A 122692-nucleotide genomic window follows, 5' to 3' on the forward strand; every position below is an offset into this window, starting at 1 on the left:
CCCTAACCCTAACCCTAACCCTAACCCTAACCCTAACCCTAACCCTAACCCTAACCCTAACCCTAACCCTAACCCTAACCCTAACCCTAACCCTAACCCTAACCCTAACCCTAACCCTAACCCTAACCCTAACCCTAACCCTAACCCTAACCCTAACCCTAACCCTAACCCTAACCCTAACCCTAACCCTAACCCTAACCCTAACCCTAACCCTAACCCTAACCCTAACCCTAACCCTAACCCAACCCTAACCCTAACCCTAACCCTAACCCTAACCCTAACCCTAACCCTAACCCTAACCCTAACCCTAACCCTAACCCTAACCCTAACCCTAACCCTAACCCTAACCCTAACCCTAACCCTAACCCTAACCCTAACCCTAACCCTAACCCTAACCCTAACCCTAACCCTAACCCTAACCCTAACCCTAACCCTAACCCTAACCCTAACCCTAACCCTAACCCTAACCCTAACCCTAACCCTAACCCTAACCCTAACCCTAACCTAACCCTAACCCTAACCCTAACCCTAACCCTAACCCTAACCCTAACCCTAACCCTAACCCTAACCCTAACCCTAACCCTAACCCTAACCCTAACCCTAACCCTAACCCTAACCCTAACCCTAACCCTAACCCTAACCCTAACCCTAACCCTAACCCTAACCCTAACCCTAACCCTAACCCTAACCCTAACCCTAACCCTAACCCTAACCCTAACCCTAACCCTAACCCTAACCCTAACCCTAACCCTAACCCTAACCCTAACCCTAACCCTAACCCTAACCTAACCCTAACCCTAACCCTAACCCTAACCCTAACCCTAACCCTAACCCTAACCCTAACCCTAACCCTAACCCTAACCCTAACCCTAACCCTAACCCTAACCCTAACCTAACCCTAACCCTAACCCTAACCCTAACCCTAACCCTAACCCTAACCCTAACCCTAACCCTAACCCTAACCCTAACCCTAACCCTAACCCTAACCCTAACCCTAACCCTAACCCTAACCCTAACCCTAACCCTAACCCTAACCCTAACCCTAACCCTAACCCTAACCCTAACCCTAACCCTAACCCTAACCCTAACCCTAACCCTAACCCTAACCCTAACCCTAACCCTAACCCTAACCCTAACCCTAACCCTAACCCTAACCCTAACCCTAACCCTAACCCTAACCCTACCCCTAACCCTAACCCTAACCCTAACCCTAACCCTAACCCTAACCCTAACCCTAACCCTAACCCTAACCCTAACCCTAACCCTAACCCTAACCCTAACCCTAACCCTAACCCCTAACCCTAACCCTAACCCTAACCCTAACCCTAACCCCTAACCCTAACCCTAACCCTAACCCTAACCCTAACCCTAACCCTAACCCTAACCCTAACCCTAACCCTAACCCTAACCCTAACCCTAACCCTAACCCTAACCCTAACCCTAACCCTAACCCTAACCCTAACCCTAACCCTAACCCTAACCCTAACCCTAACCCTAACCCTAACCCTAACCCTAACCCTAACCCCTAACCCTAACCCTAACCCTAACCCTAACCCTAACCCTAACCCTAACCCTAACCCTAACCCTAACCCTAACCCTAACCCTAACCCTAACCCTAACCCTAACCCTAACCCTAACCCTAACCCTAACCCTAACCCTAACCCTAACCCTAACCCTAACCCTAACCCTAACCCTAACCCTAACCCTAACCCTAACCCTAACCCTAACCCTAACCCTAACCCTAACCCTAACCCTAACCCTAACCCTAACCCTAACCCTAACCCAACCCTAACCCCCTAACCCTAACCCTAACCCTAACCCTAACCCTAACCCTAACCCTAACCCTAACCCTAACCCTAACCCTAACCCAACCCTAACCCTAACCCTAACCCTAACCCTAACCCTAACCCTAACCCTAACCCTAACCCTAACCCTAACCCTAACCCTAACCCTAACCCTAACCCTAACCCTAACCCTAACCCTAACCCTAACCCTAACCCTAACCCTAACCCTAACCTAACCCTAACCCTAACCCTAACCCTAACCCTAACCCTAACCCTAACCCTAACCCTAACCCTAACCCAACCCTAACCCTAACCCTAACCCCTAACCCTAACCCTAACCCTAACCCTAACCCTAACCCTAACCCTAACCCAACCCTAACCCTAACCCTAACCCTAACCCTAACCCTAACCCTAACCCTAACCCTAACCCTAACCCTAACCCTAACCCTAACCCAACCCTAACCCTAACCCTAACCCTAACCCTAACCCTAACCCTAACCCTAACCCTAACCCTAACCCTAACCCTAACCCTAACCCTAACCCTAACCCTAACCCTAACCCTAACCCTAACCCTAACCCTAACCCTAACCCTAACCCAACCCTAACCCTAACCCTAACCCTAACCCTAACCCTAACCCTAACCCTAACCCTAACCCTAACCCTAACCCTAACCCTAACCCTAACCCTAACCCTAACCCTAACCCAAACCCTAACCCAACCCTAACCCTAACCCTAACCCTAACCCTAACCCTAACCCTAACCCTAACCCTAACCCTAACCCTAACCCTAACCCTAACCCTAACCCTAACCCTAACCCTAACCCTAACCCTAACCCTAACCCTAACCCTAACCCTAACCCTAACCCTAACCCTAACCCTAACCCTAACCCTAACCCTAACCCTAACCCTAACCCTAACCCTAACCCTAACCCTAACCCTAACCCTAACCCTAACCCTAACCCTAACCCTAACCCTAACCCTAACCCTAACCCTAACCCTAACCCTAACCCTAACCCTAACCCTAACCCTAACCCTAACCCTAACCCTAACCCTAACCCTAACCCTAACCCTAACCCTAACCCTAACCCTAACCCTAACCCTAACCCTAAAGTGAAACCGAAAGTGAAACTGAAACTGAAAGTGAAACTGAAACTGAAAGTGAAACCGAAACCGAAAGTGAAACCGAAAGTGAAACCGAAAGTGAAACCGAAACTGAAACCGAAAGTGAAACCGGAACCGAAAGTGAAAGTGAAACCGAAAGTGAAACCGAAACCGAAAGTGAAAGTGAAACCGAAAGTGAAACCGAAAGTGAAACTGAAATCTAGAACCTGATCTAGAACCTGATCTAGAACCTGATCTAGAACCTGATCTAGAACCTGATCTAGAACGTGATCTAGAACGTGATCTAGAACGTGATCTAGAACCTGATCTAGAACGTAATCTAGAACCTGATCTAGAACCTGATCTAGAACAGTTACCTAGAACCCTGACCTAGAACCATAACCTGGAACTTGAGCCTGGAACTGCAACCTGGAACTCGAGTCTGGAGCTGTAGCTTTGAATTTCAGATTAAATATGGCGGCTGCTAAGTATTTCCGGCAAAAACATGGCGGCGCCCATCAGTTTCCGGCAAAAACATGGCCGCGCCCTGTATTTCCGGCAAAAACATGGCCGCCCTCATGTATTTCCGGTTTAAAATGGCCGCGCCCTGTATTTCCGGCAAAAACATGGCGGCGCCCATCAATTTCCGGTTCAAAATGGCCGCGCCCTGTATTTCCGGCAAAAACATGGCCGCCCCCATGTATTTCCGGTTTAAAATGGCCGCGCCCTGTATTTCCGGCAAAAACATGGCGGCGCCCATGTATTTCCGGTTTAAAATGGCCGCGCCCTGTATTTCCGGCAAAAACATGGCCGCCCCCATGTATTTCCGGTTTAAAATGGCCGCGCCCTGTATTTCCGGCAAAAACATGGCCGCCCCCATGTATTTCCGGTTTAAAATGGCCGCGCCCTGTATTTCCGGCAAAAACATGGCCGCGCCCTATATTTCCGGTTCAAAATGGCCGCGCCCTATATTTCCGGGGTAAACATGGCCGCGCTCTATATTTCCGGTTCAAAATGGCCGCGCCCATGTGGTTATGCATAATTGTAGTGTCGTGCTTGTGTGTGGCTTTGAAACGGGGCGCCGAGAAGCGCGAGAAAAACGGCACCGAATGCCGCGCTTTCGCGCGGCATTCTATGCCGTTTTTCTCGCGCTTCTCGGCCCCGTTATTCGGGATTTTCGATTTGATTTTTTTCCGGGACAAAATGGCGCCGCGCATGCGCCGTGGGGGCTTCCGGGCGGGTGCCGGGGTGCCGGTGACGCGCTTCCGGTCAAGATGGCGGCGCCCGTGCCGGGGGGTTTACCGGAGCCGCGCGGCCGCGGGAGCGCCCGGCGCCGACCCGGAACGACCCTCCGGCGCGCTGGCGCGCGCCGGAGGGTCGTTTGGTGTCCGCGCGGGGCGGTCCCGCGGCGGGGGGGCGCTTAGGGGGGCGACGGTGATCGGGACTGTTTCCGGGGCTTTCGGGAAGGATTTTTTGGCGTGCCGGGGTCGGCGGGATGTGTGCGGGGTGTCGTGCTTTTGTTACTTTGTCGTTTTGTTGTGTTTCTGGGTTTATTTTATTAAAGATGTGATTGTTTATATTTTTTTACAAAATGGCGGCCGTCTGATGTCATCGGGGCGGAGCGCCTTGACGGGCAGGCGGGGGGGCGGTGCCGGGGGGCGGGGCGGCGTGACGGACGGCTCGGGGGCGGTACCGGTGGGCGGGGCGGGGAGGAGGGCAGTTCCGGGCGGTTGCCGGGGTGCCGGTGACGCACTTCCGGTCAAGATGGCGGCGCCCGTGCCGGGGGGTTTACCGGCCCCGCCCGGCCGCGGGAGCGCCCCGCGCCGACCCGGAACGACCCGCCGGCGCGCTGGCGCGCGCCGGAGAGGCGTTCCGGGCCGGCTCGGGGCGTTCCCGCGGCTGCGCGGCGCTTGGGGGGGGGCGAACGTGATCGCGACTTTTTCTGCGGCTTCGGGACCGATTTTTTGCCGTGGCGCGGTCGGCGGGGTGTGTGCGGGGTGGGGTGGTTGTCTTATCGTGTCGTTTTGTCGTGTTTTTGTATGTATTTTATTAAAAATATGAATGTTGATATTTTTTTACAAAATGGCGGCCGTGTGATGTCATCGGGGCGGAGCGTCTTGACGGACAGCTGCGGGGCGGTGTCGAGGGGCGGGGCGGCGTGACGGGCGGCTCGGGGGCGGTGCCGGGGGGCGGGGAGGCGTGACGGGCGACTCGGGGGCGGTGCCGGGGGGCGGGGCTCGGTGACTGACACGCGCGGGGCGGTCCCGAGGGGCGGGGCCGCGTGACGGACGGCGCGGGGGTGGTGCTGGGGGCGGGGTCCCGGGGCGGGGCTGCGTGATGGACGGTGTGGAGGCGGTTCCGGGGGGCGGTGCCGGGGGTGGGGCGGCGAGATCGACGGTTCTGGGGCGGTCTCGAGGGGCGGAGCGGCGCCGGGGGGTGGTGTGACGTGATGGGCAGCTCGGGGGGTGTGCTGGGGTTGAGGGGTGGTGTTTTGGTGGGTGTTGTGTTGATTGGGGGGGGCTCTCGTTGTTGCTGGTGTGTTGGGAGTGGGGGTGCTGGGGTGGGGGGCTGTGTTTGGGGCTGGGGTGTGCTTCAGGGGTGGGGGTATGGGATGGAGGGGTGTGTATAGGGGTGGGTGGGTGCTAGGAGATGGGGGGGTGCATAGGGGGGTGGGTGCTTGGGGCTGGGTGGGTGCTTGGGGATTGGGTGGGTGTGTAGTAGGGGTGGGTGCTTGGGGGGTGCATAAGGGGGTGGGTGCAGGGCTTGGGTCAGTGCTAGGGGAGGGGCAGTGGTGTCTCAGGAGTGAGTGTGGGTGGGATAGGGACTAGGTATGGTGTAGGTGGGAGGGGGTGGGGCCCCCCTATATAGTATATATACTATAAAGAAAAAGAATAAAAATAATAAGTCTGGTGCAGCAGTAGAAGGTTTCGTGCTCCCGGGGAGTAAGTGGTATGTACTTTATAATTTTTATTTAAGTTGTTTTTTTACTCCCCGGGAGCACGAAAGGTTCTACTGCTGCTTTTTCTAAGTTTAAAGTTTAAGCTAGAAAGCAAAACAAGAAGTTAGAGAGAAGAGAAATGAGTTAAAGTTTGAGGAAAAGAGAAGAGAAATGAGTTAAAGTTTGAGGAAAAGAAAATAGAGAGAGTGAAGAGAAACAGAGTCCGAGAGAAAAGGGAAACAGAGGGGGAACAAAAAGAAACTAAGTCCAAGTCCGAGTCCAAGTCCGAGAGAAAAGGGAAACAGAGGGGGAACAAAAAGAAACTAAGTCCAAGTCCGAGTCCGAGTGAAAAGGGAAACAGAGGGGGAACAGAAAGAAACTAAGTCCAAGTCAGAGAGAAAAGGGAAACAGAGGGGGAGCAAAAAGAAACTAAGTCCAAGTCAAAGTCACAGAGAAAAGGGAAACAGAGGGGGAACAGAAAGAAACTAAGTCCAAGTCAGAGAGAAAAGGGAAACAGAGGGGGAGCAAAAAGAAACTAAGTCCAAGTCAAAGTCACAGAGAAAAGGGAAACAGAGTCAAAGTGAAAAGAAAGAGAGGGGCAGTGGAGAGAAACCAACTCTACTTCCTTTCCATCTAACTCAGAGGCAGAGAGAAAGGAAACGGAGACAATTCCTGTTCACTGTAACTCGGAGTTACGGTGGAAAGGAATCGAGTCCATTTGCTTTCTGTCTAACTCGGAGCTAGAGGGAAAGGAAACAGAGATGGAGTGAGAAGAAACAGAGGGAGAGTGGAGAGAAACCCACTCTATTTCTTTTCTGTCTAACTCAGAGGCAGAGAGAAAGGAAACAGAGACAATCCCTGTTCACTGTAACTCAGAGTTACGGTGGAAAGGAATCGAGTCCATTTGCTTTCTGTCTAACTCAGAGCTAGAGGGAAAGGAAACAGAGATGGAGTGAAAAGAAACAGAGAAATAGAGAGAGCAACAGTGACACAGACTTAGAGAAAGTTAGAAAGAGATTGAAAAGCAAGAAATAGAATGAAAAACATGACTACACCACAACAAAACCACAAGAGCCGGGGGGGGAGTGGGGGGAGGGGGGCAGGAGGATGATCTTTATTAGGGTTTATTCACCTTTATTGAATGAATTTATTTACACTACAGCAAAACACAGATAAACTGGAGACAAATGCATTATAATACAATCCATGTACACACTGAAAAATTCCTAATTGACATACAGAGCAACACAGAGAAACAGCAGCAAATGCAAATACAGAATAATAATACAAGCCAAATACATATTAACAGAATATCACTATTTCAACATTTCTGGAAAGGTCAATACATGCTGTTTCATTATTACTGCTATGCCAAACCACAAGGAGCACACAGAACGCACAGTACTCATTCACCACAGAAGCCGGCTTCAGCTCGCACACATACTCACCGTCACTCTCCTCTCCACCGCCCCGTTGTAAGCCTGCTGTCAGTGGTCCTCGGGAACGTGGCTCCCGGGAGCCTGAAAATCAGCCTGCCTAACGAAAACCTCGGTCCGGGGCCGGTCCGTGCCCAAACTTTGGCGATGACTGTCGCCTCGCAGACCGGCCGGGACCGAGGAAAAAAAACCCCAGCTGGGAGGGAAAAAAAAAAACCCCCCCCAGCTGGGGATTTTTTATTCTAAATTTAAAAGTGAATTGCAAGTCCTGAAAAGCAAAAGCCATACATACGAGGTTAGAACCACTCGACACACACACGAACACACACCCCCCTCCTACCCCACGGGAACTCGGTTCCCGGGGGGGCCTCAAAAGCAGCCTGCCTAACGAAAACCTCGGTCCGGAGCCGGTCCGTGCCCAAACTTTGGCGATGACTGTCGCCTCGCAGACCGGCCGGGACCGAGGAAAAAAAACCCCAGCTGGGAGGGAAAAAAAAAAAACCCCCCCAGCTGGGGATTTTTTATTCTAAATTTAAAAGTGAATTGCAAGTCCTGAAAAGCAAAAGCCATACATACGAGGTTAGAACCACTCGACACACACACGAACACACACCCCCCTCCTACCCCACGGGAACTCGGTTCCCGGGGGGGCCTCAAAAGCAGCCTGCCTAACGAAAACCTCGGTCCGGGGCCGGTCCGTGCCCAAACTTTGGCGATGACTGTCGCCTCGCAGACCGGCCGGGACCGAGGAAAAAAAACCCCAGCTGGGAGGGAAAATAAAAAAACCCCCCCAGCTGGGGATTTTTTATTCTAAATTTAAAAGTGAATTGCAAGTCCTGAAAAGCAAAAGCCATACACACGAGGTTAGAACCACTCGACACACACACGAACACACACCCTCCTCCTACCCCACGGGAACTCGGTTCCCGGGGGGGCCTGAAAAGCAGCCTGCCTAACGAAAACCTCGGTCCGGGGCCGGTCCGTGCCCAAACTTTGGCGATGACTGTCGCCTCGCAGACCGGCCGGGACCGAGGAAAAAAAACCCCAGCTGGGAGGGAAAAAAAAAAACCCCCCCAGCTGGGGATTTTTTATTCTAAATTTAAAAGTGAATTGTAAGTCCTGAAAAGCAAAAGCCATACATACGAGGTTAGAACCACTCGACACACATGCACACAAGCAGACCCAGACCCACCGACTCTCACAGACAGACACACTCTGACATGCAGCAGGAGACTAACTCGCACAGTGACCGCAACCCTTATTTGAAACACTCTGCTGAACAAAATGCCCTGAGATATCTTCTCACTGCTGCTTCTCAACATCAAACGGTAGATCCTCAGAAAATAGGCATCAGAGACCTGCAAGACAACACAAGGTGATCAGTGAGGAATTCTATGGGAGCTATGACTCAGCCACCCTCTAGGCCCACATATTTTCTACACAAAAACCTCATAGAAAAGAGGAACTGTAACCTTTTATAATTGTTCCACCTAACTCTAACTATGTGCCAGGGCAGGGCAGCTCCAAACCAATGCAGTTAGGTTACAGAGGCAGGCACAATGCAGTTAAAGTTAAGTTAGGTTACAGAGGCAGGCACAATGCAGTTAAAGTTAAGTTAGGTTACAGAGGCAGGCACAATGCAGTTAAAGTTAAGTTAGGTTACAGAGGCAGGCACAATGCAGTTAAAGTTAAGTTAAGTTAAGTTACAGAGGCAGGCACAATGCAGTTAAAGTTAAGTTAAGTTAGGTTACAGAGGCAGGCACAATGCAGTTAAAGTTAGGTTACAGAGGCAGGCACAATGCAGTTAAGTTAGGTTACAGAGGCAGGCACAATGCAGTTAAGTTAGGTTACAGAGGCAGGCACAATGCAGTTAAGTTAGGTTACAGAGGCAGGCACAATGCAGTTAAGTTAGGTTACAGAGGCAGGCACAATGCAGTTAAGTTAGGTTACAGAGGCAGGCACAATGCAGTTAAGTTAGGTTACAGAGGCAGGCACAATGCAGTTAAGTTAGGTTACAGAGGCAGGCACAATGCAGTTAAGTTAGGTTACAGAGGCAGGCACAATGCAGTTAAGTTAGGTTACAGAGGCAGGCACAATGCAGTTAAGTTAGGTTACAGAGGCAGGCACAATGCAGTTAAGTTAGGTTACAGAGGCAGGCACAATGCAGTTAAGTTAGATTACAGAGGCAGGCACAATGCAGTTAAGTTAGGTTACAGAGGCAGGCACAATGCAGTTAAGTTAGGTTACAGAGGCAGGCACAATGCAGTTAAGTTAGGTTACAGAGGCAGGCACAATGCAGTTAAAGTTAAGTTAAGTTACAGAGGCAGGCACAATGCAGTTAAAGTTAAGTTAAGTTACAGAGGCAGGCACAATGCAGTTAAAGTTAAGTTAGGTTACAGAGGCAGGCACAATGCAGTTAAAGTTAAGTTAGGTTACAGAGGCAGGCACAATGCAGTTAAAGTTAAGTTAGGTTACAGAAGCAGGCACAATGCAGTTAAAGTTAAGTTAGGTTACAGAGGCAGGCACAATGCAGTTAAGCTAAGTTACAGAGGCAGGCACAATGCAGTTAAGCTAAGTTACAGAGGCAGGCACAATGCAGTTAAGCTAAGTTACAGAGGCAGGCACAATGCAGTTAAGCTAAGTTACAGAGGCAGGCACAATGCAGTTAGTTTTACAGACGCAGGCACAATGCAGTTAGTTTTACAGACGCAGGCACGGTACAAGGCAGTCACAGGCGATGTCTGCCAGGTGAACGTGGCGATAGCTGCAGATGCGAAGGCCGGTTCCTCGGACGAAAAAATCCACGACGACGTCGAGAGGCTGAGATGGCCGATGACGTGAAACGCGAGAGAACGAGAAGATGGATTGGAACTGCCCTGCCCGGCAAAAGCTCTGGGGAGCTTGCAAAGAAACCCTCTCCCTTGGCTTCAGAGGGGCCCATCCCACTACAGCCCTGTCCTCTAACTTAACTTCAAAATGCCAACTCACCTGCTCATCTCTGCTCCTTGCCGTGCTCGGGGCAACGCCGAATCCTGCAAAGACAGAAAAGAAAAAAGCACTGAGTTACTGTCACAATGCACAAGGTGGAATTCCCAATGTGGTTCCTTTATTCCATCTTGGACTACAAAAGCTTGTCAGCCAACCAGGGACTGAAACAGAAGAAAAACCACTCAGTCCCACCTCACGTACCGAAAGATCCCCTGTAAAGTTCTGAAGACAGAGCCCTCAAATGAGTGTGGGGTGCTTTGCCCTGAGGCATGTGCTGTTTTTAAAAAATTCGTGTCACCTCCCTTGCTTTCTAGACACTGCTCACCAGCGTGGCAGGCTAGGGGCGGCTGAGGTGAAACGTCTTTCCCCTGATAATGACTGCACAATAAACCTGCAACCCCTTCTGTCTCTCAGAATCCTGTCCGTGACACCGATTCGTGTCAGGATCCACAAGGTGGGATTTCTGATGTGGTTCTTTCCTTCTATCTTAGAGAACTAAAGATTAGCAGCAAACCAGGGACTTCAAACAGAAAAACCTCTCAGTCCCACTTCTCATACTCAAAGATCCCCTGTAAAGTTCTGAAGACAGAGCCCTCAAATGAGTGTGGGGTGCTTTGCCCTGAGGCATGTGCTGTTTTTAAGAAATTCGAGTCACCTCCCTTGCTTTCTAGACACTGCTCACCGGCGTGGCAGGCTAGGGGCGGCTGAGGCGAAACGTCTTTCCCCTGATAATGACTGCACAATAAACCTGCAACCCCTTCTGTCTCTCAGAATCCTGTCCGTGACACCGATTCGTGTCAGGATCCACAAGGTGGGATTTGTGATGTGGTTCTTTCATTCTATCTTCAAGAACTAAAGACTAGCAGCAAACCAGGGACTTAAACACCAAGACACACAGAGAGCATGCACCCACCTGTCCTCCAGTATGTGTCAGGATCTGCAAGGTGGGATCTGTGATGTGGTTCTTTCATTCTATCTTAGAGAACTAAAGACTAGCAGCAAACCAGGGACTTAAACACCAAAACACACACAGAGCTTGCACCCACCTGTCCTCCAGCATCCTGGGCGGGGATATCTTGCAAGTACACCACCTAAAATAAAAAAAACCAAAGGATTAAAGTTATAGCAGAAACTGCGACCCCAGCAAGTTCAGCTGCTTCTCTCCACCAACCGAGGCTCACCTTTCACCTGCTTCGCCTTCCCCGCTGCTTTCCAGCTTTACCTCCTAGAAATAAATACAAAGAGAAGAGCTGTAACACAGTGACCGGTTAGAGCCCCGCTGCAAAGTAAAACCGTGTCCGACCTTCTCAGGGGGACCCCCTCATCTGGGATGCAGCGCTCTGCCATGAGGTCAATCCGTCTGCATCTGAAAGAAAGTTAGGAAAAAAGTCAAAGTGCTGCAGGGTAACTTCACAGCTCCAGACACCTGCTGCCAACATAAGAATACCACATAGACTCCAACTACAGCCCGTATTACAAATCTCCAATTACAAGTGCCCGGGACTCGTCCTTAAACACCTACAACCGGGCTGGGCGGCAGGGCAGAGCAGCTCCGGACCAAATACCCCCAGACACCCGTGACACGTGAGACGAGGGGACGTGACAGGGAGAGAAAACTCTCTGAGACAAGAAAGTCCTCACGAGGACCGAGAGAATGCTGAACGAGATGACCGAGGAGGGACCCCAGGCGAGCCTGCCGGGCTCGGATGGCCCTGGAGGAAAAAGATGCTAACGGAACAACTATTTTCCAAGAACCGCAGAGACGGATGCCCGAGAATCCTGTGGCTGGAAGCCTCTGCCTGCCTTTGAATCGGCACAAGTCCTTATCCACTGTAAAGAAACACTGCTGCATATAGCTGTTGACACAGCTGAGAACGAGACCTAAGAAAACATCCGATCGCATGCTTCTAAAGACAGATGCGATTCTGACGCCTGTCCGACCTCCCGCATCGAAGCTTCGCCGGCGCCGGGCCGAGGAACGCAAAGATGGGAGATGAACGGAAGGACCCCGGGGTTTCTCATAAGCCCCTGGGAGGGCTAAGACAATAGAGATGTTACACAAGATGCACATAAGTCACAGAAGGCATGAGAGACAAGTGACAACACACCCTGGGACTGCTCTGCCCTGTTCGCCTCAGCATTGCGAACCAAAGTGAGGCTTTCCCTCACTGGGGCCTATGGGGTCATTTCCAGAACCTCCCCATCCCCAAAGCTCACTCAAAAACCCAAACCGATCTGAGTCCCGACCCACCGCCCTGCTTTGATCCCCTCTGCGGGCTCCACTTATCTCTCAGAGGGCTGAAGATGTGAGTCACGGCGAGAGGCCGGTCGGGAGCCAAACAAAGCCACCTCGCTGTCTGGGAAGTTCTTCTCTCACCAGGCTGTTGTCTCAGACAAGTATCATCACCTATGATAAAGAAAACCAAATATAAGTGCACAATCTTAGTGGCATATTCACCAAAACCCGACTCCTACTCACCGTCTCTTAGGAACTCCCGGGTCCTCCGGCCACACGCTTCGGCCACGCTCCGAGGCGGATGCCGTCGTCGCAGGGTACGCCTAGGATAAATGGAGAGGAGGTGATGTAGCGTCACTGAAAGTTGAGTGCGCCCTCGCCTCTCCTTCCAACTCCCCCGACTTGCCGTGACTCCTCGGCCACGCCTAAAGGGTACCAGGACCGCACTGACACGTGGACGAGGTCGAGGCTTTGTCATGGACTCCGGTAATATTTGCTGGGGCTCACCAGAGGAGCAAACCGGGTCTCTTGGCAGGTCAGTGAGGGGGCCTCAGCACAGCATCAGGAGGCAGCCTAAAACACACCAACAAGCAGGGATGCTTGGAGTTGCACCAGAAACTGAGACCCCAGCAAGAACAACTGCTTCTCTCCACCAACCGAGGCTCACCTTCCACCTGCTTCACCTTCCCCGCTGCTTTCCAGCTTTACTTCCTAGAAATAAATACAAAGAGAAGAGCTGTAACACAGTGACTGGTTCCAGCCCCGCTGCAAAGTAAAACCGTGACCGACCTTCTCAGGGGGACCCCCTCATCTGGGATGCAGCACTCTGCCATGAGGTCAATCCGTCTGCATCTGAAAGAAAGTTAGGAAAAAAGTCAAAGTGCTGCAGGGTAACTTCACAGCTCCAGACACCTGCTGCCAACATAAGAATACCACCTAGACTCCAACTACAGCCCGTATTACAAATCTCCAATTACAAGTGCCCGGGACTCGTCCTTAAACACCTACAACCGGGCTGGGCGGCAGGGCAGAGCAGCTCCGGACCAAATACCCCCAGACACCCGTGACACGTGAGACGAGGAGACGTGACAGGGAGAGAAAACTCTCTGAGACAAGAAAGTCCTCACGAGGACCGAGAGAATGCTGAACGAGATGACCGAGGAGGGACCCCAGGCGAGCCTGCCGGGCTCGGATGGCCCTGGAGGAAAAAGATGCTAACGGAACAACTATTTTCCAAGAACCGCAGAGACGGATGCCCGAGAATCCTGTGGCTGGAAGCCTCTGCCTGCCTTTGAATCGGCACAAGTCCTTATCCACTGTAAAGAAACACTGCTGCATATAGCTGTTGACACAGCTGAGAACGAGACCTAAGAAAACATCCGATCGCATGCTTCTAAAGACAGATGCGATTCTGACGCCTGTCCGACCTCCCGCATCGAAGCTTCGCCGGCGCCGGGCCGAGGAACGCAAAGATGGGAGATGAACGGAAGGACCTGGGGTTTCTCATAAGCTCCTGGGAGGGCTAAAGGAAGAGACACGTTACACGAGATGCACAGAAGACAAAGAAGGCATGAGAGACAAGTGACAACACACCCTGGGACTGCTCTGCCCTGTTCGCCTCAGCATTGCGAACCAAAGTGAGGCTTTCCCTCACTGGGGCCTATGGGGCCATTTCCAGAACCTCCCCATCCCCAAAGCTCACTCAAAAACCCAAACCGATCTGAGTCCCGACCCACCGCCCTGCTTTGATCCCCTCTGCGGGCTCCACTTATCTCTCAGAGGGCTGAAGATGTGAGTCACGGCGAGAGGCCGGTCGGGAGCCAAACAAAGCCACCTCGCTGTCTGGGAAGTTCTTCTCTCACCAGGCTGTTGTCTCAGACAAGTATCATCACCTATGATAAAGAAAACCAAATATAAGTGCACAATCTTAGTGGCATATTCACCAAAACCCGACTCCTACTCACCGTCTCTTAGGAACTCCCGGGTCCTCCGGCCACGCTCCGAGGCGGATGCCGTCGTCGCAGAGTACGCCTAGGATAAACGGAGAGGAGGCGATGTAGCGTCACTGAAAGTTGAGTGCGCCCTCGCCTCTCCTTCCAACTCCCCCGACTTGCCGTGACTCCTCGGCCACGCCTAAAGGGTACCAGGACCGCACCGACACGTGGACGAGGTCGAGGCTTCGTCATGGACTCCGGTAATATTTGCTGGGGCTCACCAGAGGAGCAAACCGGGTCTCTTGGCAGGTCAGTGAGGGGGCCTCAGCACAGCATCAGGAGGCAGCCTAAAACACACCAACAAGCAGGGATGCTTGGAGTTGCACCAGAAACTGAGACCCCAGCAAGAACAACTGCTTCTCTCCACCAACCGAGGCTCACCTTCCACCTGCTTCGCCTTCCCCGCTGCTTTCCAGCTTTACCTCCTAGAAATAAATACAAAGAGAAGAGCTGTAACACAGTGACCGGTTAGAGCCCCGCTGCAAAGTAAAACCGTGACCGACCTTCTCAGGGGGACCCCCTCATCTGGGATGCAGCGCTCTGCCACGAGGTCAATCCGTCTGCATCTGAAAGAAAGTTAGGAAAAAAGTCAAAGTGCTGCAGGGTAACTTCACAGCTCCAGACACCTGCTGCCAACATAAGAATACCACCTAGACTCCAACTACAGCCCGTATTACAAATCTCCAATTACAAGTGCCCGGGACTCGTCCTTAAACACCTACAACCGGGCTGGGCGGCAGGGCAGAGCAGCTCCGGACCAAATACCCCCAGACACCCGTGACACGTGAGACGAGGAGACGTGACAGGGAGAGAAAACTCTCTGAGACAAGAAAGTCCTCACGAGGACCGAGAGAATGCTGAACGAGATGACCGAGGAGGGACCCCAGGCGAGCCTGCCGGGCTCGGATGGCCCTGGAGGAAAAAGATGCTAACGGAACAACTATTTTCCAAGAACCGCAGAGACGGATGCCCGAGAATCCTGTGGCTGGAAGCCTCTGCCTGCCTTTGAATCGGCACAAGTCCTTACCCCCTGTAAAGAAGCACTGCTGCATATAGCTGTTGACACAGCTGAGAACGAGACCTAAGAAAACATCCGATCGCATGCTTCTAAAGACAGATGCGATTCTGACGCCTGTCCGACCTCCCGCATAGAAGCTTCGCCGGTGCCGGGCCGAGGAACGCAAAGATGGGAGATGAACGGAAGGACCTGGGGTTTCTTATAAGCTCCTGGGAGGGCTAAGACAAGAGATATGTTACATGAGATGTACAGAAGATACAGAAAGCACAAGAGACAAGTGACAACACACCCTGGGACTGCTCTGCCCTGCCTGCCTCAGCACTGTTAGCTAAAGTGAGCCTTTCCACCACTGTGGCCCCAGAGGCCATTTCTCAAACCTTCCCCCCCGCATAGCTTACTCAAAACCCCTAACCGGTGTGAATCCTGCCCCACCACCCTGTTTTTATCCCCTCTGTGACCACAGCCCTCGTCTTATCTCTCTGAAGAGAATCTGTGCGAGGGGACGATCCGCTGCTAAGGAAAGCTGCCGCGGGGGCGGTTCCCTTTTGTGTTACGATGAATCTGCTGAGAGAATCTGAAGTATCGCACTTGATGTGACCTAGAACTTCTGGAAATTCTCCTAAAAAAAAAAAAAAGCCAAGAAGAAGAGTCATTTTAAAAGCATCTTATTGCCCCTGGACCCCCAACACAAAACCATGAACTTAAATACTCCCTGTATTCAATATTGTTTTCTTTGAGGTGTTTTCAAAACTTCTGCTGCTTCAAATGCCCAAAAAGATGCCTGCTCTTAGCAGGCTGAAACAAATTGAAAGAGCCTCTTCACTGAAATGAGAGAGGAGCTCTTTACCACTGCTGATTCCCCTGGAAGGAATAATGCCCCTTAGCACAGCCTGGGGTTAATATACCCCTAATTGGGCCCTCCTCTTTTTCCCACGATGCCTGGGAAAGGGGAGGCGGCAAATCCCACCGGGTATAAAGGCCCTCAGAGGGACCGTAGCTGTTTGGCTCCTCTGAGTTAAATTTGAGGTAAGGAGCTCTGCGTAGAAGAAAACTCTTTGGGAAAAAACAATGTTTTCTTTTCTGCTACAATTACTCAGGACAATGGAGCAAAGGAACAAAAAAAAGGTAAGAAGAAAAACTTTGTGTTTCAGCAGTGTTGCCAGCTAAGTTGGATAATTTATGGACTTCCATAATTATTTTTCAGTGATTACTAAGTAGCACTCCACTTGTGATTAATTAGGGTGGAGAAGAATAGTATTGATTTGAATGGTGTCTCATAGGGACCTTTAATCAGGGCTGTCTACATTCTAAATGAAAATAAGAAAAAGAATGGACTCCCAGGTGGCATTACCATTACATACCTGCTGGCCTCGCTCCCATTGGAGATATTTGGTGCCAGGGTGTGGGTAGAAGTGCCCTGAAATGCAGCTTTAAACCCTTGAAATGCTGGAAAAGGCGACGCTTAAAATGAGCAAACAGGACAGCTAACTCCATTTAAACAAATACAGTGGTAAATAAATGGCTTCTCCTCTTTAATTTAAACCCCTCAGATATTGGGGAAAAGAGTGGTTTTCCTCACTTTAAATCTCTCTGGTGATGGAAAAGGCGGCATTTTCCCCTTAATTCAGATCCATAAGGAAGCATCATCCATGCTTTCCTGTTCCACTTAAAGTGGGAAAAAAATAGAAAATGGGCAGTCTCTGTCAGTTGATACCTCTAACAGCACAGAAAAAGCACAGTTACCTCCAATTGAGACTATTAAAATTGCAGGGGAAGCGGATTTCTCTTCAATTTGAACACGGGCAATTATGGAAAGGGAAGCTTTTCCCCCTCAGTTTAAACCCCTTTTTTTTTTTCGAATAACCCCTCCCTTTTCTGGGGCTCAGGAGAGGGAGTGACAAGGTAAAAGGGGAAAGTTGAAAGCTCTCCTCGGGACCACGTAGTATTCCCAACCGACCCCAGTTTGGACCTGCAACCCCCACTTTTCCCATCTTCCCTCTCCTTTTCCCCGGGCCGGGTTCCCCCGCTCCCAGCGGGTGGGAGCAGCCGAGATCCCCGCGCCGCCCATCCCGACCTGTCCCGGCTCCATCCCCGCTCCTGCTGTGGGCTGCAAGGGGTTCAGGAACCGAGGAGGAGGAGGAGGGAAGGAAAAGGCGGAGCGGCAGCAGGAAGCCGGAGGAAAAGAGGAGAGGAGGGATCCGCACGGCTCCGGTATTGCCTGAACTCGCAGCCCCCCCCGGAATCATCGCCCGCCATCCCGCAGGTGTCCGGGAAGGGGGAGCTCGCCCCAAATACTCCGGGGGTCCCTGGGTTTGGGGTTTTGGGGGGGATGTTTGGGGATCGCAGGGCCCCCGAGCCGAGCCGCAGATGCTCCTCGCGGGGAGATCGGGGGTCCCCGGGAGGTGTTTTGGTGGGATCGCGGTGGCGGTGGCGGCAGAGCCCCGGCAGAGGGGCCGGGGGGATGCGGGTCCCCCCGCGGTGGGGGTTGGGCTTCCCGGGCCGGGCCCGCCGAGCTCTGCCGGGGCCACGTGGGGACCGCGCGGGAGCGGGGGGAGAGCGGTTTTGGGGAGCCGCGGCTTCCCTGAGCGGGACCCCAGAGAGAGGAGAGCCCCGGAGCCGCAAAGCGGGGACCCCGAGAGGGGGGGGACCCCTGGGATTCCCGGGACCCCGGCGGGGGGTGCTGGGGCTGGAAGGGCGGCATGGCCGGGAAAGGGGTTCGGGGCTCCCTGTGCCGGCAGTGGCTGCTCCCAGGATGAGCCCAGGTGATCCTTCCGTGGGGTTCCAGTTTCCTCCTCTGCACTCCCTGTATGAGCCCAGTCAGTCCCGGTCATTCCCTATTATGATGCCATTTTCCCGCAGCACGGTCCCAGTTGCTCCCAGTTGCTTCAGCTTTTGTCCAGTGCGCTCCCAGTTCTCCCAGCATACTGTCCCTAGTGTAGCCACAGTCACTCCCAGTATGATGCCAGTATATCCCAGCAGGGCCCCAGTCACTCACACTTGTCCCCAGTTGCTCCAAGTGTGGTCCCAGTTACCACCTGCACGATCTCAGATGCTCCCGGTGTATCCCAGCTGCTCTGAGCATTCTTGTAGTCATAGCCAGGCACTCCCAGCTACCTCAGCATGGTTCAGTTGCCCCTGCTATTGTCCCAGTCACTCCCAGTACATCCCGGTTGTCACCAGCATGCAACCTGTCATTCCCAGTTGCTCCCAGGATGTATGCATGCTCCAGCATGGGCCTGGGAGCTGCCAGTAATCCCCAGTCAGGATCCAATCACACCCACTATAATCCCCCTATGATTGTAGCCAGTCCCAGTATGATCCCGGTCACTTGCAGTCTAATTCCGGTCACTCTCGGTATGAGGCTCTCCTGCTCCATCTCCCAGCCCAGCCCGGCCCCGGCTGCAAGACGGCCCCGCTGCCGGCGCCGTCCTGCCGGGGACGCGTCGTGGGGGGATCTCCTTCCCCTTTCCCTCTGGCACAGAGGCAAATCCCATCCTCTCCTTGCCCTTCCTCCCCCAGACAAGGAGCTGAAGATGGAGACCAGGGAGGACAAATCCCCGCGGCAGAACCTCGTGGAAGAGGCCGTTTTGAGCGGCTCCGTGGCGCAGGAATCCGAGGGGGAGGAAACGCCCCGGAGATCCCGCAGGAGGAGGGACTCCAACCCCAGCCCAGGGTGCTCTGAGGAGGAAAGACCCACCCTGTGCCGGGAAGGCGGCCGGAGATCCAGCCAGAGCTCTGAGCTGGTGGTCCGTGAGCAGCTTCATGATGGGGAGAAGGCCCACAAGTGTTTGGAGTGTGGGAAGAGCTTCAGCTGGAGGTCCCGCCTGATTCGCCACCAGATGATCCACACCGGGGAGAAGCCCTACGAGTGTCCTGAATGTGGGAAGGGCTTCAGAGACAGCCCTGGCCTGATCATCCACCATCGTATCCACACTGGGGAGAGGCCCTTTGAGTGTGGAGAATGTGGCCAGAGCTTCAGTCGGAGCTCCCACCTGACCTCCCACCAGAAGATCCACACAGGGGAGAGGCCTTACGAGTGTTCCGAATGTGGGAAGAGGTTTCAGACTAGCTCCCTTCTCCTCGTACATCAGCGGATTCACACGGATGAGAGGCCCTACCTCTGCCTCGACTGCAGGAAGGGCTTCAGGTACAACTCCCACCTTATCAGGCACCGGCGCATCCACACCGGGGAGAGGCCCTATAAGTGTCCCGAGTGTGGGAAGAGCTTCAGGACTAGCTCGGTCTTGAACCAACACCAATGGAGACACCGGTAAGAGAAGCCCTGCGAGCTCCCCGACTGCAGGAAGAGTTTTGTCCTCTGCTCCGACTCCATCCCCCTGCAGAGGACCCACATTGAGGAGAGCCTTGGTGACTCACATTCCTGGTAATCCAGGTTGGGAGGACACCTGAGTGGTGGTCTCTACGTCCTCCTGGATCCCTGTGGGTGCCTGGATGTACGATGGAGCAGGAACATGCAGATCGACAATGGAAACTCGTTGGGAAGAACTGATCTTTTGACTTTGCACCCTAAAAAATCTGCTCTGTCCAATTGTTTCTCCTGGTGGCATTGAGCAAAGCTGGATGATCCTTGGAGATCTTTTCCAACGTAAATAATTTCCATCTTCATCCCATCAAAACACTCAGAATTACGGTAAAAATAAAGACGTTAAACAAAGCGATCTAAAGCTGCACCATTTTACTGGGATTTGGGGTTCAGAGGAGTAGTCGGGTAGATTTGTGTGTTGTAGAGCCGTGAAGCCAGGTAGATGGGGCTGCAATTTCATAGTTGCACTGGCAGAACGTGTCCATCTGAGCCCATCTGTTCTCTAGGAATTCCGGTTGTCTGTCTGAGTCCCTGGCCTGGGTCTCCCCATATTGAGTGTTCCTCCCAAAGGGACCAAATCGCTGCTGAAGTGCCCAAGCTGCTCCTGGCTGGGGATGTTCCTGTCCACCAACCTCCCCTGCTCTGCAGCCCCCAATTGCCCAGTGACAGCTGCTGCTCCCACAGGAAAATGGTCTTGGGGAGCATTTGAAGCACAAGCTCAAGCCCAGCGCAATGCCAGCCCCTGCCCGGCTGCGTGTGAACTCCAGGAGGGGAAGGAGGGATTGATTTGGAAGCTCCTGAGTGCCCTCAGTGCAGCTGGGTCCAGAGCCATCCCCACCTCGCCGAGCAGCAACTGTGGAGCAGGAGCCGTGCCTGATGTGCCACATCGGTGTTCAAGTGACCAGGCCATGGAGAAAGGCTGAGGGGGCAGGTGCTGGGGCAGGGGCAGTTGGGCTGGGGCAGGGCTCTCCAACCGCCCTGGATGTGGAACTGGAGCCTGGCAACTGCCAGAACGGCCGATGGAGCCCCCACAGGTGAGTTGGGAAGGGGCAGCTTTCCCTGTGCTGGGCCCGGAGGGGGCCTGAGTGGCCCTGGGCCATCCCATGGGGAACAGTTCCCTTTTGGAACAACAAGGCGTTCCTGGGGGGCTGTTCGAGAGCTGGCGACAGCTTTGGTGCTGGCCATGGGGACAGGCCTGGCAGGGAACGGGGGCTCCTGTCCAGGCCACCCACATCTCCCATCACCATGGGCAGTAACCAGGGAGCAGCTTTTCATTGCATTCCCAGCACCCCAGTTTACAGCCCAGCCTCAGCACTTCCCAGAGACCACAATGGGTTTCCCCCAGTCCCGTCACGGATGATTCCTAGTGGCCCAGAAGAGCCCACAGGAAGTATCAGCGTGTGCTCGGGGAGCTGGAGCACTTCTGCTATGGGAAAGGCTATGAGAACTGGGACCGCTCTGCCTGAAGAAGGCTCAGGAGAGACTTTAGAGCTCCTTCCAGCCCCTGAGGGGACTCGGGGAGTGTTGGGGAGGTACTGGAGACAAGGACCTGCAGGGACAGCGCAAGGGAGAGTGGCTTCAAACTGACAAATGGATCAATTTGCATCTTGTGAAGAAATTCCTTCCTGGAGGAGGAATGGTGAGGAGGGTGGAGAGGCCCTGGCACATGTTGCCCAGAGCAAACAGGTTGCCCTGGAAGTGTTCAAAACCCAGGCTGGATGAGGCTCTGAATAACTTCCCTTTTGGTGTTCTCATCAAGTAAGACACTTCCCTGCAGGTTGCTTGTTCTGTTTTCAGACTCTGGGGTTGAAAGTATTCCCGAGGAGGGGAGAAAGCTGAGCTGGAATTCCTGAGCTGGAGTACGCTGGGAAAGCGTATTTAGGACCGACTGCCTCAGGGACAGCCACGCAAACCTGAGTGTGCTCTTGCCTGTGCTCTTCCAGGTGGCCCAGGAGTTTGGACTGAGCCAGCAGTTCCCTTCCCACATGTTTCCTCAACAGGGACTTTCCTCAAGAGCCCCTGAGGTGAGTACAACTGTGCTGAGCTGGCTCAAGACCCTTTTGAAATTGGACTTAAGGAAGGGAACTGCAGGAACCCTGAAAGGGGGAAGCTGCTTGGCCGCGGCTGTCCTGTCTGTCCCTGATGGGGTTCATTTCTCTGTGCCTGATTTCTGGATCCCCATTTTACCCCAGAGGAAACTTCATTTCATCTTGTTTGGTGCTAAAATCATTTAGGCATTTATTATTAAATTATTATTATTTATTATTAAATTAAAGCATTTTCAGAAATTACTTCTGGAAACCAGAGTTCTCCTGGGGCATTTTGTGAAGGCAAGCCGTGACAGGGACAAGAATGGCTTTAAGCTGAAAGAGATTGAGACTGGACATTAGGAAGAAACTCTTGGCTGTGAGGGTGCTGAGGCCCTGGCACAGGTTGTCCAGAGGAGCTGTGGCTGCCCCTGGATGCCTGCAAGTGTCCAAGGCCAGGCTGGACAGGGCTTAGAGCAGCCCGAGATAGCAGAAGGTGTCTCTGCCCGTGGCAGGGAGATGGAACGAGATGGGCTTTGAGATCCATTCCAATCCAAACCATTCTGAGATTCTCTGAAATGACTTTAGATCCCACGATTGTCTCCTCACCTCACGCCCCCTCTCTTGCAGGCATGGCAGGAGGCAAAAGAACACAAAGAACGATCCCGGAGTGGCGCAGATAGAGCGAGCCGTAAACGGAAAGCAGGAAGCCTTGGAAATGTGTCCGGGACAAAAGCGGAAACACCAGCAGAGAGCGGCACAGGGCCATTCCCGAGCGCTCCGCTTCGCATCCCTCTCTCTAGGCTCAGGGAAATAGAAGCGGAGCTGATTTGCGCCGACGAGGCGGACGCTGAGTTTGAGTCTGGCGAGCCGGTGGCGCCAGCAGTGCCACCAGCAGTGCCACCGGCAGCGGCTCAGCCCCCTGGCCAAGCCCCAGGGGACAGCCGGTGGCACCGGGCTGGGGCAGGGCTGCAGGCAGCCCTGCGGGAAGGCAGCGCTCGGTGCCGGCAGCGGGATTTTGCAGCGGCTGCGGCCAAGTTCTCCATGGCACTGGAGGTAAAGGGCTGTGACCCCAAGCAAAACCGTGACAGGGGTACCTGCACTGCAGTGCCAGGGCTGTTCCCCGCACTCCCTGGGGCAGGAACAGCAAAGGGAACCAGGGGCACCAACCTGGCATGCCTAGGGTCGGAGAGAAATCCAGAAATGCCATTTCACCTGAAATCAGAAAACTGGGGCTTGTAAATAAACCACAGAAGGGAGGGAAGTGTTGGACTGAACTGAAGAAGGACAGGTAATTTCGTACTTTTCTCCAAGTTCTTAACTGTATTAATGTGTGGAGGAAATTGAAGTCCCAGAGAGTAAAAAAAAATGCTCCTTTCTTTAATCTTAGCTCTGTCGGCAACAAATGTCCTCTCAATAACTGGCGAGTTGTCACTTTGCCCCAGCTAATGCTTTCTCTCCTCTCTGACTCCAATCCCTTCAGCCAGGCACTTGAAACCCTGAGAAAGGGACCAACTGCGCTTTTTTTTAGCACTGTCCTGCCAACCTTCATTCAGCAGTATTTGTCAAATATTAGGGTTTTGCAGTTCACAATATAATGTAATAGCCTATTCCTAATTTTTTTTTAATACAGTACTTAAGTAATTTTATAAGCAATAAATGTTATAGCAGTCAGTGCTATTATTTTGATAAAGTGTCATCCTTTTAAAGTGCTTGTTTTCCCCCTATATTCTGATTTGAGCTGTGGTACCAGCAGGTCACTGAAGAAGAAAGAAGGACTTTATTTCCTCTTAAGAGGAAAAGCTGATGAATGCACATACCAGGAAAATGGATGAAGGGATTAATCCCTGGGATTGCAGACAAAGCAATTGGGACTGACTTGAAAGAATTGTAGGGCTGGCGCTCCTCAGCAGTCTCTAAATCCAGCTCTCCTCGGAAACAAAAAAACCCATAGCATCCCTGAAAGACCCTTCTGTCCTCTGTACTGATTTTTGTAATGCTGACTTTAGTTAAAGCCAGAGTCTATTAGACTTCCGTTTTCTCCGCTGATCAGTCGCAAAAAGTATTTCCACCGAGCAAACGGTGTATTCTAATATTTGGAAATTGTGGTTTTGTTTCATGTGCAGCTTTGCAGTAAAGGCTTTGCTATAGAGGATCCCTTGAAATCCTCCCCAGATGACATTTCCAGGCTTGCCAGTTGGATCGAGTCAAAGCTCGTCGTCTGCTACTTAAAACTGGAGCAGCCTAGTCTTGCTCTGCATCATTCACACAGGTAAGAGGAAATATGGATCGGATTCGCTGCTAAGACTGAAATCCAAAAGGAAACAAAGACTAGGAATAAATGCTGTGCAGGAAAAGCCAGTCTAATAGTGAGAAAAGAGGAATCAAGAAAACACACCTTACATGTGGCATTGGTGTTTGGACTGGACTAATTGCATCTGTTGAAGGGTCTGAAACGCAGCCCAAGGTTCACCCACGTTGCACCTATGCCTTGTACAGAGAGCATTTCAAAATATCTCAGGCTCACCTTCTGATACATTCCAGATGCACAGTGCTTCCAGGGAGATGAACCAGACACCTGCTGCTCTTGTTTGGGGAGCTGGGGGTTATCAAGAAGTTGTGCTGTAGCACTTTGGGTTATGTTACCTACATTCTCAAGGCAAGTGAGAATATTACCCGTGGAACATTTTTTTTAGAGCAATACACAAACCCCTAATGAAATTTCATTGAAGATAAAACCACAATGAAATGAACCTTTAAGTAACATTTTTAGTAATATTTTCAGTAATATTTTCTTCATTGATCACAGCTGGAGAGAGAGGGAGATGGAGGCAGAGAGACAGTTCACCTGGCATTTGAGATGTAGCGCTGAGTTGTAGAGCAGAAGTGCATACGGCGTCTGCCTCAGTCACCGCTTGATTCTTAGGAGTTTAATGAAGTAAGAAATCCAAGTCTAACCTTGTCCATCTCTCTTCTCTCCCCAAGGAGCATCATTCAGAATCCCTCTCACTTCTGCAATCACCTGCGCCAAGCCACTTGCTTTCGGTGCCTACACAGATACTCGGAGGCTGCCAGGTACCTCTGCTGTTCCGGCTTCCACAGGGCTCCTCTGCATCGCTTTCCTTGCAGCTCTCAGCAGTGACGCGTCCCCTAGGAGCCACGCTTTTCCCAAATCTGTGGAAGCTTTGCACTGGCTTAGTGTGCGTGACCTCAGGGACAGGAGAGCTCCACTCTTCCCAGCCTGTGTAATGAGAAAAATCCCAATTTAATCCTCTAAATAAAAATAAAATAAAATTAAATTAAATAAAACAATCCTCTAAATTATATCCCTGGCTATTTGCTGGCAGGGAATTTAGAGAGCTAAAAATGTGTTTGCTGACGCTTGTCTAAAAGCTGGACGAGGACTGGGAGTTCTCTGTAACCTTTGGTATTAAGCTCACTCAACAGTCTTTGAACCGGATACCCTTTCAGTCTGGCCACAGAGCCTCTTCTCTGCCTGCACGCTTCTCTCTCTGCTTTTATCTTCAGGAGTGCCATGGTCGCGCAGTGTCTGTATGTCCTGGCTGAAGGTGCGGGGCTGGAGACCAGTGACCTCCTCCAGCTGTACTGGCAGGTAATAACTGAAGGCCTGGGGAGGACTCACAGAATGGGCTAAGTTGGGAGGGATCCGCAAGGATCACTGAGACTAACTCTTGGCCCTTCGCAGGACCATTCCCAAGAGTCACGCCCTGTGCCTGAGAGTATTGTCCAACTGCTCCTGGAGCTCCTTCAGGCTTGGAGCTGTGACCGCTTCCCCAGAAGCCCATTCCAGTGCCCGACCACCCTCTGGGGGAAGAACCTGTTCGTAATAATCCAACCTAAATGTCCCCTGACACATTAATTCTGGATACAGCCGATGAAGGCATTTTTTCCTAAGTCTTCCTGATGTGACTTTCAGAGAGCATGGAATCACTTTTTCTCTCCATCCAAAAGACAGTTTTTCTTGTCCCTGTCTCCTCCTTGAAGATGGAGGCTCATGGAGTCAATCATCCAAACCACGTGGTGGTTTTTTTTTTTTAGAGACCCTAGTCTCTACGCAACATGAAATGTATAGTTTCTTTGCCATTTTTTAGGCTATGATTCAAGAAGCCATCCGTGGAGAAAGTTCTTTTTCGGCTCTGTATACACCTTTTGAGAAAGAGGACAAGGCTGACAAAATAAAAGAGGCAAACAAAACCTTTGCTGAGAAGCACCCTGACTATGTGCAGCACATATTTACAGGTAACAGCAGGTTTCAGCTGACCTTAAGTGCTGTGGACTGTGATTGTGCAGCTGAATGCAAAAGAGTTGGAGAGAGCTGGAGAGTTTGAGCTGCTTGGCCTTCAGACACTTACACACTGCTGAGGGGAATTGGGCAAATATGCTTTATCTCATGCATCAGCAAAATTTAAGCTGTTGATGCAAAAGGCTGCAGAGCCCTAAGATGCAAAGCCCAGTGAGAGCTGGATGTGTTGGTTTTGTCATCTGTGTTTTGGCAAGGTTTCTGGAGACCGTATCATTCCTTCTTAGACTTCCCTTATTTTTCTCCAAAAAAGTAACTTCTCTTACAGCTGAAAAGAAATATGACAGTGGAAATTATTTTCCTTTCCCTATGCAGATCCTCATGGAATTCACCTGTTGCCAGAGAAGGCTGAATCTCATCCTGACCAGCAGTACTTACTGACTCTGGGCTTTAGAAACAAAGAGATTGGAAAAACTGTGGAGAAGTTTGTAACTCGAAAACTGCCAGTCTTTCCAGGTGTGCCAACTTGCTTCAGAACTGTCTGGGCTCAGGGGTGACTCCCACAGTCCTTACTAAATGAGGGGGCGAGGGGTGTCTTGGGACCCATTTCCATCAGTGCCAGCAGCCCTGATAGCCCAGGCAGCTCTTCCCACCTGCTTCGCTCCTCCTCCAGTTCACCCAACGTCCTGCTAGATCCCCTAAAAAAATGGAGATGAATAAACACAGCCTCTGTGGTTCTGTGATTTCACTTCCTAGGACAGAAAATAACTTTCAGTCCCAGCATGGAGGAAGCAGCAGAAACATTTTGGCAGAACACTGGGGAAAGGATCATGGCAGCCATGGCTTTTCTAGGAAGCACCAAGATAAAGGTGAGCATCCTATTCCCTTTCTGGTATGCAGTGTGTGGGAAGGACATGTGCTTTTGGGGAACAATTCCTGCTCCACGTGCTCCTCCAGTGTCCAGAAATGCTCTACGAATTGCAGGAGGAACAGAGCTCCAGTGGGTTTAGACTCTTTTGAAAAGGAGTTCTAATGACTTAACAGTAACCAGAGTTTCTTGAAAGTTCCTCTGCATGCAATTTTCTCCAGTCTTTATGTCCTATGATATTATATCCCTACTTCACATAATCACCAACACAATTACTCTATTTCATACCTATAGTATGAATAGGGACTGCACCTCCCACGCGGAGCTCCATCGAGAGTTAATTGTTGCTTCTTGAAGCATTTCTAGTGACTGAGATCCCGATCCCACTGGAGTGAAGGTGTGAAGTAACCTTTCCACCTATCACAATGACATCTTTATTTTCCTAGTCCTACTAGAGAGCTTGTGGCAAGAAAGTCTGTTTGTTGCCTCTCTGAAGCCTGTCCCAGCAGCATGGCCTGAGAAGTGGTGGCTGGCACACTGCTGAGAGCAGGACCGGCACAAACACAGATGAGAAACCTTGAGGCACAGGACTCCAAGGATCAGGGTGTTCCCTGCGCCTCCCCTCTGACCTCCTCTCTTTTCCTGGGCAAGCAGGATGAGCGTGGCCCGTGTGCACAGGCCATTGAGCAGTTCCATCATGCCAGCCTGCTCAGCCACCTGCAGAGAGGGGAGGAACAGGCCCAGGTAATAACCCAGGCGATGGCTGAGCTGGCAACTGTTCCCTACCTGCAGAGAGTCTCTGAGGAGGATGACAAGCTGGTAGGTTTTGATTTCCAACACTTGTATTGGCCTCTGCAGGCTGAGAGACAGAGCAGGAAGGGCCAGGGCAGAGTTCTGCACTACCACCCTTTGTCCTTTGTGGGGACCTGAAAAGAATCCTCAAATCCTCCTTCATTCAGTGCTTTGCCAGAGGAGGAGCTGATCACCTGCAAGGGTGACTGATGGAACCACCAGGACTCACCTGTCAGTATCTATTGAAAATCCTGTCTTTGTCCCCAAAACCTCCCCAAATCGGTGTGGAAAAATGATTGCAATGATTCAGCTCATGCTGCCTTGACAGCTCTGACCTCAGAAGGCAGCTGCATCAAAATAGCCTGAATTGGGGTATAGCTGAGAAGGAGACGGGGAAAGGAGGAAAAACTGATTTTCTGTGCTGGGTCCATCCCCCACATGCTCCCTGCCTCAGAACAAACCTGTCTGCCTGCTCACGGTAACTTGTCAGACTTGCTGCACAGGTGTCCCAAAGTCAGTAAGGAATCCGTCAGGCTGTAGTGAAATGTGGACTGTGCCCTTGGCTGACCCAACGCTGCTCCAGCAAGGGCCAGCAGTGGGATGACTGCTGCAGCCAACGAGGCCAAAAGTGATGGTATCCAAGGGGTTTGGGCAAAAAAGAGGAGGGGGAAACATCTCCTTCTTGCTGTGCATCAGTGGACAGATGGTGTCTCTCCTCCTCCCCTGAAGGGACACCTCTGGGTAAGCCTTGTGCCTTGAGCACACCCAGGAACACTAATACCCAGATACATAGTGCTAGTAGATCTTACTTCTTTCTCACCAGTAAAACGCTTGTGAAGAAACTCCAGAAGCTTTTATTTGGATTTCCTTTAACTTAACCCAACATTTTGGAGGATAATTATTTAGAGTGCAGCAGTAGCACAGGTCTCAAGTACCGGTTTTCCTCAGTTTCTTCCTAAACATTGATGCTAAGGGCAGGACAACCTGGATCCAGCCCTTGTCTCTGTGTTTCTGAATTAAGAGTATCTAAACCATTTTCCAGGGGTTTGGAAGGGTTCAGGGTGAGGCAATGTCAGGACTACCCTGGAAAAGGACTGTGGGGAGGCAATACTGAAGTATTTTAGGTTCACAAGAATGCAGTGCAAGGGCTGAAGCAAAGATGAGTTGGTCATGCTCGCTGTGTGAAAGATGATTCACAAAATCATCAGAGTGCCAAGGATTTGAACCGGGGTTTAATTTGTGTATTCAGAGAAATGATTTCTCTGTGAATTCCACATTGATTGTATCTCTGTGCCACAGCTGCAGTCACTGATGGCAGATGCCATGGACATCCTGGCTGAAAGAACTGGAGAGCGTGTGTGGACTAAAATACAGAAGGTAACAGCCTGCAGCAAAGGGCAGGAGAGGAGCTTGCTCCTTGGGCAGGAACTGTCCCTGAGTCTGGTCTGTTCAAAAGGCATAAATAAGAGGAGGTGCCATGTGAAACCTGGTCCCATGCCTTGGCCTCTGTCCATGCTCAGGCACCAGCTCAACCAGACCAGACATGTCTATGATTTGCCTGGGAGGCTCTGGCTGCATCCCTGCTGTGCAGAGACCATTGCAGCTGATCTGCTGCAGCAGGAACGGTGCAGTGATGTCAGCAACTGATGTGCCAGATTAGTTCTTATTTGGGGGGCCGGACCTACTCTATACATATGAAAAGCACAGGCAGACCACGCCAAACCACGGTTCCAGGTAGGAACATCATTCCTCTGCTGTTTCCTGGTGGCATCCCCAGCAGTGCAGACACTGCTGGATGCTCCTAAAGGGCTGCTGTAAATCCTGCTGCTGTTCCGGTGTCCCCTTTGTCCTCACTCCACACCCCACCCATCGCTTAGGACCCATTTTCCTTCCTCTTTCTGCCCTTTGTGCTCACCCAGACACCAGCACTACCCCCAAACAGAACAGGCACGTTTAATGGCAGAGCAAAGTCATGTAGACACTTTCATTTGGTCTCTGGCAGAAGAGTCTTGGGAGCTCAGTGGTTGTGGCTAATAGGGCCAGGCCCTGCACTGGACCCCTGCGCTACGGGATCAATTGCACCCAGACTCCCTGTATGCTTTTGGCCAGTCCATGATTTCCTAGGCTTTTATTTCAACTTCATCAAAACAAGACTGGCACCAGGAATCCTCTTCCTAATCCTCTGCGTGTTTCTATGCTGAGCACATCACAGCAGAGACAGCCCACGAGGCTCTTTTGAGGGCTCCAGGCTCCTCGTGCTCCTGTTGCAATGGATCTCTTGACAGCAAAGGAGCCAAAGCCCAGGTACAAGTGCCCATCGAGCTTCACCAGCACAGCAGAAAACTCTTTTCCATGGCATCATGCATGGTGCTATGTGCAGGCCATCCCCTCAACAGGTCCCCCTGGCCAGCTCCATGGGCAGGAGGAGGCAGAGCTTCTCTCCCAGACCCTCTGTGCCCTCAACACCCCAGGGCAGCCGATGGAACTTTCCTGCTTGCCTCTCTCAAAAACACACCCTCCTCACCGACCCAAAGCATGGCCAGAGCATGTGGCATGGCTTCACTCCAAGGCCAGGGCTGAGGAGCACTTAAGGGACAGCTCATGACACGGATCAATACAAGAGAAAGCCATGTTTGGATTAATTCCCAGTCTGTTCCTCTGAAAAGTCACACTCCCCTGAATGCCTGTCAGCATGGCAGAGCAGGATTTTTTTTTTTTTTCTTTTAATTATTTCAGCTTAAAATGCAACGGGCAGATTGATTCTTTAGATCTTCCCACGATGCAGGGTCTGCATCTTGAGTAGAACCCTGCGTGAAGGGAGTCTGTTCCACAGCAATGAAGGAACTGAATCCAAACAGAAATGGAGAAAACAAAAATAATGACAAAGTCAGGTACTTCTGCTGCAACCAGTTCCCCAAGAGGAGCCTTCATGTATTTTTGTTTCTAATGACTATCAGTTTTGAAATAAACTAATTGCAACAACTTTTAAAGTTTTTATGGAAGCAAATGGACTTGCTTGAGACACCACTTCTTTCTAATTGCAGGTGGCACTAATTGAAGAGTACTTGAGGGAAGGAGAAGAGCATTACTTAAGAACTCCACATGTGCAAATACCTGGAATGGAAAACATCAACTGGACTCCAAGGGGACAGAAATACCTGAGACTGGAAAATACAAACATGTTCATTCCCAACCCACGAAGCTTAACCACAGGTCCAAAAAAAAGACACATTGTTTTTGCAAAAAGTTGATTTTGTAGGTATTTTGTAGCCATTCATACCAATTTGATAGATGTTAATCTTATTTTACATTGTATTAACTTGAAGTTGTATAAATTTAAATTGTAGCCAACTGTATTAAACTATATAAATTGAACTTGTATTACCTTAAATTTAAGTGGTATTAAGTAGTATTTACTTGCATTAACTTTAAATTGTATGAATTTAAACTTGTATTAAACTGTATTTAGTTCTATAAATTTAAGTTGTATTACTTTAAAGGGTATTGAACAGTATTTGCTTGCACCAGCTTTAGGTTGCATGAATTTAAATTCTATTAAATTTTATTTAATTGCATAAAACTAGGTTGTATCAGTTTAAATTTCAATTACGTTAAATAGTATTTACTTGCATTAACTTTAAGGTATATGAAAAAAGGCTTAAGTTGCATTCAATTAGATTTACTTGTATTAATTTTAAATTGCATGAATTTCAATTTAAATTGCATTTAATGTAAACTTTTAAACTGTATTTGTTTAAATGTCAGTTGTAGTAAATGGTCTTTAATGCTTTAAAATGTGAGTTGTACAAATTTCAATTTAAATTTTACTCAGATGTGTTAAACTTTACTGCACTGTATTTAATTTAACATTGCCAGCAACACCAATCTGCTGCTCTGAGCCTACCCTGTGTCCAAGCTCTGTCACATCCTGCTGGCCTGACCACGGCCCGAGCAGTTCTGGACGCAGGGATCCCCCATCCTCAGCTGGGCACAGCAGAGCCTCCCTCGCCTTCCCCGAGTCACCCGGACCGTCCCAAGGGGAAAAGTGGCCCTGAAGGCTGCGGGAGCTGCAAGGGCAGGGACACAACAGGAGGGGGAAAGGAGAAAGCAAATGCGGAGCCCAGCTGCTGGGCCGGGGTTGGGCTGGCAAGTCCTTTGTTCTCCTCGGTGCCCCAAGGGCGGCGTTTGCCCGCACTGGACGGGAACTGGCGCCAAGCGCGGCACAAACCCTGCAGGGAGAAGAAGAGCTGCCCTTGCCTTCTCCGGGCTCCTCTCGGCCTCAGGACTCCGCCCCACGTCTCTACCTGTCCCGGGGACACGTCTGGCACGGTTCGGGTTCTCAGGGCCCCGGAGCTGTCAGCAGGGAGCAAAGGACAGCTTTTCCCCGGAGATCACCCGAGCAGCTGATGCTCCACCTGCAGCCCCAGCTCATGGGTGCGGTCCCTGCTGAGCCTGAGCTGCCTTTTGGCCACGGCGTTTTTGCAAGGGAAGAACCTCACTCATCCTTACAGAAACCACATTCTGTCATGGCATTTTCTGATTCAAGGGGAATTTTAAAGCAAAAAGACAGAAAGAAAGGCAAAATCCAGCACCAGGCCAAAGACTGAATGAAAAGTCCAGGGCCTAAAAGGTATTGAACCACTTAATTCCCATGATCTTTTATCACAGACAGGAGTCTCAACCCCACAGATTCTCAGCTGCCAGAGACCATTTTCCCAGGTTCTCAGAAAAGATATGGAAAAACTAAGAAAGAACTGGCAAACCCTTGGTGCTCCTTTGCTCATTGTGCAAGGAGTAAAGTAGAAAGAAACAGTTTTGCAAAAATCTGAGCTCCTTAAACATGCAGAACAGAGAGAGGAACTCTTTGGAAATGACATTATTTTGCCACGGAGTTGGTTTTATCAGGTGGGGTTTTATGACACCCAGTGGCAATGATCATCCATGACGGGCAGATCTGCACTAACGCACAAAGATGTTCTTCACAGATCACAGAGTCACAACACAGACTTTGGAAAATCCTAAACAAATCCTCTTAGTTGGAGATGATATCTATATAACTTGGGTCAAAGTTACAAGATGCTTATATAGCTTGAGTTATAAGATACCAATATAAACTAAATCATAACTTTCTATACAATGTATAGCTTGTATATGGTTAATTAGTTGCTTAATGCTTAAATAAACAGAAACTCACTAGGTGAATAATCTCAAAAATAGACAAGCATAGCTATATTGAGAAGCAGCAGGATGTACTAATGAGAAATTGGCAAATGTAAAGCAAATTAGCCACAAAATGGAGAATTTAGACCATTTGCACCCAGAAAGACCAAGGAACACCATAACTGTGCATGCTCTGAAGACAAAGTTGAAATGTTCAGGAAGACCTTGAGTCTTCATCAAAGAAAACACCCAAGACCACCTAAATTTGGCATGTGCAAGCACAGTACAGAAGAACTATTTATAACTATGAGATAACATTATGTAAGTTAGCTCTGACGTGTACATGACGATGTTATAATGACATTGCAATATTAAGCAATAATTACTGTATAAATAAACTACAGCACATGACAAATGTGGGTGAGTTAGGTGGAGATATCCCACTCCCCATCAGCACTGCAATAAACAGGTACCTGCTCTATAGACATCTGTCTGTGGGGATTTATTTTCAGCCTTTTTCAGGCAACAGAGGCAAGTGGCCTTATGATGCTGCAATACTTAATCCCTTCCAATAGTTACAGCGAACTCTGAGAGATCCCAGAAGGTTGTTTTTCCAGAACAAGCCCCAAAGAGACACAGTGTGGAGCTGAGGTGCCTCCCCCTTGCGAGGAGGCTCCATGAGCAGCACCAGCAGCCCCGAGGGCCCAGCTCCTGCCGCAGGTGTTTGTGCCCCAGACACACTGCCTGGCCAGGCAGCCTAGGAGCTGCACAGCAACAAAAGCTTTTCATGACCCCACAAAAAAGTTTAAACCAACTTTAAATTCAAGTGTCTTGAAAGAATCCCAGTCTAATAGACACTGTCTGTAAAACATCATACAGCACATGGTGCTGTACAGTTTCCCACTGGATCTGTGAAAATGCTTCTACCAGTCTCCCTCAGACTTTTCCCTCCAAGCCCAGCTCAGCCCAGGTCCATGTCCATTTTCAGGGAAAACGGGAATCAGCTACCTCGAGCACCCGCAGGCCCAGCAAGGCCAAGGCCGGGCCGGGCCACTCCCTTCAGGCCCCTCTATGGATGCGGTGCTCTCTCACGATTGACACCTGGTTAAAAGAGCTTCCATAACCTCACCCGGGTCTCCTGGGTTCCCTGAAGCCCCTCTGTATCACACCAGCCCCTGACTTCCAGGAGCTTCCGCAGTGGCCCAGTGGCTCCTTGGTTCCATGAGTGGCTGGCTTAGAGCTCCTGCCCCCTCAGCTGCTTGGGGAGAGGCTGTAGAAACAGCGTGCAGACGGTGCCATCACGCTTCTGTCCCCACGCCTGTGCCCGACTGTGCCACGCTCTTGGCGCGGAACCCCCGCAGCGAGGGCTCGGCTCAGGTGAGCGGCGCCAGCGGCGCTGCGGCTCGGCCGCCCCTCCTTGGCCCCGCCCCCTTCAGCCGCAGCCACGCCCCTGGAGCGGCCCCATCCCCTCCCACCGCCTCCAGATTGGCTGCTGGGCCGCTGGCCCCGCCTCCCTCAGCCCTCCCCCGGCAATGGCAATGATCCCTCATTAGCATAAACCGCACCCGTGTGCCTCCGCCCCAAGCCCTTTGGGGGTCCAGGGGCTCCCTCCTCCCCCCACAATGGGGGAGTAAGTGCCATAGGGGTCCCTCAGGTGTTGGATTTCTGCCCCATAAGTGTCATAGGGGAACTCTGCCCATAAGTGCCTGAGGGCAATTAGAACGTGGTGGTGGCAATTAATCAGCCAAAATTTGGTTTAATTGGTCCTGGTTAATGGCAAGTTAATTGATTAATTGATTTGCGTTAATCATTAATTGCTCCCCGGGGGGGGGGGGGGGGGGTGAGTGGGGAAGGTTGGGGTGGGTAGGCATAATGAGGAGGTACTTAAGCTTTGGGGGCTTGATGGTGGGAGAGGGGGAGCTTTGGTCCCAGTTGGGGGGTTGGGGGGCTTGGGGAGGGTCTATGGGGCAAGGTTGGGGGTTCTGTGGGATGGGAAGGGTCATCTCCAGCCCAAGAGTGTTTTTGGGGGGCTGGAGTGTGTTGGGGAGGCTGTGGGGCAGAGGGTCCCATGGGGCACCAACCCCCAGCCCAGAGCCCTGGAGTGTTTTTGGGGAGCAACTCTTCGATGGTCCCCCCTTGGGTCCGGGGGGGTCCGGCCGTGGGTCAGGGATGGGGTTCAGGCCCGGGTGGGGGCACCCACCGATAGGTGCCCTCGTACAGGAACCCCACCCGCCGCAGGAGTTCGTCCGCCTCGGGGGGGCCCCGGCTGGGAAAGGGGGGGACACAGGGTCAGGGGGGTCCCTGGGACCCCCAAATCCTGTGAGATCCCCAGGATCCCCCCAAACCCCTGGGATAACCCAAATCCCCAACGGGATCTCTGGGACCCCCCCCCCAATCCCCAGTGAGACCCCCAGGCCCCCCATAAGCCCCCAGGACAACCCAAATCCCCAGTGGGACTCCCCAAATCCCCAACAGGACCCCCTAGGCCCAGCCCCTCTCCCCCAGGTGTGCCCAGGTTCTCCCAGACTCCCAAATTCCTCCACCAGATAACCCCCCACCGTTGCCCCCCCAGGTGTCCCCAGCTCCCCCCAGCCCCCTCCCCCCAGGTGCCCCTTTCTCACCTGCCATAGGGGTAGGGGATGGGGGGCTCGCGGCGCTGCTCAATCTGGTGCAGGAGCGGGGTGAAGATGCGCCAGGCCTCACGCAGCTCATCACTTGAGGGGGGGACACCCCAAAACTGAGCTGGACCCCAAAACTCCCCCAAACCTCACCTGGCCTCACCTGGGACCTCCCCAGGCTCACCTGGACCCCCAAACCAGTCCCATCTTCTCCTCCAAACTTATCCCACCAGCCCCTGCAAACTGGTCCTATCATCCACCTTATACTGGTAACCCTTGCCCCCCCGCATACTCACCTGTTCCACTCAAATTGGTCCCATCTTCCCTCCCCAAACTGGCCTCATCTGTCCCCCCCACCATGTCCCACCTGTTCCCATACCCCACCTGCCCCCTCGAACCAGTCCAATCTGCCCCTCCAAACTGGTCCCATCTCCCCCCTAAAAATCCTGCCTGCTGCCCCTAACCTGGCCTCACCTGCCCCTCCTAAGTCCCATCTCCCCCCCCAGACTAGTTCCACTTGACCCCCTTGCTGTCCCCAAACTGGACTCACCTGTCCCCCCAAGACTCTTCAGCTCCTCTAAACTGGTCACATCTGTACTGCCCCCCCTACACCCCAGTCCCCCTGACTGGGGGGGTGAGACCCACCCCCAGTCTCACCTGTCTCCCTATGCCCCACCTGTGCACTTCTTGCCCCATATCCCACCTGTCCCCACCCCCCACCATGTCCCTCTCATCCCCAGGTGTCACCTGTCCCCTCTCACCTGCGCACAAAGTGCATTTGGTTCCCGCAGATGACGTCCAGCAGCAGCCGCTCATAGGCATCCGGCAGCTTCACATCCTGGGGGGCACCGGGGTGGTCTGTGAGGGTCTGGGGGCACCCCCAGGTGGGGGGACCCTGCCAGGTGAGGGGGGACCCTGGGATTTGGCGATTCTGGGGGCTCCTCTGGGTTTGAGGTGGCCCCAGGTGTGTGGGGAACACCCAGGATTTCAGGGAACTCAGGTGGGTTTTGATGATCTAGGTGGGTTTTGGGAACCGCCCCAGCTGTGGGGAACCGCTTGAGATGTGAGGTCTCCATCCCCAGTTTTGGGGTCTCAACATTCCAATTTTGGTTTCAACACTGCAGTTTTGAGTCTCAGTGTTGTGATTTTGGGGTTCCAGCTCCATTTCTGGGTCCACGAACCAAATTCTGAGTCTCAATGCTCCATTTTCATGTCCCAAAACTCCATATCTGGGTCCCCAAACCCCATTTTTGCATCTCAAATCTCCATTTTTGTGTCCCCAAATTTCATCTCCATGTCCCCACCCTCATTTCCATGTCCCCACCCCCATTCCTGTGCCTTCTGCCCATTTTGGGTACCTTGTAGCGGCTGCCGTAGGTGAGGTCGAGCTCAGACTCCTCCGGTCGTAGGAACATGCCCGGTTTCTTGGTGTTGAGTTTGGCATAGACAGCCTCACGCGGCTGCACCCGCACCACCAGCTCGTTGCGCTTGCACTGCCGTGCAAAGATGTCCCCAGGCACCTCCCGGAACTGCAGCCGCACCTCGGCCTTGCGCTCGTTCAGCGCCTTCCCACAGCGCAGCACAAACGGGACACCTGGGGACAGAGGGGAGATGGCATAGCTGCAATTGTCATCATCAATAACGTCATTGTCATCACTGGCATCATCGTCATCAACATCCATCAACATCCCAGCGCCTTCCTCCAGTGCAGCATGAACGGGACACCTGGGGACAGTGGCATCGTTGTCATCATTGTCATTGTCACCATTGCTATAATCATCAGCATCACCATGCATTAACATCACCATCAACGCTGTCATCAATATCTATCAATATCACCATTGTCATTGTCATCACCGTTGTCATTGTCATCATCATCATTAACATCAACATCACCTTTGTCATCATCAACATCATCCCCCATCACTGCAGCCACACCTTGGCCTTGCGCTCGCTCAGCGCCTTCCCACAGCACAGGACAGAGGGGACACCTGGGGACAGTGGCATTGGCATTGTCATCACCACCAACTTCCATCAACATCATCGTCATCATCAACATCCATTAACATTGTCATCATTGCCATCATCACCATCCCAGCACCTTCCTGCAGCGCAGCATGGAGGTGACACCTGTGGGGTTGTCATCGTGGTCATCGTTGTCATTGTCATCAACAACACTGATGTTATCAACACTGCCATCTTTAACATTGACATCATCATCATTGACATCATCATCAGTCACATAATCTCATCACCTACACTGTCATCAGCAGCAGCACCACCAACATTGTCAACATCATCAGTCATCGACACCCATCAATGTCCATCAACATGGTCATCATCATCAGCGTCCATCACCACCATCAACGACACTGCCAACGTTGTCATCATCCACATTGTCGACATCCATCAACATCACCACAATCATCATAATCAATGACCAACACCACTGCATCATCATCATCAACATCCATTCACCAACATCATCATCGAAGTCATCAGCATCCATCAACATTATCACCATTGTCACCATCATCATCATCCATCAATGTCATCACAATTCTCACCACCCATCATCACCACCACCCATCCCCATCCCAGCGTGTTCCCACAGTGGAGCACTTAACAGCATACCTGGGACACCATTGGCATTGTCACCACCACCACCATCATCATCACGGACATCACCATGGCTCATCATCTCCATCATCATTTCAGCCATCACCATCATCAGGTGGTCAACACCTCTGTCATCCTCTGGTCATCAATGTCACTATTGGCCATCACCATCATTAGTACCATCTCCATGGTCAGCATCACTATCACCATAACCAGCACCATCTCCATGACCGCCACCATCATCATCACAGCCATAATGTCATCACCATGGCAACTGTCATCATCATGGTCATTGCTGCCATCATCATCACGACCACAAATGTCATCACCATGGCAACAATCACCATCACATCCATCACCATTACCACTGACACCCTCTCTCACCGTCCCAGCGCTCATTGGCCACACGCAGCACAGCAGTGGCAAAGGTGGGTGTGGTGGAGCCGGGGGGCACCGTGGGGTCGTCCAGGTACCCCTTCTGTGCCTCGGGGGGGCCCTCAGGGTTGCCCACGTACTGGCCCAGCACCACGTCCTGCAGCTCCACTGGGCTGATACATTTGAGCACCTTCACCTGGGAGACAGGTGAGGGACACCTGGTTATAGGGGCTCCAGTGAGACCACGGGGTGGGACTGGTTGGGGACGTGATTATGGGAAAGTAAGTACAGGCAATGGGATGGGAGTGTGGAGGATGCGGCCATTGGAGGATATGGTTTTGGGGGTCATCAACAAGGGGGTGGTGATAGGATGTGGTCTGGGACATGGCCACAGGAGTCGTGGCATTGGGGTCCACCATTGATAACAGGATGATAGGATATGGTTGGGAACATGGTCAGTGAGAATGTGGCCATGGGGAATATGGTTTGCGGGGGGCACTGTCAATAACGGGGTGATGGAAGATAGTTGGGGATGTGGCCATGGAGGATGTGGCTTGGCTTTGGGGGCCACCATCAAGAACATGGTGGTGGAACATGACTGGGGTGGGGGGATGTTGCTATAGGGGGACACAACCCTGGGGCCACCTGGAGATGGTCCCTGTGGCCATGACCGTGATGTGACCATCAGGGACATAAATCTCAGTGATCGGTGAGATGTCAGGGGGTGGTGACACCTTGGTGACACCCCAATGTCCCTGCTGTCCCCACCTTCTCATCGCGGACGTCGTCGGGGTTGGTGGACGCTGGCTTCTCCATGGCCACGAGGCAGAGCAGCTGCAGAAGGTGGTTCTGCATCACGTCCCTGTGGGGAGCCAGTGCTGCCACGGGGTCAGGGGACACAGGGGGACGCGGAGGGGACACGGGGACACCAGGAGACACCCATCCTCACCGGATGATGCCAAAGTCATCAAAGTAGCCGCCACGGCCCTCGGTGCCAAAGGGCTCCTTGAAAGTGAGTACCACGCAGGCAACGTTGTCGCGGTTCCAGATGGGCCCGAAGATGCGGTTGCCAAACCTGGGGTGGGTGAGGGGTGAGTGAGGAGTCGTGTGCTTGTCCCCATTTCCCCTCCTGTGTCCCCATCCCGTGTCCCTGGCGCACCGCAGCACCATGAGGCTTTGCACCATCTCCTTGCCCAGGTAGTGGTCCATGCGGTAGATTTGCTCTTCGCGGAACAGTGCGCTCAGGTGCGCTGACAGCTCCTCCGATGAGCCCAGGTCCCGCCCGAACGGCTTCTCCACGATCACACGGTTCCACCTGGGAACAGGGATGTGGGGATGTGAGAGCAGGGATGGGGGGACACAGGGAGACATGGGGGAATATGGGGACACAAAGGACACGGATGTGGGGAAACATGCAGAGACACAGGGGACATGGGACATATGGGGACACAAGGAACATGGGGGGATATGGGGACACATGGGACATTAAGAGATGTGGGGACATGGGGACACATAGGCACAGCGGGACACATGGGGAGATGGGGGGACATGAGGACACACGGGCACGCACCGTGGCACACAGGGATGCAGCAGGTGTGGGGGTACATGAGGGCACAAGGACACACAGGGATACACACAAGGAACATGAGGACACACAGGGACACACAAGAATACACGAGAGACATGGGGACACGGGATATGGGGGACATGAGGAATGTGCAGAGATACAGGAGGACATGGGGACATGGATATGGGTGGACAGTGAGGACACAGACATGGGAGGTGGGACATGGTGACAACCCAGCCTGTGTCCCCTGCAGTCACTCACCCTGTGAGTGTCCCATCACTGGGTGTCCCCATGTCCCCACTCAACCCTGTCCCATGCACAGAACCCTCAGGTGTTGTATCACAGGTGTGTCCCCATGCTGTCGCCATATCCCACTCACCCCTGTCCCATGCATAGAGCCCTCAAGTGCTGTGTCACAGGTGTGTACACGCTGGGGGGCAGGGCCAGGTAGAAGAGCCGGTGGGCGCGGTCACCCCCAGGCAGCCCCCGCAGGTGAGCATCCAGTGCCCGGAACGAGGCCTCATCCCCATACTGACCCCGCACGAAGCTCTGCAGGGACAGGAACGTGGCCAGGCGGGGCCCATCCTCAGGGGTCACCTGTGGGGGACACACAGGGACAGCAGGTGAGACAGGGACAGGAACATGGCCAGGCAGGGACTGTCCACAGGGGTCACTTGTGGGGACACACAGGGACAGGGGACAGGTGAGACAGGGAACACAGGGAGTGTCCTCAGGGGTCACCTGTGGACACAAACAGGGACAGGTGGAACAGGGGACAGGTGAGACAGGAACGTGGCCAGGTGGCGTCCGTCCTTGTGGGTCGTCTGTGGGGACAGACTGGGACAAGGGACAGGTGAGACAGGAAACACAGGGAATGTCCTCAAGAGTCACCTCTGACAGGTAGGGACATGTGAGGGGACACAGGAACAAAAGGCCAGGCAGGTCACCTATGGGGCCAGGAACGTTCAGGTGAGGTCAGGAGGGGACAGGTGAGGCCAGGAGGGGTTAGGAGGGGACAGAAGAGACAGGTGCAGACAGCGCTGTCACCTTGAGGTAAGGAAGGGTCTGCTCCCGGATGAGCTCCACACTGAGGGGTGAGCGGGCGAAGCCAACAACGCGCGTGGCATCGGGGAGGAGCCCGTCCCGGAACAGCCACCTGGGGATGAGGGACAGCGCTGTCACCTGTGTTCCCTGTGTCCCCAAAGCCCCCCAGAGACACCAGCATCAGGGGATGCCTGTCCCAGAAGAGCCACCTGTGGGACAGCACTGTCACCTGTGTCACCAACCCCCTGGGGACACCTCCAGCACTTTCACCATGCCCAGGGACAGCAGCCAATGGGAGCAGGGAGGACCCTCTCCCAGAACAGCCACCTGCGGGGACACCGCTGTCAACAAACCCCCCAGGGACACCCACAGCACTGTCATCACCCCCCTCTGGGCCTGAGATGACACCGACATCACCAACACTCTCAGGGTGGTGACACCGGTAATGGTGGTTCCTGTCCCCGTGTCACCCTGGGAGAGGTAACACAGGGACAGGTGACACAGAGAGGACAGAAGCAGCAAAGGGAGGAACTGGGGACACCAGCATCATACTGGGGACATTGATGGCCCTGGGAACACTGGGGTCATACTGGGGACACTGGTGCCAGCTGACACAAGTGGCCCTGGGGGTAGTGGGGACACACAGCTGTGGCGACACCGAGCACAGCAGACAATGGCAGCACTGCTGACTAGCAGCACTGGGGACAGCAGTGATTGACATTGGTGACCCTGCTGGACCGGAAGGCCCTGGCGATATCAGTGACCCTGATGACCCTGGAGACAGGTGGGGACAGCCAGGACTTCAATGGCTCCGACAGCCCCAGTGACCCGGGTGATATCAGGGACCCTGGGGACAGGTGGAGACATTGGTGGCCTTGGGGACATGAGTGTCCCTGGTGACCCTGTGGACAGGAGGGACATTGAGAGCCCTGGTGACCCTTATGGCCTCAGAATCAGGGGCACATTGGTGGCCTTGGTGACCCTGGGGACAGGTGAGGACATCAATGGCCTCAATGACCCAGGGGACAGGGAGTGGACCTTGGTGGTCCTGGGGCCACTAATGACCCTGGTTGCCTGGCTAGCAATGGGGACGTGGGGGACCCTGCTGACAAGTGGAACGCAGGTGGGCTTGATGACACCATCGTTCCTATCGTCCCCTCTGTGTCCCCACTGTCCCCAGGTGTTCCTGGGTGTCCCCGCTGTCCCCCAGTGTCTCCATTGTCCCACTGTCTCCTTGATGTTCCCATTGTCCCCAGGTGTCTCCGCTGTCCCCTCAATGTCCACGCTGTCCCCAGGCGTCCCCATACCAGATCGTGGGGTAGATCTTCTTCCTGGCCAGGTCGCCCTGTGGGGGAGGGGCCGTCAGGGGTGGGGGAGGGGCCGGGGCCGCACGCAGCTCTGGCCCCGCCCTTCCCCCAACCCCCGGAATGTGCTGAGTCAGCGCCACGGCCCCTCCCCGTTAATTAAGGGGCATTGGGTAACGGGGTGGGGGAGGGGCGGAAGAGGAAGTTGGGATGGCCCCGCCCTGGCCCCAGGGGGGCGGGGGGGGTGACCTGGGGGGAGGGGCGGGTGGGGCACCCCAACTTCTTCCCCTTCCCCATCCCCCGCCGAGGCATTGGGGTGGCTGCCCCTCCCCCATCACCCAGCGACCCTAAACAACCCCCCGATGCCAAAGAGCTCCCCCGACCCCCCAGTGACCCCAAATAACCCCGGATCACCTTCAAAATGCCCCAAATTTCTCCCCATCCACCAATTCCCCCCTAATTCCCTTTAGTTTGCCCCCAGCCCCCCAAAATCCCCCATAATTCTCCCCTAACCCCCTTTAATTCCCCCTCAACCCCCCAGTAACCCCAGGCTCCTCCAGTATCCCCCCAGTCTCCTTTATTCCCCTCCCCAATAATCTGTAATTCACAATGGCCCCCATTCTTGCTCGCAAATTTTCTTTACAGGCCTCAATATCACCCCATTGCCCCCCCCCCCAGGTTTGTTTCCCCATTTTTTGCTCCTTCCAGCCCCCCAATTCTCCCACAACTCCTTCATTCCCTCCTGCAGCCCCCAATTTCCCCCCCAACTCCTTCATCCCCCCTTCTAGCCCGCCAATTCCCCCCTCCAGCTCCCCAATATTCCCCTAAATCCCTTTATTCAGCCCCACAAGCCCCAAATTTCTCCCCCTAAACCCCTTCTTTCCTGCCTCCAGACCCCCAGTTCCCTCTTCCAGCCCCCCAATATCCCCTGAACTCTTTTATTCCCCCATGCCCCAAATTTCTCCCCCATACCTCCTTTCTTCCCCCTCTAGCCCCCCCAATTCCCCCTAAAACTCTTCATCCCATTTCCAGCCCCCGATTCCCCCCCAGGCCCCTTTGTTCCACCACCCAAGCCCTAAATTTCTGCCCTTAACCCCTTCATTCCCCATCCAACATCCCCAGTTCCCCCTAAACCCCTTCATTCCTTCACCAGCCCCCCCAGATAGCCGTCCCCACTCACGGAGGCGCCGAGGATGACGAGGACATGGGGATGGCCTTGCAGGAAGGCTCCGTCCCGGCTCAGCTCCTGCCGGAGCATCCCGCACACCTGCGAGCGGCTCAGCTCCCCCCCGGCGCCGGGCGCCTCCTCACCTGGGCCCGGCATCGCTCCTGGGGACCGGATCGGGCACTTGGGGGGCCGGATCGGGCACTTGGGGGGCAGGTTCGGGCACCCCGGGCAGGATTTGGGGAGCAGAGGAGCGGGTTTAGGCACCCCAGGGCAGGATTTGAGGGGCTGTGGGGCAGGAACGGGCACTTGGAGGGAGGGCTGGGCACTTAAGGGGAGGGATGGGATTCGGAGATTTTGGGGTGGGGTTTGGCACTTGAGGAACGGGATTTGGCATTTTGGGGGGCAGGAAAAGAAATTGCGGGGCGGGTTTGGGCACCTGGGGGGCAGGACTGAGCTGTTTTAGGGCAGGGTTCGGCACCTGGGGTGGGGAGTTAGGGGACAGGGCTGGGACTGGGGGGGCGGGATCAGGGATTTGGGGGTGGGATCTGGCGCCTGGGGAGCAGGATTTGGGGGATGGGGGCGGGGCCGGGGTGGGGCAGGACACGTCCACCCCCCACTTTAACCCCCAAATCGGCCCCAGTCCCCGCAATTTTCCCCCCAGGACCCCGAAATTCGCCCAACCCCTCCCATCTCCGTTTCCCCCCCGACCTTCAAATTCCCCCCAGGACCACACAGATCCCCCAATTCCCCCCCAGATCCCCTAAATCCCTTCCATTTCCGCCTTCAGCCCCCCCAAACCCCTCATAACTTCCCTCCCCATGCCCCGCAATTCCCTCCCGCTCCCATAAAATCCTCCAGGCCTTCACGGACCTCCAATTCCCCTGAAATCTCACCAAATCCCCTAATTTTCCTGATTTCTGCCTTCACTTCCCATCAGTTCCCCCTCAACCCTCCCCAGACCCTCGCGGACCCCTCGACAACCTCAGACACCAAATTTCCGCCCTCAGCGCCCCCAACCCTCCCTCATCCTCCCAAATCCCCCGCAGAGGCAAATTTCCCCCCCATTTCCTCCCTAAAACCCCCCACATCTCCCCTCAACCTCACTCCACGCTCCCCGCCCGGCCCCCATGGATCCCCCGGACCACCCTAGAGCCCAAATCCTCTCACGTCCTCCCACATTCCCCCGAATTCCCCCAGATTTCCCCATTTCCCGTGCTTCCCGGTTCTCCCCGCACCTTTCCGCTCTCGCGCCGCCTCCCCCACGCTCGCGCGGGTCCCCATCCCCTCAGAGGCCGCGCGCTCCACCGCGCCCTCGCTCCTTCTCCACCAATTACCGCCGAGCCTCTTCCCGCACTGACCAATCAGCGCCGAGTATGGGCGAGGCCACACCAGGAGGTGTAACCAATCAGCGCTCTCTGCCCGCGGCGTTGCTATGGCGCTGCCATGACACCGAAGCGGAAGTGCAGTTTGGCGTGGTGACGTAACGCATTTCCGGCGGAAGCGGGAAGTGGCGGCGCCGCCGGGATCCCTAAATTCCCCGAATTCGGCTCAAAAATCCCCGAATTCGGCCTCAAACCGTCTCCGACTCGCCCGGGCCCCCCGGGAGCCGCCGATGAGCGGCGGGCGCTGGCGGCGGCCCGCGGAGATGGTGCAGCCGGGGCCCGAAGCGGATCCGGCGCTGGCGGAGGCGCTGCAGCGGCTGCGGGCGGAGAACCGCGAGCTAAGGGGTGAGAACTGGGGGAGCTGGGAGGGACTGGGAGTGTCCCCAGTGATGTCCCCGTGTCTCCTTTGATGTCCCAATGTCCCAAATCACCTCAACGTCCCAAATGTCCTCAGTGACCCCACTGATGTCCCAATGTCCCCAGTATCCCCAGTCCCCCGATGCCCTCAGTGCCTCCAGTGCCCCCAACGTCCTCATTGTCCTCGCATGTCCTCAGTGTTCCCGATGTTCCCCCCAACATACCCATATCCCCGCTGTCCCCAACGTCCCCATCCCGCCAATGTCTTAAGGTCCCTGATGTGTGCTATGTCCCCAAAATCCCCAGAGTCCCCAATATCCCCTTCATGTCCCTCATTTCAATATCCTCGATATCCCCAGTATCCCCAATGTCCCCACAGTGTCCAAATGTTCTCAATGTTACAATGGCCGCCAATGTCCCCAGTCCCCCCAAACCCCCTGATGTCACCAATGTCCCAACAGCCCCGTGTCCCCAACCTGCCCAATGTCTTCAACTTCTCCAGTGTCCCTGAATGCCCCCTGTCCCTGCCAATGTCCTCACTGTCTCCAGGTGCTCTGTGTCACTGCACCGAGTCGCTCCGGCAGCGCCTGGAGGAGCTGCGGAAGCTGCAGCTGCAGCGCCGGGGGGAGCGGGAGCTGCTGCGGGGACGTTGGGGACAGGCCCGGGACCTGGTGCTGCACTTGCGGGGACAGCGCAGGGACAGCACCGGGGACACCCCCGGGGACAACAGGGACACCCCCGGGGACAGCAGGGACACCCCTGGGGACACCAAGGACACCCCTGGGGACACCAAGGACACCCCTGGGGACGTCTGGGACACCAAGGACACGCCTGGGGACATCAGGGACACCCTCAGGGACACTCGGGACATCTCCAGGGACACCCCTGACACCAGCACCAAGGTATATGTGGTCCCCCCCCATGTTCCCTCATCCCCCCTGTGTCCCACTCCCACTGCACCCACCATGTTCCCCTTCTTGTGTCCCCCAGTGTCCTTCCCCCTCCCTGGCTCCCCGGCCCCCTTGGGCACCCTCCAATGTGTTCCTTATGTCCCCCAATGTCCCTGCAGCCCCCCGAGGCCCCCCCCTGCTCCGTGTCTCTCCCCCTTGAGGACGTCCCTGCTGTCGCGGAGCCCCCCGAGGCCCCCTCCAGCACCCCCCTGGAGCCGAGGTGAGTCCCTGCCCCCCTCCCCAGCTCCTTGGGGATCCCTCTATGTCCCCAACCCACTCTGACCCCCCTGACTCCCCCTCGTGTCCCCCCAGTTCTGAGGAGCAGCTGAAGCAGCGCCTGGCAGAGGCTGAGGCTGAGTGAGTCAAGGACATTGGGGGCACTTGGGGGCAGTCTGGGGGTACTTGGGGGCACTTTGAGGACACTTGGGGACAGTCGGGGGCACTTTTGGAACACTGTGGGGGTACTTGGGCATACTTTGGGACACCTTGGTGCACTTTGTGGACACTTTGGCGTCACTTCAGGAACACTTTGGGGATGCTTGGGGCATTTGGGGGGACACCTGGGGACACACTGAGGACACCAGAGGACTCTTGGGGAAACTTTGGGGACCTCACAGGCTGGTGGTAGTCATGGCTGAGGGAAGCTGGAGGTGTTGGGGACACTCTGGAGACACTGTCCCCAGGCTGGTGACACTGCAGGCACGGGTGGCCAGGGTTTGGTGACACCAATGACCCTTGGTGACAGGCTGGTGACACTGCGGGCACGTGTGGCCGTGGCCGAGCTCCGGGCTCAGGATGTTTCCCGCGCAGCTGAGCTGCAGCTGCAGGGCCTGCGCCGCCAGCTTGAGGTACCTGGGACACCTTGGGGACATGGGGAGAGCCCTGGGGACACTGTGGACACACCTGGGGATAGCTGGGGATACTCAAAGGGTGACACTGTCCCTGTCCCGGTCCCCAGCAGGACAAGGCTCAGGTGCAGGCCCAGGTGACATCGCTGCTGGGGGAGCTCCGAGAGAGCCAAAATCGCCTGGAGCGTAGCCGGGCAGAGCGGGAGCACCTGGAGCGCAGGTGGGGACACTTGGGGGGACATGGAGATACCCAGGGACAGCTGGGGGTGACACAGGGAATGCTGGGGGTCAGGGATTGTCCCCAAGGGGAGGGGACACCACAGCAGAGCTGGGTGGAGTGGGAGCACCTGCAGTGCAAGTGGGGAAGTGACACCTATGGAGGTGACATTGTGTGACACTGGGGTGTCACAGAGCTCAATGGATGCTGGGTGGTGCCACCAGCTCAAGGAGGTGACACACAGAGTCCAAGGGGATGCTGGGTAGTGCCACCAGTTTGGGGAGGTGACACTGTTTGGCACAGGGTAACAGTGGGGTGACACAGGGTGGCAGTGGGGTCTTCCTGGGGTGTCACAAGGCTCATGGGGGATGACAAGTGCTGCCAGCAGCTGAAGGAGGTGACAGGGGGTGACACAGGGTGACAATGGGGTGTCACTGGTATCCCAGGGCCCGCAGTGATGCCGAGCGGTGCCAGCAGCTGGAAGAGGTGACCCAGGGCCACCAGGTGCAGCTAGATCAGCTTCGGCTCCAGGTGACCAACCTGGAAACTGCCCTGAGGGTGGAGCGGCGTGGGGCCACCGAGGAGAAGTGAGTGACAACGGGGACACCAGGGAGGAGTGAGTGACGGTGGGGACAAGGGCAGGTGTGGCACTTGGGGACACCCACTGATGTTCCATGTCCCCTCACTATCCCCAGTGTCCCAGGTGGAAGCTGGTGGAGCTCAAGGCTACCTGTCCCAATAAGGGGACACAGGGGAGGCGGTGGCACTCCCAGTGTCCCCAAGGCTGAAGCTGGTACAGCTGCATGCTAATTGTCCCTGATGATGTCCTCAGTGTCCTCTCGCTGTCCCTAATGTCCCCAGTGATGTTCTCAATGTTCCCTCGCTGTCCCCATGTCTCCCATCCCAGGCGGAAGCTGGTGCAGCTGCAGGCCGCATACCATCACCTGTTCCAGGAGTATGACGCCCACATCAAGGCCAGCCTGGAGGGGGACAAACGGAGCCAGGTGAGAGACAGAGGACACCGGGGGACACCGGGGACATGGAGGGTCATGTCCCAACCCTTGGGGAGCCCAGGGTGGCCCCTTGTCCCTTATTTCATTCCCCTGGGGACCCGGCAGTGGCATCCTGGCCCCATTCCAGCCCCTTCGGGACACCTGGAATTTCCCTGTGGCCCCTTTGGTGATTCAGGAGCCCTCAGGTGACTCCTCAAGTGACAGTGCCGCTCCCCAGGTGACACAGGAGCAGTGGCCAAGGCTGCGCGGGGTGTGCAGTGGGGGAGCCAGGGGTGACACAGGTGACCCCCAGGTGGCACAGGTGACACCCTTCAAGGCCTAGGAGCAGCTCTGGGCAGCTGAGGCTGCATTGGGGGACCTGGGGGTGACAGAGCTGTCCTCCAGGTGACCCCCCCCAGGTGTCATTGTTACCCCCAGCTGACACAGGAGCAGCTCTGGGCGGCTGAGGCCATGATGGGGGTGCAGTGGGGGGGACTGGGGGGGTGTCACAGGTGATATCTCAGGTGACACAGGTGACATTTTTCCCCCAAGGTGACGCAGGAGCAGCTCCGGGCGGCCGAGGCCGCACTGGCCCTCAAGCAGGACCTGATCGATCACCTCAAAGCCGAGGCCGAGCGCCAGCGGGCGGCCTTGGAGACCATCCCGGTGCTGCAGGCCCAGGTGGGGCTGGGGGGCACTGGGGGATATTAGGGGGGTCTGGGGGTGTCCCAAGTCCCCTGACTCCCCTAAACCCAGGTCAGTGTCCCCAAAGTGGATCTGGGAGGATCAAGGGGGATTTGGGGACTCCTAGAGAGGTTTGAGGGGGTCCCAAGGGAGTTCAGGGACCTCCTGAGCAGGTTCTGACCCCACCTGAGCCCCCCAGACCCCTCCCACCCCAAGGGTGGATTTTGAGACAGAGCAGGGGGAGGTTTGGGGGGGTCCAGTGGGATTTGGAGAATTCAGGGGATCCTGGAGGGGTCCTGACCCCACCCTCAACCCCCCTAAAATCCAGGCTGACATTTCCATGGTCAGGGCCAGGGGAGGTCTGTGGGGATTTTGGGGGCTCCTTGGTTGGATTTGGGGGCTGTCCTGACCCCCCAACGTCTTCAGGCCGACATCTATAGGGCGGATTTTGAGGCGGAGCGCGCGGCGCGGGAGCAGCTGCATGGGCAGAGGGAGGCACTGCAGGAGGAGCTGAACCAGCTGCGGCTGCGCCTTGGCGGGGATGGGGCCCGGTACCGGCAGTGAACCCCCAAAAACACCCCGGAAGACTCCCAGACCACCCAAAACACCTCAAAAAACCCCTCAAATGCCCTGAAACATCCCAAAAACACTGGCTAAAACACACCAAAAGACCTCAACTTAACACCAAACAACCTGAATGCCTGCAAAACAACCAAAACCTCTCCCAAAACACCCTGAGACCACAACAAAAGCCCCACACGATAAACCTACCTCAGATCATCCAAAACACCCCCAAAACCGCCCCAGGCACCTCCCTTTTCCCCTCTCCCTTGTCCCTGATATCCCCCAGGTCCCCCATAACTCCTCCCGAACTCCCACAAAATCCCCCAACTCCCCCAGACCCCCTCCAAAATCCCCCAAGGCCTCTCTGACCTCCCCAAAACAGCCAGAACTCCCCTAAATCCCCCATTTTTTTCTCCAGGGCCCGTCTGGAGGAGATGCGGAACCGGCACTCAGAGCCGCCCCCGGCACCGGTCCCAGGAAGGGGTGAGTACTGAGGGGTGGCCTCAGGAGCCCCAAATTCACCCTAGGGGAGGGGCAGGGCATGACTCTGCCCCTCCCCCCATCTCCCCGCAGGTTTTGGGGGGCTCCTGCCCCTTGCTGAGGAAGGGCCCGACCTGTGCTGCCCCAAGTGCCAGTACAAGGCTCCGGACATGGACACACTGCAGATCCATGTCATGGATTGCATCAAGTGAGGGAGGGGCCAAAACCCTCCCCAGCACCCCAAAAACACCCTCAGGGGCACGCCAAAACCCGCAGGAGTCTCAACCCAGGGGGAACCCCAAACCTCCCCTGAAAACCCCCTAATATTCTTCTGGGAATCTCCTCACTGGATCTACATCAGCTGGATCAGGTCGGGGAGGGAGCACCCTAAAATCACCCCCAGGATCCTCAGCCTGGGGTTTTAGGGCTTGGAAACCCCAAAGACCCTCAGATATTCTTCTGGGAATCCCCTCACTGCATCAACATCAGGGATTGAATCACCCCAAAATATCCGCAGGAACCCCAAAACACCCTTAGAAACACCCCAAAACCCCACTGGGGAGGTCCCCCACCCTCCCAAATCTCTTGGACTCCGGCTCTAATGTGGGAGGACCCCCAAACACCCCCTAGGACCCATCTGGGGTTTTGGCGTCTTCCCCCCATCAATAAACACCCAAATTTGTCTGAAACCGTTTTTATTGCCCCATTTCCGGGGAGTTCCTGCCGCCCCCCACCCAAAACCCGGAGCCCCCCAATCCCCCCCCCCTTAAGGGCGGGTCTCAGCCCCTCCCCCACCCCCACCGGGGGTTGCAGGGGGGGGCGTCACGCAGGGGGTGATTTTGGGGTGCAGGGGTGGTTGGGGGGCTTTGCCCGCTGCTCATCGGGCAGAGCCTGGGGGGAGGGGAAAGATTATTTTGGGGGTAGTCCCCAAAAAAGGGGGGGGGTCTGAAGGGATTTTAGGGGTATCCCCTTGTGCAAAGCCCCCCGCGAGGGGATTTTGGGAGCTTCACTTGCAGTGCTGGGGGGGGTTGGGCTGAAATTTGGGGTGGTTTTGGGTGCCCTGGAAGGGGGAGTGGGGGAAATAGGGGCAGGGGAGGGTTGACCTGATTTTGGAGCGTTTTGATCTGATTTGGGGGGCTTTGACCTGATTTTTGGGGCAACTCTGATGGGACTCTGGAGTTGATGGAATTGTTGGGGATTTTGGCCACAGCTGAGCCCCAGGGTTTTTTTGGGGAGTTTCTTTGGGGTCTGCCAGAAGGGGGCTCAGGGTGGCTCTGTCAGAGGGGGTGGATCTAACATAACTTGGGAGTTTTCTTTGGGGTTCTCTCTCCTGGAGCTGTGTCAGGGCTAGGATTTACCCCAATTCTGGGATGTTTTGGGGGCTACCCCCCTAGAAGGGCGCTCGGGGTGGCTCCGGGGGGGGGCTCCCGGGGCTGTCAGGGTGTGGGGGGGCCCCGCGGGGGGGCACCTCGATCAGCCGGGGTTTGTCAATGACGCGGGCGCCGCGGGGCCCCTTCTCCACCACCCCCACGATCCAGGCCTGCAGCCCCTCAGCGCGGCCCGGTGCCTTCAGCTCAGCGCAGAACCGTGCAGCTTGGGCCCGGGGCAGCACCACCAGCAGCCCTCCTGCGGGAGCAGGGGGTTAGGGGTGCCCCACAACCAGGGAAAATGGGGATTGAGGGGGAATTCCCACCCAAAATGTAGAGTTTGGGGGATCCCTCCCACCATTTTTGGGGATCCCTTCCTCCAGTTTTGGGGATCACTCTGGTTTTTGGGTCATTCCCCCACATTTCCCCCTCCCCTTTCCCGGTTTTGGGCTTTGTCTCCCCGCTTTTACTGTCCTACCACAGCTGGACCTCTGTGCCCACATTCCGCCCCCTCATCAGAGCCCTCCCATTTTTGGGGTCTCTTATCTTGGCTTTGGGCTCTCTTATCCTACTTTTAGAACCCCAATCCCATTTTTGGGGCTCCTTATCCCATTTTTGCAGTCTCTTACACTGTTTTTGGTGTCTCTTATCCTGTTTCCAGGTTCCTGCCACTGCTCACACTGTCCCCTGGCCAGGCTGACCCAATACCCCCTCCACTGATCCCTCCCCATGTCTGGGTTCCCCAATTCTGTTTTTGCAGTTCCCATCCGGTTTCTGGGGTCCCCAGCACATTTCTAGGATCCATCCCCTCATTTTCTAGCTTCCCTTCCCCGTTTCTGAGGCCCCCCCGCCCCCGTTTTTGGGCTGTTTCTCTCCATTCCCAGGATCCTACCATCATGCACAGCACCCGCTGCTGGCCAGGATGACCCAGTGCCCCCTCACATCGACCCTCACCATTTTCGGACTCCCCAATCCCATTTCCAGAGCCCCTTTTCCTATTTCCAGGCTCCCCAATGCCATTTCTGAGCTCCCCTTGGCCGTACCTGAGGTCTCGGGGGCGGTGCCCTGCAGCAGCCCCCCACGGCCCCCGCAGGCCTTGCTGACGGCGGCCATCTTGGCAATGACGGGCAGGTTGTGGATGACGAAGGCCACGTCGAGACGCTGCTGCGCCGCCAGCGCGCGGGCGTGGCCCAGCACCCCAAACCCCGTCACGTCGGTGGCCGCGTGCGCCCCAAACGCCCGCATCAGCCCTGCCGCTGCGGGGGACGCAGCTGTCACGTCACACGGACTCTACACGGCGTGGGGATAGCCGAGGGTGGCTTTGGGGATGCCCTTTCAGGGACACCCTAGGACGGCTCTGGGGACGTTTGGGGCAGCTTTAGGGACTCCCTTGGTGGCTTTAGGGATATCCAGCATGGTCTAGGGACACCCTGGAGTGACTCTGGAGACATCTGGAGAGGCTTTGGGGACATGTGGGGTGGGCTAGCGACACCCTAGGGGGGTTTGGAAGACATCTCCAGTAGCTTTAGGGGTTCCTCTGGTGGCTTTGGGCTTCCCTTGGGGTGGCTCTGGGGACATCTGGAGTGGCTTTAGGGACACCCCGACTGCTTTGTGGTCTGTGGACACCCTCAAATGACTGGGGACACTCATGGTGGCTTTGGGATCCCCTGGGCACATCTGGGTTGGTTTTGGAGACCCACAGGGTGGCTTTTGTCTCCAGTGTCACCCACCGGTGCGGTTGAGCGTGGCCATGCTGGACACAGCCTCCTGATAGGCCAACTCCACCTCCTCCCTCGTCACCACCAGCTTGATCTTGTTCCAGCGCTCGGGCTGTGGAGACAGGGAGGGGAAAGCGTCAGGGACCCCTGCAGTGGCCTTGGGGACACATCTATGGTGCTCAAGGGTCCCTTTGGGGACATTGGGGGAGGCTTAAGGACTCCCAGGGTGAAGCTCCATCCCTCTAGGACATCAGGATTTGGGATCCCACTGGGGACATCTCAGGTGGTTTTTAGTCCCATTTTGGTTCCTCTTGAAGGATACCTGGGCATCTCCAGACCTGTCTCAGGTGTCCTTGGGGATACAGGGCTGGCTCTGGGCTCCCCATGATGTCCCCTGTCCCTTCTGGCCCTTCCCAGGTCCCCTCAGTGTCACTCACGATGTCCAGCCACTGGTGTGCGGTGACAGCCATGTGTGTCCCCAAGGGTTTGGTCAGCACCAGGACATCCCCGGGCACGGCACTGTCCGGCCTGGGCAGGGCTGGGGTCAGCATGGGACAGGCCCTGTCCCCAAGCCCCGCCCCACACCCCCACCCCCATGGCCCCACCCCCATTTCTTTAGGCCCCACCCCAAGCACTGACTGTCACTCACATGACAAACCCAGTTGATTGACAGCAGTGCCCCTGCCCTGTCCCCAAACCCCAACCACCACTCATGAGTCTCTCACTTGATTTACATGGCCATGGCCACCCTCCCTTCCAAGCCCCACCCATCACTCCAATAATGGCTTTGATTGACAGCAGTGGCCCCACCCCCTTTCACTCACATGATGAATTCACTTGATTGACAAACAGCAGTGGCCACGCCCCCCACAATGACCCAGGGGTTGAGCACCGTCTGTCCCCCTGTCACCGATGTCCCCCCGTCCTCGGCTGCGTCCCGGAACCCCTGGATGATCAGCGGCATCACCTTGTCCCTCTCCTGGGGGGACAAGACAGTCCCTGTCACCCTCAGTGTCCCCTGTCACCCCATCGGTGTCCCACATCATCCCCAGGGTCCCTGTAACCCTCTGTGTCCCTTGTCACCACCCCAGCTTCCCCTGTCACTCGCTAGGTCCTGTCACCCTGTCAGTGTCCCTGTCACTCCCCAGTATCTCCTGTCAACCCACCATGTCCCTGTGACCCACCCTAATACACCTGTCACCCCCTGATCCCTGCCACCCCCATGCCCCCTGTCCCCAATGTGTCACCATAACCCCTATGTGTCCCCCATCACCCCCATGGGCCTGTGCTGCCTGATGTCACTGTCACCCTGTGGCAGTGACCCTTCCGTGTCACTGTCCCCCTGCATCTCTGGGCCCCCTCAAGTCACCCTGGATGTCCCTGTCAGCATCGTGCCTTTGCCACACACCTGTCCTGCTTTATGCCCCTGTGTCACTTCCACATTCCTGCCAGCCGGTCACGTCCTTATCACCACCCTGCTCCGCCATATACCTGTCTCCCAGTTTCCCCCCGTGTCTGCTGTCTCCCCACTGTCCCCCCCATGTCCCCCGTCCCTGTCACCTCCTCGGTCATGCGCTGGCTGACACTCAGCAGCATCAGGACATTGTCACACTCAGTGACCCCCATGGCGTACAGGTCACTCAGGACGTTGGCGCAGGCGATGCGACCCTGAAATGGGAAGAAGGGGGTTTGGGGGGTCCAGGACAGGATGGGGGGATCCTGATGGTGTTCAGTGGGCCCAATATGGGATTTGAGGGGGTCCAAGGTGGAGTTTAGGGGATTTGGGATTGAATTTGGGGGGTCCCAGAGGGATTCTGGGGGCCCCCCAGGAGGATTTGGAGTGCCCAGGATGGGATTGGGAGGTTCTGAGTGGATTTGGAGGCCCTCAGGTGGGATTGGGCAGGGCCAGGATAGGATTGGAGGGTCCCCAGGTAGGATCTGGAGGTCACCAGGTGGAATTTAGGGAAGCCCAAGTTGGAGTTTAGAGGGCCTGGGATAGAATTGGGGGATCACAAGGGGATTTTGGGGGCCCTCGGGGGAATTTGGGGGCCCAGGAGAGGGCTAAGGGATCTTGAATAGGTTTTGGGGGACCAAGGAGGGCTTGGGGGATGCAGGAATAGCATTAAGATAGGACAGGAGCCAAATCTACAAGGGAATTTGGGGTCCCAAGATAGGATTTGTGGGGGTGTAGAGGAGTATATTTGGGTCTGCAGATGGAATTTGGGGAGCTTGGAATAGGACTGGGGGGGGCTGAAAGTATTTGGGATGCTCAGGGTGGGACTTGTGTGGTCCGGGGTAGAACTGAGGGACCCAAATGGATTTTCAGAGGGGTCCAGAAAGCTTTGGGTGTTCCAAGAGGGAGGAAGAGAATCAAGGGTAGTTGGGGGGGATCCCTGGAGGGATTTCGGGGTTCCCTGGGGGTTTCTGGGTCCTTGGGAGGGGTTGGATTTGGGAGGAACCTGGAGGTGATTTGGGGTATCCCAAGAATCCTGACAGCATCTAGGGGGTCCCCGGGGGTGATTTTGGAGTGCAAGGAGTATTTATGGGGTCCCAGAGGGGTTCAGGGGGTTCTTCGCGGAGGGGGGGGGGCGGGGGGGTTGGGGTACCATCATGTAGGGGTCATCAATGATGGGGTAGAAGAAGTCGGTGGTCTGCACCAGCGAAAGCCCCCCGTGCCGCAGCGGGATCACGCACGAGTCCAGCCCGATGCCTGCGGGCACCGAACGCTCAGGGGGGATACGAGCGCGGCACAAAGCCCATCATGGGGGGGCACAGACGCCGCTGGGGGTGGGGGACACAGCGGCGGGGCAGAACCGGATGGGGACGGAAACGCAGATCCGGTTCGGGGAGGGGAAACCGGATCTGAGGGGGCCCGTCCCCTCCGGCGGCTCCTCCCCTCCCCCCTAACGCCCTTTGCCCCTTGCTCCCCCCGCCGGGCCACCTTTGTCCCATTTCCTCCGTGATGTGCCTGAGCGCCCCCGGCCTGTCCTGCGCCCTCCAGACTCCCTCGAGGCCGCTCAGCCGCCCCCCCCCCGCCATGTCCCTGAGCCCCCCCAGAGCTCTCCTAGCTTCCCCCGGGGCCCCCCAAGCCCCTCGAGACGCCCAGCCCCCTCTGAGGGCTCCCCATAGGCCTCTCAGGCTCCCTCAACGCTCCCCCAGCCGCATCTCTGAGCCATCACCATAGCCCCCTGACCCCGGAAGACCTCCCAGGACCCCCAAGATCTTCCCACTCTCACCTAGTGCCGGGCCCCCGCCGGTCTCCGCTTCCGACGCTTCCCCTCCGCCTCCTCCTCCCAGGCGCTGCCCCTCGAGTCCCGCCAGGAGTTTGAGCAGCGTCTCCTGCGGGACTTTGCAGCCTCAGCCGCGCAGTTCCCCGTAGGCCGTGAGGCGCCAGGACGGGTCCAGGCCCAGAGCCGCGGGATCGAACCGCCGCGACCCACCCGGCACAGCCGCCATCTTGGAATGCACTGGCCCGCCGAGCGCCGCCGCCCCTGATTGGCTGCGGCGCTGACGGTGACGGGAGCTGATTGGACGACGCCTGAAGAACGCGGGCGGGGATTGCTCGGTTTTGAGGGGGAGGAGGCGGTGAAAATGCTGGGCGTGGCCTAAGGGGGTGAAACCGATAAGACGGGGGGCGATTGGTCAGTGGACGAAGTAGGCGTGTCTTAGGGGAAGAGAGGCGGGAACAGCGCAAGGCCGTGGTAGGAAGCTCGCGAGGCGAGCGCTGATTGGTTACACTGGCCGAGGTAGCGGGGCGCCACACGAAAGTGAGCTCGGGATTTGCTGAACCGAACGGAGGTGGAGCCGCTCCCTTTCGGTGGGCGGGGCCGCGGCGTGGCCGGAAGCGGAAGTGTTGGGCAGGTGCCACCATGGCGGCCCCGGGGGCGGCGGAAGGCGGCGGCTCCGGCGACTCCGTGGGGCCCGCAACGGGTGAGGCGGGGACGATGCAGGGCCGCCGAGGAACGGGAGGACCCGGGAAGAACCATGTGGGGGCTGCGGGGCGAGGGATCTGGCCGAGGGCCTGAGGGGGGTCCTGAGGTCTGCGGGGGGATGGGGGCTGGGGGTACTCTGGAGGGGTTCAGGGGAATCCGAGGATCGGGGAAGGGATGGTGCGGAGCAGCGGGGCAGGTGCGGTTCTGGGGTACGGGGGGGCGCGGGTCAGAGGTGGCAGAGGGGCCTTGGGCGGGCGGAGCTTTGGGGCACATCCGGGGTCTCCGGGAGGAGTGACGGGGTGTCCCGTCGTGGGACCCCAAGTGACCCCCGGTGTCTCGGCGAGTGAAGTTTCTCGTCCCAGAGTGCCGGGTGGTCCCACCGCGGTCGCGGAGGGCTCAGCCCGGTGTCCGTCCCACCCCCCGGTGACACCCTGGTGTCCCCGCAGTGTCGCGGCGGGTGAAGTACGCCAGCCTGGGCGTGCTGGTGCTGCAGAACGCGTCCCTCGTGCTCAGCATCCGCTACGTGCGGACCCTGCCCGGGGAACGCTTCCTGCCCACCACGGCCGTGGTGATGGCCGAGGCCATGAAGGGCAGCGCCTGCCTGCTGCTCCTGCTCATCCAGCACAAGGGTAGGGACGGGGGACAATGGGATCTATTTCTGCTACTCCTACTCATCCACACAGGGGTGAGCCTGGGGACATGGGGGGGACGGGGACACACCTGGCGTTGTCTCCTCCAGTTCTGAGGTGAGCACAGGGTGGGGGGATGGGGACATTAGTCCACATTAGTGGAGTGGGCGGGGTCTCATGATGGGGATACAAGAGGACACAGGGCAGAGGAGGGGACAAGAGAGGACATTGGAGGGATGAAGATGACAAGTGGCAGATATGTGGGAGACATGAGGGGACTTGAGGGTCTTGTGCTGGGGACACGAGGGGGCATGGGACACTCATGATAGGGACCCTGGGGGAGTGACAACAAAGGAGTGGCCACGACCAGTCTGGGCGGTGTTCCCTGTCCCTGAGCCCTGTCCCCCCCAGGCAGTGTCCGGCAGACGGCGGTGACACTGCATGAGGCCGTGGTGGGACAGTTTGGGGACACACTGCGGTTGGCTGTCCCCTCCCTCATCTACACTCTGCAGAACAACCTGCAGTACGTGGCCATCTCCAACCTGCCTGCGGCCACCTTCCAGGTGGGACATGGGGATAGGTGGCACATGGGGACCACAGGGTCAGGTGGGGATGTGCAATGAGCTCGGGAACCTTGGGGATCGTGGTGGTGTCCCTGTGTCCATGTCTCTGTGACAGTCACGGTGTGTCTGTACTCATGTCTCTGTGACAGTCACGGTGTGTCTGTCCTCATGTCCCTGTGACAGTGTCCAGGGTCCCTATGCCTGATGTCCCTGCTGGTGATAGTATCCCTGTCCTGGTGACCTTGTGCCCATGTCCCTGTTTCCACATCTGTGTCTGTGTCCCGCAGGTGACCCTGTCCCCCAGGTGGCCCTCTTCTCATCCCTGTCCCCAGGTGTTCCTATCCCCACAAGTGATCCTGTCCCTGTGTGACTGTGTCCCTATCCCACAGGTGACCCTTGCCCTGGCCCCCAGGCGATCTTGTCCCCACAGGTGTCCCTGTCCCCAGGTGACTGTCCCCACTTTCCCCACAGGTGACGTACCAGCTGAAGATCCTAACCACGGCGTTGTTCTCAGTGCTGCTGCTGGGGACGGCGCTGTCGCGGCTGCAGTGGCTGTCGCTGGCGCTGCTCTTCGCGGGGGTGGCACTGGTGCAGGCGGAGCAGGCACGGGCCGTGCCCTCGGCCGCGGTCATGTCCCCGTCGCCTGGCCCCGAGGGGCCGGCACAGAACTACGCCGTGGGGCTGGCAGCTGTGGCCGCGTCCTGCCTCTCCTCAGGCTTTGCTGGCGTCTACTTTGAGCGGCTGCTGAAGCGCTCGGGCGGCTCCATCTGGGTGCGGAACGTGCAGCTGGGCGCTGTGGGCACAGCCGTGGGGCTGGGCGCCATGCTGGCTGCCGAAGGCCCAGCCGTGGCCGCACTCGGCTTCTTCTACGGCTACAATGGCGCCGTGTGGGCTGTGGTGGTTAACCAGGCGGCCGGGGGGCTGCTGGTGGCCGTGGTGGTTCGCTACGCCGACAACATCCTCAAGGGCTTCGCCACAGCACTGTCCATCCTGGCCTCCACGGCTGCCTCCGCACACCTGTTCGGCTTCCGGCCGCGCGCACCCTTCCTGGCCGGCACCGCTATGGTCCTGGCCGCCGTCGTGCTCTACGGGCGGCCCCGCGGCACCAGCAGCCGCAGCCAGGACAGCGGCAAGTCAGTGGGGCCATAGGGACAGGGACACCCTGGGGGTGGCCTGGGATCACCAGGGCCAACCCTGACCCACCGGGTAGGGGGAGGGAAGGGGGGGGCCGTGAGCTGGGGAGGGGACCCAGGTGTGGGGTCAGCAGGTCTGGAGCCCCGTGTGCAGTCAGCGGATCTTGAGTCAGCAGGTGGTGAGGGTTCATTAGGGCTCATTAGGGTTTGTTGGGATGGTAGAGAAGCTGGGGAGGTCAGCAGGTGGGGGGACCTGGATCTTGGCCTTCTTTGGGTGGTGGGGACTTTTTAAGGCTCACTAGGGACCTGGAGAGGTTTGTAGGGGCTAGTGAAGGTCCTGGTGGGGTTCTTCAGGTCCTGATGCTCATTAGGTAGTTGGGACTCCCATCTTAGGGTTCATTAAGGTTCATTGGGCTCATTGAGGACCTGGGGAGGTTTGTTACATCTTGGGGGCTCATTAGGGCTTGTTAGGGGCTGACAAACCTGGGGCTGTGCTGTGAGGAGGGACATGGAGGGGCTCATTAGGAGATGGGGAGCTCATTAATGCACATTGATTGGTGGGGACTCATTAAGGCTCTTTGGGTGTTGGGGGACCCCAAGGTGGAGATTAATGAGGCCAATGCAGTCAGAGGTTAATGGAAGAGTTTGTGTTAATGAGGGGCTCACTGGGACCCCCGGCCCCTCTGTGGGGTTCCCCTTCCTCCCTTGCCCCCGACCTGGTGGGGGAGGGGCCAGATGTACAGATTTTGTAGGGGGGAAGGGCTGGGCCTATTTTTAACAAGGTTTGGGGCTAATAAAGGTGGTTTTGGTTAACAGCATGTGCTGGGGGGAGGGGTACTAACACACTAACACAGGGGGGTGGGGAGCTATGGGGACCCCTGTGGGTCCTATAGGATTCATAGGGGACCACTCAAGGCCATACAGAATTCATAGGGACACCATCCCCCCAGCCATATAGAATCCATAGCAACTGCCCAGGGCCCTATAGAATCCATAGGGCATCCCCCAAGGCCATATAGGATCTGTAGGGACCTTTCCCAGAAGCCACAGGAGGCACCCAGGGCCATGCAGGACCCACCAGTGCTCTCCCTAGCCCGTATAGAATCCATCTGGAACTCCCACAGGGCCCCCTGGCCGCCCTCAGCCCTGGGGTCTCTCTCTCTTGCAGGTCTCCCGACAAGGACAAGGGCACCTGACAGCACCGAGTGACCCCCCCCCCCCCCTTGGGCGCTATAGGGACAGTCTGGAGCCCTCCACTCCAGGGCCCTATAGAATACGTGCAGACCCTCCCTTTCCCCCCTGCAGGCTTTATAGGGGCCATGTGCCCCGCCTGGGGTTCTGTAGGGACTATATGGACCCCTCAGTCTCCGTGGCAGCCATATGGACACTTCCCCCCTCTCGGGGGCTATAGGGACCGCTGGCACCCAGGTCCCTATAAGGCCCATATGGCCCCGCGCCGTGGTTTTCATGTAAATTAAGACATTTTTGGTCAAAGCGTTGGCTCTGCGCTATCGGCAGGGGGCGCCACTCCGCGCATGCGCCAGAGCTCCTGTGGCCGGCCAGGAATGATTGACAGGAGCCATCGAGGCGACGCTTTATTGGTCCCAGAGCGGCCGCGCGGCGTCACTTCCGCCAGAGAAATGTCGGCAAGAGAGCGGTGAGAGGCGCTCCCGGTGGTGCGGAGTGGCCGTACTCTCTGATGCCCTCCCCGAGCCTCAGCGCAGCAGTCGGGCCAGCACCCAGCAACCCAGCGTCACCCAGTGACTGGCCCAGTTCAGCTCTGACCACTTGCGCACTGTGTAGGCCATTCCGTAGCCCTGAGGGGACAAGATGGTGTCAGGGTGTTCCCAACACCAGGGACAACCTTGGGAAGGGTCTGGGGGGGCTTATGGGTCCCACCTGCTCCTCCACAGCATCCTCGGCCTCCACATCGAACAGGGCGCCCAGGTAGGACAGGTGGAACAGGGCCAGGGCGCCCAGGGCCCCGTTCAGCACCCACACCCACAGTGTCTGCAGGGACACCAAAAACCTTCAGGGACCCCTCAATCCCTGCAGGGACCCTCCAAATCCCCTCGTGTTCACCACTTGTGCCCGCAGCATCTGTGGGGACCCCAAACCCCTCCACTGATTGGTCTTACCCACAGCAGTTGTGGGATCCCAGAATCCCCTTGCCCTGCCCCCAGGGACTCCCCCAACCCTCCACCAAATCCCCTCAGAGCCCCACAAACCCCCTACCTCCCCATGAACCCCAAATTCCCCCACCCAGGGATCCCCAAATCCCTCATCCTGCTCTCCACAACCTCCTTTTTCCCCCTTATGGCCCCCCAAAACTAGCCCAGAGATCGCCCTGGGGTGCCCAACCCCTTTGCTACCCCCAACACATTCCCCAGGGCCCCCCAAATATCAGCAACCTCCCTCCACAGAGACCCCCCCCCAGTGCCCTGATCTCACGTTCTTATGGCGGTGGCTGCAGCTGGGGGGACAGCGCTTGGACAGGACACAGGCGTCAAAGATGGCAGCCAAGCGCTGCCTCAGGGCTGGGTGGGGCAGGGCGGGGTCAGCATGGGCCACACCCATTACAAGTTACACCCCCATAGCATTGGCCAGGCTCCACCCACACCCTTCTAGCCCCACCCATTACTGACAGGCTCCACCCATCAGTCTGGGCACAGCACCTGAGGCCTCACCCAGATTCAAAGGCCCTACCCCTGGCCCCACCCACCCCACTTAGGCCCAACCCACACTTCACTCTAAATTAGGGCATTGAAACTTTGCGTACATCCTCAGCCCTGCCCACATCTGGACCCACCCTTATCTTTAGGCCATGCCCACATTTAAAGCTCCACCCACTCTGTGTTCCACCCTATAAGCCCCTCCCACTTCAGACAACCTCATTTAGCCCCACCCCTTAAAGGGCCAGCGCTGACCGTGCTCGGTGTAGGTGATGAGGCCTAGGGACAGCAGCACAGCAGCCAGGTGGAAACTGAGGCCCTGGGGGGACAGGGAGGGTTGGGGGGTGGGGGGGGCTCTGGGGGAGTCACAGGCTGAACTGGAGTGATCTGGGCGGATTTAAGGGGAGCCCAGCAGGGTTTGGGCATGTCACAGAGTTTTTGAGGTTTCTAGATGGGGTTTCAAGGAGTCCCAGGGTGGGGTGGAGGATGAATATAGGGGGTTGGGGGGCCTGAGGGGATTTGGGGTCCTGGGGGTCTCAGGTGTAGGGAGATGTCACAGGTAGGGTTTGAGGGGTTTTTGGGGGTCCCTCCCATGCAGCAGGGAGCAGAGGGGCTTTTGGGGGGTATTTGGGGGTCCCCAGGGTGGTTTTTGGGGAGGTTTGGCAGGATTTTGGGGTCCCTCACGTGCAGCAGGGCGCTGGCTGCGTAGGTGCCCAGCACAGCAGCGAAGGTGCCCAAGCGCCGGGCGGTCTGAAACACATCTGCCCAGGGACACCAGTCACACCAGTACAAGCCCCAGTGCCCCCCAGTCCCTCCCAGTGCCCACCAGCTCCTTCCAGTATCCCCCAGTGCCCACCAGCCCCCCCCACAGCACCTCCCAGTCCCTCCCAGTGCTCACAGGTATGGAGCCAGCGGGACATGGGCAGGTTCCAGTTTGTCACCACCTCAGCCATGGATCGTGGCAGCTCCACCCGCAGGGGCCGGGACACCGCCAGGTCCCTGGGGGGGACAATGTCGCACACACAGGACAGTGTCACACACAGGGACAGCGTCACACACACAGGGACAGTGTCACACACGGGACAGTGAGACACACACAGGGACAGTGACACACACGGGACAGTGTCACACACAGAGGGACAGTGTCACACACAGAGGGACAGCGTCACACACAGGGACAGTGTCACACACAGGGACAGCGTCACACACACAGGAACAGTGTCACACACACAGGGACAGTATCACACACGGGACAGTGACACACGCACAAGGACAGCGTCACACACAGGGACAGTGACACACACAGGGACAGTGACACACACAGGGACAGTGACACACGCACAGGGACAGCGTCACACACACAGGGGCCAGTGTCACACACACAGGGGCCAGTGTCCCTGCAGGGCAGGCCCCGTCCCCGCAGTGTCCCCAGGGCAGGCCCGCTCTCCCCTCACCAGTGCAGGTGGTCGTGGTGCAGGGATGCGCCGGACCCAGCCAGCGTGGCTGTGGCCTCGGACAGGAAGGCCACGAAGTAGTTGCTGAAGTGGAAGGAGAGGGCACTCTCGTAGGCACGGAGCCACCTAGCAGCCGGGAGGAGCCGGGGGGCACAGGGGAGTTTGGGGGGGATTTGGGAGGGATACGGGGGGTTTGGGGGAGGGGTTGGAGGAAAACGGGGGAGTTCAGGGTTTGGGGAGGAATTGGTGGGGAAATGGGAAAGTTGGGAGCACAGAAAGGGTTTAGGGGGATTTGGGGGGGAAATGGAAGAGTTTTGAGGGTGTTTGGAGGGAAATGCGGGATTTAGGAAGATTTTGGGAGTGTGAGGAATTTGAAGGGGTTGTGGAAGCATTTGGGGCAGATATGGGGAGTTGTGGGGGAAATGGAAGATTTGTGGGGATTTCGGGGATTTGGGGAGAACATAGAACAGTTGGGGGTGATTTGGAAGAGTTTGGGGGAACAGGAAGGAGTTTTAGGTGATAAACAGGGATTTGGGGGTGACATGGGGGTTGAAGAAGCAGGAGTTTGGGAGCAAAATTGGGGGTTTAGGGGGACATGGAAGGGAACATGGGTTGGGAAGGGATTTGGGGAATATAAGGGGGTTGGGGGAGACACGGGGCGGGGTTTGGAGGGCCACAGAGGGGATTTGCGGGGGGACACACATTAAGGTGCCACCCCCCATCTCTGTTCCCCTCAATGTCCCTCCCATCCCTGTTTCCCCAGTGTTCCCCCCTAACCCCACACCCCCCCAGGGACCACCCAAATCCCCTAGGGCTTCCCCAAACCCCCCAGGACCCTCCAACCCCCCCCCAATCACTAAATGCCCCATTCCTGTGCCACTCCCACCCTGGAAACCCTCAAACCCCTCCTGGCCCCTCCAAACCCTTCTTGGGCCCCCAAACCCCTCCTACCCAACCCCAAGGCCCCCCCAGAATCCCCCCCTCACCTGGCAAAAACGCTCCTGGGCAGCACCGGAGGAAACAGAAATGTCAGCAGGGGGAGAGGGTTGGGGGGGGGGGGTCCCTGGGGGATTTTGGGGGTCCCTGAAGGGAATTTGGGGTCCTTGGAAGGGCTTCAGGGGCTCCTCCAGATGTTTTGGGGGCCCTTGGTGTGGTTTGGGAATCATTGGGGGTTTTGGGGGCTTCTGGAAGAGTTTTTGGGGTCTCCAGGAGAGTTTAGGGGGTCCAGGGGGGCTTGTGGATCCCCAGGAAGATTTAGGGGGGACTGAGGTGGTTTGAGGGTTCCTGAGGGGCAGCCCAGAGGTCCCGGGGCGAGGGTCTGGGAGTCCCTGGTGGCATCCCCTGAGGAGTTTGGGGGTCCTTTGGGTGCTCAGGGGTCCCCAGGGAATTTGAGGTACCCCCAGGAGGGTGTCAGGGTTCCTTGGGGGACATTGGGGACCCTGGGGAGAGTTTGGGGCCCCAGGATGTTTTGCGGGGGGATTTTGGGGTCTCACCTGCGCAGGGCCCGTGCCCCATAGAGAGGCAAGAGGCTGGAGAACAGGAACGGGGCCAGGCAGGTGCTGACTAGGAGGCAGAGCAGGGCCAGCCCCAGGCTGCGCAGCCCCTTCTTCGCCCAGGCCACACTCTGGGGGCAGCAGTGGGGGTTGAGGGGGGCCCCGGGCATGGACACCCCCCACGCACACCCCCCAGCCCCCCAACACCGACCCCCCCAACACTGACACCCCAAATCCCCCAAACACTGGTCCCCTCTGAGACACCCTCAGACACTGACACCCCAAGAAACACCCCAAAAGCCAGCATCCCACCGCTGACACCCTCCTCATCCCTGTTTGCACTCCTCAACACCCCCAGGTCCCCTGCAAACCTCCTCAGCCTCCCCAAACCACCCCATCCCTACCCCCTCCAACCCTCCCAAACCCTCAGTGCCCCCAAACCTGCCTAACCCGTCACTTAGTTTCCCACAAAATCCCCTTCTGCTCCTTAAGGTCCCTCCAACACTTCTTAAAGCACCCCCAGTCTCCCCTTTTTCTCCACCAAATCCCCCTTTCCCCCTCAAAGTTCCTCTTTTTACCCAACCCTTCCTTTCCTTTTCTCCATTCCCTTTTTTATCCTCCCAAACCTCTTTTCCCCTATTTCCCCCTCCAACCCCAGATTCTTCTCCACAAAATTCTTCTTTCCCACTTTCTTCTCCATTCCCCTTCCTCCCAATCCCCTTCTCTCCTCCAACTCCCCTTTTTCCCCCAACTTCTCCCTGCATCCCCATTTCCCCCCCGAACTCCCATTTTCCCCATTTCTCCTCCCCAATCCCTTTGACCCCTCAATTTCCATTTTCCCCCAAACTCCCCATTATCCCCCCAAATCCCCTATTTCCCCCCCGCCCCCCCATATTCTCCCCCAAACCCCCCATTTTCCTCCCCCATACCAGGGGGGGCCCCTCCACGGATCTCAGGTAGGCCCCGAAGGGCTCCCAGGGCCCGAAGACGACGGAGCCGGGAGAGCAGAGGTACCCCAGGACCTGGGCAGGGCTGGGCTCCCCCCGTGCCCCCCCGGCCCCCCGGTCCAAGTCGAAGCCCAACGACACAGCCTTCATGGCCACCACCATCTGTGCCCCTGAGGACCCCGAAATCAGTGGGCACCCCCAAATTGGGGGGTGCCCCAGATTCCCCAGGGGTCTGGGGGATCAGCGGACGGGAGGGGAGGTAATGGCAGTCCCAGGGGAGGGAGAGGGTCACTTTCATGTCTGTCATCATCTGTGCCCCTAGGGACTCCAGAATCAATGGGGACCCCAAACTGGGGGCACCCCAAAATCAGGGGTCTGGGGCCTCAAAGGTGGCGGGGAGCTGGGGGAAAGGGGTGTCACATTTAAGGGAACCACCCATCTCTGCCACTTTGGGACCCCAAAATCAGGGAGGACCCCAAAATTGGACAGATGCCCAAAGCATGGGGGGCGAATGGGGTCTGTGGGGCTCGGTGGGGGGGGCATCTGGGGTTCCTGCAGGGAGAGGGAAGGGGTGGGTGTCTCACCTCGCATTTTGTGCCAGGTGACTGTGTCCACCATGTGCAGCTCCCTGGGGGGGCTCCCAGTCACTCCCAGTTCAATTCAATCAATACCCCAGTTCATCCCAGTGCCCCCCATCTCCTTCCCACTCAATGCTCTCAATCCCTTCCAGTTACTCCCAGCTCTTCTCAACTTCTGCCCAGTTTCTCTTCCAGTTGCTTCCAGCATCATCCCAGTGCCCCCAAACCCCTCCCAGTCCCTCTCATTGCCCCTAATCCCTTTCCCAGCGCCTCCAAACCCCTCCCATTGCCCACAGTCCCTTTCCCAGCATCTCCAAATACCCTCCCAGCACCCCCAAACCCCCTCCCTGGAGTCCCTAGCACCCTGTTCCTCATGAGTAGGTAGCTGAGACGAGCCACGATGAAGCAGAAACTCCCCAGACCCCCTCCCACCACCCCTAAATCCTCTCCCAATACCCCAAATCCCCCCCAACCCCCCTCCCAGTGCCCCCAGTCTGTGGGTTTCATCCCGTACCCCATAAGCAGATAGCTGAGAGCGGCCAGGGCGAGGCAGAGCCCTCTCTGGGCGCGAGCCCGGCTCAGGAGGAGGGTGAGGACGCAGAGCCCGCTCAGCAAGGCCACCCACAGCGCCTGTGCCCCGAAGAAATGGTGCAGGGCCAGGAGCCCCCCGGCTGCCGCCCCCGCGTGCTTCCCCCCCCGCGGCAGGGCTGTGCCACACAGGGGTCAGGGGGGCACTCCAAAACCCTGGGAACACCCCCGAAACTCCCGGGTGTCCCCTCATCCCAAAACCCTGCGTGACCCCTGGACCCCTCCCCAGAGCGCTGGTTGTGCCCAGAGCCCCGAATCTTCCCTGCCCCCCCAGAACCCCCCCACCCTCCCGAGCCCCTCCAGACTCCCTTGGCCGACCCCAGGCCCATCCAGATCCCTGAGATCCCCTCCCAGGCCCATCCATATCCCTGAGATCCCCTCTCAGGCCCATCCATATCCCTGAGATCCCCTCTCACCCCGCCCGCCCCGGGGAGCGGCCAGCTCCTCTCGACCCTTCGGGACCGCTCAGCTACCCAGGATGCCCCCAGACCCCGAAACTCCCAGACACCCCCGTGCCCCCCAAAAGCCACGGGAACCCCGATTCCCCCAGACCCCCGGATGTTCCCCCACCCTCCGAACCCTTCCCGGCCTCCCGGCCCTACCCGCCCCGGCCCCTCACGTAGCCGCTGCAGCACCCCGAACCCTCCAGTTCCCCCCAACTCTCCCCCAGAGCCCCGGTTCCCCCCAGCCCCTCGGATGTCCCCCAACACTCTCCCCGCACCAAACCCCTGTCCCCCCCCGCTCTGGTCCCACTCACGCAGCCGGTGCAGCAGCCGCGCCCCGAGGCAGAGCAGCAGCAGCGGCCAGAGCTGGGCCAGGCCCTGGCGCGCCGTGGGCACCACGCAGCCAGGCAGCACCTGCGCCGCGAACTCTCGCGGAGGCAACGCCGCCATCCCGACCCGAGCGGGGTTGGGCACGTACCAGGACCCCCTAAAAAGCCCCAAATGCCCCCAAAACCCCCGCTCGCGCCTCGCCCGGCGGCGCCGCCCGCCCGCCCGCCCGCCTAAGGGAAAAGGGGCGGGGTCCCCGCGCTCACCTATCAACGCCCGCCGTGCTTCCCAGCGCGACGCCGCCCACCAATGAGAGCGCGGCGCGGCCAAATGGCGGCGCGCGACGGGGCGGCCGTTGCCAAGGGCAGGGCGCGGTTGCCGGGGAGCGGGGGATGCCGGGGGGGCGCGGCCTGGTTGCCAAGGGGAGGGTCTCTGTTGCTATGTGTGGAGCCTCGTTGCCGGGGCACTGGACCGTGTTGCTAGGGATGAGTTGTGTTGCTAGGGGCGGGGTCTGCTTGCTAGGGACCTGATCGGGTTGTTAGGGACGGGGTTTGTGGTTAGGAAGCAGTGAGAGATTGCTAGGGGCGTGGCCTGTTGCCAGGGAGTGCATTACTAGGAGCGCGATTGGCTGCTGAGAGAGCTCGTTGTCAGGGTCGGGGCCTATCGCCATGGCAACCAGGTGTCGCAGGCGCCGCGCGGGGTATTGTGGGTCGGTGGAGGCCCGACCCCGGCCCACAATGCCCCGCGCCGGCCTAGTGCTACCAGTATGGACCAGTACATCGTGCTGGGCCGCATCGGGGAGGGCGCGCACGGCGTCGTGTTCAAGGCCAAACACCGAGAGGTGGGGCCGGGGCCGGTGTCTTCGGGCTGTGGGGCCGGGGTGCCGCGGCCCGTCGGCCCTGAGCGCTGGGCGCGGCCTGTGGGGGGCAGGGGATCCCCAGCGCCCCCTGAGCCCCCCGTGTCCCCCTTCAGACCGGGGAGCTGGTGGCCCTTAAGAAGGTGCCCCTGCGGCGCCCCGAGGACGGGCTGCCCCCCCAGACCTTGCGCGAGATCAAGGCCCTGCGGGAGATCGAGGCCCATCCTCATGTGAGTGACCCTCGGACCCCGGGGGACCCCAACACCTGTGCTCCCCTAAGTCCCTGTTGCTCCCGAAGCCCACCTCAGTGCACCCCCAGCAGGGCGTGGGGTCTCCCCTCCCCTCAAAATCCTGGTTGCCCTCAGTAACGCCCCATGCCCCACAGACAACCTTTCCCCCATTTCAGGGTTTCCCCGCTTCTTTAGGGTCCCCTGGCCTCCCCTCTTCCTCCGCAATTTCGGGGTCTCCAGGAACCGCCCCCATGTCCCCAGTCGTGGTGTCCCCCTGACCCCACTGTGTCTCCCCCCAGTTTCAATGTCCCCGTGACCCCTCGATGTCCCCTCCCGCAGGTGAGCCAGCTCAAATTCTGCTGTCCTCCCCCAGGTGTCACTGACCCCAACGTCCCCTTCAGTTTTCAGTGTCCCCAGTGTCCCAAATGTCCCTGATACCCCACTTGACGTCCCTCCCCGATGCCCTCGATGTCCCCACTGCTGTCCGCACAGGTGATCCAGCTCCGGGCCGCCTTTGCCCAGGGCCCTGCGGTGGTTCTGGCTCTGGAGCTGCTCGTGGGGGACCTGGGGGGGCTCCTGCGTGCGGCCCCTGCCCCGCTGCCTCCCCCCCGCGTGAGGGCCCTGCTTGCCATGACCCTGCGGGGGCTGGGCCACGTGCACGACCATCGCCTGCTGCACCGGGTGAGGGACCCCAAAAACCAGGGGGGAAATCGGGAATGGGGGGGCCACTGGCACCGCCTGCTGCACCAAGTGAGGGACCCCAAAAGAACAAAGGGCCCTAAAAATGGGAGGAACCCTGAAACTGGAGTGGACTCTGAATTGGGGGAGGCACCAGGAGTACCTCCCACACCACGTGAGCACCCCAAAAGTGGGTTGGGGGCACCCAGGCAATGGGGGGACCTCAAAATCAGAGGGTGGCGCTCAGACAGCTGCAAGATACCCCAAGACCTGGGTAGGCACAAAGACCCGAGAGGGACCCCAATATCTGCAGGAGGGCTGTGGGTGTCGGGGGCATCCCAAGATCAAAGGGAGCTCCCCAAAACCTTGGTGGGGACACCCAGTGCATGGCTGCAGCAGGACCCTGTTTCCAGTCTGGGGGCCACTGTGGGGGTACCCTGAGTATTGGGAGCCCCCCGTGACCCCGGTTTTGGGGTGCAGGACCTCAAACCGGCCAATCTGCTGCTGGACAGTGCTGGGCACCTCAAGCTGGCGGATTTTGGGCTAGCACGGGTGCTGGGCCCCTCCCCAGGGCGCCCCTACAGCCACCAAGTGGCCACCAGGTACCGGATTTTGAGGTGTCCCCACCTGGGATGTCTGAGTGTCCCTCCAAAAGCCAAGGCCACCCCAAGTCCCCTTTTTCAGGTGGTACCGAGCCCCCGAGCTGCTCTACGGCGCCCGACACTACGACGAGGGTGTGGACTTGTGGTGAGTGCCTGGTTTTGGGGGGTTCCTTTGAGATTTTGGGGATCCCTTGGGATTAAGGGGATCGTCTGGGATTTGGGGACCCCCCTGACCCCGCGGTCCCCCCAGGGCCGTGGGCTGCATTTTCGGGGAGCTGCTGACGCTGTCCCCGCTGTTCCCTGGGGAGAACGACATTGAACAGCTCTGCTGTGTGCTCAGGGGCCTTGGCACACCCAGCCCACGGGACTGGCCGGTACTGGGGGAACTGGGAGCACTGGGAGTGACTGGGAGAGGGGCTGGAGAGCACTGGGAGCACTGGGGAAAGGATACTGAGCGCCTCTGCTGTGCTCTGAGCGACCTGGGTGCCCTCAGGACTGGGAGGACCGGGAAAGGGCATGAGGGGCGCTGGGAGATGGGAGAGAGGGAGTGCAGGATACTGGGAGCACTGGGTCATACCGGTGGCTCCTGAGAGGCAATGGGAAACCATGGGAAGATGTTGGAGAGTGCTGGAATGGTGCAAGGGTGGGTTTGGGGTTACTGGGAGGCCACTGGGGCATACTGGGCTGTACTGGGAAGCTCTCAGGACATGGTGTGAGGTGATTGATACTGGAGGTTACTGGGAGATACTGGGGTATTGCTGGGGGGTGTTGAGGGGTTGTGGGGTGCTCCTGGGAGAAACTGGAACATTGGGGATGCACTAGGGAATCCTGAAAATGCACTGGGGGATATTGGAATGGGTCTAAGGAGGATTGAGGGTTACTGGGAGGCTACTGGGAGGAACTGTGTGGCTACTGGGAGCTGCTGGGCAACAATTAAAATGTGCTGGATGTTACTGGGATGTTTCTAGGGAGCACTGGGGGGTCCTGGGGAATTACGGGGGGCTACTGGGATGTACTGGGAGTTACTAGGGAACCCCAAGAATGCATTGGGAGATGCTGATGTTTTGCTAGGGAGCATTGAGGGTTACTGGGGGAGCTGGGGGTACTGGGAGCTACTGGAACATCCTGTGGGTTGCTGGTATACACTGGGGTGCACTGGGAAACCACAAAAATGCACTGGGATGTTCTGGGAGCTCCTGGGGAGCCTGCAGTGGTTCATATTGGTTTGTACTGGTCTCTGTTGGTCTGGACTGGTTTATCTTGGTCTGGACTGGCTTGCACGGGTGTACAGTGGTCTGTACTGGTTTACGCTGGCCCATAGTGGTTTGCACTGGTTCATACTGCTTTCCACCCATCTGTCCTGGCACAGGAGCTGGCAGAGCTGCCGGACTTCCCGAAGCTGCGGTTCCAGCCACAGGCGCCGCCACCGCTGGAGCTGCTGGTGCCGGGCGCTGACGCGGCCGCGCTGGACCTGCTGAGGCGGCTGCTGCGGTACCGGGCCCGGCTGCGGCCACGGGCACACCAGGTGAGGGCAGAGGGGGATTGGGGCACCCTGAGGGGTCCCAGAGGGGTTTGGGGGGCACTTGGAGGAGTTTTGGGGGTTCTGGGGTACCCCACGGTGGAGCCACTGGAGCCCTGGATTGGCCCCACTGCAGCACCTGCTCAGGTACCACCCTCACCTGCGCCCCCAAGCTCACCAGGTGAGGGTGGGGGGAGATTTGGGGGTCCGGGAGGGGCTTGGGGGGTCCTGGGGTGCCGTGTCTTGAGCCTTGGATCAGCCCTGCTGAGGTACCAGGTGAGGTTCTGCCCCTGAGCCCACCTGGTGAGAACAGTGGGGGAGCATTCGGGGAATTTGAGGGGGTTTGGAGGGGTCTGGAGGGGCCTGGGTGTCCCAGAGGGCTGGGGAGGATTTAGGGGAGGGTCCCAGGTGTGTTGGGGGGGGAGGGTCTCAGGGATTGATGGTCCCAGGATCCTCAGTGGGGAGGGTCTCTCAGGTCCCCCCCTTCCCCATTTTTGGATGTCCTGGCCCCCCTGACCCCTCCCCTCCCCCCAGGCCCTGCTGCACCCCTTCTTCTTCGGCCCCCAGGAGCTGACCCCGCCCCCGCCACCGGGGGGGCCCCGGCAGCCCCCCGACTTCAACCTGGACACAGCACTGGAGCTGCCTCCCCGCGCCGCCCTGAGACCCCTCCCCAACCTGGGGGACCCTCCAAGGGACTCCCACTGCCCCCCCACGGGGCCCTGAGACCCCTGCCCAATTTGGGGGATGCCCTGGGAGACCCTCACTGATCCCCCAGGGGCCCTGGGACCCCACCCCACCATGAGGGACTCCCACTGACTTCCCAAACTGGGGCACCGTGTGATGGACTCCCCTGACCCTCCCCAGCCTGGGAGACCCCAGCTGACCCCCCCATAGGGCCATGGGACCCCTCCCCAAACTTGGGGACCCCCTGAGAGACCCCCATTGCCCCCCCCCCCATGCTGGGGGACCCCCATCGACCCACCCATCCCAATTTTGGGGACCCCTGATGAGCCCCTCAGGGCCCTGGGACCCCTCCCCGCCCTGGGGGCCCTACTGACCCCCCCAGGGGTGCTGCTGGGCCCTCCGAATTTTGAGGGAGGGCACCCAGACCCCCAGATTTGGAGAGACCCCAGACCCCTGGGCCCCCACAGCCCCCCAGAGCACCAAGCCAGTGCATGGAGCAGCAAAAATGGGGAAAATTCAACCCAAAACTGTCAGATTTGGGGCCGAAAATGTCGGATTTGGGGCCAGAAATACAGCGAGGGATGAAAAACGCATGGATTGGACCCAAAACCACTGGATTTGAGCCCAAATCACAGGTGAGGGCAGTAAGTTGAGGATAAAAAAACCTCATTTTGGGGCTTGGAAATGTGGGCCTGAAATCTTTTGTTTTAGGGGGAAAATTCCTGAGTTTCAGTAGCAGATCCCATCTTATAGGCTGTAAATCTTCAGTTCTAGAATGAAATTTTTTGGCTTTACCTTGATAACCACAAATTCATCTTAAACTTCCCAATTTTGGTTTAGAATGTCTAGCTTTGGGTGAAGATACCAACTTTGGGTTGAAATTTGTAGTTTTGAGCCAAAATATCCTATTTTTGGGGTTGATAATAGAATTTTCAGGCTCAAAATTCCATTTTTGGGTTGAAATCCTCCAATTTTGGGGCTTAAAATGCCAAATTTGGAATAAAAATACTGACTTTGTTGCCAAAAATGAGGATTTTGGACCAAAAAATATCCAAGTCCTGATATTAAGGTTAAAATTTTCAGTTTGGTGTCTGAAATTCCCAGTCTGGGACTAAAAATAGTAATTTAAGGTTAAACTGCCTGATTTCGGGGTTAAAACACCCAATTTTGGGGGTATCAGCCTGAATTTGGGGCGCGGTGTTTACACAGGCCCTGCCCTCCCTGGGGGGGTCCCCCCGCTCTGGCCGGGGCTGATAAAGGGCCCTGGCCCCGCCCGGCCCCCCCAAACCAACCGCCGGGGCCCCAAAATCTGATAAGGCCTTATCAGCCCCCGGCAGCCCCAGTGCCGTTACCGCCCCCCCAAACCCCAAAACCCCCCAAAATCCCCAAAATCCCCCCAAACTCCACAAGCTCCCACGGGGCCAGGTGGGCTCTGCCACCCCCAAAACCCCCCTCGATCAGGACTCCCCCAAAATTTTTGGGAGGTGGTTGGAGGGGGGGTCAGGCTGGGGTGGGGTCCCAGAGCCCCTCCCCCCCCCGCCCAGCCCCAGGGCGGGGCCGCCCCTCCCCAGCCGAGTCCGTCTGAGCTGGGACACGAAGGCTCCAGGTCAGGGACCCCCCCCGGGGGTTGGGGGGGTCTGGGGGGGGGGGCTGGACCCCCAAACAGCCCCCCCGGGGGTCAGGGAGAGGGGAGAAGGGGTCTGGGTGCAGTTTTGGGGAGGCACACAGGGGTTTGGGACCTCCCAATTTGGGGACTTTGGGGGTTTGAGGGCATCCAGGGATCCAGGACCCTCCCCCAATTTGGGGTTCCTGAGATTCAGGAGCTAATTTAGGAGGGCAGCCAAGTGTGTGGGACCCCCCAATTGTGGGACTGGGGTTTGGGGGTCCCTAGGGGGTCTGGGTGAGAATTTGGCAGGGGGCTGTGACCCCCAGGGGTTGGGGAACCCCCCCACATCCTATTTTGGGAACTTTAGGGTTTGGGGAGCTCAGGGGTCCAGGTGACAATTGGGGGGGCACACAGGTGGCTTGGGGATTTGGGGGGCACTGAAGGGTTTGGGGCATGGGGTGCTGATTTGGGGGTCTCTGCAGGCACCCTTGCCCCCCCAGAGCTGCGTTTTGGGGTCCCCCATGGAGTTCGTGGCACTGGGGGGGCCAGAGGGGCCCCCGCCGTTCCCCGACGAGGCCGGAGCATTCCTGGGGCTGGGGGGCCCTGATGGGCTGGAGCCAGGGGGACTGCTTGCCCCGTACCCCCCCCCAGGTACCCCGGTGTGCCCTCGTGTCCCCTCTATTCCCTGTGTCCCCTCTGTCTGTCCCTTGTGTCCCCTCTGTCCCAGCCACCCCCCAGGACCCCCTTTGTCTCCCCAAATCCCTCATGCCCCCTCTGCTGTGCCCCCCTCCGTACCCCCCCGTGTTCCTCATCCTCTTGGTCCCCGATGTTCCTGTGTCCCTAATGTCCCCATGGCCCTTGACAGCTGTCCCTTTGTGCCCCCCCGTGTCCCCCTCACCCTCTCACCAACGTCCCCTCATGTCCCCCTTGTCCCCAATATCCCCAAGCCCCCACTGCCCAAATCCCCCTTTGTCTCTAATGTCCCTCATGTCCCCCTGTGCCCCCTGTCCCCGTGTCACCCCCCACCTCACGGCTGTCCCCATGTCCCCCAGGCCGCCTGTCCCTGGTGCCCTGGGCTGAGGGGGGGTCCCTGGGGGGCCCCTCCTGGACCCCTCCCCACTCGGAGCCCCCCCAGTTCCTGGAGCTGCTGCAGCCCCCCCGGAGCCCCCCCCCCACGGGACCCCTCCTGCCGCCTGTGCCCCCGCCCTGCGGTGAGACTGGGAGCGCTGGGAGGCTCTGGGATGGACTGAGAGGGATTGAGGGGGCACTGGGAGAAACTGGGGAGGGACTGGGATGGACTGGGGGGGTGACTGGGGAGGGACTGGGATGGGGGGCACTGTGAAGGACTGGGAGGGACTTGTGGAGATTACTGGGGTGCACTGGTTCATGCTGGGATGCACTGGAAAGCTTACTGGAGTTTGTACTGGTCTGTACTGGGGCCGGGATTGGTGTGTTCTAGGGCACAGATTGGTTTGTGTTGGCTTGTGGAGTTATACTGGCTTATACTGGTTCATACTGGAGAGTGTTGTGTTGCGGAGGTTGCTGTTGTTGGTTTATACTGGTTGGTACTGGCCTGTACTGGTCGGAGCTGCAGGAGTGCTCTGGGATGTGTGCTGGGCTGCCCCGTGCTTTCTCCTGCCTGATAACTGGTTCATACTGGTTCCTGCTGTTCCATAGTGGTCTGTACTCGTTCCTACTGCTCCACACTGCTGTATACTGGTGCTTGCCATTCCATAGCGGTCCATACTGGTTTATACTGGTTGATACTGGGCAATGTGTCAATTGGGGGCGCACAGGGAGGGGGCCGCTGGTGTGCCCAGTTGTTTTGCTGGTCCATATTGGTTTTTATTGGTGTGTACTGGTAGTACTAGTTTGTACTGGTGTGCAGTGGCTTGTACTGGTTTTTACTGGCTCAGACTGGTTTATAGTGGCTGGGGGTAGATGCTGGTGGGGGTATTGCCTTGTAGTGGTTTGTACTGGTTTGTATTACTTCAGACTGGTTGATACTGGGCAGTGTGGGAATTGGGGGTGGATGCTGGAGGGTGTGCTCTGGTAGTCCATGTGGGCTTATACTGGTCTGTATTGGTTTGTACTGGTCTGCACTGGTCTAAACTGGTTTGCACTGGTTTGTACTGGTTGATGTTGGACAGAAAGTCAGAACTTTGGGGGGGTACTGGGTGGTTGCTGCCCTACAGTGGTCTCTAGGGGTTTAGTACTGGTCTGTACTGGTGCAGACTGGTTTATACTGGTGCAGACTGACTCGTACCGGTTGGTGTTGGCCAGAACGTCCCAACTGGGGGTGGACATTGTGGGGTGCACTGGGATGGGCATTGCCCTGTGTGGGTCAGTGGGAGTTTCTCTTGGTCAGTACTGGTTTGTACTGGTTACTGGTCTGTACTGGGCAGAGGCACGGGAGTGCGTGAACTGCGGGGCCACAGCAACGCCCCTGTGGCGCCGAGATGGCACCGGGCACTACCTGTGCAACGCCTGCGGGCTGTACCACCGGCTCAACGGGCACAACCGGCCCCTCATCCGCCCCAAGAAGCGCCTGGTGAGCTCAAAATCATCCCCAGGGACCCCTAAATCCACCTAGGGGACCCCCAAATTCCTCCAACCCCCTCCACACACACCTTAAATCCTCCTTTATTCTCCCCCAGCTATCCCTCCAAAATCCTCCCCAAACCTCCTCAAATTCCCCCAGACACCTCCTTACACCCCCAAAATTTCCTTTAGTCTCCTCCAAATTCCCCTCCTGACCCCCCAAACCCTCTTTAGTCCTCCCCAGCGCTCCCCAAATCCCCCTAAACCCTTCCTTACAACCTAAATCCTTTACTCCCTCCAAACCCCTTCTTCTGCCCCCAAAACCTCTCTAAATCCCCCTTAAACCACTCCTTACACTCCAAAACTCCTTCTAGTCACCCCCAAATCCACCTCTAGTCCCCCCAAATCCATCTTTATGCCCCCAAATCCCCCTTTAGTCACCCCCAGTCCCTCCCAAACTCCCATCCAGTCTACCCCAGACATCCCAAAATTCCCCAAGCCCCTTCTTGCACTTCCAAATACCCTTTTAGTCCCCCCAAACCCCTTCTTACACCCCCAAATTAAGCCCAAACCCTCTCCCCCCAATCCCATTTTAGCCCCCCCAGACCTCCTCTATTCCCTGCTCCCAACCCCAAATTTTCCCCTGACCCGTTTTCCGCAGCTGGTGAGCAAACGTGCCGGCACCGTGTGCAGCAACTGCCAGACCAGCACCACGACCCTGTGGCGCCGCAGCCCCCGCGGGGACCCTGTCTGCAACGCCTGCGGGCTCTACTACAAACTGCACCGGGTGAGAGACCCAAAACGTCCCTAAAACACCCCAAAATATCCTTAAACCGCCCCAGACCTCATGTGCGACACCTGTGCGCTCTACTACAAACTGCACTGGGTGAGGGTGCAGCGCCCCAGAATTGCCCCAGCACCACCCCACGACATCCAAAACCCCCAAACCTTCCCAGATTCTCAGCTCAGTGAGGGTAAGGGGGCCTGGGAGGGAATTCTTGAGGGTCCCCCAGGGCTCCATCACTGAAGGTGGGGGGGGGTGGGATCTGTGGTGGGGGTCCAGAGCTCTCCCCCGGGCTTTTGGAACCCCGCCACACCCCCACTTCTGCCCCCCCAGGTGAACCGGCCGCTGACAATGCGCAAGGACGGGATCCAGACCCGCAACCGGAAGGTCTCGGCCAAGGGCAAGAAGCGGCGCCAGGCGGGGGGCGCTGGCCCTGGGGGAGTCCCCGAAACCTCGATGGGGCCCCCCCTGCCCCCCCCTGCACCCCCCCAGCCCCCCCCTGAGGACCCAGCTGCGCTCTTCGCCCTCGGGCCGCTCGTCCTGTCTGGGCACCTCTTGCCCTTTCCCCCCGCCGGACCCTTCCTGGGGGGCCCTGGCAGCGCCTACGCGGCCCCCCCTGCCCCTGCTGCGGCCCCCCCCGGGCTCAACCCACAGCTCTAACGGGGCCATTCCAGTACAGTTTGCTATCAAAACGGAGCCTGGCTCAGGCCTTGTTCTTTGGGGGTGCGCTGGGATGAGGGGGCGGCAGTGGGGGAGATTGTGCCCCCCCTGTGGGGTGGGGGTGGTCTTTTGGGGGGAACCCACAAAAATGTTTATTAACAGCTGCTCCCCTGCTGTGTGTAGTGTGTCCCAAGATGGCGGCTCCCCTGAGCACAGCCAGCTTGGCGCCCGCTCGCAGCCGCCGGGCCCCGCCCGTCATTTGACCGCGCCAATCACTGGGGCCCCGCCCCACTAAGCCACGCCCATAATTGCTGTGCCCCGCCCCAGTTGCGGCTGAACCGGGGCCCTCCTGGCCCCGCCCCCGTGACGTCATCACGGCGCGCCCGGCGCCAGCGTCGCGCGGGGCTGCAGGTGAGCGAGGTGGCTCCGGGCCCCGCCCGGGACCCCCCAAGCCCTCCCGACCCCTTGTGGGACCTCCCAGACACCTCCCGAAACCCTCCAGGAGCCCCCCAGGAGTCCCCCGTGCCCTCCTCGGCCCACGGAGCCCCCCCGGGCGCATGGAGCTCCCGGCGCCCATCGTTATCCCCACCTCCAGCCCCTTTTGTTTCCCGCCCAGCCCCTTCCCCAGGTCCCGTTCGCCCCCTCCCCCGCTGTCCCCCCGCTGTCCCGCCCCGTGTTCCCCTAACCCGTGTCCCCCTCAGGCCCCCCGCGATGCCCCCCCCCGCGCGCCGCTAGAGCCCCCCGGCTGCCATGGTGAGAGGGGCGGGGCCAAGGGCGGGGCCTGCTGTGGGGGTGGGGGGGTGACCCCTGTGAGTGCAGGGGCGGAGCTCCTACGGGCCCGCCGAGACCCCGGGGTCCCGGTAGCTCGCGCAGCGGTGGGCCGTAGTCTGTAAACGGGCGTGGCCTAACGGGCACGGCCTTCCCGGCTCCGCCTGGGGCGCGTCTCCCCTCGACAGAGCGGGATCCGGGGGGAGGGGGGGGGGGGGAGCTCCTGAGGTGTGATTTACTGTGGGCGGGGTTTGAGTGGGTGCGGTCAATGGGCGGGGCTTTCCGTGACGGGTTCGCTTGGTGTGGGCGCGGCTTACCGGGTGGGCGGGGCCGTGGTGGGCGTGTCTGATCCTTGCTCCGCCCAGGGTCGCGCGGGGCGGCGGCTCCCCCAGCAGGGGGCGCTGCTCCAGGCGCGGCGGCGCGGGCGCGCGCGGGGCCGGAGAGCGGGGCTGGAGGCGGAGCTTCAGCAGCTGGTAAAGGGGGATCCCCAAAAATGGGATCGGGGGGTCCTGGGACAGAGGGTGCTGCAGGAGGGGATGCAGCAGCTGGTGACGGGAGAGGGTGTAAATTTGGGGTGTCCTGAGGGGCTCTGGGTGGGGCACTCCCAGTACGTGGCGCAGTTGTTGGGGGGGTGCTGGGGGGACCCCAAATCTTGGCTTCTTTTGGGGAAGGTCCAAGGACACTGGGAGACCCTTTGTGGGGGGCCCCCTTGATTTGTGGCATCGTGGTTTGGGGCCAGGGAGGCTTCTCTATATTGCGGTCTCTTTAAGGGTGGGCAGAGGGGCTTGGGGTCCCTTTGGGGGATGGGGGCTCTAGGACACCCCGGCCCCATGGGGGAGGGACCCCCTGCGGGGAGGGGGGCTTTAGGGTCACTGAAACCTTGGGTCCTTTTGGGGGTTTCCCAGTCCTTGGGGATCCTTTTGGGATGGGGGGGCCCTGGGGGGTCGGGGTGTCCCAGGACCCTCCATGCCCCTCCTCCTCCCCGCCTCGAGCAGGATTTGGGGGCAGAGGTCGCAGCTCCCACTGGAACAGGACTGGTCAGTGATGGAGGGGACAGAGCCGAGTGCGGGGACAGCCGGTACGGACCCCTCTGAGGCCCTCAAATGTCCCTCCTTCAATTCCCTCCGTCTTCAAATCCTATTCTGGAACAATTTTTTCTTCCTGAAATCCCCCCAAAATCATTCCCCCCAAGGCTTTTATCTCCAAATCTTTTCCTAAATTCCCCCTTTCTCAATCCCATCAACATTGAGGTTCCCCCACCTCCCAAACGCCTCCTCCCTCATTCATAGGTTCCCCTGATATTGGGGTGGGGGGTCCTGGACACCCCAAATCCCCCCTCCAAATCCCAAATACCTGCCCCTCCCCCCAAAAAAGATGTCAGGGTGTTCCCAAGGGTTCTGTCCTGGATTTTGGGGAAGGGTGGGGTCTGTCTTGGACACCTGGGTGTCCCCAAACACCGGGGTCCCACTAACTGTCAGGTCCCCTGCAGCCCCCCCGGGGGTCTGGCCCCGCTCTGGATGGCGCTGGAGGGGCTGGTCCAGCGCTGCGTCCCTGTGCAGGTGAGACCCACGAAATTCGAGGTCCCCTCCTAATTTGGGGTCCCTCACCCATTTCGGTGTCCCCGTGGATTTTGGGGACTCCTTGGGATTTCGGGGACCCCCCTGATGCCCCCCATTCTCCTTCAGTGTCGCCCAGCCACCGATGAGGAGCTGCTGCTGGTGCACAGGTGGAGTGACTGGGGGGTGTGGGGGAGGTTTGCGGGGGACACTGAGGGGGCTGGGGTGGATTGGGGGGGGATGTGGGGGGCAGGGGTGTCTGGAGGGTTTGGGGGGAATCCCTGTGGAATTTGGAGGGATCTCTGGGATTTGGGGGGGGCTCTGAAAGGAGGATGGGAGCACTGGGGGTCAGGATTTTGGGGGGCTCTGGGACCCCAGGCCAGCCCCTGAGGGTGATTTTGGGGTCCCACAGCCCCTTGTTCGTGGCGCAGCTGGAGCCCCCCGACAGCCCCGGCCTGGTGAGCACATCCTGATTTGGGGGTCCCTGGGGGTCTTGGGGAGTCCTTGAAGCAGAGGGGTCCACAAACCCCTGTGACCTGGGTGAAGGTTTGGGGTCCCTTCCCAGAACGCCCATGAGGGATTTTGGGGTCTCACAGGGCGTTTGGAATCCCCCTGGACACCTGGAAGGTCCCTGAGGGGCTTGAGATTTCCCCCCAAAAGTTTGGGGGTTCTCCTGACACTGGGTCCTTTACGTATGTGTTTTGGGATCCCTCCCACATTTGAGGTCCTCCCGAGCTCTTGGGTTCCCTCACAGGGTTTTGGGATCTTCCCTTGGCATTTCAGGTTCCCTTTTTGTGGGGTTTGCCCTTCCCCATGAAGTGTGGGGCCCCTTCCACCATTCCGGGGGTCCTGCCGGGGTTTTTGGGCCCCCCACTGATTCTGGGATATCCACAGGGGGGGTCGAGGCCCCGCCGGGCCGTGGGGGCGGCACTGGCGCTGCTGGAGCAGGTGCTGGGGGGTGCCCTGCGCAATGGGGTGGCCCTGATCAGGTACAGGGGCAGAAATGGGGTGGGGGGGCACAAAACGGGGGGTACAGATGGGGCACAGGGCAGCACAAATGGGGTATGGGGTTTGGGGGTAATAAAGGGTTACAGGAGGGTCAGAAAGGGGGTCCAGGAGAGTAAAAGGATCTGGGGGGGGGGGGGGGGTTGGGGTCTGGGAGGTCCATGGGCATAAGGGGGCTCCATGTGGGGTCTGTAGGGGCTGGGGAGGTTTGTGAGGGTCCATCGGGGCAGGGGGGGTGTGGGGTCATGCGGGGGTTTATGGGGTTTTTGTGAATACTTGTGGGTGTGTAAGAACCTGTGAGAACCTGTGGATGTCTATGGGGGCCATAGGGGTCTCTCCCATTTTTCTATTCCCCCCAGCCCCCAGGACCCCCAGGATTCCCCCGAGCCCGCGGCCGTGGCCGCCCGGGTGGCTCAGAAACACCTCGGGGTGCAGCGGTGAGCGCGGGGCACCTAACGAGGGGGCCCAGGGAGGAATTTGGGGGCCTGGGGGCTGTTATGGGAGGGGCCACAGTTCCTGGGGTCCCTTTCTGGGGGAGGTCTTGGTTCCCCGGGTCCCTTTTTGTGGTGTTTTGGATGGGTCCCTGTGCCCAGGGTCCCATTTTGGGGGGATCTGGGGTCCCACCCCCCCGATCCACCCTCAGTGTCCTGATCGTGGATTGGAGCCCCCGGCCCAGCCGGAGCCTCCCTCGGCTGTTCCAGGAGGATCCCAGGTGAGCCCTGGGGGGCCATGCTGGGGGCACTGGGCTGGACTGGGGACACTGTGGGTCCCTGGCCCATGGTCTGGGGTGCAGGCTGTGCCTCCATACCCGCTCTGTTCCCTCCCCGCAGTGTCCTGTACTTCGGGGCTCAGCGGGGCCGGGAGCCCCCCCCCAGCCCTGGCCGTGGACCCGGGGAGGGGTTCAGCGTGGAGCTGCGCTGGGAGCAGGTATGGGGGGTGGGGGGCGCTGTAGGCGGTGCTGGGGATGCACAGTCACGGCAGTGTGGGGTGCACAGGGGATGTGGGGCAGTAGGAGGTAAAAGGCCTGCGGGGACTGTCATAGCTGTGGGGGCTGGGGGCAGTTATAGGAGATGAGGGGCTGTAGGGGATATGGGGCTGGGGGGGGATATGGGGGCTGTAGTGGTCTATAGGGACCTGCAGGAGTCTGTAAGAGCTGGGAACATCTGTAGCATCCCCAGAGAGTACCCCAGGAGTCTGTAGGTTCCCCAGGGGATCTATAGGGTCCTCAGGGGGTCTGGAGGAGTCTATGAGAGTTTATGTGGCCCCCAGGGTGCCATGGGGCTCTATAGGGTGGCTGGTTGTCTATAAGGCTCTGTAGGGGACTGTAGGCTCCCCAGCGCTCTATAGGGTCCCTGGGGGTCTCTCGGGTGTCCCCCAGCCCGGTGTCACCGACGGCGATTACGTGGCCGCTGCCCTCCATGTCCTGCTGCCCATCGCCTTCCAGGTGGGGCCTGGGGGATTTGGAGGGGCTGGGGGTGGGGGCTGGGGGCTCCAGCAGAGGCTAGAGGGGAGTTGAGGCCCTTGGTGGTGGTTGGGGTTCGCAGCAGGTCCTGGGGGTGGTTTCAGGGGTTGCTGGGGGGGAGCTGAGGGTCCTTGGGGGGGAGTGTGGGGATCCTGGGGGCGGGGGTGGGTTGGGGGTTCCTGGGGGTGTTCAGGGTCTTTGGGTGGGGATTTGGGTCCCTATGGGGGAGGCTTGGGGTCCCTGGGCAGGTTTTGGGGTCCCTGTGTGTGTTTGGGGGTTCCTGGGGGGGTTGAGGGTCCCTGGGCAGGGTTTTGGGGTCCCTGTGTAGGACTCGAGGTCCCTGTGGGGATTTGGGGGTCCCATCGTGCTGTGACCCTGCGGTGGCCCCTCAGTTCCAGCCCCAGCTCGTCCTGGTCGAGGCTTCGCTGGAGGATTTGGGGGTACGGGGGGGTCTGGGGAGTTTATGGGGTGCTGGGGGGGTTTCTGGGGTCTGTGGCACTCTGTCAGTATGGATGGACTCGGGGGGGGCTCTGGGGGGTCTCAAAGCCCCCAGAAACTCCCCCAGGAGTCTCTGGGGGGCTCCACAGGGATCTTTGTGGGTCTGTGGAACTCGGGGGGGGGGAGGGGGGGCAGGCTGTAGTTGTCTCTGAGCCCCCGGAAGTCTAAAGGGGGGGTCTAAAGGGCACTTTGGGAGGTCTCTGGGGGGGTCTCTGAGGGTCTCGGGAGTTTCTTCACCCCCCTGTGTCCCCAGGGGTCCCTGGGGGTCTCCCCTGCTGGGTTCTCTCTCCTGACCCACCTGCTCTCGGCCCTGGGGAGGGGGCGGCTGCTGCTGCTGCTGCAGGTGAGGGGGGCTGTGGGGGTCCTTGGGGAGGGATTTGAGGGCTGTGGGGGTCCTCGGGGAGGGATTTGAAGGCTGTGGGGGTCCTCATAGAGGTCATAGGGGCATCCGTGGGAGTCCCATGGGCGGTTTGGGGGAATTCCAGATGGTTTCCTGTTACAGGAACCGAGGGGCTATGGGGGCGTTGGGGGGGATCTGTGGGGTCACAGGGGGCGTTGGGGGGATCTGTGGGGCCACAGGGGGCGTTGGGGGGATCTGTGGGGTCACAGGGGGCGTTGGGGGGATCTGTGGGGCCACAGGGGACGTTGGGGGGATCTGTGGGGCCACAGGGGGCGTTGGGGGGTTACAGGGATGGTTTAGGGCCATGGGGGGGGGGTTTGGCGGGGCTGTGGGGGCTGTTCCAGGGGAGTTAAGGCCTGTAGGGCTTGGGAGTGCAGGGGGCTTTGGGGGGGCTGTAACGACCGTTTGGGGGTCAGAGGGGCTGTTCTGGGGGGGCTGTTCCTGGGGGGCTGCAGGGGCTGTTTTGGGGGGGCTGTTCCTGGGGGGCTGCAGGGGCTGTATGGACCATGCTGGGGGGTCCATAGAGCTCCATGAAGCTCGCCCTGACCCCCCTCTCCACAGGGGGGGCCGGATTTGGGGGCATCCCCGGGGGGGGTGGGGGCCGTCCTGCGGACCCTGCTGGGGGACCCCGGGGACCCCCCCGGGCCCATCACCCCCACCCCCAGGTGAGGGGGCTTGAGGGGTTTAAAGGGGAGGTTTTTTGGGGGGCTGGAGGAGATGGGGGGAGCTGTGGGGTGTTTTGGGGCTCAGGGGGAGCCTTGGGTGGGTTTGGGGGGACTGGGGGGTATTTGGGGAGCTCAGCCTTGGGGAGCTGTTTGAGGGGCTGGAGGGGATTTGGGGGCTCTCAGAGGGGTTTTGGGGAGCTTCAAGGGGGTTGAGAGTTTGGGGGTAGTCACGGAGGTGCTGTGGGCAGTTTGGGGGTGCCCCCAGTCCCCCAACAGTGGTCTTCCCACAGCGGCCTGGCCAGCATTGCCCGCACCCTGAGCATCCACCAGCAGTACTGGGGCTGCCTGCAGAGCACCGGTGAGAGGGGACCCAAAATCTGAGGGGGACACCCTGAAATCCCAGGGAGGCCCTTTGAACCCCCGAAAACAGCGTAAGCCTTGGAGGAGGAGCTGAGGAGCCGTCGTGGCTGCCAGGCCACCTTGTTGGCTCGCTGCCATTTTGGCTCCTCTCATGGACCCCCCCAGACAGCCCCAAAGGCCCCTCAGGGATCCCCAAACTCCCTTGGGGACCCCCAGACCCTCAGGGACCCCCGAAATCTCCACGGGGGACCCCAAAATTGGGTGTGAGTGCATTTTGGGTGGCCCCCCCTGAGGTGCTCTCCATCACACAGAGATCGAGGAGGAGGAGGAGGAGGAGGAGGAGGAGGAGAAGGAAGAGGAGGAAGAAGCAGACGCAGAAGCAGGGGAAGAAGAGGAGGAGAACGAGGATGAGGATGAAGAAAAGGAGGAGCTGGAGGGGGATGGGAACCCCCCAGAGACCCCCCCGGAGCCACCGCCAAGAGCCCGAGTGGGGTTGGTCTACGACCCCCGCATGGAGGAGCACAGGAACACCTGGGACAGGTGAGGGAGGGGGCTGGGGGTGCCCGGAGTGGTTTTGGGGTGCTCGGGGTGCTCTAGGTGACCGTGAGTGTTTTTGGGTGTCCGCAGCCAGCACCCCGAGTGCCCGCAGCGCCTATCGCGGGTGCTGCAGCGCCTGCAGGAGCTGGGGCTGACCCAGCGCTGCCTCCCACTGCCCTCCCGGCCCGCGACCCCCCGGCAGCTCCACGCCTGCCACACGTGAGGGGCAGGGGAGGGTCTGGGGGTCCATGGGGGTGGCCTAGGGGTGGGGACAGGGAGGGCAGGGGGGGGGCTTGGGGGAGTTCTGGGGAGGGGTCCCTGACCGGGAAATTTGGGGGGGTCCTTGACTGAGGGGTTCGGGGGAGGTTGGGGGTGTCCCCAGTGGGGGGATTTGGGGGGTCTCTGAAGGGAGGGATTTGGGAATCGCTGCCAGGGCAGTTTGGGGTCCCCGCCCGGGGAATTGGGGGTGACCCGGGTGTTTTGGGGTCCCTGCCCCCCAGCCGTGCCCACGTGCGGACGCTGTCCCGGACGCCGTCGCTGTCCCCGCGGGAGCTGCGGGCGCTGTCCCAGCGCTACAACAGCCTCTACCTGTGCCCCCAGTCCTACACCTGTGCCCGCCTGGCCGCGGGTGGGGCCTGCGCCGCCGTGGGGGCCGTGCTGGGGGGCCAGGTGGGCACGGGGGGAAAAGCAGATTGAGCCCTGCTGGGCTGCCCTGGTCCCGTTGGGGTTTGGGGGTTCTATGGGGTTGGGGCAGTGTTACGGGGTTGGAGGCGTTTCTGTGGGGTCAAAGAAGTCTCTATGGGGTTTGGGGTTGTCTGTAGGGTTTAGGGGTTGCAGTGGGGTCAGGGGCATCTCAGAGGGGTTTGGGGGTGTTTGTAGGGTGTGGAGAGGTCTGTGGGTATCAGATTTGAGTATCAGAGTGGGGTTTGGGGGTATCTGGGGAGGGGGGGTACCAGTGGGGTTTGGGGATCTCTATAGGATTTAGGAGGATCTGTGGTTTCAGGGTCTTGTGAGCTTGTGGGGGTGAGTCTCTATGGGCTTCAGGAGTCCCTGTGGAATCTGAGGGTCTCTGTGGGGTTTGGGGAGGTTACAGCGGGGTCTGTGGAGTCCCTATGGAGTTCTGGGGGTCCCAAATCCCCCCTGACGCTGCCGTGCCCCCCCCAGGTGCGCTCGGCGCTGGCCGTGCTGCGTCCCCCCGGCCACCACGCCCGCCCCGGCTCTGCCGGGGGCTTCTGCCTCTTCAACAACGTGGGGGTGGCCGTGCGCCATGCCCAGCGCCTGGCAGGGACCCCCCTCAGGTACGGGGGGACCAGGGGCTGCGGGGACCCCCTCGGGGTGCCCACCCCCCCAACACCCTCTGTGCCCCCCAGGGTGCTGATCCTAGACTGGGACATTCACCACGGCAACGGCACCCAGGAGATCTTTGAAGAGGACCCCAGGTGGGGGGTCCGGGGGATGCTGAGTGGGTCTGGGGGTCTCAAGCAGGTCCCAGGGGTTCTGGGGGAGATCCTGTGGATGTTGGGGGTCCTGGGGAGGGGACTCTGGGGATCCGGGGTGTGCTGGGGGTGCTGGGGAGGGGTCAAGGGGGTCTGGGGGCTTTGGGGGTGCTGCGGGGAGTTTGGGCTGCTCTGGGTTAGTTTTAGAATCACAGGGGATTTTGGGGTGCCGGGGGTTGTCTCAGGGCTGCTGTGGTTTGGGGTCCTCTGGGTTGGATTTGGGATCCCGAGGGGATTTTGGGATGCTCTGGGGAGAGGTTTTGGGGTCCCTGACCCCCCCCTGCCCCCTGCAGTGTCCTGTACATGTCCCTGCACCGCCATGACGGCTCCTTCTTCCCGGGGGGGGCCGGGGGGTCCCCGAGGCGCCGGGGGAGGGGTCCTGGCACCGGCTTCACCCTGAACGTTGGCTGGGGGGGGCCCCGCGTGGGGGACCCCGAGTACCTGGCAGCCCTGACCCGCCTGGTGCTGCCGGTGGCCTGCCAGGTGAGGGGGGGCTGCTGGGGGGCTGGGACCAGTGCGAGGGGGGCTGGGGCTGTTTTGGGGCCAAGGTCTCTGTGGGAGGGGTGGGACCCTTTGTGGGGGGAGGATCTGGGTTTGTTTGGAGGGGATATGGGACCATTTCAGGGGTGGTTGGGAAGGGTCGTGTCCCTTTCGGGGGGCCTGGGTCCCTCCAGGATTTTGGGGCGGGTTCTGGGTTGGTTGGGGGAGTCTGGATATGATTTCAGCAGGCTGAGTCTTTCTGGGAATCGTTTTTGGGGGGGGTCTTGGGTTCATTTTGGGGTTTGGGTTCCATGAGGGAGCTGTTGTGACATTTTGGGGGGCTTCTGGCTCCATTTGGGGGGGGGGGGGTCTGTGCCCCCTATTTGGAGCCGTTGTGTTTCGGGGGGCCAGTGGGGCCGTCCTGCCCCCTGTGCCCCCCCTGACGGCCGCGGCCCCCCCAGTTTGGGCCAGATCTGGTGCTGGTGTCGGCCGGGTTCGACGCGGGCCGCGGGGACCCCCTGGGGGGGTGCCTGGTGTCCCCCCAGACCTTCGGCCTCATGACCCATCTGCTGGGAGGGCTGGCGGGGGGACGGCTCGTGCTTGTGCTTGAGGTGAGGGGGTGCCCAAAGGGGTCTGGGGTTCCCCTGGGGGGCTGTTCAGGGCTTGGAGGGTTCTGGGGGCTATGGAGGTCCCCGTGAGGGGTTGGAGAGACCCTGGGAGGGTCTTGGGGACTCTTTGGGGAGATGGGAAGACCCGGGGGGGGTTTCTTTGGGGGTTGGGGGGTCTGGGGGAGGCCTAGGGGGTCCCACTTGGGGGGCAGAGTAGGACTGGGGGTCCCTCTGGGGGGGGGGGATGGGAGTCACTGGGGGGACAAGGCTCTCCTTGGGGGGATGCTGGGGATCCTACCGGGTGGTGTAACCAGGGAGGGGGCCGGGGGTCTCTGACTCTGGGGTCTCGCAGGGCGGGTACAACCTGGCAGTGACGGCAGAGGGGGTGGGGCAGTGCCTGGGGGTCCTGCTTGGGGACCCCCCCACACTGCCCCCCCCTGGCACCCCCCAGCCAGTGGCGCTGAGGGCCCTGAGCCGCACCCTGCGAGCACACCGGGGCTCCTGGAGCTGCCTGCAGCTGCCTCGTGGTGAGACCCCTCCCCAGAATATCCCCCCACACGTCCCTGAGACCCTCAAATGCTCCCCAGGACCACCAACACCCCCAGTACCCCGACCTTCCCTGTGCCCCCCCAGATCCCCAAACTATCCCAGACCTACAGGGACTTCCAGGACCCCCTCGAGCCCCCCAATTCTCAGCCCTGAACCCCTAAACACCCCCTGGGACCCCCTAACTCTAAATGGGCCCCCTCACCCAGAACCCAAGCCAGCCCCACGGTGCCCCCCCAGCCCCATCACCGGTTTGAGCCCCTCGGGGACACCCCCAAATTTCCTCCAACCAATCCCTCCCTCCCCCAGTTGAGCCTCCCAAGGAGGGGCACGGCAGAGATGATGTCACATCCACCTCCGATGACGTCACCGGCTCTCCCCCCCTGGACGCCGCCATTCGCCGCTTAGGGGCGCTGCAGCTCGGGGACGCGCCGGGGGGCGGGGCCAAAGCTGGCTCGGGGGCGGGGCCTCCTCTAGGCCACGCCCCCGCGGCCGCTGCCGCCCCCTGCTGGGAGGAGGAGGAAGAGCTGGAGGAGGTGGGGGTGGGGAGGGGATGTGGGGAGGGAAGGGTTGTTCGGGGGATCTGGGAGAGGGGGTTTCTGGCAATGACACATTTGGGGAAGAGGGATTTTAGGGAGGGGGAATTTCGGGAGGGGGTTCAGGGACAAGGTTTTTGGGGAGGTTTGGGGTGGGTTTTGGGGGGGTGGGTTTAGGAAGGAGGAATTGGGGAGTAGGTTTGGGGAGGAGGATGTGGGGCATGAGGATTTTGGGCCCCAGCAGCACTTACAGTCGTTCCTGCGGGCTGGCAGGGAGCGCTGTACGCCGTGACGCCCCTCCTGGACTGTCCCCACCTGGGGGCTGTGGCCCCCCCTCCGGCCGAGGGGGCTCTCGGGGACATCCTGCCCCCCCCCTGCGGGGTCTGCGGGAGCCGCCGCGAGAATTGGCTGTGCCTGAGCTGCCACCAGGTCAGAGACCCTCAAAAACACTCCCTGCACCCCCAACCCACCCCCGGCACTGCCTGGGCCCCGAAAGCAACCCAACCCCAGCCCAGGTCACCCCTCAAACCCCAAAAGCAGACGGAAATCACTTCCTGCTCCCAACTCCTCCCATTCACAAAGTGCCCCAGAATGTCTCCAGATGACCCCCTGTACCCCCAGAAACTCGTCCTGTATCCCAAATCCACCCCCTACACCCCAGAATTATCCCCTGCCCCTTGTCCTGCTCCGCCGCCGCGCCTTCAGGGGCCCCAGCTGCTCCCCCAAAGGCCCCCCTGCCCCTCAGGTGCTGTGTGGGCGCTACATCGGGGGGCACATGCTGGAACACGGGGGGGCCTCGGGGCACCCCCTGGTGCTGAGCCTGCGGGACCTGGCGGCCTGGTGCTACCCCTGTGGGGGCTACGTCACCCACCCGGTGGGCCGGGGGTCCTGGGGGCGTTGGGGGTCATGGGGGGGGGCTCTCCCTGCATGGGGGGTTCGGGGGGGGGCTTTAGGAACAAACCATTGTTAGCCGGGGGGGGTAGGGGGGGGTAACAGTGGATAAAGCACCTTGAGTCTGGGGTGAACCATCGGGGAATGGGGGACACCAGGATGAACCACTGAACTGCTGGGGTGGGGGTGGTGCTGGACTGAACCACTGCAGAATGGGAGGGAGGGGGGGGGTGACAAGGTTGGGAAGAACCATTGGGAAGGGGGGGAGTAGGGGGGATTGGGGTGAACCATCAGGGATCAGGGTATGGGGGGGGCAGTCCCACTTTGGACTGGACCACTGGTGAATGAGGAGGGTGGGATGGGCTGGCAAAGAACCACTTGGGAGTGGGGGGGGGGCTGTCTAACACTCCCACCCCCCCCAGGTGCTGCTCCCCACCAAGACCTTCATCTACCACCTCAAATTCGGCACTGACCCCCCCACCGCCTCCTTCTGAGCCCCTCCCCCACCCCAGGATACCCCCACCCCTCCCCCCACTCTTAAAGGGCTACACACGTGCCATTCCCCCCCCCCATCACCAGCACCCTGGGACCCCCAAACCCCCCCTGGGCCAAAGGCTGGGCCAGACCCAGGGATGGGGGGAGGGGCAGAGGGGGGGACACCACCCCCCCCAATCACCGTGGGGGGGCCCCAGGCGCAGCCGGGCCACACGGGGGGACCCCAGTTTTGTATCCCACTCCCCTTTTTTTGAGAGTTTTATAAATCCCCTTTGTTATGCCGAAACCAATAAACCAATAAAGAGACTGGGCGAGACTTGGGGTTTTCTGGGAGGTTTTGGGGGCTCCCCCGGGGTTTGGGGGGTTGCAGGGCGAGGGGTCAGAAGTCGTCATCATCGCAGATGTCCAGGAAGACATCGAAGGCCTCGCGGTTGCAGTTCCCATCGGGGCTGAACACGTACTTGTGGAAGGTCCCGTCCACGCACACGGCTGGGGAGAGTTTGGGGGGTCATGGGGGCTCCACGGGGGGGTTCAGGGGTGCAGAGAGGGTCCCTGGGGGGTCCCAGAGGGTTTTAGTGGAGGCTTGGGGGTTCCTGGGAGAGTCAGGGGGGTGGTTGGGGGGTCACAGGAGGCTTTTGGGGGAAATCTGGTATCCCAGGGTGGGGAGTTTGAGGGTACCTTGGTGGGGACTGGGTGCTGGGGGCACTTTGAGTGTATCTGTGGTGGGTTTGGGGTTCCTCAGGTGTATTTTGGGGTCCTTGGTAAGACACTGGGGGTTCCCAGGGAGTATTTGGGTCCCAGGGGTGTATTTTGGTGATGTTTCTGGGAGGATTCACTGATGAGAGTTTGGGCTGCCCGCCCTTCTTTCCCGAAGACACAAACCCCAGAGGGTACTGGGATCCCTCAAGGGCATTTTGGGGTCCCTCAGGGTATTTCGGGGGTGTTTCTGGGGCACTCACCAATGACAGAGCTGGGGCTGCGGCCGCCCCTGCCGAAGGCGCAGACCCCGGGGGCCTCGGCCGGGACAGTGAAGCTGGCCAGGGACCACTGGGACTCCACGTAGGGGCCCAGCACAGGGCCCACCTTCCCCACCCGTGCCAGCCTGGGGGCAAGGGGGGTTCAGAGGGGTTGCGGGGGGTTTGGGGTGTTGCTCCCCCGGTCTGACCCCCCCCACTCACGCTGAGCGCCGGTTGAGCCGAGTGTCCCGCAGGGCGAAGACGTGGCCGGTGCCTTTGTCACTCGCTGCACACAGGAAGGAGCAGTCGGGGCTGAATGCCAGGCTGGGACGGGACAAACACCCCAAAACCTCGTCAGGGATGGGGGACCAAAACCTGGTCAGGGTCCCCGAATGCTCAGATCCACCCACAGCCCCCCAGCACCACCAGAACAGTGGGGGGGTGAGCTGGAGCAGCTCAACCAGGCCGAGAGGGACCCCTAAAACAGGGCAGGGAGGGAGCAGCACCCCAAAATCAGGTGGGGTGAGGTCCCCCAAATCCTCAGATCCACCTCCATTTCCTCCCAGCGCCCCCAGGACAGTGGGACAGGGTCTGGACACTGGCTCAGCTCGAGCACGGGACACCTGGAAGTTCCCATTCCCCGCCCCGTGCCCCCAGTCCCTCCCAGTGCTCCCAGTGGCACCAGTAGAGCGTGGCGGGGTCGGTGCCGCGGCGCAGCTCCAGCAGGCGGGTGCGGCTCTGGGTGCAGAAGAGGCGGATCAGGGTGCCCCTCCGCGATGCCGAGGCCACCAAGGTCCCCGTGGGGCTCAGGGCGGCACAGCCGACCTCGCTCTGATGCGCGTTGATCGTCACCGGTGCCGAGGACGTGCCCGGCTTGGCCGAGCCCAGGTCCTGGGGGGGATAGGGGTGAAGGACCCCCAGTGCTCCCCAGCATCCCCCCAGTGCTCCCCAGTATGCTCCCAGTGCTCCCCAGTATGCTCCCAGTGCCCCCCAGTACCACCCCGGTGCTCCCAGTACACTCCCTGTGCACTCCAGACCCCTCCAGCCCCGTCCCAGTGACCCCCAGTCCCCATCTCTGCCTTTCCCAGCCCCCTCCAGTCCCTCCCAGTATCCCCAGTAAGTCCCTCACCACCAGCTGGAGGCTCCCGCACTTGTGTCCTGGGAACACCAGTAAGGCCCGTTCCAAACTGGGACAGAGATCCACAATCCCTGGGGGATGAGCCAGACCTTGGAGTGTCCCTGCTCCCTCCCAGGACCCCAGGGACTCCCAAAATCCCCCCCAGAACATCGCAGTCCCCCCTGAACATTGGGGTCCCCCAGAGTTTCAGGGTTCCCCCAGGGTTTTGGGGTTCCCCTGGAGTTCCAGGCTCTCCCTCATTTATTGGGATCCCTCCCTGTGTTTTGAGTAGCCCCTGGAGGAAAGTTTGGGGTACCCCCTGGATTCCTGTGCCCCCCCTGGGACTTTGGGATCCCTCCCAACCCCCCCCTTCAATAAAGAGAACAGGGGGAGTTTGTCCTAAACACCTGGGCCCCCCCCCACATCCCCCCTCCCCAAACCCCCTGGGGTTCCAGGATTTTGAGGCCATCCCAGAATTTTGGGGTGTCCCCTGGTGGGGCTTTGGGGTCCCTCAAACCACCCCCCAGGTAGGAAGAACAGGGAGGGGGCTCAGTCCCTCCCACCCCCCAAACATGTCCCCGCAGGTTTTAGGGTCCCTCCCAGATTCTTGGGGTCCACCCCACGTTTCAGGCTCCCCCCGTTTGGGATCCCCCAGTTCCCAGGCACCCCCAGTTCAGGCTTCCCCCCAGTTTTTGGGGTGTCCCCACGGTTTTTGGGGTGCCCCACCTTTGGGGTTGTCACGGGTGTCGAACTCGAAGAGCTTGGTGGGGCGGTGGGGGAAGGAGAACACGTACAGGCGGCTCTGCAGGGCCACCACCAGCCTGGGGACACAGGGGGGCTTCAGGGGACCCCCAGCAGCCCCCCAGTCTTCCCAGTTCACCCAGTTACCCTCCCCAGTCCCGCCTGGCGCACTGCATGAGCATAACCACCACCACTTTGGCCCCCACCCAGTGCCCCCAGTCCCTCCCAGTGCCCCCAGTACCTGTCGTGCCGCATGCGCACGGCCAGCACTGGCTTGGGGAAGCTGAACTCCAGCACCAGTTTGTCTTTCCCCTCACGGGCGTCGTCCCAGATCAGCACTGGGGAGGCCGGGGCATCAGGGGGGCTCCGAGGGGCTACCCCAATAACGGGGACCCCTCCAGAAGGGTGTCGGAGACAACCCTGATTCTGGGTGACCTCCAGGTTTTGGGAGATCTGTCAGGGAATTTGGGAAACCCCCCAGGTTTTGGGGCGCACCTGAGGCGTCGGGGAACTTGGGGTGGCTGCCCCCGCCCACGATGGCCAAGAGGTTGGAGCGGTGCAGCATCTCCACGAGCCCCACGCTGCCCACCTGCTCCGCGTCTGGGAGACAGCCCCAGTTCAGGGATCCCCCCACAGCTGGGAGATCCCCCCAAAGCAGAGCAACACCCCCGAATAGGAGAGACTCCCAAAAAAGCTGAAGGACTCCCCCAAAATTCAGCCCTCCCCCCGCTAGGCCTGGGAGACCCCAGAATAGCCCAAGATGTCCCAAAACTGCATCTCTGCCTTAAGGATATCCCCAAACACGGCCAAAAATGTTTCTCCTCAAAGTAGGGACCACCAAAACACGCCCCCCCCAAAAAAACTGCCACCACCCCCAGACCCAGAGACCCCCAAACACCCCCCCAGGCTTAGGTACCCCCAAAATGCCGCAGCACCCTCCAGACCTGACCCCAGAGCAGCCCAAACCTCCTCCCCCAGCTCCAACTCTGCCCCTGAAGACCCCGAGCCCCCTCCAGGGCCCCCCCGGGCAGGGGGACCCCCAGACCCTCACCCAGGTGCCCCTTTTCCATCAGCGGCTCCACGTTGAAGATCCGGACCCCCGAGTCCATCGCGACACAGAAACAGCCTGGGGGGCACGGGGGGTGTTTGGGGGAACCCCCGGGGGGGTTTGGGGATCCCTGGTGAGTCTGAGGGGACTCTGTGGGGCTCGTTGGGATTTGGGAAGGCCTCGGGTGGATTTAGGGGTACCTGGGGGACGTTGGGGGTTCCCAGAGGGGTTGTGGGGATCCCAGGAGGGTGTGAGGGGGCTCTGGGGGTGTCCCGGGGGGCACTTGAGGGGTTTGGGGGTCCCGGGGGCATTTGGGGGTCTCGGAGGGGGCGGGGTTGGGGTCCCGGGGCCAACTCGGGGGTTGAGGGTCCCAGGGGTGTTTTGGGGGTGCCGGGTGGGGTTCGAGGATGCCGGATGGGGCGTTTGAAGTCCCGAGGGGGAACTTGGAGGGGTGCTGGAGGAGGTTTCGGGGTTCGGGGGGAAATTTCGGCCCCCCCACTCACTCTGGTCCTGGTTGAAGCGCAGGCTGTTCACCCCCCGGGCCTGCGCCATGGCGGGGCGCGCCGGCGGTAGCGGAGCCGCTTCGGGGGTAGAAAGGGGTTAACGAGGGGTCCCCAACACCCCTCGGGACCCCCCAGAGACCCCAAAACACCCCGGCCACAACCGCAGGGCGCTCAAACCATCGAGACGCCTCAGACCGCCGGGACAGAGCGGACTTCCGGTCACGTGAGCCGAGCCGTCACCCTTTTAAGGCCGGCCCTGGGCAGCCGCGCGCGCTGATTGGCGGCGGGAGCGCGGGGCCGTTGCCTGGCAACGCGCCACGTTGGAAACGGGCAGCGGCGCGCGCCGTTCCCATATCAACCACCAGCGCCATTTTGGAAGAGGGCAGAACGTAAGCGCGGTGGGAACCGGCACCGCGGGGCCTTGGGGGGGATTCTGGGGGGCTCCAGGGTCCAGGGCGGGTCCCCCTTTCAACAACAACCACGGGGGTGTCAAACAACCGAGGCAGCCGCTCCTCCTTCGGACAGGTTTTATTCCCCTGAAGCCGCGGCCGCCATGCTGGAAGCTGGTGGGAGGTCTTGGGGGGTCTCAGTCGTCGTCGCTGCCCCCCAGGTAATGGCAGATGGAGTCGTAGGGCAGCGGCAGCACCTGCGGGGCCGCCTCTCGGCCCAGCTGCACCAGCGCCCGCCCGCGCTCCGGCTCCCGCTCCAGGATCCGACCCACCTGCGGAAAGCGGGGCGCTCAGGGGGGCTCGGGGGGCTCGGGGAGGGGCTGGGGCGGGGGTCGCGCTCACCTTCCCTTTGTGCTCCCCCAGCACCACCATGACGCGGTCAGAGCTGCCCCGGGGCACCACGGTCTCCAGAGAGGCCTCGCGCAGGCCTGGGGGGCACAGGGGGGTCAGGGGAGGCTTTGGGGGTCCCCGAGGTCAGGGGATCGGGGCAGTGGGGGGCAATGGGGGGGCACTTGGGGGGTCACAGGTGCCATGGCGGGTCCTGGTGATCGGGGGGCTGACGGGGGGGTCGGAGGAGACGGGTTTGGAGGGCGCAGGGGTTATGGGGGCCATGGGAGGCAGTGCTTTGGGGGTCGGGGGGTATGGGGGGGTCAGGAAGATCAGGGTGATTTGGGGGGTTCAGAAGGGTTTGGTGGTACCAGAGGAGTTTGGGGGGTCAGGGGGGGTTGGGACATGCCCAAATTCCCCTCGGGGAGGGTCTCACCCTCTACCAGACGCCCGTCATCCGTGCGGCACACGCAGGTGTCAGGAGCCAGCAGGTCCTCGATCTGCATCTGGGGGGACCGGGGACTCAGCACCCCCAAAATCCCACCCAGAGATGTCCAGGGGGAGCTGGGGGGAGGGCACGGACCCCCCTCCCAAACCCTTGGGGTGTCCTGGGTCACCCTTCATGGCCATTGGGGTCCCTGACAGTGGGAGGCGGTGTCCCAAGAGTGTTTCATGGGTGATTTTGGGGGTCCCAGGGTGAGTTCAGAGGCCCCCAGATTTTGGGCTCCCACAGGAGCAATGTGCTGTCCCATAAGGGAGTTCCTGGGGTTCCCTGGGGGATGTTGAGGTCCCATGGGAGTTTTTAGGGCTGCAGCAGGGAGATTTTAGGGCCTGTGGGGATGTTTTTGGGAGTCCCTGGGGTGGTTTCGAGGTCCCCTGGGGGTGGCTTTGGGGGACGTGCCATTTTAGGGTATTTCCCATTTTTTGGGCTGCCCCTGGGGGGATTTTGGGGGTCCCAGGGGTGGTTGAGTGGGTACAGAGGGAGGTTTTGTGGCCTGACTGCAGGGTCCCCAGAGGATTTCCGGTGTGATTGGGGGCTGTCCCACCTTGCAGTTGTAGAAGCGGCCCCCGCGGAAGGCCCGGTCCACGCAGCGCACCCGCAGGTCCCGGCGCAGCCAGTGGGGGGGCGCGGGGGGCGCCCCTCGCGGCTGCTTCCCAGCCCTGGGGGGGATGGGGTCAGTCGGGGGGGCTCGGGAACCCCCAGAGCTCCAGGGGCATCAGAGGCCCCTCCCAAAGTGCTGGGGACCCCCCCCGACTCAGTCACACCCCCCCAATGGGCCCCCCACAAGGCTTCAGGACCCCCAGAATGAGACCCCGGGGTGCCCTCCCCCCAAAGCCCCCCCAGCCCTCCTCACCTCTCATTCTCGGGGGGCTCCTTCCGCTTGGACCCTCCCCGCGGGGGCTCCCCGCCCTGTTCCTCCGACCCCTTCAGGAGGGGGCGGCCACAGGCACCTGTGGGCAACCGGGAGCTACTGGGAGGCACTGGGAGAGGATTCTGTGGGAAACTGGGAGGGACTGGGAGGTTACTGGAGGGAAACTGGGACGTAGTAGGAGGCACTGAGGCTTACTGGGGTATTCTGAGGTGTTACTGGGAGGCACTGGGGGTCACTGGGAGGCTCCCCAGTTCAGACTGGGCACAAACCAGTCTGGAGAGTACTGGGAATTACCGTGGTAAGGGGGAGGATTACTGGGATGTGCGGGTCCGAACTGGGGCACTCACTGGGCACAGCCCACGCTGAGTGACCTCAGCGTTACTGGGAAGGCTGCAGGGGACAGTGGGGAGGGGCACAAGGGTTACTGGTCTGTACTGGGACACTCACCAGTGCTGACTGGGCTCAGCCCGTGCTGGTTCACAGCCACCACCTGCCCCCCAAGCTGGAGCCGCACCAGGGCTCGCCCGGTCTCAGGGTCCAGCGCCTCCACCTGGGGGCCCAGTCAGCCCAGTTACCTCTCAGTTACCCCCAGTGCCCACTCAGCATCGCCCCAGTTCTCCCCAGTGCTTCCCAGTGCCATACTGGGAGAAGTGGGGGGTGTCAGCACCCTCAGTGCCCCCCTCAGTCCCAGCCAGCCCAATACGCCCAGTGCCACCCCGCAGAGCCGTACTGGTTTGTGCTGGTCTGCACTGGTCTCACCTTGCCCTCCACGCCGCGGTGGGGCCCGGCCTCAATGCGCACGGGGTCCCCCACGGCCGGGCCCCCCTGGGAGGGCTCCCCGGGTTTGGGGGCGCCCGGGGGGGCAGCCTCAGCCCCCAACCCCAGCCCCCGCGGGCGTGGCCGGTGCTCCAGTGGGGTCACGACCCTGGGGGGAGGAAAAGGGGGCCAGAGAACCCCAGAATTATTGGGGGGGGAAGGGTCAGGACACCCCAAAATTCACCCTGGGACAAGGATAGGCAACCATGTAAGGCCAGAGCTTCCCCTTGAAGCCTGTCTCCCCCGAGGTTGGGATGTTCAGGGGTCCCTCCAAGTTTTGGGGGGATTTCAGGGTGACCCCCAGCACTTTGGGGTTTCCCCCCCAGCTGGGGCAGGTGCACTCATTGCCTCAGGCCTGTCTCCAGCACTTGCTCCCATCTTTGGGTGCTCAGGTGTCCCCCCCAGTCACTCCCGGCTTTAGGGGGGTCAGGGGTGTCCCGCTCGGTTCTGGGGTGCCCTCACTCACCTGGGGAAGGTGCGCCCGATGCCCTGGCCCTGGCTCCAGCCCATCCCCCGCAGCATGGCCAGTCCGAACTGCCCCACGGGCACAGCCTCGTAGTCCTGGGCAGTCTGGGGACAGCATGGGGGGTCGTGGAGCTGGGGGGGGAACCTGGGGGGAGCCCTGGGGCTGGGGAGGGAACTGTGGGGGTAAGGATGAGTTGGAAGGACCCTGGGAAGGATTTGGGGATCCCCAGGGGAGTCTAGGGTCAGTTCTGGATGGGGAGGTCACTGTGAGGGGCTCAGGGGTCCCTCTGGGGGTCCTGAGAGGATGTTTGGGGGTCACCTCTACGGGTCTCTCACCGGCTGTGGCCCTGTGGCAATGTCCTTGTCAGGCAGCTGGAGGGGGATGGAGATGGGGGGTCCCGAGTCCCCATTGGGCTGCTCCTGACTCTGCCGTGCCTCTGTGGGGTCAGGGGAGTCAGGGGGGGCTCAGGGGGCGCAGCCGGGCCCCCCAGGCCCCCCAGACTAACCCTGCAGCAGCTCCTGCACCGCCTGAGCCTCTACGGAGGGGGGGCCCGGGGAGTCTCCGGCGGGGGCTGTGTTGGGGGCGGAGTCAGCGGCGGGGGCGGGGCCTGTGTCGGCACGGGGGGGCTCCGGGTTCCTCCAGCGGTGGGGGGGGATCAGGGGGATCACCAGCTCTTTCTTGGGGGGCGGGGCCGGCCGCGTGCTGGGGGCGGGACCAGAGGCTCAGCCACAAACACCGCGCCACCTTTAAACAAGGGGGAGTTCCCGGGCGGAAGCCACGCCCCCAATGCAGCCGCACGCAGCGAGCCCCGCCCCCAACGAGCCCTGAAAGGCGGGCTCCACCTTTCCGCCCCCTTCCCCGCCCACCTGAGCAGCTCCCGGTCCTCCACCGCCGTCAGGAAGTCAGTGTCGCTGTCGGTGTCGCCGCCGGCGCCGGGCTCCGCGCAGGGTCCCGCGGGCAGCGGCCGCCGTCGCTCCGCCCTGCGGCTGAAAGCGAACGACACCGGCCCCGGCCCCGCGGTGCCCTCGGCCGCCGCCGCGCCATCGCCCGCCGCCATCTTCCGCCGCGGGGCCCTGTGGGAGAGAGAGCTGCTTGAGCTGGACTACAACTCCCAGCAGCGTTTGCTCCGCCACCGCCCCGCGGACTTTTCGGCCGCTGATTGGTGGAGCCTCCACCTATCGGTGCTGTCACGGGGGCTTGCCCCGCCCCCTCTTCCCGCGCGGCGGACGCTGATTGGCGGATCCGCCCGTCGGTCAGCCCGTCCCATCGCCGTTCGCGCCCGCCGGCCTCGCGCGCGTTGCCGTGGCGACCCCGCGGCGGTACCCGAGGGGAGGGGGAGGGGCTGGGGGCGAACTGGGGTGAACTGGGAGCACTGGGGGGTTACTGGAAGGACTGGGGTGAACTGGGAGCACTGGGGGTAACCCGGGAGTAGCCACGGGGGGGAGCACTGGGAGGACACGGGGATACTGGGGGCATACTGGGAGGGCTGAGAGGGTGCTGTGAGCGTCATGGGGATGCTGGCAGCTCAGGGAAGATACTGGGAGGATACTGGGAACACTGGGGGTCATACTGGGAGTGCTAAAAGAGACCGGTTAGATAACTGGGATACTGAGATGGGCACTGGAAGCACTGGGGGTGGGCACTGGGAGTTCTGTGGGGAACTGGGATGGTGTGGACTGGACTGGGAGCACTGGGAGGGGGCTGGAAGACACTGGGAGAGCTTGGGGGGGGCACTGGGAGGGGGTATGCGGTGGACTGGGGGGCACTGGGATGATGTGGGGCAAACTGGGAGGGAACTGAGTGAGGTACAAACAGCACTGGGAGGTTACTGGGAGCACTGGTGCCCTCAGGTGCAGCCCCCCCACAGCCCGGGGGGGGCCCAAGCCCCGATGCCGCCCCCGGAGGCACCACCAGGGCCCAGCGGTGAGCAGGGGGAGGGGCGGAATTTGGGGTGTCCCCAAGCCCAGGAAGGGTCACTCGCCCCTGGGGGGGAGGGGGGTCCCTGCCTGGGGTGTGTCCCCTCCTCCAGGGGTGTCCCAAGCCCTTCAGGGTGGTCCCACCTTTCAGGAGGTCCCTGTGTCCCCTGGGGGGGTCCCTGCCCTTTGAAGGGTCCGTGTCCTTTTGGGGGGGGTCCCATCTCACCTGGGGGTTTCCCGAGTTTTGGGGGGGTCCCTGACTCGGGGTCCCCCCCCAGTGAGTGTGGTGGTGGTGGTGGGGGGCTCCTGCGTGCTGCGCTACAGCCGCCCCCCCCCGCCGCCCCCCACCCCGAGCCCCCCCCCACCCTGGGGGCAGCGGGGACCCCCCCAGATCCGGCCCCAGGACGGGGACCTGCTGCTGCTGCTGCGGAGCCTGGGTGCGTCTGGACTGGGAGCACTGGGAGAGGGACTGGGGCAGGACTGGGGGTGCTGGGAGGGACTCGGAGAGGGACTGGGGGCACTGGAAAGGAACGGGAGAGGGTTTGGGGGCACGGGGAAGGTCTGGAACGGGGATTGTGGGCACTGGGAGGGCGAGTCAAGAGGCTGGGGAGACTGGGAAAGAGGATGAAGGCATACTGGGAAGGACTGGGAGGCACAGAGGGAACTGGGCTGCACAGGGAAGGAAGGACTGGCATGGGACTGGGGAGCACTGGGAGAGGCACTGGAGGAGGCACTGGGAGGCACTGGCAGCACTGATGCCCTGTCCCCTCCTCGCAGGCCCTGGAGCCCCCCCTGAGCCCGTGGCCGCCACCAGCTTTGTGGGCCCTGAACCCCGGGACCTGCTGCCCACTGGTACTGGGAACACTGGGGGCACTGGGCGGGCAGGGGTATTCGGGCTGCTGGCCCCGGGAGCAGGGGAAGGGGGCCAGAGAGCCCTGCGTGGCTACTCAGCTATACTGGGTGTTACTGGGATATACTGGGAGGCAATGGGAGCACCGAGCCCACCCCTCTCTCCCGCCAGGTGAGGAGCTGGGGAGTCCCAGCAGTGCTGGGAGGGAACCGGGCTACAGCCTGGCCTGGCCGCAGGTATGGACTGGGAACACTGGGAGGGAATTGGGAAGGATACTGGGAGCAGTGGGAGGGAATGGGGAGGGCTGGGATGCAGCTGCACAGGGGCACTGGGGGATTTACTGGTATGCAACTGGTGTTTACTGGGGCCACGGGAACACCCGTCCCCCTCTTCTCTGTCTGCGCTGGAGCTGCCAGTATCACACCAGTGTGATACTGGTGTGTTAATGGTGAGTTATTGGTGTGATACTGGTGCATTAATGTTCTATTAATGGTGTGTAAGTTACTGGTGTGGAACCCGTGTGTGCCTGGTTCGTTGTCGCTGTGATACCGATGTGCTACTGGTGTGTAACTGGTGTTACTGGGCCCAGGACCCCATCCCATTCACAGTGGAGCTGCCGCGGGGCCCAGGGGGTTACGGGTTCAGCCTCCGGGGGGGCCCCGCCGGGGTTTTCGTGCGGGGGCTGCGTGAGGGGGGCCCGGCCCAGCGCTGCGGCTGCATCCAGGTACGGGGGATTTGCGGGGCTCTGGGGGTCCCGGGGGGGATATTGGGGGGTGAAAGGAGCTGGGAGGGACATGGGGAGAGGGGAGCAATAGGGGCTGGGGGGGCCGGTGAGGGCTTGTCAGGATTCTGTCAGGAACTGGGGGGCTCAGGGGGGTTTATGGGCTCCTGGGTGTGGCTGGGGGTTGGGGGATGTGGTTTGGGGGTAATATGGGGTCCTGGGGGGAGCAACAGGGGTCTCTGGAGGGTCTCCTAAGGAGTCTGGGGGGGTCTGTAACTTTTGGGGGTCCCTTGGGGGGGGCAGGTCAGTGACGAGCTCTTGGCCATCAATGGGGCCCCCACAGCCGGGATGAGCCACGCACAGGCGCTGGCCCGGATCCGGGGCGGGGGCAGCCGCCTGCGCCTGCTGCTGCGTCGCCCCCACGGTGAGACCCTGTTCCGCCCCCCCAAAGTCCCCATGGGGCCCCCCCCAGTCAGTGGGGACAGGGTGGGAATGCCCCTAAGGCAGACATCCCAGAGCCCTCCTGAGTCACTGGGACATCCAGGGACCCCCCACAAAACACAGCTGTACAAATCACCCCCCCGCCAGCGCAGTGGTACAGCCTGGAGCCCCCAAAACACACCGGTATATCCCAGTGCTCCCCCCAATCAGGTGGTACAGCCCAATGCCCCTCCAAATTCAGTAAGCTACCCCAGTGCCCCCCCCATCAACTGGAAAAGTGGTACCCAGAGTACCCCAAGCTTCCCCTGCCTGGCTGGGCGGGTTGGGTCCTGCCCCATCCCCAGCGAAGTGACGCCCCCCTCCCTTTCCCCCCCAGGGGCTCCCCCAAACCCGCTGGCGCGGGGGGTGCTGCGGCTGTGTGTGGGCAGCTCCCCGCGGGGGGAGCTCTGCTTCTGCCTCGTGGGGGGGCTGCACCCCTGACTCCCCCCGATTGTCCCCTGGACCCCCTGCAAATGGAAGGCGACGTCAGTGCGATGCCCCCCGCACCGCACCCCATTTTTTGGTGCTTTAGGGGACCACCCCCAGCTCGGGGGGTCATTTTGGTGCCCCCATTTTGGTGGGGACGCCCTTCAAGCTATGCAAAGCCCCCTCCCCGCGTTCTGGGGGCCGCACGGAGGTTTTGTCCCCTCCCCATTTTTGAGGGTGTTAAATAAATGTGGGGACCCCCCCGGTACCTCCCTGAGTCATTTCCCGTGAAGACGCGCCCCCCCTCCCCTTCCATCACCAGCATCCGGCGGGCAGGGCGCTGCCCACATCCGGCTGAGTCACCCCAAAACCGAGAGAGGCCAAACGGCCCGGGGGAAAAAGCATCCTTGGAGACCCTCAAACCGTCCTGGGGACCCCAAGAAACCCATAACCCACCCCAGGTTCCTCTGGATCTCTCCAGATCTTCCCAAGCTCCCCAGGGACCTTCACAGACTCTTCTAGTGCTCCCCAAACCCCGTTAGAGACTCTCAAAGCCCCTCAAATTCTACGACCCCCCAGGCCCTGCCCCCTCTAAGCCCCACCCCCTCGGGGCCCCCGTCCCACCACCTCCAGGGGCTTCCCCCGCGCCAAGCCCCGCCCACCGCCAATCACAGGGGATTCCCCGCTCCAAGGCCCGCCCACCCTCAGCTCCTCCTCCCAGAACCCCCTACTCAACCATCACGGGGGTTCCCCGCTCCCAGCCCCACCCTCGGGGACCCCCCTCGGGGGGGTTTCCCCCGCCGCCCGGCCACGTGACGGCGCCCGGGGCTCCCCCTTTGCCAATCGCTAATGGGGGTTTCCCCCGCCGCCCGGCCCCGCCCCGCGGTGCCCCCGGCAGCCAATCGGGCACTGGCGCGCGCCGCCAGGCCCCGCCCCCGCGCCGTGCCAGCTCCCCCGGGGCCCCCCCGCTGCCACCGCCCGCTCGGTGCCGCCCGGTCCCGCCATGGAGTCCAGCGGGGCCCAGAGCTGCCCCGCCACCTGCCTCGCCTTCAGCCGGACCCACAAGGGGCTGGTGCTCATCGGCGAGATCGTGAGACACGGGGGGCACCGCGGGCGGGGGCGTCGGGGACCCCCGGGAGGGGAGACACCCCGGGACATAGCTGGCTCCTGCCTGGGCCGCGGGGAGGATTGGGATGCCCCGGTCCCTGTTTGGAGAGGGCGGGATGACTCGGGACCCCGTTTCTTTCGGGAGGGCGCACGCCTAGGGGCTCATTCAGGGGGGCAGGAGGATGCCTAAACCCCTGGTTTGAGAGCGGGGCAGGATGTCTGGAATACTGGGAGCGGGGGCAGCAGGATACACGGATCCCCATTTTGGGGGGGTCTGAGGGGGCACCACGACACGTGGGTCCCCTACTTTTGTGGAGGGGCGGAGTAGCGGGATGCCAGGATCCCAATTTTGGGCGTTGATAGAATGCCTGAGTCCCTGTTTTGAAAGGGATCGGGAATACCGTGGCACCTGGGTCCCCATTTTGGGGGGGGCGGCGGGAAACCGGGTCCCCTCCGGGGGGGATGCCCGACTCTCGGGGTTCCCGCCGACACGTGCACTGAGGGACCCAGGGCTCCTGGGGGTGACACAGCGGTGTCCCCTCTGCCATGGGACACCACAGGCACGCGCTCCCCCCGCGCCTGCCGCTCCCGCTTCGGGCGCGTGGAGGGGCAACGCCCTTGGGAAACGGGGGATGGGGCAGGGAAGGTGAGAATGGGCAGGGCCAGGGGGCCCTGGTTTGAAAGGGGTGGGGAGGGAGCCCGGATGTCTGGGTCCCTTCCCGGGCGGGAAGGGGGGGTTTGGGCGGTGCCCGGGCCCGCCGTGCCAGCCGTTATTGCGCCAGCCCGGGCGCCTCGTGGTGGGAGCGGCCCCTTTAAGGGACTCCGGGCTCTGCAGCTGCTCCTTTAAGAGCCCCCAGCGTGGCGGCCCGCACCCACGCCATCGCCCCTTGAAGGGGGGGGGGGGCGCGGTGGCTGTTGTGCCCGTTACCATGGCGACCGTTGCCGGGAGACGGCCCCGCCCCGGCGCTCCCACAGCGTCGCCCTTGTCCCACCGCCCACGGAGGCGGGCGCGGGGCCAGCGGGAGCTCGTGAGGGCCTGTGGGGAGCGCTACGGGACACCGGGAGGTGACCCCACGGTGGTGTATGAAGGAGGTGTTCCAGGAGCCTCTAGGTGAGAGCCCAGAACCTGCAGGGCCCTACAGGATATCACTCCGGATCTATTTAGGAGCTGCTGTAGGTGTTTCCCTAGCAGTTACATATAGGCCCTGCACGGGGTCTATAGGCAGTGTTATAGAGGTCTCTGAATGCATCACAGAGGGTCTCCCGCTGTCCCTCTATATTCCTCTAGGAATATAGGAACCCAGGGATCTGTAGGTTCCATGTAGATCCATAGGGCACATTGTGCACATTCTCTAAGTGCTGTGACTGTATAGCGGGGTACCTGTCAGAGCATAGGGGAGGTCTCAGGGGAGGGCTCAGAGGAGCTGTGGGTGCCCCCCAGGCCATAAGGATCCCATATGTTCCTGCCGCCACAGATCCTGTGCCTGCTGACCCTGATCTGCTTCGGGGCGTCGCGCTCCGGCTACGCGGGGCTGGCTGCGGTGGAGCTGGTGTTCGCGGCACTGGTGCTGCTGGCCTGGAGCTGCCGCCTGCCCCCCCGGCTGACCCTGCTGCACTGGGGCTGGAGCGTGAGTGGGGGCCTGGGCCAAGGTTGGGGGACATTGAGGGGGATTAGAGGGGCTTTGAGGAGCACTGGGGGCTGGGGACGGGTTTGGGAGGTCCTGCAGTGGCTGAGTGGGGGTTGGGGGTCCCCAGACACTTTGGGTGTTTTGGGGGGAATCCCTGGAAGTGTGGGGGTCCCCAGAAGGTTTCGGGGTCTCTGAGGAGTCCCATCTGTGTCCCCAGGACTTCATGCGCTGCATCATCGGGGCTCTGCTCTTCCTCATCACCTCCCTCATCGTCATTGTTGGCCACCGGGACGGCGCCGGCATCGCAGGAGGGGTGAGGGGAGAATTCAGGGGGCTGGGGGGGCTCTGATCCCCCCTCGGCTGCAGAGAGGGGGGTAGGGGGTGCAGGGGAGGCTTGGGGGGATACAGGGGAACTTTGGGTTTCTCTGACCCTCTCTACCCCCAGGTGTTCGGGATCCTGGCCGGGATCCTCCTGGGATACGATGCCTACATCACCCTCCCCACACGGCAGGGCCACACTGCCGCCCCCACTGGTGCGTACTGGGAGCACTGGGAAGGGGGTTCCTCACTTATGGTGGGGAGTGGGAGCACCGGGAAGGGGTTGCTGCCCTGGTGAGGGTACTGGGGGAAACTTGGGGGTTTGGGGGTCCCTGGGGTTGTAACTAATCCCCCACTTTGTCCCCCTCCAGAATCCCCAGACGGTGCCTGAACAACCCAGCAAACCAAACGGAGACCTCCACAAACCTCCCCCACCGCAGGGGGACCCCCAGCCTTAAATTATTGAGGGGTCCCGACGCCTGGGTCCCCCCGGGGGGGGACAGGGGTAGATTTGGGGGTCCCTCAGGGGTTGCCCCTCCACCAAATACCTTCACAAGTGCCTTGAATGACCTATGCCTCAGTTTCCTCCTGGGGAGACCCCCCTCAGGTTTAAAGGTGCCTTTGCCTCTCACAGGTTCTGGGGTGCCCGCCTCAGTTTTTGAGGTGCCTCCGTTAGTTTTTGCGGTGTTCACCCTCCCCAGCCAGCGGGAGGTTTTTGGGGGCAATATATTGGGAAATAAAGGGGTTTTATTACTGCATTTATGGTTCCAGTGGTTCTTTCGAGGGATGTCTATAGATCCTGAGGGAGCCCCCATAATGGATCCCCAAGCCCTGCAGACTACAGCTCCCAGCGTGCCCTAAACCCTCTCCCGTCACGGTTCCCGCCTGGTGAGAAAAGGTGGGAAATCCTCTGCCCTCATGGAAAAAGGGTGGGAGACCCCCTCCTCGCCCACAGAAAAAGAAAGGTAGACCCTCCCCCATCTCTTTACGTTCGAGGCCGAGAAACTCCCCGTCCCCTCGCAGAAAAAGGGAGAAAACCCCTCCACCTCTCACGGCTCCGGCGTCGCGCAGCGAAAGAGATCGAGCACCGTCCCAGCTCCCCTCACGGAAAAAGGCGGGAAACCTCCACACAACTCGCGCCCCGCCCCGCGCATGCGCACCGCCGAAAGGACCCCCCCCCCCGCACCCCCCGTGCGCCCTCCCTTTACGCTCCTCGCCGCGCGCACGCGCCCTGCACCCGCCTCAGCCGCCGCTTTGCCCTCACCGCTCCCGCCGCGTCCGTTCCTCCTGCGGCTCCTCTCCGGTCCCTCCTCGGCGCGTTCCGGTACCGCGGCGGGCGGGAGGGGCCGGGCGGGGCGGGGGATTATGAGGGGGAGCAGGAGCCGGGTGGGCGGGGCTGCGCTGGCGCCAGGGGCGATAACGCCGGGATGGCGCATGCGCAGTGGCTCGGTGAGGGCTCGTGGGGAGTTTTGACTGTTAGGTTTAATATAAAACTAAGACGATCGAAATTAATATGATTTAAGGGGTTTGTAGTGGTTTGAACAGCCCGGGGGGACGCCCCATAACCCGTGTTTGTGTCGGAGCTGCAGGATCTCCCTGGGATCTCTCGTATAAACAGTGGTTTGTTTAGGGTAGGACCTACAAATGAACGCCACAAGGTACAAATAAATAATAATAGGGCACATAAATAAAGAACTGTGTGGAGACTGCGACATCGCAGGTGGGTGATGCTCCGGCCCGAGGGGCGGCTTGGGGTGCCCGGTTTGTGGGTGACCCGCTGTGTTTGCAGGGTCGCCATGGGCCGCTCCTCCAAGGACAAGCGCGACATTTACTACAGGCTGGCCAAGGAGGGCGGCTGGAGAGCCCGCAGCGCCTTCAAACTGCTGCAGCTGGAGCAGCGCTTCCAGCTCTTCCAGGGTACGGGGGGAACGGGGCCACTGGGCTCCCGGGGGTCACCGGTGTCACCAGGGTCACCAGGGTCACTGGGCTCCCAGGGGTCACCGGGGTCACCGGGGTCACTGGGCTCCCAGGGGTCACCGGGGTCACTGGGGTCCCAGGGCCTGGGATCACTGGTGTTCCTGGTGTCACTGGTGTTACTGGTGTCACTGGTGTCACCGGTGTCACTGGTGTAATTGGCGTCCCAGGGGTCCGCCGGGCCGTGGATCTTTGTGCCGCCCCCGGGAGCTGGAGCCAAGTGCTGAGTCGGCACCTCAGGTGGTACTGGGGGCACTGGGAGTCCCGAACTGGGGGCACTGGGAGCCTCAAATGGGGAGGCATGGGGGTGCTACTCTGGGGGCATCGTGGGCTGGGGACTGGGAGGACTGGGGGTCCCAGCTGGGGACACTGGGAATCCTGCTGTGGGGTGTGGCTGGGTGAACTGGGAGGACTGGGAATACCAGTTGGGGAGGGGGTGTTTCCCAGGGGTCTGGAGGGGCACTGAGGGTCCCCCCTGACACCCCAGGGGCTCCGAGGGGTCCCCAGCCCAGGTGGTGGCCGTGGATCTCCAGGCCATGGCGCCGCTCCCGGGGGTGCTGCAGATCCAGGGGGACATCACCAAGGTGGGGATCCCCTGCTCCCGCAGACCCTCCCAAAACCTGCAGCCCCCTGAGATACCCCTGGATTCCCCCCAAACCCCATATTCCTCTCCGGGGACCCCCCAGACTTCATTTTCCCTTCCCAACCTCCAGGCCCCATTTTCTACCCTGAGACCCCAAATCACCCCCCAGATACCCCTGACCCCATTTTCCCCTTCCCACCCAGAACACCCCCGATCCCCATTTCCCCCCGGGCCCTATTCCCCCCCAGGACCCCCAGACCCAAATTCTTCCACCCAAGGGCTCCCTCAGATGCCGTTTTCCCTCCCCAAGGAACCCCCAGATCCCCACATTCCCCCTCCAGTCCCCATTTCTGCCCCCCAGACCCCATTTCCCCCCTGTGCCCCCCAGGCCTCCACAGCCCAGGAGATCCAGCGACACTTTGAGGGGCACCCGGCCGACCTGGTGGTCTGTGATGGGGCCCCTGACGGTGAGTTTGGAGGGCTGGAGCCTGGGGAAACACCTGAACCTCCCGAAGCCCCCCTGACCCCCAAATTGCCCCCACAGTAACAGGGCTGCACGACCTGGACGAGTACATCCAGGCCCAGCTGCTGCTGGCAGTAAGTGCAGTTCAGCCCCCTCCAATTCCCTCCAAACCCCTGAGGGAAAAATCGCCCCCCCAGACTCCCCCAAATCCCTGTTTTGGGGGGTCTCTCCTCCCTTAGGCGCTGAACATCACCACCCATGTGTTGAAGAAAGGCGGCACCTTTGTGGCTAAAGTGAGTCCATGGAAGGAACCCCCCAAAATGAGGGGGGTCCGGAGCCCCCCCGGCCCCAGAAAGGGGGTGCTGACCCCCCTGGCTCCCCCAGATTTTCCGGGGGAAGGATGTGACCCTGCTCTACTCCCAACTGCGCCTCTTCTTCCCCGACGTCACCTGCGCCAAACCCCGCAGCAGCCGCAACTCCAGCATTGGTGAGACCCCTCCCCAATATCTGGGGACCCCCCTCAGCTTTGGGGAGACCCCCCTGAGCTTGGGGCACCCCCCAATCCCCTCCTCTTGCAGAGGCTTTCGTGGTGTGCCGTGGCTACAGCCCCCCTGAGGGCTTTGTGCCCACCATGGACAATCCCCTGCTGGACCCCGAGGCAGGTGAGGGGTCTGAGGGCTCCGGGGGGTGTCGGGGGCCACTGAGGGGTCCCTGGGGGGATTCTGGGGTCCCTGGGGGGATTCTGGGGTCCCTGCCATTTTGGAGAGGGGGAATTTGGGGAATCCCCAGCCCCTATTTAATGCCACCCCCAGGCCTGGCCCTGTCCCAGCTCTCGGGGCCCTCCCGTGTCATTGTCCCCTTTGTGGCCTGCGGGGACCTGAGCGCCTACGACCCTGACCGCACCTACCCCCTGCAGGTACTGGGACGGACTGGGAGGGACTGGGAGGGACTGGGGGGTCCTTGTGGTGTGGGGCAGTGCTGGGGGGCACTGGGAGGGCAGTGAGGTCCCTGGGGGGGACTCCCTGCTTACCTTTGGTGGGTTCAGGGGATGCACTGGGCCGTACTGGGATGCACTGGGATGCACTGGGCCCTCTCCCCACAGCTGGACCCAGATAAGCCCTACACCTACGTGCCCCCCCCCGCCCCCCCCATCGCCCCACCCTACGCCCAGGCCTGTCAGCTGCGCCGGGGGGGGGCCCGGAGAACCTCGTGGGGGGATGAGGGGGAAAAGCCGGAGCTGCAGGAGCCTGGAGTGGGGACGCCCTTGAGTGTGCAAGGACCCCCGAGCCAGGGGGAGGGACCCCCGAGCCAGGAGCTGCGCCGGCTCCGTCTCTTGGACTGAAACTTGTGCAAGAGCCCTCGTGGGTGTGCAAGGCACGGCGCCCCCGTGACGCAGCTCCCCAGGACCCCCCAGTAAAGCCCCCCTTGGTTCCACTCTCTGTGGGCTGTGGCGCCTTTATTGCAACAAAAGGAGGGAGCCCAGGGAGACTTCGGGGTTTGTGAGAGGTCCTGGAAGTCTGGGAGGGGTTTGGGGGGATCCTCTGAGGTTTTGGGGGTGTTCCAGGGGATTTGAGGGACCCCTTGGTGTTGGGCAGAGTTGAAAGGTCCCCCCTGGTTTGAGGGAATCCCCTCAGGCTTGGGGAGCCCCGGGGGAGCCCCTGAACTTTGGGGGTTCCTGGGGTTTGAGGGAGCCCAGCGAGATTCGAGGGGCTCGCCCAGGCTCGGGGCTGAGAGGCTCCCCTGAGCTCTGGAGGTTCCTGGAGCAGACAGTGCCAGTTTGGGGGGGTCCCGGAGGATCGGGGGGACCCCGATTGTGGGGGTCTCAGTCCTTGCCGCGCGAGGCCTCGGCGTTGGCGCGGAGCACGGCGCCAGGGCTGGGGTACGGCCGCTGCTGGAACAGGGGCCCGGCTGCCGTCGTGTCTGCGCCCGTCTTGGCCTCGTTGCGTTTGGGGAGCCCCGTGGACCACGTCCCCCTGCCGTGACACCGTGGGAGGGGTCACTGGGGCCCCCCAAAACCTGGGGCACTCCAAAACCCCCCCTGCTTTATCCCCTGCCGTACCGGGGTGCGTCTGAGTAAGCGCTGGGGTCCATGGGGTCCAGCTCCTCGTCCTTGCGGCTGCCTGGGGGGGCACAGGGGGTCAGTGCAGCCCAGGCTCGGGAGGTGGCAACCCCTGGAACACTCAGAGCCCCCCGAAACTGCAGGGGACCCCCCCCACATACCCTTCTTGCTCTTGGGGTACGGCGCCAGTTCCTCACGCCGGTGAAAGCGGCGCTCCCGCGGCGGCTCCTCCTTCTCGTGGCTCCTCTCGGGGGGCTCCTCAGGCTCTGTGGGGGCAGCCGGGGCTTAGGCAGCGCCACAGGGGCCCCAGATTCCCTCTCGGGCTTTGGGGGACCCCTCCCAGACCCACCTGGGTTCCCCTTGAGCCTCTTGGCGGGTTTGGTGATGACGGAGTTGGGGTCGTTGGGGGACAGCCACGACACCAGGTCGGTCTCCACGTTCCAGTAGTAAGGCAGCCCGCTGCGGGGGGCAGCAGGGGCTGGGGGGGCCCTTTGGGCCCTGGAGGGTCCCCACAGCCCCCACAGGGTCCACACAGACCCAACAGGGTCCTCACAGGGTCCCCACAGCCCCCACGGCAGTCCCCAGCCCCTGTAACCCCACAGTGGGGAGGGGTCTCACCAGGTGGGGTCGATGACTTTGTACCAGGGTGGCATCAGCCCCTCGAGCCGCGAGGCCTCGTAATCCACGTGGGCGTCGTCGTAATCCTCAGCGATGATCTCCTCCTCGGGCTCTGGGCGGGGCGGGTTAGACCCCACCCGGTGCCACACCCGGTGCCACACCCGGTGCCCAGTTCCACACCTGGTGCCACACTCGGTGCCACACCCGGTGCCCAGTTCCACACCCAGTGCCACACCCAGCCCCACCCTCACAGCCCCGCCCCGGGACCCCCCCACCCCGTTCTCACCGGGCTCCACGTGCTTGAGCAGCCCCCGCTTGGCCAGGCGGGACTGGAGAGCCACGGGCAGCGGCATCGCCCGGCCGGGACACGGGGAATCAGCACCGGGACACCGGGAACACACCGGGATCACACCGGGAGCACCGGGACCCAGCTGCGGGGGCACAGGACGGGGCTGGTCAGTGCCGGGACCCCCCGACGTTTCCCCGGGAATGCTGCACGTGTCCCGGGAGACCCCCGAGAGCTCGGATCCCTCCGGGACACCCCCGAACGTGCCAGGAACCCCCTGAATGCCCCCCGGAACTTCCCGGTAACCCCGGAGAGCCCCGGATCTCCCTCCGGTAATCCCAGAACGATCTCAACGTTCTGGAGCGTCCCCGGGAAACGCGGAGCGCCCCAAGAACCCCCGGGGATGCCCCCGGCAGTCCCAGTAACCTCCCAGTAACCCAAGTACGGTCCCGGTTGCCCCCGTTCGGTCCCGGTTACCCCGGTTCGGTCCCGGTTACCCCCGTTCGGTCCCGGTTCGGTCCCGGTTGTCCCGGATCCCCCCGGAAGCCGAGCTGCTCACGTGACCGCGCTGTCCCCCTTGGCCCCGCCCCCGTTGCCCCGGTAACCGCCCTGCCGTGCCGCCGCGCCGCTCATCACATGACCAAGGTCCAACCAATCAGCCAACGGGGCGGGACGGGAGTTCAGCCAATCAGCGCGCGGCACCGCGGAAGGCGCGCGCGTGGCCCAGACGGGCGCCGCCATGTTGGGGGGGGCCGCGGACTCCGCGGTGTTTTTGCAGCGTCGCTTCGGGAAATGGCGGCACCGGGGGCGGCGGCGCGGGACAGACAGATGGACACGGGCCCCGTGAGACAGACAGACACGGGCCCTGCAGCCCCAGCGGTCACACGGAGCCCACCCTGGGTCCCCCCACAGAGCTCCAGTGACACCGGAGGCCGAACGCTCGTTGTCTTTTATTAAAGCTTTGTCCGGGGGTCAGAGGTCACCGTGAGGCGGGGGGGGTCCCTGAGGCGGCCGCGGGGTCACAGTGCAAAGGTCACGGCCGTGGGGGGGGGCAGAGGTCAGGGGGCAGCACCAAAGGCCCCACAGGAGGGCAGAGGTCAAAGGTCACCAGCAGAGCTCAAAGGTCACCAGCAGAGGTCAAAGGTCACCAGCAGAGGCCACCAGGAGTCCCTGAGGGCGGAGAGGCCACCGAGAGAGGTCGGAAACCCCGGCAGAGGCACGAGAGGTCACGGGAAAGGTCATGGGAGAGGTCAGGGGTCACAGAGAGGTCACACAGGGGTCACCGAGGGGTCACAGGGGTCACAGAGGGGTCAGCAGCTCCTGGCAGAGGTCAGAGGTCACCGTGGGGTGGGGGAGGGGTCAGGCCAAGCGGCAGCCGCGGGGGCGGGGGCGGGGCTGGGGGGGCCGAGAGGGGCCCGGGGGGGCTCCGGGGGGGCGGAGCTGTGGGGGGAGGGGGATGGGCTCCCCCAGGAACAGCCCCTCCCACGAGGAGGAGGACGACGAAGAGGAGGATGAGGAAGGCCAGCGGGGGCGGCCCCTCCCCCGCCGCACCCCCAAACCTGGGGGGGATCCTCGGGGGGGGGAGGGGCACAGCCCGGGGGGGGAAGGGGCAGCGCGAGAGGTGACACGGGGAGGGGAGGGGACAGCGGGGGCGGGGGGAGGGGAGAGGGCGGGGGCAGGGGGGGAGGGGCGGGGGGCAGCCCCCAGTTCCGGCATCGAGTGGCGATGGGGCCCCCCCCGGCGGAACCGGGGCTGCGAGCCTGCGAGGGAGGGGCCCAGTTAACCCCGGTGACCCCCCCAGTGCCGCCCCCGAGGCTCCCAGTGCCCCCCCCGCCTGTTCCAGTCTCCCCAGTGCCCCCCCAGATTGCCCCCAGTGCTCCCAGCGCCCCCCAAGATCCTCCCCGGGAACCCCAAAACCCCCCAAGCCACTCCCAGTCCCCAAAACAGCCCCCCCAGCCCCTCCCGCTGTGCCCGGAGCCCCCCCCAGGATCTCCCCAATGCCCCTCACTGTCCCTGCAGCCCCCCTGCAGCCCCCCAGTGTCCCCCAGTGTCCCCCCAGTGTCCCCCCAGTGCCCCCCAGTGTCCCTCCAGTGCCCCCCAGTGTCCCCCCAGTGCCCCCCCTCACCTGCTGGGGGTCCCCCGCCCCAGGAGCGCCGTTGGGGGGCACTGCGGGGGGCGCGGGGGGGCCCCTGGGCGCAGCGGGGGGAGCAGAAGATTTGCCCCCCCCGGGGCAGGAAGGGGCGGCCGAGCAGGGGGAGCCCGCAGGGGGCACAGCGGAAACAGCCGGGGAGGGGGTGCCAGTGCTGCCCCCGGTGCGTGACGTGGGGAGCCTGCAGGTCTGGGGACAGCGGGGACAGTGAGGGACGCGGGGGGACAGCGGGGACAGGGGGGGCAATGAGGGACAGGGGGGTGCCACTGCTGCCCTGAGGGTGACGTGGGGCGCCCGCAGCTCTGGGGAGGGGGCAGAGGGGATGCAGGGGGGCCGTGACCCAAATGGGGGCTGGGATCTCTTCTGGGCCCCTTGGAGACCCCTGGAGGATCCCCCCCAATCCCCCAAGACCCACCGGGACCCCTTGAGAACCACCTGGACGCCTCTGAGGTCCCCTGACTCCCACCAGCATCTTCTCAACAGCCCCAGGACCCCCCCTAACCCCCCCTGAACCCTCTAAGGACCCCCTGGGACCCCCCAGCCCCCCCGGGGACCCCCGAGCCCCCTCACCGATGGGGTCCCCGCAGGTGTCGCACAGGTGGGCGCCGCGGGCGCGGCAGGGGGGGCACAGGGGCTGCCCCCCCCCGGGCAGGCTCTGGGGGTCCAGGGGTCCCTCGCACTCCAGGCAGCGCAGGTGCCGCAGGTGCCAGCGGCGCCCCCCGGCCTCGGCCCAGCGCCCCCCGAAAATCAGCTGGGGGCACAGAAAGGGACTCAGCACCCACAGACCCCCCCCAGCGCCTCCCGGGGCCCCCCCGGCCCCATCAGTGTCCCATGGACCCCAGGAGTGACCCATAACTGCCCCCCACCTCAGCCCAGCACCCCCAAAAATCAGCTGGGGGGCACGAAGGGGGGATCGGGGGGGGTACCCAGCACCCAAAGAACCCCTTGGACCCCATAACCGCCCCCCAACCACCCCCCAACTTCCCCCAGCACCCCATAACCACCCCCAGCACCCCATAACCACTCCCAGCACCCCATAACCACTCCCAGAACCCCCTAACCACCCCCAGCACCCCATAACCACCCCATAACCACTCCCAGCACCCCATAACCACCCTGTAACCACCCCCAGCACCCCATAACCACCCCCAGCACCCCACCCCTGCCCCATAACCACCCCCCGCCCCCCCAGCCCCCCGGCGGTGCCCCCCACCTCGTCGCAGCCGGGGCAGCGGTGCCGCAGCGAGTCCCCGTGGTGCCTCCCGCAGAGCAGCCGCCCCCCGGAACCCCCGGGGCAGAAGTAGACGAGGTCCACCAGCGGCTGCTGGCACTGGTGGCACTGGAAGCACTGGGGGTGCCAGCACAGCCCCAGCCCCGCCCGCGCCGCGAACACCGCCAGCGCCCCTCCCCGCACCGGGCCCCCGCACTGCGGGAGAAACGGGGCGCTCAGGAGGGCACCCCGAGCGTTTGGGGGCACAACCCCCCCATTCAGAGGCTCCCACCCCGGTTCTGCGATCCCTCATCCCGATTTTTACGCTGCCCTTCCCTGGTTTTGGGCGTTCCCCCCAAAATCTCCAGGTCCCCACTCCTCTTTTTGCATTCCCGCCCCAAACTCTTTGGGTTCCCCCATCGTTATTCCCAGCCCTCCCAAAAACCCTTTGCCTCCCCAATTTTGGGCTGCCGGTTTTCGGGGTGCCCCCACCTGCTGGCAGACGGCCCCGGCGCTGGTGAGGGGAAGGGGTCGGACGCTCCCTTGGCCCAAATTTTCCCGTTTCCGGCGTTGGGCAAAAAGTTTCAATTCCCGACGTTCGACCTCGTCCAGGTCATGGCAAAACTGTGGCTGGGAAGGGGTGGAAACACCTCAAACCATCCCAAAAATCCCCCGAATCACCCCAACAATACCTCAAATCTACCTAGAAACACCAAAACAGCTCAAAACCACACTCAAACAACCGAAAAACACCCTAAAACAAGCCAAAAACCTCAAAATAACCCTGAAATAACTCAATTGCCCCAAAGCACCCCAAATCACACCCCCAGGCTCATTGTGCCACCCAAAACCTCCCCAAAACCTCCTTAAAAAAACCCAAAAAAGGGCGAAAAGCAGCTCAGCAAGCGCCAGGGGCGCGCTCCATGAAGACCCCCCGGCCCCCCAGGCCCCCTCACCTCCAGGTCGTGCGGGGGCAGCTGCCGGAGCAGCTCCCGCAGCCGCTGCCGCTCCCCGGGGCTGCGCAGCCGCGGCACCAGCGCAGGCGGCAGCGCCGCGAAGTACTGCGACACCTGGGGGCGGGGCTTAGCAGGGCGGGGCACGCGGGGCGTGGCCTCACAGGGCAGGTGTGACAGTACTGCGACACCTGGGGGCGGGGCTTAGCAGGGCGGGGCACGAGGGGCGTGGCCTCGCAGGGCAGGTGTGACAGTGCTGCAACACCTGGGGGCGGGGCTTAGCAGGGTGGGGCATGCAGGGCGTGGCTCGATGGGTGGGGCACCGTGGGTGTGGTATGTGGGGCGGGGCTTATAAGGGTGTGGCACAAGGGGTGGGGCTTGTTGTTTAACATGGGTGTGGTTTCAGAAGGGCGTGGCTCGGTGGGCGGGGCTTAGAGGGGTGTGGCAAGACGAGCAAGGTGGGATGGGGCAGGTGGGAGGAGCATGGAGTCACCTGCAGGGAAGGGGTGGGGCTAAAGTGGGTGTGGGTGGAAGGGCGGGGCTTGCAGCATCCATGGGGTGGGTGGGGCCTGTGTGGGATTGGGGTACCCGAGTTTGGGGGGGCCCTTTGGGGATCAGGGCTCTATGGGGGGGCCCAAAGGTACCCCCAGGAGGGGTTTTGGGGGGTCCCGAGGGTCTCCCAGCTCTGTGGGACAGGTTCAGCTGGGGGTTTGGGGGGCCCTCGGGGGGTCGGGGCTCTATGGGGGGGTCCCAGGGGAGGCTGGGGCCTGCTCAGGGCAGTGGGGGCTCACCTGGTCAGGGCTGAGGCCGGGGGGGGCCCAGGCGAACTCCTCGGCCGAGCACCCCGAATCCTCGGAGCCGGGCGCGGGGTGAGAGTCGGGGAGCAGCCGGGACAGGACCCTCTGCAGGGCCGGGGGGACCCCCCCTCCGACGTGCTCCCCCCGCGGGCACTTGCAGTGCTGGCAGATCTTCCTGGGGGGACAGGGCGCTCTGGAGACGGGGGACACCCCCAAATCCCCCTCGCAGCCCCAAAATGCCCGTCCTGGCCTCACCTCCATGGGTGCTCCTGGAAGCCGGGACAGAGCTCTCGGCACGCCCGGCACGGCCGGCCCCGCTCCGGATCCTCCGCCTGGGGGAGAGGGGCGGGGGTCGCACCCCGAAAACAGGCTCGGGGGGCTGGGAGGGCTGCCCCCCACACCTGCCCCACAGCCCCCCCATGCCCCCTCCCGCACCCTCAGCCTCCTCCCAAAACCCCGGAGCCCCCGAGCCCCCCAAAGCGCCCCCAAAGCGCCCCGGACCCCCAAGTTCCCCCCGCCCCTCACGTCTCGCTCCGACCGCCGCCGCCGGGACCCCCGGGTGAACATGGCGGCCTTGGCCACGCCCCCGGCCACGCCCCCTGCGCAGAGGGCACGCCCCCAGGCCGGGCGGCCGCGCTCTGACCACGCCCACAATGGGAGCGCCCCGCGTTTCCCGGCAACCGCCAAGCCACGCCCCCAGTGATGCTGGACACGCCCACACCAAAGCCACGCCCCTCGCTCACAGCTGGGGCTGCTCGGGGGGGTTCAGGGGTTCGGGAGAGTTCGGGGGTGTTCGGGGGTTTTGGGGGTTCGGGGGGTTCGGGGGTTTTGGGGGTTCGGGGGTTTTGGGGGTTCGGGAGAGCTCGGGAGAGTTCGGGGGTTTTGGGGGTTCGGAGGGTTCGGGGATTTTGGGGGTTCGGGAGTTTGGGAGGTTCGGGGGTTTGGGGGGTTCGGGAGAGTTCGGGGGTTTTTGGGGTTCAGGGGGCTTTGGGGGGTTCGGGGGGTTCGAGTGTATTTGGGGGTGTTTGGGGCGCTCTGAGGAGTTGGAGAATTTTGGGGACATTCAGGGGATTTTGGGGGTTTGGGGGAGATTTGGGGTGGTGGGCGGGGCCGTGGGCGGAGCCTCAGCCCCGCAAGCCCCGCCCCCGGGATTATCGGGTTTGGGGGGGCCCCGGTTTTTGGGGGAGCTCAGTGCTTGTTGTTCGTCCTCAGTGCGGGACAACAGGTGAGGGGGGCGGGGGGCGCGAGGGGTTTTGGGGGGCTCGGAGGGGCTGGGACCCCCCGGGGGGACTGGGGCTGGGTTCTGGGGGGATTTTGGGGGACTGGAGACCCCCAAGTGTGGGGAAGAGCATCTGAGGGTTTCGCGGGTGCCGGGATCGCATTTCGGGAGAATTTTGGGGGCTGGGGGGGCTCCCGGACCCTCCCCTTGAGAAGCCTTAGGAATTTGGGGGCTCCATCCCCCCCAAAACTCCCGCTGGAACCCCCAGAACTGTTGGGGGTGGGTGGCTCAGCACCCCTAAACCCCCCTCAAAGATCCCAAAAACGGCTGGATTAGACTAAAGGGAAATTGGGGGGCTCCCAACACCCCAAACCCCCTCAGAACCCCCCAAAACGCCCCGGACCCCCCGAACATCGAGGGGCGGTGGGAGGGGGAGGGACTGGGGGGGGTCCTGCACCCCCGATTCCCCCCGAACCCCCCAAAGCCCCCCCAGAACTCCCCAAACAGCCCCGAACTGCCCCGGGTCCCGTCCCGGGAGGTTTGGGGGGGCCGGGGGGGGGGGGAGGGGTGGGGACACCCCAATTCTCTCTGCAGGGTCACGTGACCCGGCCGGGTCCAGGTGTCGCGAGCCGATAAAGGGGGGGAGGGGCCACACCCACCCCCCAAAACCCCCCAAAATGGGGCGGAGGCCTCTGGGTGGGGCTGATCTGGGGGGGAGGGGCAGGTTCGGGGGGTGCTGGTGCCGGGACCCCCCAAAATCCCCCCGATCCCACTGAAGAGACCCCAAAACCTCCTCAAAAATTGGTTCAGGGTGCGGGGGGCGCTGGGTGAGGGGTGGGGGGACAATTTGGGGGGCTCGGGGAGGGGTGGGGGAGTTCTCCCTTTCTTGCCCCCTCCCCCCCAGCAGTTTTTGGGGTCCGGGGGGGTTTGGGGGTCCCAAGATCCCGACCCCCCGGGTTTCCCTTCCCGAGCAGTTTCGGGGGAGATTTTCTGGATTTTGGGGGCGTTAAAGCGATGACAGCGACCGGGGGAATTTGGGGGGAATTTGGGGGGGTCCCGGGGGTGTTTTGGGGGTTCAGAGCCCTCTCCGAGCCCTTTTTTGCCCCCTCTCCACGGTGGGGAGGGGATTTGAGGGAGTTCCGGGGGGGCTTGGGGGCTGTTTGGGGGATGAAAAGGAGGAGGTGGATTTTGGGGGGGTTTTGGGGCTCCGGAGCCCCCCCGAGCCCCCGGCTGTGCCCCCCAGCACCATGTCAGCCCTGCTGCGCTGCCCCGTCCTGGCCCGGCACCCGGGGCTGCTGCGGGCCCTGGCCACGGCCCCCGCCCGCCCCCACCCAGGTACCCCAAAAACCGGGGGGGGAACCCCCGACAGCCCCCCCCGCTCTTCGGGGGCGCCTCGGGGCGTTCGGGAGTTTTGGGGGGGTTTTAGGGGAGTTTGGGGTGGGGTTGGGGCTGCGAGGGGCGCTTTGGGGGGGAGGGGAGGGGGCTTTGGGGTCTTTGAGAAGTTTTAGGGAGGTTTTGGGGGGGGGGTCGAGGAGTTCCGGAGCGGTTTTCGGGAAGTTTGGGGGGGCTGAGGAGTTTTGGGGGGTTGTGAGAATTTTGGGGGCTTGGGGAGGGATGGGGGAGCTTTTGGGGCTTGGGGGGGATTTTGGGGGGGATTTGGGGGGAGTTTTGGGTGGGTGAGGGGGAGTTTGGGGGTGGTTTGGGGGATTTTGAGGAGTTTTGCGGGGTTGAGGGAATCTTGGGGAGTTTCGGGTTTTTTTTGAGATCTGGGGGCGCTGAACCGCCCTGTCCCCCCCAGGTGACCCCCCCGAGGGGTCCCACTGCCCCTTCATCGCTCTGGAGGGGGAGGAGCCCCCCTTTGTCCAGCGCGCGGCCCCCGAGCTGCAGGAGGACGTGACACCCCCCGAGCCGGGTGAGGAATTTGGGGACCCCCCTCGCCCCCCCCCGGCGCTGGGGACACCCCAATGACCTCTGACCCCCCCCCCAGAGCCCCTGGATTGGCTGCTGGATTTGGGGGACGCCCTCGAGGACCCCCCCGAGCGGCGGCTGGAGGAGAATCTGCCCGGTGAGGGGTTTTGGGGGGGCTCCGGGGGGATTCGGGGGGCTCCAGGTCAGTTTAGGGGGGGTTGGGGGTGCAGCGAGAGGGAGCTTTGGGTGTTTTGGGGTGTCCCCCTGACCCCTTGCCCCCCCCAGAGGACGCCTTCCCGTACGAGGCGGTTTTTGGGGGGCGCCTGGCGGGGCTGCGCCGCTCCCACACCTACCGAGAGTTCACGGCCGTGGGGCGCCGGGCCCAGCACCCCCCGACCGCCTTTGTGGGGTCCCCCCCGCGCCTGATCCAGCTCTGGTGCTCCAACGATTACCTGGGCATGAGCCGCCACCCCGAGGTGCTGCGGGCGGCCAGGTGGGGACCCCCAGACCCCCTGAAATCCCCTTCAAATCCCCTGAAATCCCCTTCAATTTCCTCCAAATCCCCTGAAATCCCCTTCAAATCCCCTGAAATCCCCTTCAATTTCCCCTAAATCCCCTGAAATCCCCTTCAATTTCCTCCAAATCCCCTGAAATCCCCTTCAAATCCCCTGAAATCCCCTTCAATTTCCTCCAAATCCCCTGAAATCCCCTGAAATCCCCTTCAATTTCCCCTAAATCCCCTGAAATCCCCTTCAATTTTCCCTAAATCCCCTTCAATTATCCCCAAATTGCCTTAAATTTCCTTAAATCCCCGTAAATCCCCTTAAATCTCCCCCAAAAAAATCCCCCAAATCCCCCTCAATGCCCTTAAATCCTCTCTGGCTCTCCTGCATCCTCCCCTAAATTCCCCAAATTCTTTCTAAACCTTCCCCAACCCCTCTAAATCCCCCCAAACCCCTTCCCCAAATCCCCGCCAAACCTTCTCCAAATCCCTTCAAATCCCCGAAATCTCCGTTAATCCCCCAAAATCCTCTCCGAAGCCCCGAAATCCTCCCCAAATCCGCCTCAAATCCTTGCCAACCTCCCCAAATCCCCTTCAATCCAACCAAATCCCCTCCAAGCCCCGCAAAATCCCTCCCAGAGCCCCCCAAATCCTCCCTAAATCCCCTCCAAATTCCCTTCAAGCCCCCGGATTTCCCCCGAAATCTTTGCAAACCCCCCCGAAATCCTTCCCAAACCCCCTCAAATTCCCACCAAACTCCTCCCTAAATCTCACCCAACTCTTCCCAAATTCATTCCCAAATTCATTCCCAACCCCCTCAAATCCCCCCAAATCCCCTTCGAGCTCCCGAAGTCCTTCCCAAACCCCGCCAAATCCTCCCGAAATCCCCTCCAGACCCCCTTCGGCCCCCGGGTTTCCCCCCGGAGCTTTTCTCGCCCCAGCGCCCGCTCCGGTTCCCAGGGCGGCGCTGGCGGCGCACGGGCTCGGCGCGGGCGGCACCCGGAACATCGCGGGCACGGCCCCGCTGCACGGGGCGCTGGAGCGGGCGCTGGCCCGGCTGCACCGACAGCCCCGCGCCTGCCTCTTCTCCTCCTGCTTCGCCGCCAACGACACCGCGCTCGCCACGCTGGCCCGGCTGCTGCCAGGTACCCCCGAGCCCGCGGGGCCCCCAGAAACCCGAGCGGGGCCCCCAGAAACCCGAGCGGGGCCCGTCAATCTCCTGGGAACCAGGAAAAATCCCACCCCAAATCCTCCAGAGCACCCCAAATCCACGGGGAGCAAAAAAAAACCCCGAGTGGGGTCCGTGAATCCCGCGGGAAACAGAAAAAAACCACCCCAAATGTGCCAGAGCACCCCAAATCCACGGGGAGCAAAAAAAACCCCGAGTGGGGTCCGTGAATCCCGCGGGAAACAGAAAAAAAACACCCCAAATCCTCCAGAGCACCCCAAATCCACGGGGAGCAAAAAATCCCCGAGTGGGGTCCGTGAATCCCGTGGAAGCCCCAAAGAAACCTCCCCCAACCCCTCCAAATCCTCCCCAAATCTCTGCCAAGCCCCTTCCAAATCCCTTTAAATTCCCCCCAATCCTCCCAAATGCCCCAAAAGCTTCCCCAGATCTCCCCCCGCCCCTCTCAAATTCCTGCCAAACCCCCACGGTGGGGAGCCGAAAGTCTTGAAATTCTACAAAACTCAGTGTGAGAACACGAAAAATCCTCTTGGTAACCCCAAAAATCCACAGGGCAGCCCAAAATAATCACGGGGATCCCCCTCGCCAAAGCCCCAAAAATCTCTGCCAAAAATCTCAGACCCCAAAAAAGCCTCGTGACACCTCAAAAAAAAATTATGGGGGAACACTGAAAGTCCTGGACCCAAAAAACCTCGTGGGAGTCCCCCAATCATCTTGGGAACACAAAAAACCTCCCCTCGGGAACCCCAAAAATCTGCTCCTCTCGAGAGCCCCCCCAAAAGCCCCAACACTGGACCCCAAAACCCACAGGACCCCAAAAACCCTGAGCGTGTCTGGGGGATCTGGGGGGGGATTTGGGGAGTGCTGAGGGCTCCGGGGGGGTTGGGGATGGGTTTTTGTGGTGCTGATGGGTGGGGGGAGGTTTTGAGGGGGTTTTTTTTTGGGGCGCTGAGAGGTTTTGGGGTGCCCCAGGCTGCCACATCTTCTCGGACGCGGGGAACCACGCCTCGATGGTGCAGGGGATCCTGCGCAGCGGGGCCCCCAAACACATCTTCCGCCACAACGACCCCCAGCACCTGGACGAGCTTTTGGGGCGCAGCCCCCCCGGCATCCCCAAAATCGTCGCCTTCGAGTCCGTCCA

General features: G+C 60.3%; 19 protein-coding genes across 45 annotated transcripts in view; 11 read left to right on the forward strand and 8 right to left on the reverse strand.

Moving 5' to 3' along the window:
- Positions 1-8461: 8461 nt before the first annotated feature.
- Positions 8462-16113, reverse strand: LOC147647665 (uncharacterized). Of its 2 annotated transcripts, none has more exons than XM_086871189.1 (16): positions 15504-16113; positions 14980-15042; positions 14858-14901; positions 14597-14763; positions 14447-14513; positions 14251-14374; positions 13272-13334; positions 13150-13193; positions 12889-13055; positions 12726-12805; positions 12530-12653; positions 11550-11612; positions 11428-11471; positions 11293-11337; positions 10247-10290; positions 8462-8616 (listed from the first exon to the last, which is right to left on the reverse strand). In XM_086871189.1, the coding sequence occupies exons 4-8, from the start codon at positions 14666-14668 to the stop codon at positions 13187-13189; spliced, it is 333 nt and encodes a 110-aa protein (XP_086727315.1). In that variant the 5' UTR covers positions 14669-14763; positions 14858-14901; positions 14980-15042; positions 15504-16113; the 3' UTR covers positions 8462-8616; positions 10247-10290; positions 11293-11337; positions 11428-11471; positions 11550-11612; positions 12530-12653; positions 12726-12805; positions 12889-13055; positions 13150-13186. The 2 variants fall into 2 exon arrangements, with proteins under 2 accessions (XP_086727315.1, XP_086727316.1); XM_086871190.1 differs by lacking the exon at positions 8462-8616 and adding an exon at positions 9897-10078.
- A 384-nt stretch (positions 16114-16497) lies between these two features.
- LOC111942182 (uncharacterized) lies at positions 16498-20173 on the forward strand. The gene is made up of 3 exons (XM_086871188.1): positions 16498-16619; positions 17528-17705; positions 19014-20173. The coding sequence occupies exons 1-3, from the start codon at positions 16563-16565 to the stop codon at positions 19766-19768; spliced, it is 990 nt and encodes a 329-aa protein (XP_086727314.1). The 5' UTR covers positions 16498-16562; the 3' UTR covers positions 19769-20173.
- On the forward strand, positions 19146-31561 carry SPATA16 (spermatogenesis associated 16). Of its 6 annotated transcripts, none has more exons than XR_015281388.1 (12): positions 19146-20852; positions 21762-21842; positions 22476-22901; positions 23972-24117; positions 24831-24920; positions 25374-25458; positions 25958-26105; positions 26482-26622; positions 26863-26975; positions 27629-27718; positions 27833-29143; positions 30811-31561. XR_015281388.1 is itself a non-coding variant. In XM_023945360.2 (12 exons), the coding sequence occupies exons 1-12, from the start codon at positions 20838-20840 to the stop codon at positions 31015-31017; spliced, it is 1695 nt and encodes a 564-aa protein (XP_023801128.1). In that variant the 5' UTR covers positions 19420-20837; the 3' UTR covers positions 31018-31561. The 6 variants fall into 6 exon arrangements, 5 of the variants coding, with proteins under 5 accessions (XP_023801129.1, XP_023801130.1, XP_023801128.1 ...); XM_023945360.2 differs by having other exon boundaries at positions 19420-20852; positions 27629-27793; positions 29066-29143; XM_086871179.1 differs by lacking the exon at positions 19146-20852 and adding an exon at positions 21616-21677 and having other exon boundaries at positions 27629-27793; positions 29066-29143.
- Positions 22032-48355, reverse strand: G6PD (glucose-6-phosphate dehydrogenase). Of its 6 annotated transcripts, none has more exons than XR_015281389.1 (14): positions 44857-44931; positions 43634-43782; positions 42457-42494; positions 41153-41261; positions 40485-40702; positions 39698-39853; positions 39488-39613; positions 39307-39400; positions 38548-38734; positions 36903-37138; positions 36306-36382; positions 35548-35640; positions 34056-34196; positions 22032-25086 (listed from the first exon to the last, which is right to left on the reverse strand). XR_015281389.1 is itself a non-coding variant. In XM_086871183.1 (14 exons), the coding sequence occupies exons 3-14, from the start codon at positions 43775-43777 to the stop codon at positions 35090-35092; spliced, it is 1581 nt and encodes a 526-aa protein (XP_086727309.1). In that variant the 5' UTR covers positions 43778-43782; positions 45072-45320; positions 48314-48355; the 3' UTR covers positions 34663-35089. The 6 variants fall into 6 exon arrangements, 4 of the variants coding, with proteins under 4 accessions (XP_086727310.1, XP_086727309.1, XP_086727308.1 ...); XR_015281390.1 differs by lacking the exon at positions 22032-25086 and adding an exon at positions 30662-30880 and having other exon boundaries at positions 31671-34196; positions 44857-44973; XM_086871183.1 differs by lacking the exons at positions 22032-25086; positions 34056-34196; positions 44857-44931 and adding exons at positions 34663-35192; positions 45072-45320; positions 48314-48355.
- IKBKG (inhibitor of nuclear factor kappa B kinase regulatory subunit gamma) lies at positions 45085-50784 on the forward strand. Of its 2 annotated transcripts, none has more exons than XM_086871185.1 (12): positions 45085-45348; positions 45910-46262; positions 46430-46530; positions 46623-46667; positions 47056-47158; positions 47269-47378; positions 47822-47962; positions 48283-48379; positions 48920-49048; positions 49478-49602; positions 50034-50098; positions 50189-50784. In XM_086871185.1, exons 1-12 carry the CDS (start codon positions 45234-45236, stop codon positions 50305-50307), a joined length of 1503 nt encoding a protein of 500 aa, XP_086727311.1. In that variant the 5' UTR covers positions 45085-45233; the 3' UTR covers positions 50308-50784. The 2 variants fall into 2 exon arrangements, with proteins under 2 accessions (XP_086727311.1, XP_086727312.1); XM_086871186.1 differs by having other exon boundaries at positions 45227-45348; positions 47272-47378.
- LOC111941899 (selenide, water dikinase 1-like) lies at positions 50774-56672 on the reverse strand. The gene is made up of 8 exons (XM_086871187.1): positions 56417-56672; positions 55787-55890; positions 54741-54848; positions 54005-54159; positions 53618-53708; positions 53193-53292; positions 52506-52718; positions 50774-51721 (listed from the first exon to the last, which is right to left on the reverse strand). The coding sequence occupies exons 1-8, from the start codon at positions 56634-56636 to the stop codon at positions 51486-51488; spliced, it is 1227 nt and encodes a 408-aa protein (XP_086727313.1). The 5' UTR covers positions 56637-56672; the 3' UTR covers positions 50774-51485.
- Positions 56673-56879: 207 nt separating this feature from the next.
- Positions 56880-60931, forward strand: SLC35A2 (solute carrier family 35 member A2). The gene is made up of 5 exons (XM_086871197.1): positions 56880-57110; positions 57559-57741; positions 58153-58304; positions 58776-59437; positions 60606-60931. The coding sequence occupies exons 1-5, from the start codon at positions 57050-57052 to the stop codon at positions 60631-60633; spliced, it is 1086 nt and encodes a 361-aa protein (XP_086727323.1). The 5' UTR covers positions 56880-57049; the 3' UTR covers positions 60634-60931.
- An 88-nt stretch (positions 60932-61019) lies between these two features.
- On the reverse strand, positions 61020-68111 carry PORCN (porcupine O-acyltransferase). Its single transcript, XM_086871192.1, has 13 exons — positions 67927-68111; positions 67096-67288; positions 66588-66631; positions 65986-66173; positions 65057-65187; positions 64550-64564; positions 63564-63689; positions 63008-63108; positions 62794-62870; positions 62365-62428; positions 61889-61974; positions 61337-61447; positions 61020-61254 (listed from the first exon to the last, which is right to left on the reverse strand). The coding sequence occupies exons 1-13, from the start codon at positions 68060-68062 to the stop codon at positions 61153-61155; spliced, it is 1374 nt and encodes a 457-aa protein (XP_086727318.1). The 5' UTR covers positions 68063-68111; the 3' UTR covers positions 61020-61152.
- Positions 68112-68187: 76 nt separating this feature from the next.
- On the forward strand, positions 68188-73965 carry CDK20 (cyclin dependent kinase 20). Its single transcript, XM_086871202.1, has 8 exons — positions 68188-68780; positions 68912-69025; positions 69518-69706; positions 70184-70305; positions 70388-70450; positions 70556-70679; positions 71675-71830; positions 72359-73965. The coding sequence occupies exons 1-8, from the start codon at positions 68706-68708 to the stop codon at positions 72545-72547; spliced, it is 1032 nt and encodes a 343-aa protein (XP_086727328.1). The 5' UTR covers positions 68188-68705; the 3' UTR covers positions 72548-73965.
- On the forward strand, positions 73000-78135 carry GATA1 (GATA binding protein 1). Of its 3 annotated transcripts, none has more exons than XM_086871203.1 (6): positions 73000-73143; positions 74597-74765; positions 75167-75325; positions 76520-76665; positions 77317-77442; positions 77773-78135. In XM_086871203.1, exons 1-6 carry the CDS (start codon positions 73000-73002, stop codon positions 78097-78099), a joined length of 1071 nt encoding a protein of 356 aa, XP_086727329.1. In that variant the 3' UTR covers positions 78100-78135. The 3 variants fall into 3 exon arrangements, with proteins under 3 accessions (XP_086727329.1, XP_086727331.1, XP_086727330.1); XM_086871205.1 differs by lacking the exon at positions 73000-73143 and adding an exon at positions 73868-73933; XM_086871204.1 differs by lacking the exon at positions 73000-73143 and adding an exon at positions 73973-74114.
- Positions 78136-80384: 2249 nt separating this feature from the next.
- On the forward strand, positions 80385-90718 carry HDAC6 (histone deacetylase 6). The gene is made up of 20 exons (XM_086870869.1): positions 80385-80426; positions 80553-80609; positions 80836-80881; positions 81318-81412; positions 81788-81865; positions 82072-82140; positions 82259-82355; positions 82807-82872; positions 85125-85353; positions 85441-85569; positions 85851-86019; positions 86515-86648; positions 86721-86789; positions 87140-87329; positions 87788-87937; positions 88287-88461; positions 88790-89016; positions 89290-89445; positions 89762-89890; positions 90330-90718. The coding sequence occupies exons 1-20, from the start codon at positions 80385-80387 to the stop codon at positions 90399-90401; spliced, it is 2379 nt and encodes a 792-aa protein (XP_086726995.1). The 3' UTR covers positions 90402-90718.
- Position 90719: 1 nt separating this feature from the next.
- Positions 90720-95061, reverse strand: WDR45 (WD repeat domain 45). The gene is made up of 10 exons (XM_086871201.1): positions 94768-95061; positions 94268-94342; positions 93712-93816; positions 93458-93554; positions 93202-93296; positions 92488-92567; positions 92041-92249; positions 91581-91682; positions 91362-91504; positions 90720-90891 (listed from the first exon to the last, which is right to left on the reverse strand). Exons 1-10 carry the CDS (start codon positions 94814-94816, stop codon positions 90782-90784), a joined length of 1065 nt encoding a protein of 354 aa, XP_086727327.1. The 5' UTR covers positions 94817-95061; the 3' UTR covers positions 90720-90781.
- Positions 95062-95277: 216 nt separating this feature from the next.
- GPKOW (G-patch domain and KOW motifs) lies at positions 95278-106984 on the reverse strand. The gene is made up of 12 exons (XM_086871193.1): positions 106909-106984; positions 99065-99271; positions 98704-98900; positions 98534-98634; positions 98199-98302; positions 97676-97841; positions 97364-97466; positions 96899-96995; positions 96590-96704; positions 95980-96049; positions 95559-95644; positions 95278-95488 (listed from the first exon to the last, which is right to left on the reverse strand). Exons 2-12 carry the CDS (start codon positions 99253-99255, stop codon positions 95354-95356), a joined length of 1365 nt encoding a protein of 454 aa, XP_086727319.1. The 5' UTR covers positions 99256-99271; positions 106909-106984; the 3' UTR covers positions 95278-95353.
- Positions 99569-102859, forward strand: MAGIX (MAGI family member, X-linked). Of its 3 annotated transcripts, XM_086871198.1 has the most exons (7): positions 99572-100121; positions 100393-100551; positions 100892-100966; positions 101136-101200; positions 101554-101688; positions 101989-102109; positions 102503-102859. In XM_086871198.1, exons 1-7 carry the CDS (start codon positions 99707-99709, stop codon positions 102604-102606), a joined length of 1074 nt encoding a protein of 357 aa, XP_086727324.1. In that variant the 5' UTR covers positions 99572-99706; the 3' UTR covers positions 102607-102859. The 3 variants fall into 3 exon arrangements, with proteins under 3 accessions (XP_086727325.1, XP_086727324.1, XP_086727326.1); XM_086871199.1 differs by lacking the exon at positions 101554-101688 and having other exon boundaries at positions 99569-100121; XM_086871200.1 differs by lacking the exon at positions 100393-100551 and having other exon boundaries at positions 99576-100121.
- Positions 103528-106402, forward strand: PLP2 (proteolipid protein 2). The gene is made up of 5 exons (XM_086871216.1): positions 103528-103681; positions 105174-105326; positions 105544-105639; positions 105772-105859; positions 106016-106402. The coding sequence occupies exons 1-5, from the start codon at positions 103595-103597 to the stop codon at positions 106033-106035; spliced, it is 444 nt and encodes a 147-aa protein (XP_086727342.1). The 5' UTR covers positions 103528-103594; the 3' UTR covers positions 106036-106402.
- Positions 106805-110103, forward strand: FTSJ1 (FtsJ RNA 2'-O-methyltransferase 1). 6 transcript variants are annotated; one of them, XM_086871209.1, is made up of 12 exons: positions 106843-106947; positions 107275-107364; positions 107434-107561; positions 107789-107858; positions 108106-108202; positions 108590-108668; positions 108746-108798; positions 108904-108957; positions 109049-109151; positions 109243-109326; positions 109477-109580; positions 109767-110103. In XM_086871209.1, the coding sequence occupies exons 3-12, from the start codon at positions 107441-107443 to the stop codon at positions 110004-110006; spliced, it is 1005 nt and encodes a 334-aa protein (XP_086727335.1). In that variant the 5' UTR covers positions 106843-106947; positions 107275-107364; positions 107434-107440; the 3' UTR covers positions 110007-110103. The 6 variants fall into 6 exon arrangements, with proteins under 6 accessions (XP_086727332.1, XP_086727335.1, XP_086727336.1 ...); XM_086871210.1 differs by having other exon boundaries at positions 107280-107364; XM_086871208.1 differs by having other exon boundaries at positions 106881-106968; positions 107280-107364.
- Positions 110104-112249, reverse strand: PQBP1 (polyglutamine binding protein 1). 3 transcript variants are annotated; one of them, XM_086871212.1, is made up of 7 exons: positions 112125-112249; positions 111628-111772; positions 111342-111453; positions 111073-111182; positions 110885-110989; positions 110724-110784; positions 110104-110637 (listed from the first exon to the last, which is right to left on the reverse strand). In XM_086871212.1, exons 2-7 carry the CDS (start codon positions 111692-111694, stop codon positions 110487-110489), a joined length of 606 nt encoding a protein of 201 aa, XP_086727338.1. In that variant the 5' UTR covers positions 111695-111772; positions 112125-112249; the 3' UTR covers positions 110104-110486. The 3 variants fall into 3 exon arrangements, with proteins under 3 accessions (XP_086727338.1, XP_086727340.1, XP_086727341.1); XM_086871214.1 differs by having other exon boundaries at positions 112105-112214; XM_086871215.1 differs by lacking the exon at positions 112125-112249 and adding an exon at positions 112085-112101.
- Positions 112250-112558: 309 nt separating this feature from the next.
- On the reverse strand, positions 112559-117382 carry PRICKLE3 (prickle planar cell polarity protein 3). Of its 3 annotated transcripts, XM_086871194.1 has the most exons (9): positions 117262-117337; positions 116992-117068; positions 116731-116911; positions 115943-116056; positions 115479-115616; positions 114990-115202; positions 114347-114527; positions 113753-113965; positions 112559-112797 (listed from the first exon to the last, which is right to left on the reverse strand). In XM_086871194.1, exons 1-9 carry the CDS (start codon positions 117301-117303, stop codon positions 112772-112774), a joined length of 1185 nt encoding a protein of 394 aa, XP_086727320.1. In that variant the 5' UTR covers positions 117304-117337; the 3' UTR covers positions 112559-112771. The 3 variants fall into 3 exon arrangements, with proteins under 3 accessions (XP_086727320.1, XP_086727321.1, XP_086727322.1); XM_086871195.1 differs by lacking the exon at positions 115943-116056 and having other exon boundaries at positions 117262-117382; XM_086871196.1 differs by lacking the exon at positions 113753-113965.
- Positions 117383-117828: 446 nt separating this feature from the next.
- LOC147647667 (5-aminolevulinate synthase, erythroid-specific, mitochondrial-like) overlaps positions 117829-122692 on the forward strand; it is an 8228-nt gene continuing 3364 nt past the window's right edge. Inside the window, exons 1-7 of one of the 2 annotated variants that reach the window (XM_086870915.1) lie at positions 117829-117961; positions 119199-119290; positions 119754-119867; positions 119943-120020; positions 120149-120356; positions 121260-121510; positions 122524-122692. The exon at positions 122524-122692 is cut by the window's right edge and continues 11 nt beyond it. In XM_086870915.1, the coding sequence (XP_086727041.1) occupies positions 119203-119290; positions 119754-119867; positions 119943-120020; positions 120149-120356; positions 121260-121510; positions 122524-122692 (908 nt within the window). In that variant the 5' untranslated portion in view covers positions 117829-117961; positions 119199-119202. The remainder of the gene's footprint in view (positions 117962-119198; positions 119291-119753; positions 119868-119942; positions 120021-120148; positions 120357-121259; positions 121511-122523) is intronic. The other variant, XM_086870916.1, reaches the window with a different exon arrangement.

Source organism: Cyanistes caeruleus, chromosome 34 (genome assembly GCF_971803275.1).
Source record: "Cyanistes caeruleus chromosome 34, bCyaCae1.hap1.1, whole genome shotgun sequence".
NCBI lineage: Eukaryota > Metazoa > Chordata > Aves > Passeriformes > Paridae > Cyanistes > Cyanistes caeruleus.

What these genes read in the sequence shown, in the direction of transcription:
- LOC147647665 (XM_086871189.1), bottom strand. Translation starts at nt 14,668, where the DNA reads ATGACGAAGCCTCGACCTCGTCCACGTGTCGGTGCGGTCCTGGTACCC. An exon ending in GGCGTGGCCGAGGAGTCACG is followed by an intron (nt 14,514 to 14,596) that starts GCAAGTCGGGGG and finishes CGTTTATCCTAG; the next exon opens with GCGTACTCTGCGACGACGGC. An exon ending in TTCAGCCCTCTGAGAGATAA is followed by an intron (nt 13,335 to 14,250) that starts GTGGAGCCCGCA and finishes ACTTTCTTTCAG; the next exon opens with ATGCAGACGGATTGACCTCA.
- LOC111942182 (XM_086871188.1), top strand. Translation starts at nt 16,563, where the DNA reads ATGTTTTCTTTTCTGCTACAATTACTCAGGACAATGGAGCAAAGGAAC. An exon ending in AGCAAAGGAACAAAAAAAAG is followed by an intron (nt 16,620 to 17,527) that starts GTAAGAAGAAAA and finishes CCCCGCTCCCAG; the next exon opens with CGGGTGGGAGCAGCCGAGAT. An exon ending in GAGGGATCCGCACGGCTCCG is followed by an intron (nt 17,706 to 19,013) that starts GTATTGCCTGAA and finishes TTCCTCCCCCAG; the next exon opens with ACAAGGAGCTGAAGATGGAG.
- SPATA16 (XM_023945360.2), top strand. An exon ending in TGTGCAGCACATATTTACAG is followed by an intron (nt 26,106 to 26,481) that starts GTAACAGCAGGT and finishes TTCCCTATGCAG; the next exon opens with ATCCTCATGGAATTCACCTG. An exon ending in TAGGAAGCACCAAGATAAAG is followed by an intron (nt 26,976 to 27,628) that starts GTGAGCATCCTA and finishes CTGGGCAAGCAG; the next exon opens with GATGAGCGTGGCCCGTGTGC.
- G6PD (XM_086871181.1), bottom strand. Translation starts at nt 44,902, where the DNA reads ATGGGGACCCGCGCGAGCGTGGGGGAGGCGGCGCGAGAGCGGAAAG. An exon ending in CAAAGCCTCATGGTGCTGCG is followed by an intron (nt 39,614 to 39,697) that starts GTGCGCCAGGGA and finishes CACCCACCCCAG; the next exon opens with GTTTGGCAACCGCATCTTCG. An exon ending in ATCCCCTACCCCTATGGCAG is followed by an intron (nt 35,193 to 35,547) that starts GTGAGAAAGGGG and finishes CCCCTTTCCCAG; the next exon opens with CCGGGGCCCCCCCGAGGCGG.
- IKBKG (XM_086871185.1), top strand. Translation starts at nt 45,234, where the DNA reads ATGAGCGGCGGGCGCTGGCGGCGGCCCGCGGAGATGGTGCAGCCGGGG. An exon ending in GCCTGCGCCGCCAGCTTGAG is followed by an intron (nt 47,159 to 47,268) that starts GTACCTGGGACA and finishes CCCGGTCCCCAG; the next exon opens with CAGGACAAGGCTCAGGTGCA. An exon ending in GGCACCGGTCCCAGGAAGGG is followed by an intron (nt 50,099 to 50,188) that starts GTGAGTACTGAG and finishes ATCTCCCCGCAG; the next exon opens with GTTTTGGGGGGCTCCTGCCC.
- SLC35A2 (XM_086871197.1), top strand. Translation starts at nt 57,050, where the DNA reads ATGGCGGCCCCGGGGGCGGCGGAAGGCGGCGGCTCCGGCGACTCCGTG. An exon ending in CTCCGTGGGGCCCGCAACGG is followed by an intron (nt 57,111 to 57,558) that starts GTGAGGCGGGGA and finishes GTGTCCCCGCAG; the next exon opens with TGTCGCGGCGGGTGAAGTAC. An exon ending in CCTGCTCATCCAGCACAAGG is followed by an intron (nt 57,742 to 58,152) that starts GTAGGGACGGGG and finishes TGTCCCCCCCAG; the next exon opens with GCAGTGTCCGGCAGACGGCG.
- PORCN (XM_086871192.1), bottom strand. Translation starts at nt 68,062, where the DNA reads ATGGCGGCGTTGCCTCCGCGAGAGTTCGCGGCGCAGGTGCTGCCTGGC. An exon ending in CCGTGGAGGGGCCCCCCCTG is followed by an intron (nt 65,188 to 65,985) that starts GTATGGGGGAGG and finishes TGCTGCCCCCAG; the next exon opens with AGTGTGGCCTGGGCGAAGAA. An exon ending in CATCACCTACACCGAGCACG is followed by an intron (nt 61,975 to 62,364) that starts GTCAGCGCTGGC and finishes TGCCCCACCCAG; the next exon opens with CCCTGAGGCAGCGCTTGGCT.
- CDK20 (XM_086871202.1), top strand. Translation starts at nt 68,706, where the DNA reads ATGGACCAGTACATCGTGCTGGGCCGCATCGGGGAGGGCGCGCACGGC. An exon ending in ACCATCGCCTGCTGCACCGG is followed by an intron (nt 69,707 to 70,183) that starts GTGAGGGACCCC and finishes TTTGGGGTGCAG; the next exon opens with GACCTCAAACCGGCCAATCT. An exon ending in GACGAGGGTGTGGACTTGTG is followed by an intron (nt 70,451 to 70,555) that starts GTGAGTGCCTGG and finishes CGGTCCCCCCAG; the next exon opens with GGCCGTGGGCTGCATTTTCG.
- GATA1 (XM_086871203.1), top strand. Translation starts at nt 73,000, where the DNA reads ATGGAGCAGCAAAAATGGGGAAAATTCAACCCAAAACTGTCAGATTTG. An exon ending in GATTTGAGCCCAAATCACAG is followed by an intron (nt 73,144 to 74,596) that starts GTGAGGGCAGTA and finishes GGGTCTCTGCAG; the next exon opens with GCACCCTTGCCCCCCCAGAG. An exon ending in TCCGCCCCAAGAAGCGCCTG is followed by an intron (nt 76,666 to 77,316) that starts GTGAGCTCAAAA and finishes CGTTTTCCGCAG; the next exon opens with CTGGTGAGCAAACGTGCCGG.
- HDAC6 (XM_086870869.1), top strand. Translation starts at nt 80,385, where the DNA reads ATGGCGCTGGAGGGGCTGGTCCAGCGCTGCGTCCCTGTGCAG. An exon ending in CCCCCGACAGCCCCGGCCTG is followed by an intron (nt 80,882 to 81,317) that starts GTGAGCACATCC and finishes GGATATCCACAG; the next exon opens with GGGGGGTCGAGGCCCCGCCG. An exon ending in AATGGGGTGGCCCTGATCAG is followed by an intron (nt 81,413 to 81,787) that starts GTACAGGGGCAG and finishes TATTCCCCCCAG; the next exon opens with CCCCCAGGACCCCCAGGATT.
- WDR45 (XM_086871201.1), bottom strand. Translation starts at nt 94,816, where the DNA reads ATGGCGCAGGCCCGGGGGGTGAACAGCCTGCGCTTCAACCAGGACCAG. An exon ending in GATGGAAAAGGGGCACCTGG is followed by an intron (nt 93,817 to 94,267) that starts GTGAGGGTCTGG and finishes GCTGTCTCCCAG; the next exon opens with ACGCGGAGCAGGTGGGCAGC. An exon ending in CAAGTTCCCCGACGCCTCAG is followed by an intron (nt 93,555 to 93,711) that starts GTGCGCCCCAAA and finishes CGGCCTCCCCAG; the next exon opens with TGCTGATCTGGGACGACGCC.
- GPKOW (XM_086871193.1), bottom strand. Translation starts at nt 99,255, where the DNA reads ATGGCGGCGGGCGATGGCGCGGCGGCGGCCGAGGGCACCGCGGGGCCG. An exon ending in GAGGACCGGGAGCTGCTCAG is followed by an intron (nt 98,901 to 99,064) that starts GTGGGCGGGGAA and finishes TCCCGCCCCCAG; the next exon opens with CACGCGGCCGGCCCCGCCCC. An exon ending in GAGCCCCCCGAGAATGAGAG is followed by an intron (nt 96,705 to 96,898) that starts GTGAGGAGGGCT and finishes CATCCCCCCCAG; the next exon opens with GGCTGGGAAGCAGCCGCGAG.
- MAGIX (XM_086871198.1), top strand. Translation starts at nt 99,707, where the DNA reads ATGGGGATGCTGGCAGCTCAGGGAAGATACTGGGAGGATACTGGGAAC. An exon ending in ACAGCCTGGCCTGGCCGCAG is followed by an intron (nt 101,201 to 101,553) that starts GTATGGACTGGG and finishes TACTGGGCCCAG; the next exon opens with GACCCCATCCCATTCACAGT. An exon ending in AGCGCTGCGGCTGCATCCAG is followed by an intron (nt 101,689 to 101,988) that starts GTACGGGGGATT and finishes TGGGGGGGGCAG; the next exon opens with GTCAGTGACGAGCTCTTGGC.
- PLP2 (XM_086871216.1), top strand. Translation starts at nt 103,595, where the DNA reads ATGGAGTCCAGCGGGGCCCAGAGCTGCCCCGCCACCTGCCTCGCCTTC. An exon ending in GCGCCGGCATCGCAGGAGGG is followed by an intron (nt 105,640 to 105,771) that starts GTGAGGGGAGAA and finishes CTCTACCCCCAG; the next exon opens with GTGTTCGGGATCCTGGCCGG. An exon ending in CCACACTGCCGCCCCCACTG is followed by an intron (nt 105,860 to 106,015) that starts GTGCGTACTGGG and finishes GTCCCCCTCCAG; the next exon opens with AATCCCCAGACGGTGCCTGA.
- FTSJ1 (XM_086871206.1), top strand. Translation starts at nt 107,441, where the DNA reads ATGGGCCGCTCCTCCAAGGACAAGCGCGACATTTACTACAGGCTGGCC. An exon ending in CAGCCGCAACTCCAGCATTG is followed by an intron (nt 109,152 to 109,242) that starts GTGAGACCCCTC and finishes CTCCTCTTGCAG; the next exon opens with AGGCTTTCGTGGTGTGCCGT. An exon ending in CCTGCTGGACCCCGAGGCAG is followed by an intron (nt 109,327 to 109,476) that starts GTGAGGGGTCTG and finishes TGCCACCCCCAG; the next exon opens with GCCTGGCCCTGTCCCAGCTC.
- PQBP1 (XM_086871212.1), bottom strand. Translation starts at nt 111,694, where the DNA reads ATGCCGCTGCCCGTGGCTCTCCAGTCCCGCCTGGCCAAGCGGGGGCTG. An exon ending in AAAGTCATCGACCCCACCTG is followed by an intron (nt 111,183 to 111,341) that starts GTGAGACCCCTC and finishes TGCCCCCCGCAG; the next exon opens with CGGGCTGCCTTACTACTGGA. An exon ending in GTACCCCAAGAGCAAGAAGG is followed by an intron (nt 110,785 to 110,884) that starts GTATGTGGGGGG and finishes GTGCCCCCCCAG; the next exon opens with GCAGCCGCAAGGACGAGGAG.
- PRICKLE3 (XM_086871194.1), bottom strand. Translation starts at nt 117,303, where the DNA reads ATGTTCACCCGGGGGTCCCGGCGGCGGCGGTCGGAGCGAGAC. An exon ending in CCGGGGCCGTCTGCCAGCAG is followed by an intron (nt 115,203 to 115,478) that starts GTGGGGGCACCC and finishes TTTCTCCCGCAG; the next exon opens with TGCGGGGGCCCGGTGCGGGG. An exon ending in GGGCGGGGGACCCCCAGCAG is followed by an intron (nt 112,798 to 113,752) that starts GTGAGGGGGGGC and finishes CTCCGCCCTCAG; the next exon opens with GGACTCCTGGTGGCCTCTGC.